Source organism: Spermophilus citellus (assembly GCF_964194105.1).
Source record: "Spermophilus citellus genome assembly, chromosome: 2".
Taxonomy (NCBI): Eukaryota; Metazoa; Chordata; class Mammalia; order Rodentia; family Sciuridae; genus Spermophilus; species Spermophilus citellus.
Window position 1 is genome coordinate 139,576,440 of NC_138183.1, and position 143,169 is coordinate 139,719,608.

Consider the following 143,169-nt stretch of genomic DNA (forward strand, 5'->3'; position numbering starts at 1 on the left):
ACAGGGATCTGCTGCTTTTTGTTATAACTTGTTCCATTTTCCTTCTTTTCTTGTTTTTATTTTTTTTTTTAAATTTAGAATCAGGGTCACTCTAAGTTCTTAAGGCCTCACTAAATTGAGGAGGTTGGTCTTTAACTTGCTTCAGCCTGCCTCAGCCTCCCGAGCTGCTGTGATTACAGGTGTGGGCCACCAGGCCGGCCCTTTCCAGTTGATTTCTAATGCTATATATCACTTTGATGAAATAGCTAAGGTATTTTTTAAATGAAAATTTTAAAAGAAAATTAGAGAAAGCATTTTTAGAACCATGTTTATCATATGTAGAAACCAGTCTCTCCGCAAATTGATTGACAAGACTTGCTAAACTGTAAATAAATTTACTGAATTACAAATCTGTGCCAGGCATGGTGGCCCCCACCTGTAATCCCCGCGGCTTCAGAAACTGGGGCAGGAGGATCTGGAGTTCAAAGCCAGTCTCAGCAACAGTGAGGTGCTAAGAACTGGGTGAGACCCAGTCTCTAAATAAAATACAAAATAGGGCTGAGGATGTGGCTCAGTGGTCAAGTGCCCCCTGAGTTCAATCCCTGGTACCCCCCCACCCCAAATAACAAATTTGGGACTCATTAGTGTATTAGTGGATTTTTTAAATTTATAATTTAAATAAAAATTTTAATTTAGGTGTTTTATAATCTATTCAATCCTTTATTCATGTATTCTAATATATCCCCAAATTGTAATAAACTTCAGCAACTAGTGAGCTCTTGGGTACAAGTCACAGACAGGTGCACCTGAGTCCTTGGACCTACCTCAGAGAACTTATAAAGTCAATGTCACTCATCTGTTCACTCCACCAACGTCTGCTGAATACCTACTTGGTGCCAGGCACTAACCCAACGTTCAGCTACACAATTCCACAGACTTCCAGTTTGCATTTCCACCGGACTGAAGAGGCTGCCCCAGCCACCAGCACCTCCCCAACCCTGAGGCTCCTGTGACTCTACCTCACTCTGTACGTCCCCGAGCCTAGAAGCCTAGCCCCCCACAGTGCAGGCTCCTGGGCGTTCACTGTATAGTAAGCTCCTGGGCATCAGAGATAGAGGTGGTCATGCTGTGTCACTGTTCCCAGGGCGTAGCATCAGGTGGGGACCTGATGACTATTTCCTGAATGAACAGACAGTGCGGTCATGGGCATTTCCGGCTGGCACGGGCCCTACAATAACACAATCTTCCTGGGCCCTCTCGGCTCCACCAGAACCCAGGCATCTGGCAGGAGCATGACCATCAGCTCAGATCACTTCACTTTTCCTTGAAGCCTTAGAAGCCGATTATCACAACACTAACAGAGGCTTTGTGGAGGACACATGAACATGTGCCTAACGCCATTGCTCCTTTCTTGAAGGAATGCACTTCCTCTGGAAAGTTCTGGGGTAGAACGAAGGTTCTCACAGGCAGAATCTTAGAGAAGGCTCAGTCCACGATGTCATGGCCTGAATCCTCCTCCAAGTTTGTGAAAATCAATTTACTTTATTTTTTAAACAGAGTGCCCCTCTAGCCCTTGGCCTCTCAAATCCCACGTTGGGCTCCAGCCGCCATCTAGCCGGTCCCCTGGGGATGGTGGAAACACAGCAGCTTTGGCTCTGTGGGGGTGACCACACAGGCTCATCACTGCTCTTGCCCGCAGCTCCTCCTGCTGCCGACCTGTACCACACGACGGGTTCCGCTCCTGGCCAGACAGAGGTGGAGAACGGGTCGGGATCAGGATGGGGAGAGGCCTCACAGGTCAAGGGCTGAGCAGATGAAACCATGTCCTGATTACAGCCGTCAGCTCCGGCTGATACACTCAGCTCCGTTTCATAAAGTCGATCTGACATCTCCACATTCCACCAAGGAGAAGACATACCTGGGGCATGCAGAGGGGGACATGAACTGAAAGGGGACAGGCACCAGGCGTAGACTTGTCCCAGTGAATGTGGAGTGATGTGTTTGGATTAAATGCGGTTTGGCAGGAAGACCACAGGCCTTGCCTGCACAGGGATGGAGGGGCTCTGGAGGGCTGGCCCGGGCACACAGCAGCCCTGGAGCTCACCAGGCCCTTAGACACGGCAGCTGCAGGTGCTGGACTGGACAGAGGAAGGCTCTAGGAGCGGTGGGAAGCTGGACAGGGGTGAGCACTAGGGAAGCTCTTCTGCAGGGACTGGCTTTGGGCAGAGACCCACAGGACCAGCAGCCTGGCTTTAGTGTTGGCAGCGGGAGGCCAGCATCCCACTCCAGGAGCATCGAGGAGAGGGAGAGGGAGAAGGAGAGTGTTGTGTGTCTGGGAAACGCCACGCGGAAGGGAGCCGGCTTCACCCAGAGAGGGCACCTGGAGGGTCAGTACGCCCTGTCAGGCTTCACAGGACCTGCTATGGCAGAGCCGCATGACTCTCTTGGGCCACCACAGTGGCATTACAGCCTGGGAGTCACATTCGGGGTGTGCCCATTACAAAGAGCAGAAGGAGCACCAGACGACAACACCCTGCGTGCTAGTCACTCACTGGCCACAAAACTGGCAGGATCCAAGCTCTATCCCTGGACTTCCCTGGGCTTCCATTCTGCTTATTGAAAACAGTGGGCAGCACATGCCCCTGCCTTACGTGCCAATGGCAATGGACTAGCAATATCTGCTGCTGGCCCAATTCCAGGGTGCTGCTCTCAGGCAGTGGCGCCTGCCAGTCCTGGTGCCCAGAGACAGACCATATGCTCACCAGCCCTGCCCTGCTCTTTCCTCTTTCCCAGTGACAGTATTCTGTGCTCCTATGAAAAAAGAGGATCTGGGCACAGCTTTCACAGGAAAAGTCACATGACCAGCCTGAGTTTTCTGGACACTCCTGTGGCCAGTGGGAGAAAGGAAGAGAAGCGAGGAAGAGGGCCGGAGGCTCAGGACAAGGAGAGTGGCAGGTGGTAGCAGCCTACAGCTCCTAACACAGCCATAGCTCATGACTTGTGCATTTGGATTTTCCTTCCAACACACACACTTTTGAAGTCGAAACTGCTCTTCATTACGTGCCTCATTTGTCAAGCCTGGGACCCTTGGCAAGACTCGAGGCAGCCTGTAAATGTCTAACAGACAGGAAGACAGGTCCCACAGCCTCTATTTGAGCCATGTAAGCAAGCACCTCCATTTCCCACCTGCCTCCATGGGGCCCATGGAGGCCCAGGGCCACCCACACACCCACCTGCCCTTGGAAAGTGGCAGTCAGACCCAGAAACACACTCACTCCACTTGTTCTTGAATCTTGCACTAAAAAGTCCAACAGGCTTAAAATAGGTAAAGGAGTCCAATTTAAACTGAGCTCTTGCAGGCCCAATGGTACACACCTGTGATCCAGCTGCCTGGGAGGCTGAGGCAGGAGGATCACAATTCAAAGCCAGCCTCAGCAACTTAGTGAGGCCCTAAACAACTTATTGAGACCTTGTCTCAAAATAAAAAATAAACAGGGTTGGGATGTGGCTCAGTGGAAAAGTGCCCTGGGTTCAGTCTTCAGTCCGTACATACTACATATATGAATGAATAAATACTTTGAGCTTTTTAATATTTAGGGAAGAAAAAACAGGAAATAAAGAAAAGAAAGGGAGGGACGGGGCAGGGAGAGAGAGAAAGAAAGAGAGTCCCTGAGTGGTTAACAGCCCCCTCCTATTTCCATGTCAAATTCCACACTCTGAGCTGCCACAAGAAAGGTAGCCCAAGACAAACCTGCCTGGTTTTCCTCCTTCAGTCAGACAGGCTCTCCTTCTTCCTGCAAAGGCCTTTAAATATGCAGAGTCAATAAGACAGAGGTGAAAGTATAGGCCGGCCCTGAGTCAGGGACAAGGTATACACACGGGAGCAGGTGCAGTGAAGGTGTGGACAAGAGTTAGGCCACCGAAGGGGCCCAGGAGTAGGTAAAGGGACAGGCAGAGGTAGAGGGGGCCACTCTGGAAGCCACTTCCAGTAGTGCTTGAACACAGAACAGTACGTTTCACAGCTGAGCCTCCATCTTGTAGCTGAGGGAACAGCAATTCGAGCCCTGGTCCTGCAGCCCCCCCGTGCTGGCCCATGAGGCCATATCACTTCACTTCTGCCTCATCATTGTTTTTTAATATCTCCCCTGCTTCCCTTCTGTGTCCCTAGTTCCCTGAGGCTGCTGATGCTAGTCCTGCCTGGCACTTTCCTGTGAATCAGTGACCTGGCCAGCCTCACATACCTGCGCCTGGGAGTAGGGACCAGTGGATAATTCCCATCACAACCAGGAAGCTGCGGGTGCTAAAGGTTCTGTGCAGTCTGGGCAGCGCTGGACAGAGTAGAATGATCTGTGGTCTGTGGCTTTGATGCATCAGAAGATGGGAAGGAATGCATCAGTCTTTCTGCGTCTATTCAAGCACAGAGCAGGACACCTTGTGGGGACACCTCTGAGAGACTTCCTACAGGAAGTGCTCTGATGAGTCAGACAGTGGGTCTGGCGGTGTGGTTACGAGGCTGGTGCCCCACGGGAATTGCTAAGTCGATCAGCTGTAGACACAGTCAAGGGGACCAGGCATGTGACCAGAAACTCCAGGTCCAGGGCCTGATGGCCAGTGGCTGGTCTGTGCTGTGGCCCATCTAGCCATTGTCCAGGGTGCACTGGAAGCACACTCTCCAGTCTGAAGGACAGCTCAATTCTCCCCAAGACCACTGACCAATGAGCCTTCCAACAAAGCCACTTCCAGTTCACCCTGCCTCAACTGTCTCCATCTGGTGGCCAGGACAAGGGGACTACCTGCACTATAAGGCCCACGCTCCCCATTCATGTCTTGGTTGCAGGGAAACACGCCCTGTGCACCACCAGCCACATTGCCACGTGTAGACCCGTGGTCCCAAGTGCAGACCTGAGGTGCCAAGTGCAGGCTCACAGGTCAGTGTCCCCCATCCCTCCCACTAGGAGGGAGGCACACTGACCTCTCACTTCTCGCCGCTGGTACTCCTTGCTTTTGAGCACGGGGTGAGAGATCCACATCCAGGGGTGGTGCTTGCGGAGCTGAGGGAGCAAGTGGTGGGTGACGAGCCCCACAGCGCCCGCCAGCGCGAACAGGACGAGGCTGAGGAAGGGCTGCGAAGGAAGGGCAGGCCGGTCACCAGCCAAGGCCGCGTCCTTCCCGCTCCCTCTAGAGTCACAGCGAATTCCCAGCTTGCTTTGAGCCTCTGGAGCTCCTTCCACACCCCCACGGAACAGATTCCTGCGCTGGGGTCCACCAGGTTCAGCAACAGCCTGCAGAGTGGCCAGGCCAGGGAGCAGAGCCCTCGAGTGCGTTTTTGGTTCGATTATAAGGACAGGTGAACAATGACAAGCCCAGCCAGCAGAATCCCTCATTGAAGGGAGGTCCCCCGATGTCAAGTGCTACATAGACAGTGACTGAGAGACTGGGCAGGAAGTCTAACCGGGCTTCTGCCTTTGCTCACTGCAGATCCCACCCAGCAGTCCTTCAGGTTCTGTCCCCACCTCAGTATGGCATGGGTGTGCCCCTAGCTGCCGTCCCACCACTGAATGGCACATGCTGGCCTCCAGGAGGCTCACCATGGCCCCTACAGACAGAACCCCTCCCCAGTCGGGAGGGAGGTCATGGTGGGCACCAGGTCACCTCCTGGACACCACTGCTCAGGATGCCATCCTCTCGACAGGCACTTCGTTTCCCCAGCTCATCTGCCCTCTACTCTGTGGCCGCCCAGGCAGCAAGGAGAAGGGGCAGCCAAGAAGCATCCAGAGCCCAGGGGACACCTACTCTCAAGGACAGGAACACGGTGCTGGCGCTGACTGCAAAGGAGAGGATGGCCACCACAGAGCAGACAATGAGGTCCGACCTCAGGACATCCCTCTGAAAGAGAAGACCAGCTGTCAGGTTTATGCATCCAGTTTCTCTCGGCAGCTCTGGGTAACCAGGTGAGTCGGACGGCGGGTGCTGGCCTGATATGACTCTTCCTGCCCGACACCTGCTAGCATATCCCCAGTGGCATGCCCTGGCCAGGCCCATCACCAGCACATTCACGGTCTCCTGCTGGGGGAATTTCAGGGGACCAAGGCCGGGGGTTGGGGGGTAGACCTGGGAGGTAAGCCCACCTGCTAACCAGGCAAAGCAAACAGGTGTGTGCACCCCAGGAGGCACAGGGCTGCTTCCAAACACACATGGGAGACCTCATGTCCAGAGCACCCCAGAGATTAACGAGACCTAAGGAGACCCAGGTGCCACCAGGCACTACTGGGTCTTGGGGCAGCCTGGGTTTCCTCATGCCCACAGCCTGGGCATGCCAAGCAGAAGCCTCCTGCACCTTTCTCACCATTTAAACCAGATCAGAGTTCACATTTCAATTTCAGTCCCATGGAGAAAAGGCTACTTCCAATGGTTGAAACACATGTGCAGCGTGCCCCACAGGCCCTATGCAGGCAACGGAGTGCTCAGTGACTTGGACATGTCTCTCCAGCACACCCACTGTGGCCTGAGCAGGAGTAGGGGAAAGCAATGTCAGGCCTGAGAACACCAATGCAGGGATGTCAGGCCTGAGAACACTGATGCAGGGATGGGAGAAGGGCCAGGGACCCTCACAGGGCATGATGTTGCTGACTGGCAGGTTAACAGGATATAAGGCACTATCAATTCACTTCAGTTAGTTATGATGCACAATTACGGATAACTTTAAGATATCTACAGCTCTCTGAAAATTCTGAAGTCACCAATACTTTTATACCTCCCTGTCCTTGATTAAAAAAGAATTATGCTTTTGAAATTACTGTTTGGAATGTTATCTGCCAGGAAATGACCCAAAAGACAATCTCTACCCCATCTTTTCGGATTTTTAACTAAAATGTGGAGCTTCCTACCATGCTACTGGCTGCCTGTGTTGACCCCCAGAGCCAGGAAGGACCCAGACAAGGGCAAAGGGGGCAAAAAGGACCCTGGCCGTCTGTGGCTGACCATTGCAGCCACGGTCCTGGCTAGCCTAACCAGCTGTCAAGGAAGAGACACGTCCTCCACGTGGGTTTGCCCATTACCTGCTGAGGTGGTCTTGAATCTGCCCTTGCATGTTTACAATTCACATGAAAGTGTGGAAAGGGAGGAGCCGCAGTTTAGATTTTATTTCAGATTTATTCTTTGTAAGAGCAATCTGACTGTGGAGCATGGAAACTCACTGGCTTTTAATTCTAAATCCATGAAACATTTGTGATCAGAGCTTTTCACCAAAATTTCACTCTCCGAAATAGCCAAGATCCACATCCCCCCTTGCAGGCCAGCCCCACACCCAGAGGGTGTTCTGGGGTTCTGTGTCTTCCCGCTGTGTAGATATGCCAATTCCCCAGTGTTTCAATGACATGGTTTTATATTGTTTAAGAGGCACTGAATGTTTCTCCCAAGGGAAGTTTAAAATTTTTCCAGATATTTCACTTAAAATTGTGTCAACTTTAGTCACCATTCACGCTTGTTTAAGGGACAGCAGCAGCCCAGGGTAACTGCTGGATGGAGGCCCCTGAGCTGCTCAGAGTAGGACAGAAGGGAGTTGGCATGACCACTGGTCTCCCTCGAAGCTGGGTGACAACTGGAAGCAAGGGTGACCCCTGTCAGGGTCCTGAGGATTCCTCATAAATAACTACCAACCACCCTGGGTCTTTCTCTACTCACTGAAGTGCTCTTTCCACCCATCTCCCTTCTATACTAGGGTCTGTGAGCAGCTTCACTAGGCCTATGAACCCCGCCACCACCCCCCCCCCCGCTTTACTGTGTGCAGCTTGATGAGTTCTGATATATGGTCACCTCACAATCATCACCAGAATTAAGTCATTAGCATATCTATCCTGCTCCCAGTTTTCCCTCCATTCAATCACTCTGTCCTCTGGGGCCACTGGTCTGCTCTATCACTAAATATTTTTTTCTTCTCATTTTCAACAATGTTATAAAAATTGAATTATAGTATATGTGCCCCTTTTTGGTCTGGCTTCTTTCATTGAGAATAATTATTCTGAGATTCATCTATACTAATAGTTCATTCCTTTTCATTGCTAAGTAGTATTCCTCTGTATGGAAATACTGGTGTGTTTATCTATTCACCTGAGTAGACATTTATTTGTTTTGGGTTTTAAGCCAATTGTATAGTCTTATGATTTGGTGGGGTGGGGGGAAGGGTAATATTTGTTTAGATTTGCCAATGTACCTTCTTCTTGCTTTCCTCTTTATTCATTCTTGCATATTAGACCTTATATCTGAGATCCCTTTCTGCTGAAAAATATCTTTCAGACTGTATCCCTACTTTTAGCTGGCCTTAGTGGCACCTGCTTGTCATTCCAGCAACTCAGGAGGCTGAGGCAGAAGGACGGCAAGTTTAAAGCCAACCTCAGTAATTTGGCAAGGCCCTGTCTCAAAATAAAAAATAGAAACAAAGGGCTGGGGATGTGGCTCAGTGGTTAAATGCCCCTAGGTATATTTTATATATATATATATATATATATATATATATATATATATATATATATATATATATCAGCTTTGTTTGTCTAAAATATTTTTATTTTGTCTTCATCCTTGAAAGTTATTTTTGCTGGGTATAAAATTTTAACATGGCAGTTACTTTATTCACAACACATTAAATACATAAAGCCTGTCTTCGGGCTCCATGGTGCTCTTTAAGGGAGCTCATTTGAGTTCAGTCTGTCTGCTGTATTTACCTGTGTGCGGATGGTCTGCATCCCTGGTGCTACAGTCCCACTGAGGTTGGACTGTGTGGATTCTTTCTTCTTTAATTTACCTGCTTGATACTCATTGGATCCCCAGTATCTACATCCTACATCTGTGCCTTCCACCAATTCTCACAAGTTTCTGACATTATCTCATCGTACATTGATTAGACTCCAGTCTCTGTTTTCCCAGGGATTCTGATCAGATATGGTAGGACTTCTTACTCTGCCCTTGAACTCTCCTCATTCCTATTTGGTATTTACCAATTTTTGCCTATCAGAGTTGTATTCTGGAAATTTCCTTCTGTTTATCCTTCAGTTCACTAGTTGTCTCTTCAGAGGTGTCTAATCACTTGGGGTGGAGGAGAGAGTTGGTTTTATTTTTTACTCTATTTGCTTTATTTATTTGCTTATTCATGTAGGAAGTTCAATTTGACTTTTTCAAGCATGCTAGATCACCTTAAATACATCCTATTGTCAATAAAGTTTTAAGCTTGCCCATACTTCTTTAAATACAGTAGGTATAGTTATTTTAAAAATCCATGTCTGATACTTCCAACATCCGCAGTATTTGTAGATCTCATTTTGCTGGTTCCTTGGTTCCCTGTATACTTTCAAATTTGTACTGTGAACTATTCGTTTTCCTTAGAAAATCAGCTTTGGAAACACTTGCAGTCGGAGAGAATATTCTATTGAGGACTTACATCTTCCCTCCATAAGGTATTTCTGGCTGGGAACCGTATTAAACTGAATACATAAATCAAGGGGTTTTGAAAGTGTGCTACAAATCCCTGACAAGATACAGCTTTCCAAGGACACACGGCTTGCTTGGCATGGAGGCCAGTCTCCCTCTGCGCCCTGGCACTGGGGATGGGGGAGCGGCCTTCCTTCCTCTCAGCCCCACCTGAGACTGAGGCTCTGTGGGTCCAGGGCTGGCGATGGCAGTCTGAATTGGACACTCCACTGCAGCAGGCCTGGGCCCCAGGAAAAGCAAGCTCCCTGCCCCACCTCCTGCAGGTACCTGGTTCAGATTTTTACCTAGCAGTTCCTTATTATTTTGTCAGTTATTCATTACATTAAGAAGAATTTTCTAATGTTTTATTTAGAATTTGCTTTTGGTCAGCAGAGTTTGGTTTTGATTTATCTGCCCTAACACAGAAACGGAAAGGCCCCCTGTTTTCTCCTCCTCTCTCTCCCTCTTCCTGACTCGTTAATCCCCCTCTGACTTTCATTGGTGTCTGATGAGGGATTAGTTCATAAAATTCTTTTTTCTCTCCAACTGCTAAATGCCATACACTGAATAATCAATTCTTGACTGTGACATTATTTTCCATATAACACGTTCTTATAAGTAATTTGTCTCCTTTCTGTGTTTTTCTGATCCACTAATCCCATTCTCTAAACTTGAATAGGTCTCATATTTTGTTCTGATTATTCAGTTTTAATAACATACTCTTAAATCTCAAAAGTGCTAGTTCTTTTTCTTATTCTCTTTCAAGTTTTATTGAACCATTAACTGCTAGTCTTCTACATAAACCTTAGAATCATTTCCCAATGCTGTGAATATAACTCCATCGGAACCATTTTGAACAATATTAAACCTATAAATTTACTTTCAAAGAACTGGCAGTGTATAAATCTCAGCTTTCCTGTTTAAGATCGGGCTACGCATGTCCTCCACTGCGCTTGTCCACAACTTCATTTGCCTCGTAAGGGAACTCTGCTGCTGAGTTCATAACAGTGCTGGTTAAGACCCTCTGGTCAAGCCATGTATTTGTGGTTCTCCTGAGTTGGGTTATGTTTTCATCGTATTTTCCAGGAGTATTGCTGCCCTGTTAGGGTGTCTTGCTTATCCAAGTTTTCTTCTTAGGCGGTATTTACGAACCCTCTTACTCTGATGGTTGATTCCAATGGGCCTTTCTGTGCGTCCCCTCTACATGTCACTGGGTCATCTCACAGCTCTCCCATCAGGCCTCATGCTGGCCAGGACTCCTAAGGCAACACTCAGTGATGTCAGCACTTCCCTCCATTCTCATGTTGCGGGCACGATGCTGAACTAAGGGGGTCACCTGCTCTCTCACATGCTTATTCCCTGAGGCAGTCTTCGTGGTACTTCATGCTCCCTGAGAGATGAAGCAGCGCTGTCTGGTCTCCATGCCCAGCAGGTTTGCGCAGCGTGGGGCCCAGGGAAGCAGCAGCTACAGCCAGAGGCTCAGGGGGCGCTTAGGAGGGGCCCCTAAAGGCCCGAGTTCCACACATGAAAGTTGGGAGGTGTTTCAAAAAAATTTTAGACCCTAGGAAAGAAGGAAAATGGACATAACAAAAGCAGCACATCGGAAGAGGACAGGGCTGTAAGTGAGGCCCGAAGGCTGTAGGCCAGCGGCCCACGGGAGACGGAAACTGCGGTGGGGGTTCCCACCTGTCCTGACGGTGGCACTCTGGAGATGAGCCTGTGTGTGGGACTCGTCTTGCTCCGGGCACCCCCAGCCACCGGCAGAGCTGTCTTTCTGGAGCAGCGGCTCCTCGGGCGCTGTCTATAAATCTGCAGGTCAGAATCCCAGTGGACATGCTGATCGGTATGCAGGTCCCCAGGCCACCGCTGACAAAGAAATCAGAAGGGGAGGAAAGGCCAGAAACTGCAGTCTAAGAGCCTCCCTGGGGTTTCTCGTGCAACCAAGGTTCAGGAAAAGAGACACACGGATGGAAAACGAAGGGCAGAGAGAAGACGGGAGCGCCACCAGAGACCACCAGGAGGGAACCTCGGAATCACACCGTGGCCCAGGTAGTAGGCATCAGCTCAGAGAAGCCAACTCTGATGTTCCCGTTAAGATGTTAGATAAGATCAGAGGCTGTTCAGAGAAGTGAACACAAACATCACAAGAAGTCATCTCGCCAGCTGTGTGCTGCCTCTGCAGAGACGTCAAAGGGCACGAGAACCAGTAAGGCACCGCTGGCCTTCACATCTAATTACACTAATGAACTGCTATCAGCAGCGCCAGGCAAGTTTCCCATCATATTTCTTTGTAATTCTTTCCTTACTTTTACTGCAATAAATCAGAAAATGGAGAGGCATCCTCATTAGGTGTGAGATGAGGAGACTTGGGGCGCACAGGGAGACTCGGGCTTTACGGCAACCTCTGGGACATTGGCTCAGCCACCGGGTCCCCTGTCACTCTATCAGCTGCGGTGCTGCTCCCATGTCAGCACCTCTCCCGTCTGGCTGCCACCACATCAGCCCTCCAGCTTTGCCTCCTGCCCTCCTCTGAATGTACCTCTGCTCTTAAAACTCACCAACCACACCCCTCCTCCCACTCAGTGGTGCGTCCTTTGAGTCTCTGGAGGTGACACAGAATACTGAATGCTCTAGCTTGAACTGTGGCCACTCTAAGGCCAGGGCTGAGTGTGCACTTGCTAAAACGTGGTCCTGTTGGCCATGAGTCCTGTGTCCTGAAACAGCAGACTGCAGTTAACTCGTGTGAGTCCAGCAGAATGTCCCAAGCACCTATTGTGTATCAGGCACAGTGGACACTGAGACACATGAGATGCAGTTCCTGGCTGCGTCTGATCACTGACTGCTTTTCCCTTTGTCAGTCCTAAAACACAGGAGAGCAGGAACTGGGGACCAGGCTCCGCACTCAAACGTGAGGGGACTTGCACAGTCAACGCGCGTCACTTCCTGAGAACTGATGGAAGCTGATTCTGGGGCAGCTGACACTGCCCAGAGTCATCTTCCTGGTGCACAAGAAATAGTGTCATTATTTTACTGCCCCAGGACTCTCCTCTTCCTCCCTCTCTCCTCCTTCCGTTTCCAACCAGGATAGTGATTCCCCTCAAACTGCACCACAGCTGTGAGCCTAAAGCCGGGGGCCCCTTGGGGGTGGTGCAGATGCCAGTTCAGAGCCAGAAGACCTGGAAGAGTGTTCTGGGCTGAGCACCGGGTGGTAGCAAGGCAGCAGGAGCAGCGGGTGGGGGTACCAGGACTGCAGGTGGCTCGCATTCAGTCTAGGGACCTGCTGTTTGGAGCCAGTAAAGAGCAGAAGCAACTGAACGGATTCACGACAACATCCGGGCCAGCTGCTGCCACCGAAGACCACAGGGCACCTGGGGCCCGAGGAGACGGCACCCCCCTCGGGTGCTCCATGGCTCCCACCTGGCAGCCAGTGCAATGGGCAAGCGCCAGGCCTGGCTTGAGACTGGCGCCTCTGCCTGCCCCATTCCCTCCCGTGGCCATGACCACAGCCCAACCCTGCTGACGAGGAGGCCCACCCCCAACACACAACGCAAAGGTCTCACCACCGAGTCCTTCATCTTCTGTGGGAGAGGGTCTGAGGCCGACTCTTCCAGATTTTGACGTAAAAATTTAGGGAACAATCTGCATTGAATAAAAGACCTAAGAGTGGAAAACACACAGTTTTAGTTTTAAGATGCATCTGGGACAGTGCCCCTGACCTCACACCCACAGATGGCAGACAAGTGCCCTTGTGAGGAAATTAAAATGAAGGAGGTGCCTCCTGAAAGCAGCGTCCTGATCTTTAAACTTCCCCGATAAACGCAGTTGAGTCCCCTCCTCGCTGGGCACTGGCGCTGACGAGCAGCAGTGAGTGCTGCTTCTGCCATCCTCCAGGTTCCTCCCAGAACACCTCAGCAAGGCCATGCTCCAGGGGGACCTCTGACACCAGACACCATACAGACCACGGTTCCCTCTCGCACCCACTTCTCATACACCCAACAACCTCAGATTATGTCACTCTAGCCCCCAAGCAGAGTTTCCCTGGCACTGGGGGTGGGGACCAAGGCAGCCTCCTTCCAAGTGCTGCCCAGGCTCCATGCACGGTGCCTCCGGGGGGTTCTCTGGGGGCTTCTCCGAGACTCACCCAGGGGGGTCTCAGTGGCCCCGACATGGGGCCACCTCCAAGCAGGTGGCAAAGTGGTGGCAGGATGCCCACCCTTCAGCTTCCGGTCAGCACTGCACCGCTGCCCCCTCGTCCGGCTCCCTTGACAGCAAGCATCCAGCGGTGCTGACGGCTAACGGCACCTCCCACCTCAGCGCCGACACGGGGAATGGGGAGCACTGCAAGTTACTCACAGGAGCACCGTAGGGTCACTGCTCTGCCGGCTCAGATGGTAAGACAATGCGACCAGGAGACTGCAGAAGGCGGAGAAGAGCGCGGGGATGTGCTGCGTGCTCCACGGCTCCTGGGGAAAGACAGCAGGTGGCTGAGCAGCGCAGAGGCTGGGAACCCAGTCCAGTGCCACATGCACCTGCTGCTCCTGCCTCCACACACAGGGAGACGCAGGTGTGGCCTTCAGGCTCCTGCGGCACCGCCACGGTGGGCTCCCGGCACCAGACATGCATGGCATGAGTGGTATATGTGCACCATGGGACCCGTGTGCGATGGGTCTGCTTGTGACAGCACTGCATGGACGCGCTATATGAGCAATGATGATGTCACTAGGCAACGGGGATTTTCCAACTCACTGCAATCTCATGGGACACTGTGGTATGTGCTGTCCACTGACCAAAGGTCCTGGTGGGGGTGGAGGGACAGAGGGAATGTATTCTGTCCACATATTTTCTAAAAATTCACAATAGAACTGTGTGCTGTATGTCCTGGGCAGCAACTCATTACCCTGTGTTTCCTGGGCTTCTAGACAGGCGCTGTCCAGGTGGGCACCCACGTCACTCCACAGCCAGGTGGGGACAGGAGTTCTTCTACCACACAGGACTCTGACCCCCCCAAGTGGGACTTCTGTTGTCACAGGCTGCTTGGTGAACCACCCCGTGAACTGCCCCGACCAGTGCTTCTCACTGACTACCAGGCTGCCACCTTCCTGAGGCGCGTCCTGCACTGGGAAGGGTTCTGCCAGCATCATCACTGGTTCCCCTGCTTTCCCAAGTGTACGGCAGGCAGGCGTGGGGCTAGAGGCAGTAAGCCGCAGCAGGGCCACAGGCAGATGGAAGCTCCTTCAACAGCCTGCAGGCCAGGTGACGCAGGAGGCGGGCTGCTTCCTAGGAAAGGGCGGAGCCAGGGACGGGCGAGGCACGGACTCCAGGCCTACCTCGGCCCCATCACTCCTTCCCTGGGCTCTGAGATGGGCAGCAAGGGCAGATGCCCAGAGCTCCCCTGGAAACACCCCTGAGCTCCAGGTTCTGCATTATTCAACACACACACACAGGCCAACTTCCCAGGGTCCATCCACAGACATACACACGCACACACACACACACAGGCCAAGCTTCTTGGGGTCCATCCACAGACACACACACACACACACACACACCACACACACACACACACACACACACACACATATCAGGCCAACAAGCTAAGTGTAAGGGAACCACATGGGGCTTCCACAGAGTCGGGTTGGGGTGGACAACCATCTCTGTTCCTGTCTGCCACCCTCAGGTGGTTCCCTCCCTACCCTGGCGCCTCGGGCAGGTGTGCCCTCCTGAGAGTGGCTTAGGGCACTAAGTTGCAGGGTCCCCAAGCCTGGCAACTGAGGGCCAGTGGGTGTTTCAGGAATGCCCGGGGAGGAAACGCATTTGAGGATTTTTATTTTCAGTTTTATTTGAAGTCAGAGAAGGAGATATTGGCATTCAAATAAGAAGGTCAGTTTGCAGGACCAAGTGGCCTGAGGAGGGTTTTGGAGCAGAACAGCCAAGCGGGGTGTGCAGCTGGAGAGGCTCAGAGCTTGTGCTGCCCACCTCTCAGTGGGAGCGAGGGCAGAGGAGAAGAACCAACCGGCATTTCTAGGTTTAAAACATGAGCTCTTTCCTTCCAGATGTGTGTGTCTAGTGTTGAATCATTTTCCACCCACAAGTATTTATGACACTCACACACAGACCCACAAAAGCATGACCATTTCGAGGGAGACCAGATTTTAAACGATCTGTCACTCATGGATAATAAAGCACACACCACGGGACAGTTTGCTTCAACCTCAACATCCCTAATTGCTTTGAGATGTGTCTCAAGAGCCCCTAAATTGGGAACGATATGGATTGACAAGTGCGGGTTTCACAAAGCTCCATCAGGTTTGGAAATGTTTTTATGAGGTACAAGAAAAGCTGCCTCACAGGCACATTCCCCGAGGATCCGTGTGCACTGGGGAGTCACTCTGGGCAAGTGTGCATGTGGGGGCATCTATTTTGACAGGAATCTTGTCTTCTGTGACTATGAAGAGACACAACTGTAGCCATAAAGTGCAATCTGTAATATAAGTAAAAATGAGCTAGAACTCAGGTTTTATTTTCAAATCCACTACTTTTTTTTTTTTTTTTTTTGGTACTGGGGATTGAACCCAGGGGCACCTGACCACTAAGCCCCATCCCCAGCCCTATTTTGTATTTTATTTAGAGACAGGGTCTCACTGAGTTGCTTAGGGCCTCCCTGTTGTTGAGGCTTGCTTTGAACTCACCATCCTGCCTCGGCCTCCCGAGCCACTGGGATCACAGGCATGCCTGGCCCACCACCATTCATATCATTGCCATCACATGTGTCATTGTGACAAGCATCAAGTGCTGATGTTAATGAGCTATCCTTTGTGCTGCTTTTGTACTGCTAGGTAACAAAACCCCACCCTCTGTGGCTTAGAACAACGCAGGAATCGCATAGTCTCGGTGGGTCAGGAGTCTGGGCCCAGCATGGCGGGTTCTTTGCTCAGGGTCCCGCCAGGCTTAAACCATGGAGCTGGCTGGACCTTGGGGTCCATATGAGATGAGGGCCCTCTTCCAAGGTCCCCAGTCAGCAGGACCCTTGGTCAGCAGCATTCAGTGCCTGCAGGGCTGTAGTGCCTGCTTTCTGGCTGATGGACTACTGGGCCCAGCTCTAGTGACTGCTGATGGGTCCCAGCCACACAGCCTCTCTGACAGCCATGCACACGTGGCCATGTCCCTCCTTGAGGGCCTCAGCAGCTCCTCCTGGCCCCTTAGACCTTCAGACCCTCGTTTAAAGAGCTCCTGTGATTAGCTCAGATCTACCCAGGATAATCTATCTCCCTTTTAAATTAGATTCTGATTTAAAACCAAGTTCTCTGGTTGGAGACCCTCACTGTGTCTGGAGCTCCTCACTTTTGCCAGATGATGTAACCTAACCAGGAGCCACCTCCCTTCCTCCCCCAGGCCTGCCCACAGGCCCTGCCATGACCCTTCATCCCCCAGGCCCTGCCCGCACACCAGGGGTGGAGAATCCTGGCAGCCCTAGATCTTTGCCTCCCAGGCTGTGTATCAAGACCCCTTCAGAGAGGGACTTCACACACAGCCTCCATTCCATTCCATTTCACCCCACAGCTAATCCACTTTACACTAGGAAAAAGCCAGTGCAAGTTGGGCATATGCTCCTAGGCAGCCAAAGCTCTGCCTGGGTTCTTCATGGAGCATAGAAATGCTAATGCTCTCTTTGTCCCTCACCTGGGATGTAACAAAGGGCAGACAAGAAAGCACTTGGGAAACTGTCTCATGAACCAAGGCATTAGGAAAGGCATCTACCAGTGGTGAACTGACTGTCCTCTGGTCAGAGAATTCATCCTGAGACGTGGAGGGAGGTGGTGCCAGAGAGGCAGGACCGTGAGACGGAGCTCTGGCTGGGACACAGAGCACCCTGCAGGCCCCACACCAATCTCCCCATCTGGAATAATACAAGGGAAAAGCTGGGCCAGGGACGTCCAGGTTCTGCAGCAGCACTGAAGATAGCCCACAACGATGAGTTGAGTGTGCTTCCCACCTGCAATTAGACCTTAAATGCCATCCTTGGTACCTGATGGTATCACGAGGGGGACCCTGCCATGAGCTAATGGTGCTTGTAAAGCACCAAATGATGCTTGTAAAGCACCAAAACAGCAGGCCTCCAAAGACTGGTAAAGCCTGGTAATAATAACACAGACCCTGGCCACACTCGGAGTGATGGCCCATCTTCAGAGTCCTCACAGGGTTGGCTGATGGCTTTATTCAGGTTCATCACAGCCCAGTCTCTCTCACTATGATACTTGCTTTTTTGGGGGATCCTGCTGTTAGGTACAGAAGCCAGGGCCTCATGCACATGGAAAGCACTCGGCCATTGAGTGACATCCTCAGCCTCCAGCCCCAATCCTTTTCCTCCCTCCCATCCCACTAAATGTCCTGAACATTGTCCATCCCAGAAGTTGCTTCCTGGGGAATCTGCAACCTCCAGCCCATACCAGGAGGAAGGGACCAAAGTGAGGCTAGAACACAAGAGCCAACACTCTTGATGATGACATCTGTGGTCTATTTCTATGGTGTTGGGCCCTGAATCAGGATCTGGGAATGAAGTCCTTCACAGATGACCCTGTACTCCATGTCTTCCATGTTTGAAAGGTGCCAGGTACCAGACTTATATTACTGACAGGAGTGCTAACCTTACTTCAGGAAGAGAGGACAGGATGTTTGAGAAGTAGCTATTGAGCACCAAGTCAATCTAGGGGAACACAGAAGCCTTGCCAGAGGCAGGGGTGGTTGAATCAGGACCAGGGAGAGTGAGGACAAGTTAGTCAGACCAAGCGAGGCAGGGGGAGAGAAAGACTTGTTTCGAGAGCTAGAGGCATGATAGGTTGGAGCATCTGGATAGTCAGGAAAGTTCTGGATCCTCTCTGTGGGATGTGGCTTTCAAAGACACTCACAGTTGATGACTTCCTCTTTAACACACTCACTGCTCCACCCAAGGAGTGGTGGGCTACATCTTCTGGCACTTTGGATCAAGTGGCTTCCTGGGCAACAGAATGCAGCAGAATTGACAAATTGTCAGTTTGGGGCCTCATTCTGAACAGGGTTGGCCCTTCCCACCATCTTTCTGGAAGCTGAGGTCATGCTGTGAAGAAACTCACACCATGACTGAACCATGAGACATCCATGAAGAAGGGGCAACCACATGGAAACACACCATGGGGTCAGGCAAGTGAGGGAGCCTCCTGGACTTTCTAGCCCAGTGGGACCTGGAAGGTACCACCAGCTGAGGACAGTGAGTGAACCCCACCAATGCCAAATGGGACAGAACTGTCTAGCTATGCCTTACCTGAATTCCACCAATGCCACATGGGGCAGAACTGTCTAGCTGTGACTTACATGAATTCTGGACCCACTGAATTATGAGAAGCAATAATGTAAGAAATGATAAAGTTTGTTGTTTTCAGCCTTGAAAATTTAAGTTGTCTTGTTACACAGCAAGAGCTGACTGTAATATTCTCCTCTAGTGGGAAAATATTCCAGATACACATGCATACCCAATAGCTCAAATTTATTGAGTACCAATACTGTGCCTGGCTTTGTCCCCAGTTGCTCATTTTCTGCAAGACATGTCAAGTCTTTATTTACATGTGATTATACACCTAATCATATAATTAAAATTTAATCCAAATATTTTTAAGTCCAGTTTTATCAGGACTTCCCCCTGCAATTAAGGTCTATCTTATTTGTGTATTTAAGCACTGATGGCCCTGGCTACAAAGTCACACAGCCTGTCTACTAATCCCCGCCAAGAAGCAAGAGAGGTGGGGTGTTGGCCTGGGTGGGTCAGAGTTCCAGTGGCCCTGCTGCTGCCTGGAGCCAGTGCCTAGGGAGTCAAGGCTCCCTGACCTGTCAGACCTGTCATCTGCAGCAGCCAGGCCTTGGCACAGCAGGGAGGCCTGCTGCAGAAGCCCATGCCATGCATCACTGCAGCTGGGTCCACAACCTCAACTTCCCACTACTCAACCTCCATTGAGAAAATGGAAGTCGGGCATACATGAATGAATGGTGGGAATACAGAATTGACCAATAGCATTAGATCATTTCCAAACCTGATTGGCCAAAGTCTGGACCAATAGCATTGGTACATTTTTCAAACCCTAATTAGCATAACTTTGAGCCAATCACAGTAACCCAAGGGCTATATAAGACCTCTTGCCGGACACATTTCTCGGCAGAAGACCGCGGCGCCCGCAGAGGAGAAGACGGCAGAAGACGGCAGCGGCAGCAGAGAAGCAGAGGAGAAGACGGCAGAAGACCGCAGCGGCCGCAGAGGAGAAGACGACGGCGGCGGCGGCCGCAGAGTCGGCGGCCGCAGAGGAGAAGACGACGGCGGCGGCCGCAGAGTCCGCGGCCGCAGAGGAGAAGACGACGACGGCGGCGGCGGCCGCAGAGGAGAAGACGACGACGGCGGCGGCGGCCGCAGAGGAGAAGACGACGACGGCGGCGGCGGCCGCAGAGTCGGCGGCCGCAGAGGAGAAGACGACGACGGCGGCGGCGGCCGCAGAGTCGGCGGCCGCAGAGGAGAAGACGACGACGGCGGCGGCCGCAGAGTCCGCGGCCGCAGAGGAGAAGACGACGACGGCGGCGGCGGCCGCAGAGTCGGCGGCCGCAGAGGAGAAGACGACGACGGCGGCGGCCGCAGAGGAGAAGACGACGATGGCGGCGGCCGCAGAGTTGGCAGAGGAGAAGATGGCGAGTGAGTTTTTGCTTTTTGCTTTTTGTAGTTGTTCTTGTTATTGACAAATCTAAAAGATATTTTTGTCTTTCTTCCGAAAATTGTTTTTCTCAAAACCCAGTATATCTATGGTTGAGGTATCTGAAAGTTAGGCTTCTGGATCCTGATGTAAGAAAACGTAGGGTAGCTAGTACTAAGTTCAGGAGGAACCAGGAAAAAATATGAAGGGAAGACAAGAAGAACCCCTGAAAAATGTAACCTGCCAGGTCTTGATTTACATGTGCTTATACACAAAACAGGTTTTTCACCATATGATTAAAATTTAATCCAAATATTTTAAATCTAGTTTTCTCAGGATTTTTCCTCACAAGTTAAAGTATATCTTATTTGGCTTTGAACTTAGTCATTGAATAATTAATGCAATAACTAATTTTGCTAGAAATAATTTTAATATTTTCCTCCTTGTTTCATCTATTCATTTCATCATTTTCTTTCCATGTCTTTTGCATTTTCCTTTACCTCATATTTAGTTTATTATTCTGAGAACATGAAGGAATTTTCTTTCAAATACTTGATTGAATTATCACATAAGGTTCTCATGAATGGGATATGCCATTCTGACCAAGATTTGATAATTTCAAAGATAAAATTATCCTGTGGCACCCGTGAGAAAGGTAGATGTCTATGCAGTTTCTTACTTTCCAGGATCTTGGCATCTATTGTGTGTCCACATAGAAAGTGATGAAGTACCATTTCTACCTCTTTCATTCAAAGACTGAGCAATATCCCCATCCTCAACAATTTAAGTTACTCAGCATTAAAAGAGAATAAAATTACGGCATTTGCATGTAAATGGATGGAGTTGGACAATATCGTGCTAAATGAAATAAGTCAATCTCTAAAAACCAAAGGCAGAATATTCTGATAAGTGGATGCTGATCCATAGCAGAGAGGGGTTAGACATGGGAAAAATGGAGAAATATATTGTTTTTAACTTTAAAATACAATAATCCTTTGTTGGTATTCATTCAATTTCTTTAATATATACAGTACCATTCAGATCATCTACTTATTTTGTAGTAGGCATTTTGGTAGATTTTGTCTTTCAAGAAATTATTCCATTTCATCTAGGTTTTCAAATTTCTGATTACATAACTATTCATAATATTACTTTATTATCCTTCTAACATTCAGAAAATATTTAGGAATGGCCTCTTTTTCATTTCTAATATTAGTAATTTATGATTCCTCTCCCCCCCCCTTTTAGCTACCTTGATTAGATTCTTACCAATTTTATCTTTTCAAAAGACCATCTTTTTTTTTTCATTAATTTTCTCTTTTGGTATCCTGTTCTCAATTTCATTGAGTTCTGCTCTAATTTTAATTATTTCTTTTTTTCCTTTTATTTAAGATTTAGTCTGCTTTCCTTTTTCTGGTTTCCTAAGTGAGAAGCTTAGGTTATTGATTTCAGATATCTCTTCTTTAATATATGCATTCAACATTACCAATTTCCTGCTGTTTTTAATGTTCCCCACAAATTTTTATAACTTGTAATTTGATTTTTGATTATTTTGAAATGCTTTTAAATTTCTCTTGAGATTTCTTATTTGTCTCATATCACTTTAGAAGTCTTTTTTTTACCCTTCCAGTATTCAGGGCTTTTCACTATCTTCCTATTGTCAGTTTCTAGTTTATTCATTGTGATCTGAAATTAGGCATTGTAATTTCTACTTGTATGTTTGTTAAGGTGTATTTTATGGTCCAGAATGTGGTTTGATTTGGCTGGTGTTTCATATGAGCTGGAGAGCAAAATGTATAATTGTATATATGTGAATTAAATACAGCTAATTAGTATTAGCACAATGGAGTCAGACTAATTAAAAATAAGAAAAAATTTGTGTTTGCATTTTTCTTTCACTTAATTCTTTGTCTAATACTCATCATGTCTATATGTAGATCTGTTTTCTGAGCTGTGATATTTTCTTTTCCTCTGAGGCATTCCTTTTAATACTTCTTGCAGGGCAAGGTATACTGTCAAAGAGTACCTCAATTTTTGTTGAGAAAGTCTTGATCTCTGCTTCACATTTGAAGGATAATTTTACTGAATACAGAATTTTAAGTGGGTGGTTTTTATATTTCAATGCTTTAAATATGTTGCTGCGTTTTTTTAATCCACTCTGTCTTTTGATTGATGAGTTTAGGCCATTAACATTCAAGGTTATAATTGAGATATGATTTGTATTTTTATTTTTTTCTGGGTTTTGATTTGTCTTAGTTTCCCATTTGGTTGAATGTCCTCTTAGTGTAGATCCTCTCTTTGCTGGTTTTCACTCTTTTTTTAAATGTTTATTTTTTAGTTTTAGGTGTACACAATATCTTTATTTTATTTTTATGCGGTGCTGAGGATCAAACCCAGTGCCTCACGCATGCCAGGCCAGCACGCTACCACTTGAGCCACATCCTGAGCCCTATGGTTTTCACTTTTTGATGTCACTTCATCCTTATGGAATATTTTTGGAGAATGCTCTGTAGTGTAGGCTTTCTAGTTGTGAATTCTTTTAATCTTTGTTTATCATGGAATGTTTTAGTTTCATTTTCAAATCTGAAACAATTTTGCTGAATATAAAATTCTTGGTTGGCATCCATTTTCTTTCAGAATTTGAAATATAATATTCCAGGACCTCGTAGCTTTGAGGGTCTGGGCTGAGAAATCAGTTGAGATCCAAATTGTTTTCCCTCTATACGTAATTTTATTTTTTTTCTCTCACAGCCTTTAAGATTTAATCTTTATTCTGTGTGTTAGTCATTCTCATTATAATGTGTCTTGGTGTGGGGTCTGCTGTAATTTTGTACTTTTGGGGTCCTATAAGCCTCTTGTATTTGATTTTCCATTCCATTCTTTAGGTTTGGGAAATTTTCTGCTATTGAGTCATGAAAAGATTGTGTATCACTTTGGTTTATATCTCTGCTTCTTAATCTATTCCAATAACTCTTAAATTTGGTCTCTGCATATTATCCCATAATTCTTGGATGTTCTGTTCATGGTTTCTTACCATCTTCTCTGCATGTTCAATTCTACTTTCAAGGTTATATATTCTGTCTTCATTTTCTGAAGTTCTGTCTTCCAAGTGGTCTAATCTGTTGGTGATGCTTTCTACTGAATTTATAATTTTGTTTACTGATTCCTTCATTTCGAGGATTTCTGCTTGTTTTTTTTTTTTTTCATGATCTCTCTTTATTGAAGTGCTCTTTCACTTTCTGTATTTTTTCTTTATTTCACTCTTTATACCATTCTTTACTTCACATATAAGTTTAACTATATACAATCTAAACTCCTTCTTGGACATTTCTTCTACTGTGTTATTGGTGCCTTCTCTTGTTGAAGCATCTTGGTTTGTTTGGGCTGCTTTATTCCCTTGTTTTTTCAGGTTGTTAGTGTGTTTTCCCATCTAAAAGTATGGATCTAAGGCAGGATAAATTCTACCCTGTAGAACTATAGGGTCCCTAAAGGTTTCTAACACTTCACCTTTACTGGTAAGACCAATATCAACAGCACCCAGTGTACATAATATATAGCCTTAAACCTAATAGCTCCCACTAAAGCATCTAGGGCTTTCTCGCATTGAATCAGAATGATGAATTCAATAACTATCTATAGTATAAACAGAATTTTGTTAAAACGATTTACAATTTCAAATGGTGAATGAGAGAACAGAGGTAGTGTAGTACAAGGGAGGAAGAAAGAAGCTAGAAGTAAAAATTCACAGGAAGAGTGGAAGAGGAGCCGACAGAGATTGGCTGTTGTTTGGAGAAAAGTTGGAAAGAAAATAGTCAAGAGAGGAAGAATACAAACAAAGAAAAAAAAATAAAGACATAAGAACACAACAAAAATGCAAAACACCAATCATACATCATCGTCCTCCACACACTGATGCATAAAAAAACATCCTGTTCCAAATGTGGTAGAGAGATTAGTGAATCAAAAAATAAAATAAGTCTTGCTAGAAAGTCGAACTGTCTCCGTCAGTGTTCAACAGATTCTCAGTCCTGTCTCTGACATCTCTTGAGATCACCAAACCCAGATCAGCCCTCAAAAACCCAGTCTCTATCCCACAGATATGGGCTTCAGATACCTCAGGCTCAGCCACGCTGCAGTCCCGAGGTCTCAATGCTGTTCCCAGTTGCAGAGATACCACCAGGGATGCACTCATGCCAAAGAGCAACCCGAGATGCAGCAGCAAGACAGGGGCCACCAGCACTCCCTGCAGAAGACCCCAGGCTCCTCTGAACCCACAGGCACCCCCACACTGGACCTGCAGGTCCCAGCTGGAGTCCCCAGACAGAGGCTCTTGTGATGGCAAACCTGCTGGCATCCAGGCCCCCGGCCCTAGCTGGTGTCCCAAAATGGGTGCAGCCTTGTGCAACCAAACCTGGAGTCTCCCCACAGCAGTCCTATAGGCCGTGGTGGCAGTGGTGGTTGGCAGCAGGCAGCAGGCCAACTGTAGGGGTGGCTGCAAGGGCAGCAGCAACTGCAGCTGTGGGGACAGCGTCACCAGGCAATCTCAGAGGTCAGCAGCAGTATGGGCTTCAGTTGCATTTGGGGCAGCGGTTTCTACTGTGGCAACAACACCACCCAGAAAGCAGACCTCCTGGCGACCTCAGCTGGAAGCAGCAGAATCAGCGGCAGCAATGGTGGCAGCGGTGCAGGCGGCCCCTCTAATACTTTCCTAGGTTTCCCTTTCTGTGTCCGTTACCCAACTGTCCACAGATGCTATCCACCTGTCCCACGGGCTCTTGAGCATATTAACCGTGGTGATTTTAAGTCCTCTGTGAGGTGACTCACGTCTGTGTCATGCGTAGTCTGCATCTGTCGCCTGCTTTGCCTCTTGAGACTGCTCTTCTTGGCTTTTCTATGCCCTTCTTTCTGTTGAAAGCAGAACCTGTTGTATCAGGTTGGAGGACACGAGGGTAGCAGGCATTTGGTGTGAGGACTGCCACTGAGCTGACTGGGAGCTGGACTGGGTTTAACTGACTTCCCTTTAGCTTCAGGTCTTTCCAGAGCTCCTGGTTTTGTCTCCTCTTAACTCCTGGCTCCTAATAGCCCTCCTCAGAGGGCCCTGTCTTGTAATGCCACCCCCTCCATGTCGCTGTATTGGTCCCTCTTGCTGTGCATGGTGTGGGGACTGAGCATTCTGTTCTGGGTAAGTGTTTTTACCAAGCCTGTGTCTGGGGCTGTGACCTATGGGAGGGTTTCCAGGGCCCTGTGGCTTTATTCCCTGAGCCCTCTATGTCCTTCCCTAACTGGTTCCCTGGAGCACCCACCCCTGGTGACCCTGTTCCTTCCTCCCTGTGGGAGAAACCTGGAGTGGACTGGGAGGCTGCGTCCTTCCCACTTGGACGCAGCTCCTGTGGAGCCCTCCACTCTGAGGACGAGGCTTGCGGCTTCCCCTGACTCTGTTGGAGCCTGGGGAGGGGTGGTTCTCAGACCTGCACCATGAGAACCTCGTGGGGTTTCTGGAGGTAAAACCCATGGGTTCAGGGTCCTCTCTGAGGCTCTGGTCCCCCCAGTGCCTTGGCCACATGCTGGTTCACCCTTGGCCTCCAGGAGTCACCACACCTCACTTAGAGGTCCTGCCAGCTAAGGCTCCAGCTGCTTCTCTCCCAGGCAAGCAGGGCTCAGTGGGGGCTCTCAGGATGCGCCTGCCTCTCCACATTCTCGAGTGGCCTCAACCGCAGGACAGCAGTGGTCCGTGGGTCTAAGGTGCCACTGGTTGTCAGTTTGTCTGGCTTTTTCTTGTAAGCACAGGAGTTACAACTTCCAAGCTCGTCACACATCAGCGCAGGAACCAAGAGGCCCTCAAGTCCCTCTTTAAAACCACACACCAGGTGTCGTCCCCTCCCTGCCCCCAACCCTGCATCAGTTCCCGCTTCCCACCAAGTAGGAACCAAATGCACCACGGTGGCCCACAGGCCAGCACGCCTGCTTCCTGACACACTAGCCTCCTCTCCCGTTTTCCCCTTGCTGGACCCAGGTGTTCCTGCAAGCCCTCTGCTCTGCTGCGCCTGTGTCACATGGTCCCCTTGCTCTCTAGAAATGCTCCTCCCAGGTGTCCTCATGTAAGTTCCATCAGGGCAGAAATTCTGGCCTTCATTTACTGACACAGGGCAAAGGTTCTGTCTCCTTCATTTACTGACACTCCCCAACTCTAAGCAGTGTCCAGTGCTAGTGGGCAAGGGGAGGTCTCTGGGGAGGACACTGCTGTGTCACCCCGCGGGTCTCACTTACAGACCCAAACTCCACTGGTCCTGTTCCCAGTCCGCATGGCACAGTGGGCAGAAGGTTCCTGTAGCCACCTTATGACTATAGCACCAGGCTCTCTGCGTTCACACTCAGGTGCCGTGGGATGGTTTTGTCCAGAAACAGAGTGCAGGCCACAACATCCCTGTTCCCAGTAAGACTAGAAGTGCCTCCAGTGCGAGGCCACTGTGTATCATTGTCTCCCGCCTCCTGCAGTGCCCATGGGTGCAGACCATGAGGACAACTCAGTGTGCATGACTGAATCCAGAGGAGTCAGAGATGGGAAACTGGTGTTTGAGGAATGGAGTCTGATGTGGATGCGGAGGTTGGGCGTTGTTTTATCGCTCACTTCTCAGGGGATGGGGTGTGTGGGAGGAGGGAAGGTGGCCCAGAGTTCCTCTGCTGGCTTTGCATGGGGTGTCTCAGTTTTCCTGGCTTCTCAGGAGTGTCCTTGGCTGCGCCTGCTGACTGCTTACACTGTGGACTCGCTCAGAGCTCGGGGTCCTCCAGTCCTTCTTGCACAACTGAGGGTAGACTACAGCCTACTTATCTGCAGATCTTTTTCATGGGACAAGCTGATGTCACCCTGCTGGCCCACTCACTACACGCTGTGATGCTGTAGCTTCATGGCTTAGCAGTGCCGTGGAATTGCCAGGAAGGGCCTGCTTGGCCCCGACACGTCCTATACTCAAGACTTCCTTCCAGCTGCATGGCCAATGCTGAAATCCACTCCGGCCCCCTTCCTCCCCAGCCCCTCCTCAACCCCTCCCCAACACCCATAACCTGCGCCCCCTCTGCCTCCACAAGAGAAATGCCCACCCACAGGCCCAGGGTCTCACTTTGTTCCTGAATCGGTGGGCAGAGATGAGACCTCTTGGTAGGTGGCACAGGGGGAAGGGCAGTGCCATCGGCATTTGTGGGTGCTCTCGTGAGCGGTTATGGCATAGGAGGGTAGCCCAGGTTCCGGGCTGCTGTGTTCTCTGCAGGCCCGAGGTGTCTAGCTGGAGGAGGCCATCCATTGGAGGCCTGCTGCGATTTTCTCTGCCCCTCAGCCCACCCCTCTGCCTTCTCCCTACCGCTCTCGGTTCCCAGACTGCTCTTCACCAGGACAACACCGTCGTCACCCGCTTCCTTTCTCTCTCCTTGGGTCTTTGTCTCCCTTCTTCGTCCTTCTTTCTTTCCTACCATAGGTCAATCCTGTTCATCTTTCTGGAGACCTCTTGCTGAACACTTCTGGTATTCTACTAGTAAATGTGGCGCTTGCTACATGGTGACATGGGTGCCTGTGTCAGGCTAAGAAGAATTCTTTTGCTGCTGATTTTCCAGGGATTTTTATGTGTGGGTGTTGACTTTATTTAACTTCCTTCCTGCACCAACTGAGCACCATATGGTTTTTCTTTTATGCCTTTTCAGTTTTGTAAATTACATTCACTTAAAAAAAAATCTAAGCCATTATGAGATGAACCAGATTGGATCATGATGTGTTTTTATACATTTACAGGTTCGTTTTGTAAATATTTTATTGAGGATTTTTGGACTTAAGGATGGCAACAACTATATTTTCAGCTTTCATAATATTATTCTCTGATTTCAGCTTTAAAACTAGCTCCCAATATAAACTATGGAGGTTTTCTACAATGTACATTGTAAAGCTCTATCATTTCCTCTCCACGGCTTTAGCTGACTTCTGATTGGTACTGGGGCTTTTCGTTGTCATTTATTTTTAAATATTTTCTAATTTTTACTATCATTTGTTCTTAACTAATTCATTGTTATTTTGTTGTTGTTATTACATCCAAATGCAAAGGTTTGGGGTTGTATTTTGCTATTGTATTAGCAACTTTTTGTTATTAACTTTTCATTGCAAAGCCGTGGGCATAATAGTAATGTTCAGCATTGGTGAAGAATTCCTTGATGGTTTGATAAGTCATCAATTCTTGTGAATGTACATTTGCTTGACAATTATATTCTTTTTTAGTTGGTTGTAAAGTTGAAATATACATCCCTTTTAGATGAAGCTTGTTGATTCTGTTTGTCAAGGTATTTTATGTGCTTATTTGCTGGCTGTCTGGGTGAGTGACAGGTGTGGTGGATTTGTTCATTGTTGAAGATGTGTGGATCTCTGCAGCTGCTTTGAGACTGCACATGAAGTACATACAGATCAACTATCTTCTTAGTGAGTCCCCTCTTTTGTCATTATGTCCTATTGTTTATCTATTTTTGAGTAAAAGTTTGTTTTGTCTGATATTAATACAGGTAAGCCAGCTTTCCTGTGGCTAGAATTTACCTGATACCTTTTGTTTAGGCCAGCTCTTTTGCCATGGTGACAAAAAAAAGACTTGGAAAGAACAATTGGAGGAGGAAAAGTTTATTTAGGGCTCATGGTGTCAGAGGTCTCAGTCTGTAGACAGCAGGCTACATTCCTCAGGGCCCACAGTGAAACAGGACATCATGGCAGAAGAATGCAATGGAGGAAGGCAGTTCAAGAAATGGCCATCAGAAAGCAGAGAGAGTTCTTAACAAGGTCAAAATGTATACCAAAGGCACTCGGATTGCCCGACTTCTCCAGCCACACCCCACCTGCCTACAGTTACTACCCAGTTGACCCATTCAAGTGGATTAATGCACATGTGTGCTTTCGTGGGATACCTCATATCTTTTTTATTTTTTATTCTTTTACCTAAAACTTTCTAGGTCATTTTGATATTTCTTATAAAAAGATCAACAAGACTTTTCTTTCTTTTTTTTTTTTTTTTTTGGTACCAGGGATTGAACTTAGGGACACTCCTCCACTGAGCCACTTCCCCAGCCCTATTTTGTATTTTATTTAGAGACAGGGTTTCACTGAGTTGCTTAGTACTTTGACATTGTTGAGGCTGGCTTTGAATTTGCAATCCTCCTGCCTTAGCCTCTTGAGCCGCTGGGATTACAGGCGTGGGCCACCACACTCAGCTAAGATTTTTCTTTTTAATGCACACTGAGGCTCTGTGTTTTGGTTGGCAAATTTTATCCATTTACATTTTCTATAATTACCAATATGTTTGAACTGTTTTCTAACCTGGTATTTGAATTTTATTTATAATGTTTTCCCCTCATCCTTTTCTTTCTTCCTTCTGATGAATGAAATAAACTTTCTTTGAATTATTTTTCCCTCCAGGTAAATTATTTTTCCCTTTGGAGATAGAATATTGTATGTCCTTTAGTGCATGATTGGCCATGTGTGATGCCCAGATCAGCAGCATCGGCAGCACCTAGAAGTTATAAGAAATGCACGCTCTTGGGCTCTATCCCAGACCTGCTGAGCCAGAACTTGTGCAGGTGGGAGGCAGTGTCTCCGTGGTGCAGGTTCTCCGGTTTGAAATAAAAGTTTGAAATCTTCAGTTTGTTAGTGGTTACTCTTATATTATTATAAATATACTCAACTAGCATACAAAATTAAACCTTCTCCCCTTCAGACAATATGAGAACTGTAGACTTTAACTTTCTCACTTCCCACCTTAAATATTTATGATATTTCATTTCACGCTCACATGGATCATTCCTCGAATAGCTCTTCTGACATGGTGATAGTGTCCTTTCTCTGGTGTACTCTTTCACTGTTCTTTCTGAAAAGTTCTGTGGGAGTTTTGTTTTGTTTTGTCTAAAAGGTCTATGGTCTATGTTTCCACCTCTTACTTGAGCAACACTGTACTTATGTACAGAATACTAATTTGATATTTTTTTCTTAACACTTTGAAAACATTATGACATTGTCTTCCAGCATATTCTTGCCATTTGGAAGTCAGCTGTCCATCTACAACTCTTTTGTAGGTTATCTGTTAAGAAAGATGATTTTTCTCTTTGACTTTGATCTTATATGGTCTCGTTATCATATGAGTGAGGTAAATTTTCATGTGTGTGGTATAGGACTTGATGTGGTTCTTCAGTGTGGTGACCCTACATCCTGAATTCTGGGTATTTCTGGACCATCACTCAACAAGGATATCTCCTGCTTCTCTCTATACTTTCCTCTGGGGACTCTAATTGCATGTATAGAGTCCTCTTCTGTCACAGGGGCCCCTTGGCCTCTGTTTTGTGTCCTAGGTGGTTTATTGACCATCGAGTGGGAGCTGCGTGATGGGTGCTGAGCACACAGTGTTTGCCAAGGTGGACTCCTCCTGACATGAAATTCACCCTGGTCACCAGTTACAATCACCACCTGGATGATTCATTAGGGTTATGTAATAAAATTCTATGTCACGTTTTCAGCCAGAATAGTCTGACTTAAATCTAATGTCCCAATGTGTGATCATCGTATTTTCTGTTATGGATTTGTTATTCTATCAAAGTGACACTCCCTCCCCACCAAAAGTGGGGCCCCAGGTCTGAGATGACACTGGATTCCCCTTTCCATCCTCTTGAGCCTTTTCCCACTTTCCATGTGGCTCCCCGTGCCCCATGTCTGACGGTCCCCCCAGTTCCTCTGTTTGCGGCCTTCAGGCCCTCAGCTGGCCCCCTGATCATTCACTACTTGTCCCCTGGACCACCTCAGGTCTTCCTCCACTGCAGGCCCTCCAGGGATCCAGCATCCTCTCTGTTCTTTACTTCTTGACTCGACGTCCCATTGGCTCTGTCTATTTCTGTTAGTCCTTTCAGCCTCGTGTGTACCTTCAAGTTCAGGTGTTGGCAACCAGATTAGTGTGACGGTCACTGAAGTGCACATCTTCCCGAAGGGGAGAGCTGCTGGTCTGACAGCCAAGTACAGGGGCCCTGGAGTCATAGGACCAGCCCGCGGGGCATAGCCTGCATGGAGTCGGGCTTCAGGGAGCAGGATAGAAGGTCACTCTTGGGGTTGACAGAGATCGCTGCTCTTCCACCAAATGGGGCTGTGCACGAACAGATTCCGAGACAGTGCCCGAGCATGGGCACGGCCAGTACCTGGCCCACTCTGTCCCTGGGATGGGGCAGTCCCCAGAGAAAGACGGCCTGTACCTTACTGTAGAATGTACCAGCAAGGAAGGGTTTGGGGGTCACCTTTACTTGGTGACACTTCTTTAGGATGTTTTGTGGATGTACACACTTGGCTTTACTATTTACAGCAGATGTACAACAGCATGTCTATGCTCAACTGAAAAGATAGTGCCAAAACAGGTCATTTGAAATGACAGTATTTATGGTGGCTTTCTTTCTTTGGGAAATAGCCAAATTATTCTGTTGTGACTTTCTTTCCTCTTTCCTAGTGTTTTCAGTGGAAAGAAGACAAAAAATTTGGTCTTCTCTTCTAGGCTTGTGAGGTTTGTCAAGCAGTGCAATCAAGCTGAGTTAGGATTGTGGAGATAGGAGACAGGAGTGAGGTAAGCATCACAGAAACAGAGGCCCCAAAGCCTCCTCAAAGTGTGCCATGCAGGGCTGTGACCAGGAGACGGACTGGGGATTCTCCAGGAGGAAGAAGATGGGAGACGCGGTTAGGATAGTACACATACTTTTTAGAGATGGCCTCAGCCTCCAGCTTCAGTGTCAGCCTCCAGCCAGTTGTATGTTAGTCCTCATTTGGCCCCATTTTGTCTCCATTTGCCCATTTTTACACCGAGTCTTTTCCATAGGCCGTTTTTGTACATAGGCCACACAAAGAAGGCGCACAGCCAACAGGCTATATAGGGGCATGTGCTCACTGCAAGTTGACATCTATGACCTTGGCGCTACACACTGAATCCTAGTGCTTCTGGCCTCGACTAACCATAGCATGGCTAGTTCTGGCCCTGGCTATGCTCTAAACACATAACATAACCCGCAGACATTTGGGGGCTGCCCTACAGGGTGCAGATTTATGGCTGACCCACCTGGGATTTCTGCGTCAAGGTCTGCAGTGCAGTGTTAGGCCTAGCATGTGGCCATGTCACGGGGAAGGTGTTGGTGAGGCCACTTGTACCACCCGACCTTAAGCATCGCATGGTTCCCTACACTGTGGACTAGCGTGGAGTGCAGAGCCACTGCACATGCTTTGCTCATGGTGATCAGGGCTTAGGCTCCACTGCACACACTGTGCTTATGGTGATCAGGGCTTAGGATCCTCTTGTGTGCAGTCGGCTCTGTTTTGTCTCCTACGGGTGCTTCATTCTCATACCCATTTTCCCCCTGGAAGAGGATAGAGTGTCAAGAGAAGACGTGGAGTTGAGTCTTTTTAAGCTGGATCCTACCTTGACACACTTTAAGAATAAAGGTGTGAGCCATCTTCCTGGGAGCCATGAGCTCAGCAAGCACAGGTGGCCCCACAGGCTGCCCTTCCCTCCACGTGCAGGTCACCAGACTTGTTAGTGACTTTGTGCCTTGTTGATGGCATTTATCCTGAAAGGCTCTTCCGGGCTAGGCCGGGCTCCTCACCACTGTGGCTAGGAAGAACAGGTCCCTGGTTATGGCTGTGACCGTGGTCTGTCGTGCCTTTGCCTGTGGCTCTGCTCTGTGCTGAGTCATGGTTAGGGAGACCTTTCCCCAGTGCTGTGTGACAGCAGTACTTCCTGTTGCTATGGTTCATAGAACTGCACTTCAAGGAGGGATATATGGTGATGGATTTTGGTTTAAGGTAGGCCAGTAACTTCCTGTGTGATCTGTACAATCCACTAAACCTCTCTGAGCATGGCTTCCTTCCCTAAAAGTTGAGAGGGTCTGGGCTTGGCGTGGGAGGAGGGGCCTTCATCCCCATTTCAAAGTGGACATGCAGGAGCAGAGCTGAAGCTGGGTGGGATGTGTTCCAGCCGCGCTCCTGGCACTGGGAGATGAGCTCCCCGCCCCCAGCACTGGTGCTTCCTCCTGTGGGCATCGCAGAGGGGCCACTAAATACAATGTGGTCAGGAACCATAGACCTAAAGAACTGACGCTCAGGAGATGGGCGTCTTCCGTGGTTGAGAAGAGAAGAGTCTACGTTCTCAGCCCAAATAGAAGATCTTAGGAAGCCTGTGTTTCATTCTTCGGTTTCCTTGAGAAATATGAGGCACAGAGAAGGGGAAGAAGGGAGACTCCTGGGGCCCTGCTGCAATCAGAGCAGGGGCACTGGTGCTCGGAGCCCTCCGACGTCTGACTGCTGGTTTTGCTTGCACATAAATACAAGTTGCTGGGCTAAGCAAAAAATAATTGTAATAGATTCACTTAATCATAATGCAGCGGAGTCGGACCCGCGAGAGTGTTAAACTTGCAGATGAGGCTCCCCAGGGCAGCCTGGCTGATTGCAGAGCTTCGCCTGACCTACTTACAGCTTTTCCAGAGGCAGCTGCGAGTCCCAGGACACACCAGTGTGCAGGGAGCCCAGTGGAGCTTCTTTCCGTGCCCTGTTCATTCAGGGCATTGGGGACCATGCCTCCCTGGAGGGCCCTTGCTCATGCTTCAGTTTTCACCTCGTGAGCCACAAGATTGGCACTTAATAACCACACCAGGAATTCTCGGCAGCAGGGTGGTGGGCAAGAGGGGTTCTGATCCGAAGACGTGTGACTGGTGGAGGCAGCTGGGCCCAAATGAGCAAGGGGGTGTGACCACTTCTCGGGACCCAGAAGTGATGTGTGTGAGTGTCTCCCACAGGGGACTTTCGTGTTCCTTGTCTAGTCGGGTTGATGGTGGGGAGGAAAGGCAGTGACACCAGCTTTGAAAGGGAACCCTCTTTTTCCAGAATGAGCCGGGCCTGAGTCTGGCTTAGAACTCTGGGTCTCTCCATTCATGCCATCACCTGATGGCTGGCATGGTGAGATGGGGAGACCATTTCACGTGGACCTAAGAGGTGGGACCTCGAGCTGGTAGGTGGAGTAGGGTGCTGCTTCTTTAGCTATCAGACTCCAATGGCAGAGGGCTGTGGAGCCCTGTCCACCTGGGTCCAGGAGGCCTTGGCCAGCCCTGGACTGACGTGGAGATGACCTCCCTGAGCAAACCCCAATGCTGTGGTAATCAGCCCTCTGCTGTGAAGCAAGCAGTCAAGGTGGAGGCAGTAAGTGGTCATCGGCAAGAGCCAGATGTCCAGCTCCCTTTCTGAGTCCATCCACCATGCGTCCCCAAGCTCATCTGCGCGGCTCTTCCTCCCCACGCCTCTCCCATCTTCTCGTGTTCCCATCCCTTCCCTCTGTCTCTCTCTTCTCTCCACCTGCAGTTCTGTGGTTATCACTCAAGCTCATTGCTAGCTCATGCCCGGTGTCCCTGGTAGGCACATAGAAGCCCAGGGCTCTCTACAAGCCAGATCTCTGTTGCCCAGGGTTGTGCATGTGTGGGTCTCTGGGAGACCTCTCATCCTGGTTCGTCACCAGTGGCCTAGCCAAGGTGTTTATTTCTACCTTGGTGTTTATCCAGAACTAGGTTTACCCAGAACCCTGTTTATCCAGGGTACATGTGGGAGCCACAGACGCAAGATGAGACAAGCAAGGCAGGATCTGGAGAGGACTCTGCTTACCCACTTCTGCTCCCTTTGCATCTTCATACAACAAGCCCGAGTCCCCTCACCTGTGTGCTAGAACCACAGAGCTGGCTCTTGGCTGAGGTCTGAGTCCTCTTGACTCTTTGAACCGCTCCTTGACAGCTCTGTCCTCAGCCCAAGTCCAGTTTCACTCTGGCTTCCTGATGTGCTGTATAATGCTTCTTGAGTCAAATTTAATTTTTTTCTTCTCTTCACTCGACGGCCTTGGTGGAGAATGTTTCTCATTGTCTTTTGAAAGCCAGCCAGTCTGGGGACAAGCCCTCCGTCATCCTAGGTTGCCCTGTGGTGCTGCTTGTCTGGGTACTTCTGCAGCAGCCTGCAGCACACAGTTCCTCGGTCACCTGACACAAAGCCCAAGTTGGCAGCCAGGTGGTTGGCTGACCCCTGCACTCATCCTCCCACGGACAGGCACAGTCTCGTCTCCAGCCAACTCTATGGAGCATGTTCCCCCTTCCGTCTTCTTCCTCAGCCCACAGGTCCCCTGGCCTCCCTCTGCCCTCCTGGAGCTCATTCTTCCTTTTTGCTTCTTGCCTGCCAATGAGCAGCTTCTGCACCCAGCCTTGGCTTTCCTTAGTGTTTTGTAACTTTCACTTCAATGACATGGAGGTATTTTATTCAGCAAGAGCAGCTGAGCAGATGAAATGAAATTGATATTTTTAAAAAACCTCAACAATGTCGGGGATGCTAGGTTTTGCACGAATCTCCCTGTAAAAGATCCCATATGAAAGGAGCAGCCAAGCTGTGACAGGCAGAAACACACACTGTAGCCATAGCTTTAAGGAACAAGTCTGTTGAGATGAATAGGCAGGCTTCCTTCCGGTCCTCCTATTGCTTCTTTCAAATATCCTTAAATAACTGTGTTGCTTACAGAACGAAGGAAAGTAAGACCAATAACAGTTTCATTGCCCCTTCCTGTGATGCATGTCCTCTAAATGACCTTGATGCGGATACCAGGGGCCTCTCTGATGAATGTCTCCTCTGCTTGCTGCACAAGATCCGGTTCGTGCTGACCTACGTGGCGCCCTGGCAGATGGCATGGGGCTCCTCCTTCCACGTGTTCGCGCAGCTCTTTGCCATCCCTCGTATCCTTTCTGCTTCGGTCCTGGCCCCAAGCTGAGGTGCACATTTTACAGGGCAAGCTTTTCACTGAACCTGGCAAGAAGAAGCAGACTTTCAAGTCTCTACAGTTACGTCTTAATGCGACATGAGGAGGCACTTTGAATCCCCTTCAGGCCACTTAGCTTTCAAAGATGTTTTGCGATTCTGAACTCTCACTGCTTCTCTGTGCATATTCAGAAGTTGCTTTTATTTTTTCTGATCCTCCCATTTTCCATGCCCAGCTCTGCATTTAGAGATCCTTCCTGTCTTTTAAATGGAAATTAACTGCTTAAATTATTGGTTTGACTTGTGGAGATTAGTGCAAACAGACCCACAGTCATTAGACACTGAGGACATGGCAGGTGTGTTCATCATGCTATCATGTATCATGTCTATTATGTTTTGATATAATACTGGTATTTTATATATACTTCATCAATATTCAACAATCTTGAATTAGATGCACACAGAATTAACCAAATATTTTTGAATACTGAAAAAGTATCTTGAGCACTGAGAAATTACCGTTTTGTTGGTAGTGCTCTTAGCCAAGAAGGCTTGTTGTCTTTGTATATTTACATGTTTCCGTAATGATAATTTGTTCCTATCCACTTGACAAACTTGAGATGCCCCTTCTAAAGATCGCTTCCACACAGCTGAATTTCATGCTCATGTGTATGCTTGTATGGAGAAAAAATTGATAAAAAGTACTCTTGAAGGCAGAGATTAATTGAAAAATTCTTGACTCAGGCCTGAAATTTTCCCTGAGAGATCTCAGCCCACTGATTCATACTCGGCAAACCTGTGTTTCCAAGACGTGGGCTGGACCCATGTCAGAATCAGGATCCTGGAGGAGCACACTAAATCACACTGTTTATAAACGGGGTGCGGTCTTTCACACCCCCACCTCCTGGGCCGTTCTTACCCGCAGCTGTGGTGAGAGAGAGCCTTGGTTCTCACTCTGCCGCCCTCCCTGGGTACTGTTAGCGGGTTGTAGTGCCTGCCTGCAGCTCCTTCCTCCTGAAATCTGCAGAAGCCTCATTAAGACAACTCATGAGGAATCTCTAGGATGGAACAGGGTATTCAGGACTAGAAACACGCCTGGCATCATCATTCCGCATAACAGCCTGGGTTTTATAAATGCTCTCCTCCGAGGTTATTTGTTTAAAAAAGAAATTAAGCAGATGAGAGCTGGGCCCATAATGCCCACTGTTCTGCATTTCTATTCTTAGACCTCGTTGCTGTTGCTATTTCTGAAGTGTTTCAAGGTTGTCTGGCAGGAGACCCGCCCTGCTGCCCCTTGGATGCAGGCATTCTCTACAATGGCAGGCACTTGAGTCTCCTCAACAGAACCCTTCAAAAGAAGATGGGGCAGATTTTATGTATCTCTGCTATGTCTGAGGTCTCTTATCCAGGATTTCAAGCAGGACTAGCTAGTGGAAATCATGGCTACTGTGAAGCTCTGCAGGGGGAGTGGCAGTAGGATTTCAGAGCCTGGTCCTGACCAGGGCTGCTTGTGCCACCTAGCTGGTGATGCCTCATTAGGTGGGTATGGTGGTGCCAGAGCTGAGTGGGGGCTACTGGAGCACGTGGCTTTCCGTCGCTACCCTGGACACATGCAGCGTCCAAGGCACAAGCCCCTGTGCTGGGCACATGAGGGCACCTGAAGCAGCGTTAGCCTGGATCTCAGCTTACACACAGCATGCTCAGGCTGGGGGCTTCACTGGTGTGTAGGTGATTCTCCTAAGAAACCGAGTCACTGGAGACAGAGACTGTGTTGGGCATCTTCCTTTCAGCCTTAGAATGTCCTGTCCAGCCCCATGCCTCCTTCCTGGCCTGGCCTTGGGAGTGGTGCCTGCTCCCTCCCTTTGGCTAAGGCAGGAGCCTCCATAGGAGCCACTGCCCTGATGTTGTGGCATCCAGAGATGCTCCCTGCCCTGTACACACACACCTCCCCACCTCTGCTCAGTCACAAAGTAGATATCTGCCACCTGGAGTCCAACAGCATCTGCTCAGGATGTGCGGGGTAAACAGCTGAGAATCAGGTGTGTTCGCCACAGACAAAGCCGCCAGGCTCCTAGATGACAGCCCTGAATCCTAACTAATTTTGAAATGTTAATTATTTTATCACTCTATTAAGAAACTGTGGTCTCCATCCTGGCATTAAGAATGGAATAATTCTCTTTGTTTTGGAATTGAATTAGCTCTCGGGCCAGCGGGGCACGGTGGGGAGATTGCTTTTCCAGTACCAGCATGCCTTCTCTTCTGTTGGTGTCTGAGCTCAAACCTCCAGGGAAAGACAAGATTGCTCACCCTTCAACACCCATAGGCTGCCCAAGGCCGTTGTCTTCTGGCGACTAGACTCCCCACATTACCCCTCGTTGCCCCTCCACATGCAGTGCTGGAAGGAAGGCTGCCTTCGGTGGCTTTTTCTTTTATCTTTTAATTATCAGTGTTGACGTTTTCACTTTAAATGTGCTTTTAAAGAAGTCCTGCCTATGCTAGAGGGTAAGCACTTGGCCCTCTCTGCTGGAAGGAACTGAAAAGTGTTCAGGTGGCCCTGCTCCTGGGGGTCCCTCTCAGCATTCCTGGGCCGGGCATAGTCTTTCCTGTTTGCTCCGAGAAAGCTGTATATTCCCAAGGTCCTCCCTCTAGGAAGCATCCCTGGAGGCCATGTGGTCACTCTTGCCCTACGTCCTCTCATGTCCTCCCCACGTACTTGGCTCTCTGTTGGCTACTAGTAGTTCCTCACTTAACTTCTGGGCAACTGTGGAGAAATTTTAGAATCAAAGAGAAGAGCAGTGCCTGCCCATTCAGCACTTGGCTTTGACTGGTCCCTGTGAGCCCTGGGCACACTGGGTCCTGTGGTGACTTCCCTCCCTTCCCGTCTCAGCTCTCCAGAGTCACCACCACCCACCTGGCTCTGATGTTCCTTCAGCACCTAGACTCCGATGTCTCCATCCCTCTTGAATGTCTCGGAGTCTGCCATTCCCCTTTCCTTGGTGACAAGGGACATCAAGTGGGGTGCCTCTGTCACCCATCACTTTCTTCTTTGGCTGAAGGCTGAAAATGCTTCCACCCCAAGACACAGGCGTTTTTGGCCTTTGGTAGCCTGTTGCTCAATAGTTCTCCATTTGAACCCAGCTCAGCATAAATGGCTTAGCATAGCAGGGTGGTGGAGGCTCCTGTCACCCTCACAGCTCAGCCCGGAGCAGAGACCTGGGTGTGAATGCAGGGAATGCTTCAAGAGAGAATAGAGAGGGTTAAAAGGAGGAGGAAAGAAAGTCACTCTTGGAGCCAAGCCTACTGGGACTGGTGGTGACCCCCTCAGGCCGCAGTGACAGCATGGGGCATCGTTTTTGCTGCTGTTTGCTTTGGGTGCTGCCAAAAATCTGACCTTAATCTATAAGGATGTCTGGGAAGGGTCTGTGGTGAGCGGCAGGCCCGCTACCACTCCAGGTGTTGAGGAGCTCCCGCGCCCAAATCATATAGCCTGGGCCAGGCCATCGACGACCTTGGCAATGAGCATCCTCCTGTCTGTGCCGGGCATTCCCTGTCACTCCCTCCTGGAACTTTCTGAAACTGAATAAAGAAATGTGGTGCCCATGTGTGCAGCTGCAAAAGAGAATATGCAGCGTCTGCCTTCCAGGAGGGCAGTATCTGCCTTCCAGGAGGGAGGGTGGCCTTGCAGCAGGTCAGTGCAGGTCTGTAGTGGGCAGCAGGCCCCTTGCTGCAGGTCAGGGAGCGACATGCATCATCGTGAGAGCCAGACAGTCTGTCCCATTGTCCTTGGCACCCAGACCCTTGCTCTTACAGCCCAGGCTCCTGGGGCCCCACTTCCAGAGACCCACAGAGCTCAGGCCAAAGGCTCAGTGCACCATGTTCATCACTGAGCAGCCTCAGTGTTCTGACCACCCTCAGGGTGCAAATCAGCACTTGCCAGTAAGTGAGCAGCCCGTGGGAGAGGCTGAGGAGGCAGGTGGCCCTGGAGGCTAGGACTCCACGTACTCCTGTGTTTACTTGTGAACCAGACCTGCATGAGCCATCTGCGTTCAGCGTATGCAACACTTGTGTGTGTGTGTGTGTGTGAGTGTGTGTGTGTGTTTTCCTAATAGTGGTAAAAGACTGAGGAACAGGCGTGGCCTTCCCAAACAATGCCACCTGCTTATTTTTTAAAGTGTCACTCAATCCTACTCATTTACAAAGCCACATAGTTAGTGCTCTGGTGAATGTGCACAGTGGCTTTTGTCTAGTTCATGGCCTCTTAGTTAACACAGCCGGCTCTTCTCAGCCTTAGACATTGTCCATTGTACACGTCGCCTGAGAAGCATTCCGTGTGCATGGGGGTGAAGTGAGGCCACCAGGATTTGTTGGAAGCCTTGTATTTGTAATCTGTGCCTGGAGAGGTTAAGAGCCCATCCTCTGTCTTCAGTGAGAAATGGCATCGTGAACCCAGTCAGAATCAGATAGGACCTCTCTGCCTTAACTCCAGACCCCAGACTCTGCTGTGCTGCTCTTCCAGGCGGCCGCCACCTCCATCTTCTCTGCCCCGCTGAGTCCGTTCCTGGGGAGCGTCATCTTCATCACATCCTATGTCAGGCTGGTGAAGTTCTGGGAGAAAAACTACAAGTAAGAGCCTAAAATTTACACTGACCCCTGTGCCCCAGGGCACCTGGAGTCCCCTGTCCCTTCCCCATGGCAGCTCCGGCCTCTGGCTCTGTCCTCTGTGGGTGGGCAGAGCTGGGCCTGGATCCCTGGTGACTCCCTGTTCATTGGCTGGGCTCTGGGGCCCTGGCAGGAGCACGGCTAATTGGGAATTAGTGATTAAGGTCCTTCCAGGTTTCTGCAGCTGTGAAGAAAGGGGGAGCAGCCACTGCCGGGTCTCAGCAGTTGACCAAGGAAGGGCTGGACAGGTCTCCTCTTTCCATGTGCCGAGGTCGGCCTGAGGGTGCAGTGCTTCCCTCCTGTGGTGGCCCTTCAATGAGCACCTGGCACAGGTCGGGACAACCGTGTGTCACCCCGGCTCTGTGAGATGCGGCTTCTCCTTTTCTACTGGGACTGGTGGCAACCCTCTCAGGCCGCAGTGACAGCATGGGGCATCGTTTTTGCTGATGTTTGCTTTGGTTGCTGCTGCCTTGAGGAAGGTGTTCTGCCACTAAGCCTCACCCCAGCCTGGGCGTTATTTTCAGGGAATGGCTGAGTGACCCTAAGGCTCTCGTGGCTGTGCCCAGGGGACTTGGGGTCAGTGGAGGGGAGAGCTGTTAACTAGGCAGTCTCCAGCAGGTGGCACAGGACTCTGTCTTGGTGTCTCACCTGTGCTGCTGTGCCTGAGCCCAGCCCCGAGCTGTGCTCACACCTCTGGCTCTTGATCGCGTGTCTCAGGAGCCACTGAAGAGTCAGGAGACCATGGCTCCCATGGGTAGTAAGAGACAATTTACACGAATGTAAATCAGGCACCCTCCTGGTGCAGGTAGGGTTGTGTGGTGGCTACAACAGCCCTGGGCTCCATGATGCCTGGGTACACCCCTCCTCTCCATCTCTTACCACTGAGACCTCGGGCTTCTCTTCCCTCATCCCTAAAGCAGGACAGAATAATAGGATCCCCTTATAAGGAGAAAATGCACCAGCATACCTAAGACCTAGGACAAGCCTGCACTCAGTAGTGTGACACTCTGCAGAGGGACTCCATCCCCAGGTGAGCTGCTGGAACAGGTGTTTCCCATGATCACAGGAGAGCTTTCTGTTTGGGAGGGTGGAGGGTGGTCTAAGGATCCTTGCATACTTCTGCTTGGTTATTTCGCCTCCTCGCTTCCACAATTCAGCCCTCTCCAGGGCGATGGGCTTGGAGCTGAGGGATGGTTTACATGTGGTTCAGTTAGCAGACCCTTCTGTGCAGGATTCGTGCTCCCCCGCATTACCTGGGGAGTGTTGGCCTCGGGTGGGAGGGCCTGCAGGCCTGTGGGGTCCGATGGGAATGCCTCTTCCTCACTAGGGCTCTCAGGCCGGGGCAGCGGGGAGGGGTGACAGGGAGCAGAACACTCAGTCTGAGAGGGACCAGCGTGCCGCCTCCTGCGGCCCAACTGCCTGAACGCTTGGCAGATGGAATTCAGGACAGCACAGCAATGGGTACCAGGACAGGACGTGGAGGGAAATCTCATCTGGATCCTGGCAGGCGCCTGGAAAACATAAATGTCTTTATGTTCTCATTGTCTCTTACTGAATAACAAATAACCACTAACTTCAGTGTCCAAAACGACTAACAGACAACTTATTACCTCTCCTGACTTCTGTGGGTCAGGGATTTGGGAAGGGCTCAGCTGCATGGTGGTGACATGAGGTTTCAGTCACCAGGCGAGGAGGTAGGTGGGACTGGAAGAGCAGAGGCCCATCTCTCCAGGTGACTTCCAGGTGTGGTGACAGTCTGGGCTCCAGCATGTGGCCTCGGGGCCCAGCACAGGTGTCCTCTGGAGTAAGGTGGAAGGCACATGCTTTTCTGACTGTCCTTATCCTGTTGTTTACAAGCACGTCACACATTCACCAGGTTCCAAGGGTCAGAACTCTACCAGCTGTTGATGGACAAGTGGTCAGGTCCAAGAAAGATTTGTGGGATGAGGACATCTTTGGAAAGTAAATTTGTATCATGGTCTTCGGTAAATTCTATCCAGAATTGATGTGGACTATATGTACCTTCAGTTCTGGGCTGGTTCATTTTTTTATCTGTGTCTCTGGGAGGCCCTGCACACATTTGGTGTTCTGTAAAGACTTCTTAAATGAATTAAATCCAAAAATATTATGTCAGAGGGGAAGAAAATCTCAGTCTGGGTTTGCATTGCCAGAGCTAGGAAGTTCATTGCTAAACCAGCCTGCTCCTGATTGCTGTGGTCTGTACGTCTGTACGGGTGAGCTCTGCCTGGTGCTCCCACTCAAATCCCAGGCGCCCCCACTTAAATCCCAGGCAGAATAGCAAATGCCCCATAATGGTGGAGGGCTATGTTTTTACATCCCCTGTCAGGATCTGAGAAAGCTGCAGAAACACATTCTGATGTTGTGACTTATCACCCTTCTCTTCGTATATGAACATTGACTAAATAACCAAAGTGTCATTAACATGAGACAAATGTTTAGGCCATGAAGTATGACCATGTGCCCAGTTATTTCAGCAACTCCTTTGTCCTGGAGGGGGACTGTTCTCAGACCTCTCAAAGAATGGAGATGCCCTCCAACAGTGGCTTTGCTCCTCTATGTCAGAAATCTTCCATAAAAAGTGAAATGCACGCAGACATACAGCAGCTAGCTCAGAGGGAACCACGGCTGGGGGACAGTGGGCCCTGGGACTGACAGGGACAGACTGGGTGGGAGGAAGTACCAAGTCTTGAACTTTGCAAAAGAAGCAGAATTGAACAATGAGGAGAAACTGGCAGGAGAGAGTATGAGGAATGAGAAGCGAAGTAGAGGTGTCTGAAGGGTGAGGGCTGGGGGTGAGGTCAGTCTCCGCAGCTGGGTAGGGGCACTGGGGACAGATCTGCACTCCGCTGTGCAGAGCCTGCCTGCAGAGCCTAACCTGCAGTCTATGTCACCGTTGCCTTCAGGCCACAGTAAGCACAAAACAGGCAAGACTGTAGCCCTGGCCAAAGTGACAGGCAGGAAAGCATGGAGCTTGGTGTCCCAGAGAGCCATCACTCCTGCCCAGCCAGAGTCTCAGAGCCTGGGGCATGGGTGGCCTGGCCCCTCTGTCCAGTGGGCAGGCAGTGTGGGACATGAGCTTGATGTTGGTGGCAGCTCTGTTACCAGGAGGCAAGAACTGATGTGCAGACCCAGCATCTGACGCGGGGCCCAGGGGCAGCTTGGGGCTGAGCCTCCCCAGATACATCTGTCACTGACCCCCCTGTGACCTAGGCCAGCCCTGCCTCCTCCGTTCTCTGCCCCGACCCCCAAGCGGAATACAGGTCTGGGTTTGAAAGCTGCTAGCTTGCTGAGGGATGAAAAAGCCCTTGTGTGCCTTTACTTGGGATCCTGCTCCATATTGCTGAGCAGTGGAAGTATTTGGAAAGTGCAGAGTGGAGAAGCAGACCACGGGCTGAAGCAGACCACGGGCTGCAGGGTGGTGCCCGACCTCCCACCTGCTTCCCAGCTGCCTGCACCTGCTGACTCTTCAAGGTCACCAGGAGCCACTCCTTGCAACTGACCCAGTTGATGAATGGCTGCAGGCTGTGCCAGGCAGGGACAGCAGGGGGAACTCAGCCTCTCCAGCTTTGGGGAACGTGTTGAGACGGGCCCGATTTATTCTGAACAAAGGAAGGCAAGAAATGCGCCACAGCTCTTAAACCCACACTGTCCTAAACGCTTTCATTATGGGACTCAAATATATGTGATGCGAGAGATTTATGGGCAGGTTCAAGGCCCCTGGATGGTAGGACTCACTCCCTGGTGCTAAAAGGGCTTCCCCAAAACAGCCAATACTCAGGTGACATTCCCAGCCACTGGAGGCAGTCTCCTTCTTCCCCAGTAAGAGCAGGCGTGGGAAGACCACCCTGTGGCTCTTTGTCATTAAAACACATTCTGTGACTGTCACTTAGGGCTGCTGACCTTATGGCCCTGAGTGTGTTTCCCAGACTGCTCCTGCTGAATGAGGGAGTGACGTCCCTGCCCAGGCTTTGCAGCAGCCCTGCTCCCAGGGCTCACGGTGTCCTCCCGCCTGTGCACAGGCGGCCACTCACTCTGTGAGCCCAGCCAAGCTACAGGTGCTCCCTAGTAGTGTGACAATAACCCATACGTGAGACTCTAGGACAGACCATCAGATAACCTGGTCCTCTGGATGCTCAATGCTTTGGCTCCCTTTGCCCCCGTGCTGTCCCTGAGGGTGGCTCTGAGATCACTGTTATTTGTTCAGGCTTTGCAGAGCCGGAGCCCATCTCACTGCAGCCGGGAAGACTCTGGGGATGCCTTAAGGTTTCCTGAGAAGGAAGGAAAGTTCTTAGTGGATCTTAAAATCATCCGGGTTGAAAATGAAGATCTTTAAAAGTCTCATTTGAAGAGAAGTCGAGACTGATAGACGGCTGGCGTTCGAGTTGTAGTTTTTCTGGATAAATGAGAACCACTGGGGACACCTGAGTATTTTTCCCCTCCCCATTGTTAAAGAACCCCTTTTGGAGGACAAGCTGGAGGGTAAAGAATGACGCTGGGGAGACACACAGTGCTCTCTTGATGCTTGTCCTGTGCTCCTGCAGCCAGGACTCCACATGCCCTGTCTCAGTATTTGAAAAAATCAAATTTGAAAACAAATGTAAGGTTAATCCTTTTCCACCAAAAACAAAACAATCGCAAAAAAAAAAAAGATATGCTGGTGCAATGACATCAAGATGCTATCACTCATGTTCCCATGGGTAACTAGAGGGAATGCGTCACTTACCTGGGCCAGGCAATCAGGCAGGACAGAAAGGCACCCATAGGGGAAAGGAAGCAAAACCATTTCTACTCACCAGATGACGCTGTGTCATGATAAGAAGCAGGCAACGACGAGAGGGGACCATAGAATTCAGGACTTTGCTAGAAAAAAGATGAACACACACAAATCAGTTGTATTTCTATATTCCTGCAAAGAGCAATCTGAAAATCAAACAAAACAATTCGGTTTACAACAGCATCCACAGAACAAAGTGGGTGAAGTAGAAACCATCCTCCAAAGACTGGAAATCACTGAAAATACCAAAGACACAATGACTAGGAAGACACCCCTGTTCATGAATTGAAACACTTAAAACTGTGAAGAAAGCTGTATACCCCAAACTGATCTACAGTTAATTACTATCCAAGTTACAACTGACCTGTCTGCATACGTAGCCAAGCTCATCCTAAAATTCATATGGAATTTCTTTTTTTTTCCTTATAATTTTTTTTCTTTATTTTCCTTTAATTTTTATTGTTGGTTGTTCAAAACATTACATAGTTCTTGACATATCATATTTCACACTTTGATTCAAGTGGGTTATGAACTCCCATTTTTACCCCGTATACAGATTGCAGCATCACATCAGTTACACATCCACTGTTTTGCATATTGCTATACTAGTGTCTGTTGTATTCTGCTGCCTTTCCTATCCTCTACTATCCCCCATCCCCTCCCCTCCCATCTTCTCTCTCTACCCCATCTACTGTAATTCATTTCTCCCCCTTTTTTTCCCCCCTTTCCCCTCACTTCCTCTTGTATGTAATTTTGTATAACCATGAGGGTCTCCTTCCATTTCCATGCAATTTCCCTTCTCTTTCCTTTTCCCTCCCACCTCTCACCCCTGTTTAATGTTAATCATCTTCTCATGCTCTTCCTCCCAACTCTGTTCTTAGTTACTCTCCTTATATCAAAGAAAACATCTAGCATTTGTTTTTTAGGGATTGGCTAGCTTCACTTAGCATAATCTGTTCTAATGCCATCTATTTCCCTGCAAATTCTATGATTTTGTCATTTTTTAATGCAGAGTAGTACTCCATTGTGTATAAATGCCACATTTTTTAATCCATTCATCTCTTGAAGGGCATCTAGGTTGGAATTTCAATAGACCTCAAATAACCAGCCAACCTAAAACAGCGGGAAAGTTGGAGGACTCAGACTTCCCGGCTTCGAGACTGACTACAAAGTTACAGTGTTACTACAAACAGTGCAGTGTAGACACAAGGACAGACCTACAGATCAACAGAATGGAATTCCGGGTCCAGGGAAGAACCTGTATATGTGTGGTGAACTGACTTTTCACAGGGTGCCAAGATCATTCAGTAGAGGGTAGGACACCCTTTTAAACATCGTGATCCTGATGCAGAAGAATACAGTTGTGTCCTTACTTCACACCATACACAAAAATTAACTCAGAATTGATCAAATACCTTAATGTAAGAACTAAAACTATAGAACCCTTAGAAGAAAGTATAAGTCTTCACAATTTTCAATGTATCCTTTGATAAGACACAAGCAATAGAGAAAAGTCAAATAAATTGGACCTCATCCAAGTTAAAAACTTCTGTGATCAGACATTTTCAAGAAAGTGAGAAGATAAGAAAATCAAAAACAGGCATCCAAACAAAAACCGGCGCATGAATGCTCATAGTAGCAGTATCACAGCCGACGAAAAGTAAAAGCAATTCAGGGTAGTCAGCTGGCGAATGGGTGCACAAAGTGTCATAATCCTTACAATAGAAAATCATCCTGCTACAGAGGGGACTGAAGTAATGACACATGCTAACACGCGTGGACCTTGAAAACAGCACTATATGCCAAAGACGCTGGAACCAAAGTCCCACTATGTTGTGATGCCATCAATGTGGAATTTCCACAATAGACTGATGAGGCCAGACGGGCACTGGAGCAGGGGTGACGGGAAGTTACTATTAACTGGTACAAACTTTCTTTGGGGGGCAATGAAACTGATCCAGAACAAATGGTGGTAATGGCTGCATAATATTATGAATGTTCCAGAAACCTCAGTCACACCCCAAAATGGACACGATGGTGAACTCCAGCCAGTCGGCCCTGCCGAGATGGCCCCTTCATTATGAGGGCCTGCTTGGTGAGCCCTGAGGGCACACTTGGTGGGACCTTCTCCCCTCTGCTCCTCGGTTTGCGTGTCCTTCCTCAGTCTTCCTCTCTGTGGCCCCTGGGGTCCTAGATTGGGTACACTCCCACTTTGCTCCTTTGAAACTTTACCTAACGTGGGATGTTTGCCTGTCATATAATTTAGATTAACTTGGATCTAGAAATGTGACCCTTTTGCACACACAGTCATCCAGAGGGCTGGCCCGCAGTTTTCTGTCTCTACCCTTTTTCTTTTCCTTTTGTACTATGTCTGGTTTTGGAATCAGTTGCACCGTCTTCATAAAATGAACTCGGCCATGTCCCCCACCTTCTTTCTGCAGAGTACATAACTGATATCCTTCCTTAAATAGCTACAAAATATCTTGTAGGAATTTTGATAGAAATCGTGGAAACTTTTACCTCAGTTTGGAGAGAGTCAATATGTTTACTGTCTTGAATCTTCTAATCTGTGAATATGACATTTCTCTCCTCTTGTCTTCTTTAAGTCCATCACATTTCTGTGTTCTTGAGCATAAAAAACATCTATATGTTTGTACTAATTCACATCTATTTCCTTTTAAAGTTTTAATAACTGTAAATATATTATGTTTTTAATTTGGGTATCCATGTGTTCATTATTAATGACTAGAAATACATTTCTTTTTTGCATGTTTATCTTGTACCCTGAAATCTAACCGAACCCTAGGAGGTTTTGATTGGTTTTGCTTGTTTGTAGATTTCTTGGGATTTTCTATGCAGACAATCATGGCTTCTACAAACACATACCATTCTGTTTCTTCTTTCCGAATGCTGGGTTTTGATTTACTTTTCTTGCCTTGTTTTACTCCAGAACTTCCAGCACTTTGTGAATAACAGCAATTAAAGAGGACAGCCTTGCAATTTTCCCTGCTTTACAGAGAAAACATTTAATCTTTCACAATTAAATACAGTGTCAGTTCTAGGGTCTTAGTAGGTGGCTTTTTTCAAGTAAGGAAATTCTTCTCTGCTCCTATTTTTCAGAAAGGATTTTTAGAAATGAATCATTATAGATTTTATCAACTTCCTTTTTGTATCAGTTGACATAATCATTCGATTTTTTTTTTCTTTGGCCTGAAAGTATGGTGACTAATTTCTGTACATTGAACCAGTCTTGGGACTCTAGAATAAACTTCACATGGTCATGGTATAGACATTTAGGAATCTATTGCTGAATTTCATTTGCTAATACATTTTAAGGACTTTTGTATCTATATTCATGCAGGATATTTATTTTTTTCATACTACTTTTATCAGATTTGGGTATCAGGGCAGTCCCAGCTTCATCGGATGAGCTGCAAAGCGGCTCTTGCTCTTGTAATTTATGTGAGACACTATATGTAATTGGTGCTCTTTTTTTTTAATGTAATAAAATTTTCCAGTGAGGCTGTCAAGACTTGGAGATTCGTTTTGGGGTAGTTTTTTTTTTTTTTAATTTTTATTGTTGGTTGTTCAAAACATTGCATAATTCTTGATGTATCATATTTCACACTTTGATTCAAGTGGGTTATGAACGCCCATTTTTACCCCGTATACAGATTGCAGAATCACATCAGTTACACTTCCATTGATTTGAATAATGCACTTCTTGAGAGCGATCTTCGACTTGTCCCTGAGCCCTTTGTCTAGTTTGCAGGACATGTCTTCATTTCACTGAAAAGTCTGTCTGGGAGGCCAAAATTTCCATGGCAGAGAAAACAAATTTTGCATATTTAGTTTTTCAATGTAGAATCATAGCTAAGTTCATCATCTCTTATCAGTGGACATATACTTAGGTCATTTCCTATGTTGCTGTGGCAGAAGCTTGCACTACAGAGCCACCCGGAGGCTGGGCACTCTAGGGCACCATAAAGGTTCCTTAGGGAGGGAGCAGATGCTCCTGACACTCAGACATCCCCTTCACTGGCTGTAGTTGAGGCCAGAGCAGAGGAAAAGAAGCTGGATACAGACAGAACGGTTGGGGAGGGGACAGTAATGGCTGCTCACAGGGATCCCCACACCCACATGCCACTCCTGGCTGTAGCTCCGCAGAACAATGATATTGCTCTTCTCCATGCAGGACTCAGTTCCCAGGCGGCAGCAGCCTAGGTCCGTTTTGGGGTAGTTTTTAATGATCACTTAAATGATCTTAAAGCTACAGGGCTGTTTGAGTGATACACTTCATACTGGGTTGATTGTGGTAATAGTGGTTTTGTTTTGTTTTGTTTTGTTTTTGAAGAATTGGTCCATTTTATTAAAGTGCCAAAATTTACGCATATGAACTATTTGTACTCTTCCCTGCTGTCTTTCGATATCTGCAGGGTCTGCAACAATGCATTACTGATGTTGATCATTTTTGTTTCTTCTCTTGTTCTTTGTCAGTTTTACTACAGATTGGTCAATTTTATTAATATCTTCAGAACACTCTCCTTGTTCTTTGATTCTTCACTGTTCCCAACTTGTCTGCCATTTTCGTCTTTGTTTCCTTCCTTATCCCACCTTTGGGTTTATTTTGCTGTCTTTTTTGATAGGTTGTTGAGGTGGAAGGACAGACTAGGGGTCTGAGGCATCCCCTCCCTCCCTGGTGGCATAAGTTCTCCTCTCGGCCGTGTGGGTGGTGGGCTCTGTGTTCAAGTGGGGACAGCTGCCTCACAGTGAGCCTGCTTATGTGGATACTTTATTTTTCTTTTCTTTCAGTCCAGCACATTTTCTTTCCTATTGAACCTTTACCTTTGACCCATGGATTATTCAGAATTGTGTTTTCCATAGTGTTACCTTATGACTTATGACCCCATGGCTTTGTCTTTATTATTTTTTAATCAGACCATAGAGTCATGTGTTTGAAAATAAAAAAATTAACTAGAAAGCAAAATAAACCATGAAGACAGTGTGACACCAAATGAAAAGACCTTAATGTGGTACCTTGAGAAGCGGAAAGTAAGAGAATGAGAGAAAGCAGTGGGCAAATGCATAGAGATCAAAGTCCTGGCTGTGGTTCTGGTTAAACACAGATGAACTTGAGCAGCTCCATTAGGATCCAGGACACTCTGCAATGCTGAAGACCAGAACTCACAAAGAAGAAAACAACTGTGACTATAAATGCATTAAATTAAATAGCAAAATTCATGAAAAAAAAGAAATTTGACAAAACATAGAAACAGGACCGAGGTAGAGAGAAGTTCATGTTTCTCAGCCCGGGACCATCACGTGCCCAGAAGTAGGTAGGGACATGAAGGCCGAGAGATGTGACTCCAGCACACACACACCGTGGGACACGCCTCCTCAGGACATTGGGACCTCCTTGTGAGGTCTCCAAGGCGCACAGTGGTTCCACTCTAGGGACGACCAGCCTCCCTGGCTCTGCAAGAACTGACGTGGCTGCTGGTGGCAGTGGCATGAAGGTGGACAGCAAGCCTGGAGGGCCGGGTGCACTGTCCAGCTTGGAGGAGTTGGGCCCTCCACTGGCATGCTGGCCACCTTCCTATTGTTGGGAGTCCCCTAAGGTGGTCCTGCCCATCAGTAGGTCCACCATCTGTCCTTAACCCCAGGTTGGCCTGCTGTATGGGAAACCTAGCAAACCCCTCACTCCAGCAGCCATGGTTTCCAGTCAACACCCGGGAATGCTTCTGCCACACGAGGTGCATGTGTGCCGACAGCAGGGAGTTCAGAGTCGTATCACTGAAGAAAATTACTATTGAACCATTCAAGTCGCCTTCATGAATCCGTTTGAGAGAGCAGTTTGGCCCGGGGGCCGACCAGGGTGGGAAGGCCAATTTGTAGGCAGGAAAGCCCACTCTGCTATCAGCGTTCGTGGTGGGGTTGGGGAGGAACCTCGCTGCCTTCTTCTCTGGAGAGACCTGTCGGGAGATGGGCCCGCAGCCCTGGGGACAGCCTTGCCCAGCAATGCTCGATGACTTTGTTAGGCAGGAGCTGAGAAGATGGCACATGCAGGCATGCCTGATGCCCTGTGCACCCTCTGAGATCAGGGGTGAGGTCCAAGCCCCCGTTTCCTCCCTGAGCAACAGATCTGATGTTATGCGACAGGACAGTTAAGGCAGAAATCCAATTACTGAGCTAATTAGCACCTTTGAGTGGTAAGCACCAGATTTACAGGAGGAAGGCTCTGGAGTAAAGCTCAAATTACTCAGGACGGCCAGCAACTCACCTTCTGAGAGGGGCCGTGAGAGCCAGAGGCCCCACGGCACAGCCAATCTGTGGGTCTTCAGAATTTAGCACAGTGCATTCCAGAAAGGCCAGAGCCCTCTGAAAGATAGCTTTCCAGTGGACATGGTTTTAGAAGGTGTTTTCATTCCCTAAGGAGTTTGGCAAATGACTTTCTTTTGGCTCAGTCCCACTTCAAAAATTGTTTATTCTGCTGCTGAAAATTTCATTTGTCCTAGGTCTTAAGGTGAAATTAAAATTCCATTTAGGGACTAACCATGCAGGCATGGGATTTCAGCCTTCATTAGACAGAATTTTGTTGTTTGCTTTATTTCCTGACATCCTGGGCTCTCTTATTTTCAAAGCTGCTGTGAGGTAGCTGGAAGGAGCCAGGAGCCCTGCAGAGCAGCATGCTGAGGTCTCAGCTGTGGTGTGCCACGTGGCAGAATTGCCCTCTCTGCCCACTGTGGAGTCTTGCCTACACCCAGACAGGATGTTCTCCAATGTCTGGGGAAGACAAGGAAGGAAAAGGATTCTTTTTTTGTTTTCTGATGACAAGCCTTTTCATTTATTCAAATTATAATTCCTTCCAAATATTTGTTATTCTGTTCCGATTTCCAAGAAACGAGTTCACAAAAGACCTTGTTCTGAGGTTTCTTCTTGTGCCCTCTCTTGATAAATGCTAGTCACCCATTAAGTCATGTGCAGCTTGCCAACCAATGTATTTTAACACAAGGCCAAGTGTGCAGCACCGGCGGCTGCTGGCCTGCTCTTCCCAGCAGGTACTGTGGGGTAGGAAGCTTCAGAAGAAGCTTTATCTGTTGTTGAGTGACCTCAGTTGGGAGCCGAGCTCTCACCCTTCTGGTGTTTGGGGTCTCCCACGAGCGGCGTACAGACAACCGCGCAGAAACGCAGGGTGTGGCGTGGGTCTGGGCTCCTAGGCTCTGGATCCAAATCCTAGTTCGACTGGCCGGCAGATCTGTGACCTGGGCACTTTACCTCCTGGCCTCAACTTCTGGGAGACTGGGTGTTTGATGCCTGCAGCACGCAGATCAGACCTGAGATGCACCAAAGGGCTGCGTGAGTGTGAGCTGCCTGTTGTTGACATTAGCCATGACGGGGCACTGGGGCGGGTGGGGGGGGGGGGAGCGATAGAGCCCAGGGCAAGCAAGTCACACCCAGCGCAGAGGTCAGGCATCGTCCTGAGGAAGTGCTCTTACACTGAGACTGGGGGGACATGGGGTCCAGCAGGATCATGAGTGGAAAGAGAAATGAGGGCTGCACATGCAGGATCCATGGTCCTGGTGATGGGGAGGTTGGGGCGTGTGGAGGATATGCACTGGAGGCCCAGGACTGGAGCCCAGAAAGCATGGCAGGGCGCTGGCAAGGGGGTCCAGGAGATTGAGCCCAGGCCCTCGTGTATCGGGGGCCCTAGAGTCCTCATCCAAGTGAGCCCCTGTGGTCGGCGCTGCTGTGTCTTGGGGAACATCTCTCCTGCTGGTCTGACCATGTGAAGTTGCCACTGTCACTCCAGTGGAGTATCCTGAGCCTCACAGACTTGACAGCGCTTCCATGTTCTACTCTTGACAGGACGGGACCACCCTTCTCCTCAGCTAGAGAGGGTGCTCAGCAGTTTCTCCAAGCAGAGCAGGCTGTGGCATCTATAAGGGGCTTGGAGGTGTTTGGTAGCTGGGACAGGTGACAGTCTGGGATAGAGTTGGCTGGCTGCCTCCATACAAGAGGATATCTGGAGAGACGTGACCAGCTTTTTCTCAGAGGCCTGAAGTGAGTCTGCCCCTCTCAGGAGCAAAGGTGGCCACGGCCAGAGTGTCTTCAAGAAGCTGTGACCCAGGGCCACTGTCAGGCTTGAATAGGAGTCAGTGTGTGTCCTGCTGGCCACTTGTCACAACGGCTGCAGACACTGTCTTCTTGTTTACAAGAGCTGATTCTTTCTTATCGTTCACCCTCAGGAAGGTCTTGGAGACTGTGCCCAACTCACGGAGGCAGGTGCACAGTGTCACCTGCTCAGCACCACTGTCTAGACCCCACCTGGACAAAGCCCTGTGGGGACGCTGCCTCTGGTTCCCACAGCAGCAGCTTCCCCTTGCTTTCACTCTGTGGATCTGTGCTCAAGAGGCAACAAGACACAGCCGTCCCCAGAATCAGGGTTCCCCTCCTCTCCCCTCCACCTGCCCCAGAGAGGTCAGTCTCATCCCCAGCTCCCCTCCTCCCGCAGTGCAGTCCCAATAGAGCACACCCCCAGTCCGCGGGCACCATCTCCTCCGTGTGTCCCGCCCACTGTGGGGCTCTGTAGGGGGTATCTAGCATGGAGGGACCTAACATGGCCTTCTTCCCTCTTGTGGTCCTTCTAGTACGAGGCGAGTGGACAATTCCAACACAAGACTGGCCGTCCAAATCGAAAGGGACCCAGGTAAGATCTTTCCTGCCCTCTTTTCAGGGTGGCTGTGTGTTGTTACATAGACAGCTCCTGGAAGGGGCATTGAGCACACTCTTATTGACCATGGAAGGGATCATGCCTGTGGGGAAACTCTGCCAGCTGCAGAAAAGACTAAGCAAGAAGACAGTCACGTCTTGACTGGGTGTGGAGGTGCATTCCTCTGTCCCTCAGATCCATGGGTGCTTGGTCAGTGCTGACCAATGCTGCCGGACGTTCTGTTTTGTGTGTGGTCAGCATCACACAAAGGCTCTAAACCTGATGTGAAGTACAGACTATCTGACTGTCTTGCCACAGTCTATCTATCTTATTTTTAACTCTGCTATCTCTTCTTTCCTCTTAGCAGAATGCTGATTTTAACTGAGGTGGAGATACACACACACACACACACACACACACACACACACACACACAGAAGATTGAACCCAGGGTCAATTTTCCCTGAGCTATGTCCCGAGCTATGTCCTGAGCCCTTTCCTTTTTTTCTTTTGAGACAGGGTCTCACTAAGTTGCTGAGGCTGACTTAAACTTACAATCCTTCTGCCTCAGCCTCCCCAGTCACTGGGACCTCAGATGTGTGCAGCTTCTGTGGATATTTTTATTGGTCTCACTCTCACGGGGTGACTAGGACGTGTGGCTGGCTGTCACTGCTCAGCATCGTGATAGTATTGGGCTGCATATTGCTCACCTGGAAAAAGATCAAAATTTAGAAAACAGTGAGCTACTATTGTTTCACATCATTGGAAAATTAAAAGTCATCTGGTCAAACCATCCCAAGTCAGGACCCTCTGTGTTTGAGCTGCATGTAGATGATCAGTGTAACATTGGATCTGAAAGTACCTGGAGAGATAGGCTTATTTTTTGTACAACTTTAAGTAAGAAGAAGCAGGGAGGAGGGGCAGAGACCCAGCTCTGGGGTGCAGCTGTGGGACTCCAACATCCCAGAGTGTTCACAGCAGGCACAGGGGCAACTGCACAAGCACATCATGCTTTCAGTTAGTTTTAATTGTCGTTTCATCTGCTAACTATGTAGATGTGCGGTCAGTGTGTTCTAAGACGGTGCCTTGAGTCGAATATTTACTTTTAGTGGTTTTAATTATTTTATTTAGATGTCCGAACAGTTTGATACTTAAAGGCTCATTTTTCTCCTTCAGGTCTTTCCTTTAAAAGTGCTAGAAACTGAAAGTAATCTTTAATTAGTGTCTGAGGATGCCTGCTGATTTATCAGGGAAAGTGGGGCCAGCAGAGGGACAAGCTGGCTTCTGTGTTCCCATGTGCAGAGTGGCAGGGAAGCTTTGTCAGGCTCCCAGCCAGCTCAGACCGCAGCCCTGTTCCCCCATCAGCCACCGTCACCTTATAAATGCATCACTTTCAGTTCAGCCTTTAACTGTCTTAAATGCCCAGCAAGGACATTCACTACCCAGCAGCATCCCCACATAGACTTCCTAGAGACAGGGGTGCTCTTCCTTAGGTGGGTGCACTGGGCATCGTCACTGCCCAACCCGCCGTCCTGCTCGTCCACGCACAGAGCAGGGCACTCGGCTGACTGCAGTATTTACTCAACCTCCAAGAACCTGTCTCCACTCCAGGACACAACCAGAGTAAGCCTGACTCTTATTTCAGGTGTCTCCTCTTTGGGGCAACTCTCTGCCTCTCTGGCTTTCTGGAATTTCTTCCCCAGAGAAAAGCCACTCCAAAAACAGAAGCTCTTACTTTTCTCCCAGACTTCCAGCTGCTTCTCGTACCCACAAGACGAGGAAGACGGCCCAGTTATCCAGCCTTCTCCTAAAAAAGCTTCTAGCCTCCTCTTGACAGATTCTAGAGGGGAGGGAAGGAGTTGGAGCCCAGCAGGGAGGATACGGGAAACGCACCGCGCTCATCCCCAAGCCTCAGCCTTCAGCCCTGGCCTGGCAGGGTGTTCCATCACCCGCCTCCCTCCGGTGTCACCATCTGCCAAGTTACAACACCTAGTAGCACTGACAGCACCGACCCGGGTGGGTGCAGAGCTAGAACACTCAGCCACGGCAGGGCGGGGCAGGTGGGGCATGCAGAAGTGGCTGGGCCAGTATGGAGGACAGCACCCTACCCAGGTCTCACCTTCACACAGCCCCTGCTTGCAAGCATTCCCACTGGCTTTACCCGTAGTCGCCCCCAGGACACAGCCCTTCAGCTGACAAATGGCTAAGTGAGCCACTGTGTGCCCAGCAGTATACCCAGCTGTGAAGCAGAGCAGACCTCCAAGGTACACAGCACAGGAGGTACACAGCATGGGGCAAAGCACTCGGTGCTTGAGCTGTGGTCATGCAGAGTGTTAGTGAGAGCCACCAGGAAGAAGGGATAACTGAATGCCAGTCCCACTGAAGGAGAGTTGGGGACCTGGTGACCACTACCTTGCATGAGAGTGTTCTGTGCAGGTTAGCCCGGGAGTCAGGGAACCACGTGGTGCTCACATGGTTCATGCTTTCCTCGGACTCGTGGAGATACCGGAAAGGAGGGATTTGCCCTCTATAAAGTGTTCCTAATTAAAATGTATATGCATACTTAAAACAAATTTAATATAATATAGTATAATATAATACAATATATTCATATAATATAATATAATATGATATGTATCATATAAAGCATAGAATTATATGTAAACATAGCTTGCATATAATGCTAGTGATAATTGTATTCATGTATGATAGCATATATATAAAAATGGGTGCTGTGTAGTTTCTGTAAATTGCACCTCAGTGACGTTGATGGAACCAGTGTCCTGGAGGTGCCTGATGGGCATTTCCTTGAAACATTTCTCTAGGAGACCCTAGAGAATGCTCTGTGGCGTCACCTGTTGTTCAACAGGTATTTGGTTAGGTCCTATCATGAGTTGCAAATTCTTCCAGGACTGGGTTATGAAAACAAGCAAATTCATATCTAGACATCTCCTCACTGAAATTGTGGTGCAGACAAGAAATTAGACACTAATTGAGTAACTGAAAACCATGTACACACAAAGCAAAAGCACAGGCATGTCAGAGCAGCAGGCCACAGTGCGAGAGGATTGTCCTGAAGTGATTGGGCTGAGGTCTGAGGAGAGAGCCACAGCTGATAAGCCAGAGTGGGTGCCAGGGCAGTCCAGGCAGGGCTATGTCCCCCCAGGTCCAGGTGGGAGGGGAGAGTCCCCCAGCTGGAAGTTTCATGTTGCTGGGTGCAAGGGCGAGGCCAGAGACAAAGACCAGACCACAGTGACTTGTGTGGCCCTGGGAGTGAGCCTTCTCAGGACAGTCCTAGCTCTTTCCTGTGAATGATGAAGTTCGCAGGCCAGGCTGAGAAGTCCTATCCATCTTAAGAGCATTGAGAAGGCACAGGAATGGGCTGAAGGGGTCCTGGGAATCATGCTCTGCTCTTCAATTGGAAAAGCTAGTTCTGCTGCAGGATTGGGATGGGATGGAAGGTCCCTCGAATAAACAGAGGCTGCCTACAGCAGAAATATTGGTAGTTTGACTGAGCTAGGGGTATCAGAGATGGAGAAGCATACAAAGATTTAAATAGTATTTAAAGAGGATGAAACAGAGGAGTGAAAAGAAGTGTGGTCATGGCTAACTGGGTGGTGGTGCCAGCCACTCAGATGGGAACGTGGACAAGGGGTGCCCATGTGTACATGTGGAAGCTGAGCAGCACTGGAGACACACAGAAAAAGTGTTGAGTACAACGGGGTGCACAGCCTGGAACTCAGAGACCTCAGCGGAGATAGGAATCTGTAGGGCACTTGCATCTAGATGGCAGTTCCATCCTTGGTGTGGAACCGACTGCCTCAGAGAAGCTAGAGGAGTAATAATATCCCTTACATCCACTGAGGGGGTGAAGAGCAGGTCTTCGAAGTGTACAGGGAGTCCAACTTGGCCTTATTCCAGGGACAGGCCCTTTTCCCAGGTCTAAACGCTCCATGAGCACTCACCTGCTATGTTCCTGTCTGCCTGTAGGGGGCGATGACAACAACCTCAATTCCATCTTCTATGAGCACTTGACAAGGACCCTGCAGGAGTCCCTCTGTGGAGACCTCCTTCTCGGTCGTTGGGGCCACTACAGCTCCGGAGATTGCTTCATTTTGGCTTCAGATGACCTCAATGCTTTTGTGCACCTGATTGAAATTGGAAATGGGCTTGTCACCTTTCAACTTCGAGGACTGGAATTCCGAGGTATGACTCCTTCACTGTGGGTGGTGTTGGCACTTGGTGCTTGAGCTGTGGTCATGCAGAGTGTTAGTGAGAGGCCACCAGGAAGAAGGGATAACTGAATGCCAGTCCCACTGAAGGAGAGTTGGGGACCTGGTGACCACTATCTTGCATGGGAGTGTTCTGTGCAGGTTAGCCCGGGAGTCAGGGGACAATGAACTGAAACTTAACCATGCCTACACCTGGGGATGAGCAAAGTGGAGCCCTGGGTCTGTCCTGGGGAGAACCCAGAAGCACCGGGTGGAGGTGGGCACCCCTGGCTGCAGGTCATCAGCTGGACCTGTGGTAGAACCTGATGCTACCAGTCGCAGGGGCCGGGGCTGTCTTGCATCAGCCAACTCATTGGAGCAGGGCTGTCACAGGGCTGTCTTCTGCAGAGGGAGAGTGACGGTAAGAACAGCTGCCACAGAGTGAGGTGTGATTCTGAGGATTTCATGTCAGTGAGGGCAGCACATGCATGGTCATTGCTTTGTGGTTACCATGTCTCCCTGGGAGCTGGAGCAGGTGGTGGAGCAGGAGGGGTAGCAGCCGACACACTTACCGCAGCAAGTGCTAGGAAGGAAGGAAGTTGAGGTGGGATGGAAGGCTGCTGCAGAGGGTGAGGGTGAGGAGGCCCACACTGTAGGGAACGCTCTGGAGGAGAGCGGGGAAGCATGCCCAAGGTAGGGACTAACACGTATTGAACGTGTGCATTGGGCAGCACCAGGAGAACAAGGGCCTGGAGCTGACCAGCAGAGGGGCCGCAGGGACACCAGGGGCAGCTGGAGGCGGGCAATGGGCCATCTCGCAGCCAGGGCCTGGGAACCATGAGGGATGCTGCAGGGGGGAGAGGCTGGACTCCTTTACGCTCTGGAAATGCTTGCTGGCTGCCCGCAGGATGTCCAGGGAAGCCAAAGAGAGAGCAGGACATGGGAGGCTGCTCAGGACTGCACCACTGTCCCCCAAGCCTGAGAGGAGGGCAGGGAGAGCTGAGACACCGGGAGGTGGACACAGCAGAACTGAACGCTGGGGTGCAGAAGAGGGGGCAGTGCACCCCCAATTTCTAGATGGAGTGTCTCTATGGCAGAGGGGTAGTGTTTTTGCTGCTGTGACTAAAAGACCTCATTAGAGGAGGAAATGTCTATTTGGGGGCTCATGGTTTCAGAGGTCTCAGTCCATAGACAGCCAGCTCCATTCTTGGTGCTTGAGGTGAGGCAGGACATCATGGTGGAAGAGTGTGGCAGAGGGAAGTGGCCCATATGATGTTCAGGAGGCAGAGACTAAGGTCAGCTCTCAAAATACATACCCTGAAGCCACGCCCCCATGCCCACCTCCTCCAGCCACAGCCCACCCATCTTCAGTCACCACTCAGTGACTCCCATCAGGGGATTCATGCACTGATTGGGTTGAGGCTTTCACAACCCGATCATTTCTCCTCTGAACCTTCTTGCACTGTCTCACACAGGAGCTTTGGGGACACCTCACATCCAAATCATAACAATCCCTAAATAAATTTGTATGAAAGACAATTTTTGTTCCAAAATTGGTCTGTTTCAGGTGTGCATTCTGTGCATCTGTGACCCTCAGGCATCGAAGGAGGGGGCTGGGTTGAGGGCTATCAGGCCAGGGGCAGTGGTCAAACTCAAGGTGCGGCAGAATCCCAGAAGCTGGGATGCCCCCAAGTCTGGGCAGGTGCCAGGGAGTGGAAGAAGCAAAATGTCTCCCATGCGTATGCCACAGATTTCCCTCTAAGTTGGATTCCTGGAATCCAAGGGAAGAACTTTGAAACCCGACCTCACTGAATATGAGTTGTAATTTCTATCACAAATCCTTGCCTTTTTCAGCCTCATTAGCCCACTTGACAAGTCTCCAAGTTTAAAGGGTCCAAAGCTAATTAGATGCCAAAGTTCACAGAACCTCTCTGTCTTCCAGCCCCTGTCCCACTCAGTCCCTCTTGACCTGTCACAGTAAACGCCTGATCTGCCTCCGGCAGTTTCCCCTGGCAGCTCAGCCTCTGCAGGACTGGGCCTCAGAGCCACGGCAGCCTGCTCCCCACCATCGTGAGGTTTGGCCTCTCCCTTGTGGTCACAGATTGGCTGCATTCAGCCTACAGATGAGCCAGCTGGAGGGCCCAAGGTGCCATATTTGGGGCTGACTGCCACCCTGGGACCTTGGGTCTCCTCCACAAGGTACTGGCCTGGGTGTCTGGGAATTCCAGGAGGGAACAGGGGACACTGCAGGGCCTCCTGAGGCCCAGCCTCTGGAACAGGTGCACCTTTGTGCCATATTCCAGTGGTCAGTCATTCCCAGGGACAGCTTAGGTCCAGGCGGGGAACGTCCCTGTCTCATTGCCCTGTGGTGTGTGGCAGGAGGCATGTTCCCATGGGCCATGGCAGCAGCACACCACACTCCCTGGGCTCCCTCAGATAGGATGGGAGGAGGCAGTGGTCGTGTTGGGTGAGGCTGCCGGTCTCTGCCATGGCTGGTTGATCTGTCTTCTTCCACCTAACCACTGAAGGACTGTCCCCTGGCTACAGGGCCACTTTGGCACAGTAATGATGTTTTAAGGTAAAGAGCCAGAGAAACCACCCCAATCCCACTCGCTCTCATGCAGGATATTTTCTTTGATCTAGTTCTAGACTCGTGGTGGAACGTGGGGACTTTAAAAAGCACGTAGTGGGCTGTGGCTGTGGCTCAGTGGTAGGGCACTCATCTCGCATGCCTGAGGCACTGGGTTTGATCCTCAGCACCACATTAAAAAAAATAGATAAAGATATTGTGTCCATCTACAAATTAAAAAAAAAAAAAGCCTGTGGCTTGACAAGATCTAAAGCATGCCTTGGTTGCAGGAGAGTCCAGTTGACCCGGAATGACTGCTCTGCTTTGTCTGCAGTATGGACTCCAGCATTCCCACGGGGCTCTGTTGACTTGGCCTCCTTGGACATTGTTCCAAGTTTCCTTTTCCACATTTTGCTTTTCTTTTGAATTCCCTATGTCCCCAAATAGCAGGCTTTATTTTGGTAGAATTTAATCTATTTCAGCACAGTCCGAGGCAGTTGGAGTATAGAAGGGAAGCCTGCTTAGAGGAGCCAGCAGGAACGAGCCTCCCTGGCTCTCTCTCTCTGCTTCTCCTGTTTTCCTTTTGTGGTGCTGGAGATGGAGCCAGGACCTCGTACACACCAGGCAAGCGCTCTGCCATTGACCTGTGTTCCAGGCCCTGACTGTGTCTCAAGAAGTAAAAAATACGCCCTAGAGAAAGGCCCATTCCTGAGGCAGTGGGCCAAGAAAGTCCCCTTGTCTTCCTCCCCTTGGTGACGCACACTGTCAGTAGGAGTGGTTAGCCACAGCTGAGGAAATCAGCTCTCACTGACTTTAGCAGAAGGGTTTGCCGGGTGTTATGTCAAAGGACTCGGACTTGGGAGCAGGTTGGCAAAGCCGGCTGGGCAGCCACTGGGCAAATGCCATGTCTAGAACCACACCGCCGCTGGGAAGGGTCACATCTGCACCAGTGGAACCAGGCCCTACCCTCACATCATCAGCACTATGAGCCCGGGACACCGGATACTGCTGTTCCCAGAATGTGGATGGAAGAACCGTCCCTGCCACCACCTCCTTCCAGAATGTGATTCTGGTGACCTGGCCTCTCTGGGTTGCAAGCTCATGAGGCACAGTCTGGAGTGAGTGTGTCAGACTGACAAAGCCAAGGTCACACATATGCCTTGTAGGTACACAGGAGACTTTTGGTTCTCGCCATAGCAGATGGCCATCCCCTCTCACCAAGACGTACCCACGAGTCCATGGACTGAACATGCTGGCTGCTGTCACGGTAGTGTCTGAATCCAAAGACAGGTAGATTTTTGCTTTGCATTTTGCATGGAGTCCAGTCAGAGAGTGACCGTGGTCAGGAAGGGCATGGTCCATTCCACCCCAGCAGAGATCCTGGCCAATGGAGGCTCCGCCTGTTTCTTAGTGCTGTGCTTCCAAGGCTGTCTCACATGTTAGTGCTGAGCTCACAGAAACCAGAGGACTGAATGGAAGACGTATAGGCCAGGCTTAAACCACGGATATCACATTTCCATCTACGTTCTGTTGTCCTCAGGGAATTGATGGGCTGGGGAACACTTTTCAACTGAGCACCCAGGAGAAATAGCAAAAGGCTTTGGGGAACCGCTGCGGCACTGTGCAGGGTTTCCCAAACATGGACTGGAAGCATAGATCCTGGGCAGCCCAAAGGAAAAACCCGGTCCACGGCATATCCTGCTTGGATTCGCTAATGCTGTAGTGAGTAATTAACATGGACTCAACATCAAGAACAACATCTTTTTAGTCCACGTATTTCAGAATAGAGATAAAGTCTTTTCTTTTTAGCCTAAGAAATCAGGAGTGTAGTCCTGCTGCCCTTGGGTTCTCCCGTGTTACCTGCCTCCAACTGGCTGTGGAACCACTAGGGGGAATGTCATGGTTAATCATCAGCTTTGACTCTAAGCCCAGGTGACAAGCCACATGAGAAGGCCAATAGGCTGAGGGCACCAAGTTCAAAGTTTTTCAAAAGGAATGGAGTCCATTGGATGATAACCCCAGTTGACCATCTCGAGTGGGTGGACACAGCAAGGTGGAGGAGACAATCTCTTCATTGTGTTTCTGTCCTTTAGCCAGTCAGGCCCCTGTGTGTAGGGAGAACCCCTCTCTAAGCAGAGGGTGAGAATGAATGGGCCCTCACAGCTGCCACAACAGGCCAAGTGACTGAAGATGCTGGGTGAAGAGCTGAGGACCAAGGACAGGAGCAAAGAGCCAGAGGCATAGGAGGGCCTCTTACCAGATGCCTGTGCACTCTGGCCCAGGAGAGCACAGGTCTGAAGGTGACAGCACAGTCCCCTGCTCACCTGGCCCCTGGGAAGGCAACCCAGGAGACCAGGAATCTGCTGCCAGTCAGCAGTGGAGCCCCCAAGCCCCAGGCCTCTGTTTCTTGACCAGAGCCTCTCCCCCTGGCCACTTGTCTCCTTTCATTCTTTCTTTTGAGTATTGACTTGAAATTTGTACCATAGTATTTATTTGGTTCACAAAACACTGCGTACCCACAGTACAATCCTGTCAGAGAATCCCAGGTGTCATGGCCTCACAGAGCCTGGATTTCTGCCTCCCAGCCTTGGTGGGATCCCTGATTCCTCTCCAGCTCTGTAGCCTGTCAGTCCCAGAGTCAGAAAAGTTGCCCCTGCTTGATGTCTCTGGGGCAGCTGGAGTCTCCCCCTGCCTCAGTTGGAGTATAACCCCTCCCAGGGGAGCAGGTGCTGTTGGGAGACCACCCAGGGCTTGAGCCACGCCTGGTGTCAAAGAGGAGTGAAGCAGGCCCTGATGGGGTCCTTGCTGACAGTGCAGGCAGGTGGGTGAGGGGACCACACAGGAGGGGAGGGCAGGGAACCTGGAAGTGGAGCGTGTTGCTGGGCGGCACGGGGAGCTCACCAGTGAGTGGTCACAGTTCACAGAGACTGCTGAGATCTGTGTGGTCTTCTGGCCACACTTGTCTTCATGGGTGCAGCCCTGGAGGACAAGGCTGGTCACCCAGTGTGGGGGTCAAGCCAAGTGGCATTGTGAACTGAGAGACAGACAGGGGCTAGGGATGTGTGCTGGGGTGTGATCACGGCCGCAGCACTTGGCCTCGGAGCACCAGCTGAGACCACCCTGAGCACAGAGGGGTGGGAAGAGACCCAGTGGCAGGTCCCAGGAACTGTGGGCCAGGAAGAGGACAGAAACCACTGAAGTCAGGATGCCATAGGAAAAGAGCTGGAAACGTGGAGGGGTTCTGAGGCTAACGTTAGAGAGGGGGAGCCACGGTTGGTGTCCAAGTCCAGGGTCCTCTGGGGAGGCAGGATGGAGTGGAGAGGGAGGGAGAAGGGGAGGGAAAGGACTAGCTAAATAGCAAAAGAATAGGGAAGAAGAAGTCCACAATGTTTCAGAAAATCCATTGGGTTGTTGAAATTTTTAAAAAGTTGGTTTTACCAGAATGTGGTCCTAAAGGTTAGAGCGGTCCCCTCGGTGGAACACTTCCAGCCGCTCGGCCCCAGCAGCCAGGGAACCTGTGCAGCTCCTGCAGGAGGGACATTGAGAGCAGAGTCTCAGCTCTCAGGATGCACAGCACCCCTCAGCCTGGAAAGCTCCGACCCCGGATCTGCCCTCGTCTGTGTGAGGTGATGTCAGCCGTCTCTGTAGGCTAACACCCCAGAATCACAGGCCTGGGGTTCGAAATTCCATGTAACCTCATCTTACCTACATCTGATGCAACCTGACCAGGGCTCTCCTGCTCATCTTGGAACTATCTAGAATCCTCTCTTCTCTGTGGCAACTTTCAGATCATTATGGAGTCCCTGGTTCTTACGTCCACATAGCACGAGGAATCTGTTCAGTCCCTGGCTCCAAACCTTACTGTCAAATACGCTCTCCATTCCAAACTCCTAAGCGCGCTTCTCTTCATTTCAAATTACGGGACCTGTTGGCAGGTGAGACGAGGCCAGACTGTCTGGATAGCAAGTCTGGGAAGAAGGTGGACTTCCCGTGGGATGTGAAGAAGTCTGCGCTGGAAGGTTCTTGGAGAAGGGAGCCTGGAGGGACCCCACAGGGAGAAGAGTGGAGAGTGCTGGTTTGTGTCACCTGCCCTTGGGTCAAGAGTAGGCAGTCACACTGGTCCCAGACAGGGTGACAGTGCAGTGCACACCAACATGCTGTGCTGTTCTTCTAAGCTGCCCAGTGAGGACCAATGACTTGGTTGATTTCATTTTTTTCTATGAACTGGTAAAAAAAAAGGAAGATTTTACTTGTGATTCATCAAGTCTCATTAGACAGCGTGTAATAAAAGGAAAGTACTCATCTGAAATTCTAAGAATTTGAATTCTGTCCACAAGAAAGTCTCCTTTGAGAGCCCGTGTTCTCATTCATAGAAGGGGAAATAGCATCTGCATAGCCAGGTTGCCCTGTGCATTAAATGAGGTGCCAAGACATCACTGTTTATTTGACAAGTTGACAAATGTCATGTAAATAGATGCTGTTGTGAAATAAAAATTCTTGGAGAAAAACAGTGCTGTGTGATTTAAATGTATTACAGCAGGTTTAAAATCTAGTTTGTGGAATGGATCATAGGGAAAATTTTATTCCTATGAGCAGATCTTAAAGCAAAATGAGGATCCATGGGGTATGAAATCATAATAAAAAAAAAATCTCTGCTCTGCTCACCGGAGCAAACAAGTTATGAATTATTCTAACAGCCTTCGTCTTGCTCCTATACTGCACTCCAGACCACACACTTCCCCTGGGTTCTCAAGGTCACATTTAAGACTCCACTGTTGCAGAAGGACAGGAACTGGATCTCGGCAAGACACCGCTCACAGAAGCAATGCAGGACAAGCCTGTCCTGACCTTGTTCCACAACCTTGACCATGGCACTGCACTGACAGTGCCAATTTCCCCATCATTAAGGCTGGATTAATTTCAAGAACACAATTATCGAGTAGGTGCTGAGCAATTAGGAACAGGAGCACCGGGTAGCTGTGAGCTGGCCATGATGATGGCAACAGAGTGGCCAGCAGTGGAGAGATGGCCATCCCAGGTAGGCCCCGCAGGGAGGAGCTCAGCTTCCTGTTCCCTGCCCTGGTGGCTTCGGGAAGCTGCAGGCTCTGGAAAGTTAGCCTGCTTGTGCAGGGGAAGCTCAGCTTTTGAGCATCACGATGGAATGTTGGTGAGGTCACAGGAGGATCACGGCTTGGCAGACTTCAGTGAGTAAATGAAACCATGTCTGCCTGCCCTGGAGCCTCACTGACAGGAATTCCAATTCTTAAAAAAAAAATGGAGTAAAAAGTTTTAAGTACATCATTTTATAATAAAATAGGTAGAAAAAAAATCCTGTAAGACATTGAGATCTCTACTGAATTTTATTCCTACTGAAAAATCTTAAGGTACAGAGTCTTTGAAATATAAAATTATTTTTAATGTTTTTTTTTCTATTTTTATTAACATGCATTCATTGTATGTGGTCACGGGGTCTGGCATGGTATTTCCACACATGCGCATAGCCGGCATGGATCAGTCCAGTCTCCCCTCCCTCCCATCCTCTGGAAATCACTGTCCTACATCAGGTCAGCGACTTCCAGCTCCCACGTATGAGGAGAGCATCTCTTTGTGTCTGGCTTCTTTCACTTGGCACGATATCCTCCCACCCATTTGTTTTTTTTATTATTATATCCATCCTTCCAGTCCCTGAAATAACCCAGGAAGCTGTTATCACCAAAACCCCCCACCTAGAAGCTGTGTCTACAGCACAGCTAGTGGGAGAATAATAATGGATCACCCAGCTGTGTGGACATTCAAATTAGTGACTTTTACATTTAACTAAAAGCCAGTGAAGACAGAGTTTATTAGGTTTTCCCTCAGTTACAACAGTACGTTAGAGATGGACACCTACAACCTTCAAATAATAAAGCACCTTCTGGGCTGTTGGACACAGTCTGTGAGGTAGTTTATGTTTGGAAGGGGAAAGCAAGCAGGCTGTATCCTAGAATGAGATAGTGATGGTTTCATTCGGGTCTGAGGACAGCACTTCTCTCCCCAAGATGTCAGTGATTTGGGTCTTAGCTGAAAGCATTCTTTCCAAAACATTTAACAGGTCTCCTAGTCATCTGCCATATATGATTTGTCTTCCCCCTGCACATGTGTGTACAACACACAGCTGGACTGTGAGCAGGGAGCCATTCATACTGCAAGCTCCAGGAGTCTTCCCGCTGACCTGCCAGGGTCCTTGTGGGGGCCATCTCACAGTGGCACATAGGTGATGCTGGCTTGCACAAGTTGATAATGTAATTTAGGAAGAAAGTCTTCTTCCAAGGAGGAAGCAAGGCTGTTTTCAGAAACAGGAGACACAAGGAAGAGGCCTACGGGATGTTTGCACTTGAAGGGATCGGCTAGCCTGGCTGAGCTCCAGAGCTCAGGACATGTGAGTTCTTGTCAGTTCTCTTGCTCTGCAATCTTCCAGCCCACTCTGGTACTGACCATGTTGGGCTGGAAGCCAGGGACAAGCCACCTTAGCAGACCAGGAGGGCTGGAGGTGTGTGGATGAATGCAGGTATGCAGCCAAGCACGTGTGTGCGTGGTCCTGCGTGTGCAAGAAAAGACGGAACTGGTGGACGTCCAACCCCTGTGACACGAGTCACCACAGCGGCCTGCTGGGCAGTGGAAGGGCAGTCTGCCATGAAGGACCATGCAGGCATGACAGAGAAGTCATAGATGCCAACAGGGGACACACAGTTCAGGGTGGTCTCTGTGACCTGCTCTGAGGAGCAAAGGGTTGTACAAGATCACGCTGGGAAGGAGTAAGCTGGAACTCTGGTTTTATGGTTGAGATGCAAAGCAAGGCTCACATTCTCAGCAAGGCTCACGAGGCTCAGAGAAATGCCTTCCTTGGAAGGAAGGCTGAAGGTCAAGCCACTCCTGCACTGTGAGGACCTTCAACAGCACTGGGGGTGACACTGAGCTGGCAGGGCTGCCTCCCGTGTTTCCCTCTGCACCTCGAATGTGGCCGTGTTCTCGTGGTCTAAGTCAGTGTGGCAGAGAAGCCATGTAGTCATGATTTTTTTGATTAGTTTTGGGAGACTCTCAAGTCCTTTAGCTCTGACGAGAATGCCTAATTAAAGCCTGGAACTCAGAGTGTGAGCGGATGTGCCCAGCAGGCCCCAGATGCCTGGCCACACAGGAGACCTGCGGCTTGCTGAGCAGCCGGTGTGGGCAGCTGCCCCTCTGTGACGGATGCTCCTGGCCTCTTCCTTCTCCATTCCTGTCTCCAGGCTGCTGGGTCACATCTGCCAGTGTCAGGCTGGGCGGACATTATTTATACCCATCTGATTCCAAAAAGGAACAAAGTCCATCTACCACAGCATCCACATGTGAAAGCAAGTGATAATTTACATAAAAATAGGGACAAGAAAGACGTGAGGAGAGACAGAAGCAGCACCAGGGTCCTGTCACCTTCTCCACACCCTGCCAGCTACTGGTGGCAGTGGGGGTTCACTGCAGGCTTCCCAGAGCCAGCGCAGAGAGCAGACCAAATGGCTCCTTATGTCCTTAGGACAAAACAACCAACTGCTTGGAAGATCGTAGCTATTTCTGGCAAAGGCACCAGAGAGAGGCTGTCCCCAGGATCCTCATAAAGAGAGTACATGCAATATGGTGACAAGTCCTCAATAACACTGCACAAGCTGTTTTAGCATTTCAGTGTGGGGCAATGGAACCCGTCAAAGCAAAAGCCAAAGCTCCCCTGGGGGTGGCCAAGTTGGGCCAGTCTTGGCTGTGTGCTTCTCCAGAGAAGCTTCTGGAAACCAGAAGGCTGGGAGAGCTTTGAGGAGTGTAAATCCCCCTCCAGCTTCATGTGCTGATGAGTATGGAGGGGTGATGGCTCTGGGGCCAGACCCTGGAAGTGACTGGATCATTAAGGTGGAGCCCTCATGGTGGGAGTAGTACCCTGTAGGAAGAAGCACCAGAGAGCTTGCTTCTGCCACCAGTGCTTGCCTTCCATCCCAGACCACCCTGTAGCAGGTGTCGCCTGGCTCAGAAGCCTCAGCCAGAAGACAGATCCCTGAAGGAGGTGTGGGGTGTCAAGGCAGAGAGCGCAGGAGACATCTGAGCCTAATGTCTGTAGGTGACAGGCAGGCGGTGGGATCTTCATGTACTAAGGAAACGTAGAGAAAAAGGTACTCAAGAAAGGCTCCCCTGCAGCCTCCAAGGTCAAGAGGGACTCAGGAACACAGCGGTGATGGGGGAATCAGTCGCCCATTGTCCTACTTCAGGTGAAAGGGAGGGGACTGGAATTTAGGGGCATACTTTACCAAGAGGAGGTGAAGGGAGATGATGGAGTGCTGGGGACTTCAAAGGGCACCTTGACCTTGGTGCCCTGCAACAGAAAGGCCACTGAGAGTCTACAGGGATCTTCCATCTGCAGCTAGAACCTTGTCTTAAGCCAGATGCACAGCACACTTTGACGAGGGAGACTCTTGGCCCCCTGAGCTTCCTCCCTCTCTGATATGGGCGCTCCAAATAACCTCAGTTGTCCCAAAGGATCTAACTGAAATCCACAGAGAACCCCAAACTCCAACCACATGGTGACATTTAGTGCTGTCCACTGCTGTTCCAAAACGTCTTGCAAAGACGTTCGTTCATTTGAACTGAGTTTTAAAGTGGTCGCTGCCTTCCTCGGCCCAGCAGCAGATACTGGGCAGGTGTCTTACATATACCAGGCAGAAGGGGAATCACAGGACAGAGGAAGGGTGAGCAGCCCACCAGGCACAAGCAGGCCCTGACTGCAGGGTGGACATAGCCACAGCTATGGTGTAGCCAGCACTTCTGAAAACGCAGGCGGGATTCACAGGCACATACCTTGGGGTGTGTCAGATAGATTATTACATAAATGTGTTTCCTTCTGAGATCATGAATTGCCCAGGGCTACCGCAGGGTCATGCTGAGCTCCAAGCAGCTCACCCTCAAAGCCAGGAGCTCACGCTTCATGCTGGAAGTGCAGATGTGTGAGGCGGGGCCCAGGCCCGGCCTTCTGGTGGCCCATGGTCAGCTGCATCCCAGCACTATGCAGAAGGCTCACGGGGAGACGGGGGGGGGGCATCACACCCCTAAGATAGAGAGCCCTAAGCCTCTGTGCCTCTTGGCATCAGAGACATCAAGCGCTGTTTGGAAACAAATGAAATGATATCATGAAAGACTTTAAAAGTTTTAAATGGTTGTCACTTTCAAGGTCACAGTGAGACTTCTGCATCTTCCATGTCATAGGGAGACTTTCCTGCCCCGGGACAGAATCCTTGATTCTAAAGAGTGCTCAGGTCCTCTATCCTCAGCTCCCTGGGTCGGGGGAGCTCCCTGCCTGTGTTAGATTGCTCAGATTTCATTCCTTGGAAAAAATCATTGCAGCAAGGATTTTATATCTTATGTGACAGACCCATAGCCAACTTCGTACTGAATGGGGAAAAGCTGAAAGTGTTTCCTCCAAGGTCTGGAAGAAGACCAAGGTCTCCTCTCTCACCACTCTTATTCAACATAGGATTGGAAGTTTTTAGCTGCAGCATTTAGGTAAGAGAGAGAGAAAGAAACAGCATGCAGAGAGGAAGGAAGTCACCACATCCCAATCTGTAGAAGATGCAATTCTCTATACAGAAAAACTGAAGATTCCACCAAGATGGGTAAATTCAGGAAGGTTGCAGGATACAAAATCAACATACAAAAATCAATGTAATTTTTATGCACCAATAACAAACTTGTTGAGAATGAAACCATGAAAGCAACCTCATTCACAATAACTACAAAAATAATAATAACAAAAATACCTAGGAAAAAAATTTAACCAAGGAAATGAAAGACCTCTATATTGAAAATCACAAAACACTAATGAAAAAATTGAGAAAGAAAAAAAAAAAAAGGAAAATTCCATTTTCATGGATTGAAAAAATTAGCATTGTTGGAATATCCATACTATCTGAAGTGGTTTACCAATTCAGTGTAACCCCCACCAAAATACCAACGGCATCCTTCACTGAAATAGAACAATCCTAAACTTCAGATAGAAGCACAACAGATTCTAAATAGTCAAAGCACTCTTAAATAAAAAGAGCCGAGCTGGAGGTGACATGATAGCTGATTTCAAGATACCAGAGACCATAACAACCAAGCAGCATGTTATTGACACAGAAATAGACAGACAGACCAATGCAACAGAACAGAGATTCCAAAAATGAACCCACACATTCCAACAAAAGCTCCAAAACACACCCTAGATAAGGACAGCCTTACTGATGACTGCTGCTGAGGAAACTGATCTCTATGCAGAAGATCAAAACCTGGCAGCTCGCTCCTACATACACAAAACCAACTCAAGATGGAGCAAAGACCCAGCTGCAAGACCTGAAACTACACAACCACTAGGAAAAACACAGGAGACACTGGTGCAGGCAATGATTTTCTGGAGAGACCTAATGGTACAGGAAACGAATGCAAAAGGAGACCAATGTGATCACAGTGAACTAAAAAGCTTCTGCACAGTAAAAGAAACAATCAACAGAGCGGGGAGGAAACCTACAGAGCAGGAGGAAATATCCGTCAACTATTCATCTGAACAAGGCTCGATGGCTAGAATACGTGAGGAACTCGAAGGCCTTAACAGTAGCACCATCAATAACAGCAAGCAGCCAATTAAAGAAGAGGCAAAAGATCAGAACAGGCATTTCTCAAAAGAAGAAATGCAAATAGCCACAAATACATGAAAAAGTGCCAGTGTCATTAGCCACCACAAAATGCAAATCAAAACTGCAATGAGACGCTATAGCACTCATTATAACAGCTATTGTAAAAAAAAAAAAAAAACAAAAAAAAACATGCTGATAAAGATGCAGAGAAATAGCACCTTATGCTCTGCTAGGGGCAATGTAAATTAGCAAGGTCACTATGGAGGCTCCTCAAAAACTAAAAATAGAATTACCCTGTGATCCGGCTATCCTACTCCTGGGCATGTATCCGAAGGAAAAAAAAGTCAGCTCACAGAGGAACTCTTGCACGCCACGGTTACCACAGCACTACCCGCAGTAGTCAAGCTATGGACTCAGTCTTGGTGCCCATCAACAGATGAACAGGCAAAGAAAATGGGGTGTATATGTCCAGTGGAATACTATTCAGCTATAAAAATGAAATCCTGCCACGTGCAACAAAACAAATGGGTGGGAGGATATCGTGCCAAGTGAAAGAAGCCAGACACAAAGAGATGCTCTCCTCATACGTGGGAGCTGGAAGTCGCTGACCTGATGTAGGACAGTGATTTCCAGAGGATGGGAGGGAGGGGAGACTGGACTGTTGGCTTGATCTCCATGACTACAGTTGGCTTGGTTGGTACCTCTTCCTGGTCTTGCCAGCTCTTTCTGTCTTCTCATCCCTACAAGGCATTTTCCTGATTGACCTCCCAGTTGCTAATGTTCTCTCTTAGGGTAAACTCTGTGTCTTAAGACTTCAAAGTATGAGTCATGTGATACCCTCTGGAACCTTGGATCACATCTGCACACAATTTCATGGGAAGTTCTGCAGATCATCCTGGAACCAATCATTATTAGACCAAGAGTCTTCTCTGCAAGCAAAAAGTTCCTGGGTCTTCTGGGTCATTATTCAGAAATACAACCTTCACTCTTCCAAAACATGTTGGCTGTCTCAATGTGAAATTAATTTAGTTCAGATAAGCACTAATCTACTTTTTAATGGAGAAAAGATGTAAAAAGTGCAAGTCAGATCAGCTGGCTGTATTTCATTTTGTCAGCAACCCTCTTGTGTAGTGTTTGAGGGAAGGATGCCAGGTGTCTTCTGGCCGGAGCTGCTGTCCAGATTCCACGTAATTCTTCAACATCTAACTTTAGGTCCCCACAGTCTGTGAAATTATCCAAGTTTTTGCTAAATGTGGAACTACATTTTCATAAACTGTGTGGCTGGGCTGCTCCTTTTATTCCTGTAGACCTTGGGTGCATTGGGTCTGTCTGCCGCCCGGCCACTGAGATCAGTCTAGATCCCCATTCTGCATTCAAGGCTGTGCAGCATCCCCAGGGGTTCGGCTTGCTCTGTCTGCCTCCTCTCAGGCCTGATGACAATGTTGAAGGGGAGGGAGCATGTGGTTTCCAAGGCTGCTCACAACTGCCACTTCATCCCGTGCCTGGAAGGGGGTCCTCTGGAAGGCACCCCGTCCTCCCCATCCTGGTCTGCAGCATGGGTAGACGGTCCACCTCAGGGCTTGGCAGCAGCTCCCTTCTGGGGCCTCCTTCCTGGTGACACTGGAGCACACTCCTGGCTCCAGACTCCTCCACCTGCCACCTTCCTAGCTTCCTGTCTGCTCAGGGACGGCCTACAGGTCAAGGCAGTCACTGTCCTTCATTCAGCCTTGGTGTCCATGAGAGCACGACTCCCCCTGTACAAAAAGACAGGGAGTAGGTGGGAATCAGAGTGGCTGTGGAGGACATGAGGGTCAATGGCGCTGAAAATTGTGCCCGCTGGGCTGTGCTTTGAACTAAACGTGAGCGTCTTGGTTCTACGGCCCCCCTTGGCATCCTCCCCACGTGAAGGCCAGAGGAGGTCCATGCTGCAGGAAGGTCCCCGTGTGACTTCTCCTCTGACTTCTCACTGCTTGTGCTTGGCAGGAACCTACTGCCAGCAGCGGGAGGTGGAAGCCATCATGGAGGGTGACGAGGACGACAGGGGCTGCTGCTGCTGCAAGCCTGGCCACTTGCCCCACCTGCTCTCCTGCAACGCAGCCTTCCACCTCCACTGGCTGGCCTGGGAGGTGACGCGGACGCAGTATATCCTGGAGGGCTACAGCATCATCGATAACAAGGCAGCCACCATGCTGCAGGTGTTCGACCTCCGCAGGATCCTCATCCGGTACTACATCAAGGTACCGCTCCGCTTCCCCACACTTGTGCCCAGCGGGTACTGGGCGGGGTACCCGGTGATGGTGGTGGTGGTGGGTGTGAGCAGCTCCCGAGAGCTCTTGGGAGAACTCACTGGTGCAATTTGTCCCCTGCTCCATATCCGAGGTCAGGCTGGCTTTGGGCAGGAGGCTTCTCGATGCTTCTCGTGAGGGTTCCTGCAGGGGCTGGTGAGCCTGTGGCCGCAGCCTGCCTCAGCCTGGGGCATGGCACTCAAAGGCGCCTGCTTTCTCACCAAGCTGCAAGGTGTGCACATGGTGGTGATTATCAATCTAATTGAGTCACGGTGTCATGTGTGACATTCTGCAGACTGTCCACTGTAGAACTAGAAATTGTTTTTAAGCTCCTGATTAAAATTCCTCCTCACTCCTGTGGAGAACAATAACATCTTTTTTCAGTTGCTTAGAAAACGTACAGTTTGGGCTGAGTCTCCTGGAGGAGAGTCCTGGGATGAGTGAGGAGGCAGTCTAGCTGGGCTGAGACGTTTTCTGAAGGCACAGGGATAAGCCAGAGCAGCGTGGCGGAGAAGTCTTGGTGCTGGTCCCTTTTAAGGGGTGGGGACTGCAGGGACATGCATGGGGGGAGCCCTGCACAGGCCACAGAGGGCACCACAAGTCAATCCAAGGAAGCAGCAGAATCACTACAGACAAAACTCCCCCTACCCTACCCACAGAGGCTGGGCCAGGTGAGATGAGGGGATACAGACCAAAGAGATACCGGGAGCCCTGCAGTCTCAACCACTGCAGAGGGCCATGTTCAGAAGTTTGGAACAGCTGCTCTGAGGGGTCCCAGTGTCCGCTGCGGAGGCTGCAGTGTACTGGGGACAGAGGTGGCCTTTGGTGTGGGGAGGGCCGGCTGCTCCTCCTTCCCACACGGCCTGTCTGCAGCACCTGCTCCGTGGTAGGGTGTGAGCAGCAACCCTGCTCCAACTCCTGGAGTGCATGCAACAGAGTGCAGGACTTCAGATCCAAACTTCCTGCAATACTAAGTGCTGAGTCTGACCTTGGGTCATCCAGGAAAGTCAGGGAGGCGGCTCAGGCAGTTCTGGCCTGGAACTCTGCCATTGTGTGGTCAGCTTCCCCCAGGTCCCCCTTAAGAAGGATGCTGCCAGGAGCTTTCCTTGCAGCCAGTCCAGCAGACTTGGGGTGCCAGGTGTTGGACTTGGCGGTGGCACATACACGTGGGAAGCCTCCCTCTCATACACAGACGGAGCTGAGCCAGCAGCTCTACCCCAGGGGTCCTTAGCCACCAGGGTCCCCCTGGCTCCCACCCCCACCTTTTAAGTATGTACATGTTCCAAGGTACCAGTGCAGGGCCTAAAGGGGCCAGGTGCCCCTAGACAGGCTCCCAGAAGTTGCCACAGCTGCCCTGCTGTGCCCCTTGCCAGACTGTTGACACAAAAAGGTCTGGAAAGTGTGCTGTGGGCATCCTTGAGCCCGAGTGAACCTGTGTGTTTATGGAAGAGGATAAGTGGCAACCAGCCACCTCTGTCGTCTCTCTCCAGGAGAGAGTTCCCTATGCCCCTCTGTCGTCTCCCTCCAGGAGAGTGTCCCCTGCACCCTCCTTTAGTTCTTAGGAGGCAGCAGGATGGGCAGGAAGGGCTCCCAAGGGAAGCACATTCCAGGGCGCCCAAACCCTGTTTCTACCCTGTGGTGCCTACAGATGACCTTCCCATGGGCCAGACGTGTGGACTGGCAAACTCCACACCACGGGACCTGCAAGTTGCCACACATGGGAGACCAGGCCTCCCAGCTGCCCCTGAGGATTTGGGCTACATGTCTAGTCCTGCTAACGGAGGCTTCCTCCCTCCTTGTATGAACTTGGCATTCACTAACCTCCTCTCCTGACCCTGGGCAGGTGCCCCACCCCTGTGCTTCTTCAGATGACCATCACCATCTGACAGACAAATCCAGGTATGGTGCAAACAGAGGGAGCTGAGGAAGCCCCAGACCCTGCCAGGAAATCAGTGGCTTGTGGGGAAACAAGACCCTTGGCTCTCTTATCTAAGAAAAGAGAGTGAAGACCTCCTCTCTCTGGGTGGGAGAGGCACACTGTTCTCACAAGGCACTTCTCAGGAGCCAGGATGGACCCCAGCATCGGGCTCCCCCTGTGGACTCTCAAGTTCATCTGGAAGTTCTGACGCTGTGGGCCTGGGGTGGACCTGGGCCTTGGTTTTGTTGTTTGTCTGTTTGTTTCCTCAGTGGTTTGAACACCTCTAGGCTCAGGAATGAGTGCAGACATATCTGTGCTCAGGTTACACCATCAGCACTCAGCAGGGTGGGGAGGGGTGGACAGACGTCCTGGCCTCACGGCTTCCTGCTCATTCGTGTGGACACTGCATGGCCCGTGCCTGGAGGCCACTACTGGACACAGCTCTGGGGGCCTTGCTGCCCTTCCAGGGTGGCAGCTCACAATGGTACTGGTTGCCAGGCATGGATGGAGGAGGGCTGCAGAGGTGGGGCACACTGAGCGGCGGCAGCAGCTCTTGGGGAAGGCAGAGCCCAGTTGCGTGGCCAGCAGAGCGCTGTCTCCATAGCTCTGAACTGTTCCAAGGTTTGAGAGCTTGGCCTTGTCCTTTTTATTATCTTCTTGCTGGACAGGCAAATTGAAAAAGGAGAAGACTTTGAAGTAATTCCTTCACACAAAAGGATTGTTTTATCTTCCCATAACCTGGGTCCTTTCTCCCACCCTCCATGAGTGTATTTGAAGTTACCTCCTCCCTGACAACAGGAGGTTTTCCCTGGTGTCCCCTCCATCCTTCTTGATCTGTGAGTGCTTGAAACCCTCTTGGTGTCATGAACCAGCCTCCTGCAAGGGCCCCGCCTGCCCGCTGCCTTGTTTCTGGGCAGCTTCTCACTTGCTGTGCACACTGAGGCATGAGGCCCAGTGCCCTGGAGGAAATGCTAAAAAAAGCAGCTGGGTGGACTGTGCCCATCGGTGATGATGAACCCGGAGCAGCCCTGGTGTGGCAGGCACAGTGGGCGGGTCCCGCAGGCCCCTGTGCAGCTCAGATGAGGGCTCCTTCACTGCCACCATGGAGAGCCTCCACAGAACTTCCCACGACAGGCTTCCTGCTGGGATGAGGGGGACATGGGCCCCAGGTGCTGTGCTCGGGAGCCGCAGGGAGCCGGGTGGGCTCCACATCAGCTCTGAAGGGTGGCCAGGCCTGGGGCAGGCTCTGACCTCTGCAGTCCAGGGTCCTCAGGAACCACTCTGACCTCATCCTTGTGGGCTCTCTTAATTCCTCCCTAAAAACGGGTGAAAGGCAAACCAGGCAGTGCCTTCCATCTGCGCCTACCTAGGGCATGGCTGGGCAGGTGGGGACTAGACCAGATGGTCGCAGGGCCATGTGTTCACAGGGGCCAATCTCTATTCTTCCTTTGTAATTAATATTCATGTAGAAGCTGAGCCTGGGGCCTGGGCGTAGGCCTGGGCATTGCTGTTGTCACAGAAGATTGCTCTGAACCCCAGGAGACGCCTGAAACCACAGATAGCACCAGCCCTGTGGGGGGGGGGGGCTCAATCCCGGGCACAAAAAAGAAATAAAGGAAATTCTGTGCATGTTGGATGTGGCTCTTCAGCATGCCCAGGTCTGCTGCCCCGTAGGGCCCAGGTTCTGTCACAGGGTTATTTCCTCAGGCCAAGGACTGGCCTTTTTGAAGAGTGAGTTCCAGAAACCACAAGACAGCTTTTCATAAAACTGTGACTCAAAATAATAAGCCTAAGGGCAGCTCTGTCCCCACTGGGACTCACAAGCACAGTGTCCATCCTGGGGACAAGGGCTGCTCGTGACATCACAGATGTCCACTCCTGGGTGTCAGGGTTAAGGTACATATGTGTTACAAGCTCCATCCTCTCAACCAGTCATAAGAACTGTGTGGTTTCAGTTCCTGGAGGAAGGGTGGCCTGGCCTGGTGTCCTCGCAGCCAGCAGGAGCCCAGGCAAAGGACGCCTTCCTTGCTGCACTCAGAGAAGCAGGGCCGGCTGTCTCTAATCACAGAAACCCCGCTGTGGTCTTCTGTTAGCATTAAGTTCTCACCTTCCCTTTCCTGGAATGTCTGGGAAGAGAACATTCTAGAATGTCTCAGGCTCTGTGCATTAAACCCAGCAGACACATCAATGATGCCATGTGTGGGGATTTCATGGCTTGTACTTACCCGAGTCGACTTACTTTCTGAGATCTAAGGAAGTCTGAGAACATCCTCCTGGCATTAGAATGTCTTGAGAGCCGGGCCCTGTGGGGGACACCTGTGACTCAGGAGGCTGAGGCAGGAGGTTCACAATTCAAAGCCAGCCTCAGCAACTTAAGGAGGCCCTGTCTCAAAAAATAGAAAGGGGGTCTGGGGATGTGGCTCAGTGGTAAAGCACCCTGGGTTCAATTCCCAGTACAAAAAAAAAAGAGAAAGAAACAAAAAACAAAGACTAACTTGAGCGCTGGGAACCCCTCTCTCTGCAGAGCATCATATACTACATGGCCGCCTCGCCCAAGCTGCCCTCCTGGGTGGAGAACGAGTCCCTGCTCAAGTCCCTGCATCCCTTCTCACAGTGGCACCACATCGAGCGGGACCTGGTGATGCTCAATGTGAATGTGGACGACGACTATGTGCCGTGTCTGCAGGGCATCACCAGGGCCAGCTACTGCAACGTGTACCTGGAGTGGATTCAGTACTGCGCCGGAAAGAGAGAGCAGGTAGCGGGGCTGATGCTGGACCCGGCACATGGCAGGGACCAGGCCGTCACGGTGCCCCTTCTCACACCCCAGGGTAGAATAGAGGAGAGGGAAAAACATACTTTGTCAATGTTAATGGAACAGTGAAGCCACACTAACTGGGAAATGAATGTATCTTGCCTCTGGCGAAAGGTCTGGAAGGTATGTTGTCCCTTTGCGCTATGTTCAAGGCCGGTGCAGCGGTCAGCCTCTGTGATAGTGACAGGATGTTGGAGGGTCGAGGAGCCATACCCCTGGCCCAGGCCCTAGATTTTGAATGAGTGGTGACAGAGAAGGCAAGAGGCAGACCGTGCTTTCTCCAAGTGAGACAAATGTGGCGATTCTCAATCCAGGCTTTGCCTCTGCTGGCCAGGCTGTCACGATGCTGTGGCTTCTCTGCTCCTCAGTTGTTTGTCTCAGCTTCCTCATCAAGGTGGCTTGGCTTCAGTGTCCTCGGTGCCCCTATTAAAACTGATTTAGACCACTCTTGAAACTCAGCTGTGGATGGTGGATTCCTGCCATTCCCAGGGCCCTCCCCGAGAGACAGGAGAAGGCCCTCTGTGTGGGGTTTGTGGAGAGCTCAGGGGTGTCCCCTGTAAGCACTGCCATCTCCTTGACCTGAAGTGCTGCATTGGACACCTCAGAGCGTTCGATCAAAAGCCCACAACTGAAAAGGTTTCTCTCTGAAAGGAACTTCCCCATTCTTATTTTTTTCCTTGTCGGACCACAAGTGAAACTTGTCCAGGAAGCCAAGCTCCTGGGCAGGGTCATGTTGGAGGGGCCTGGGTGACCACGTGGCCACCTAAGGTCCCCTCTGGCTCCACACCTGGGGGACTGCTGCTGCCTCTGGAGCCTGTGTGGAAGCTGAGTTCATACCTTGCTCTTTTTCAGCCTTCAAAGGCCCTAGACAGTGACGAGGATTCTCCTCTGGTGACCCTGTCCTTCGCCCTGTGCATCCTGGGGAGGAGACCTCTAGGAACCGCAGCGTACAACATGGCCATCAGGTACCTGGGGACACCGGGCCTTTCTGGACTGGTGCATACATCCCTAGCTCACGTTTGGGCTGATTCTGTCAGTCATTTTCTTCAAACTGAACCTCTTGTTTCTTTCAGCTACTTCTTTCCACAGTAAGTCAAGTTGGGCCTGCCAGTAGACATTTTTGGTCACTGTGATCTTTGGGGGCACTGGATTTGGGGACATCATTAATACAGTCAGTTGAGACCCAGGAATCCTGAGTTATAAGTGCCCCAGTGCTGATAGGGTTCCATGAGATGGTGCGTGTGACATACTTAGCCTGGCAGAGGTGATGCTCAGGAGATCTGGTTCCTTTCCTGTGATTCCTCCCCTCCTCCCCTGGTCCAGACCCCCATCCCCTTGTCCCTGCAGGGCTTTGGGAGGTTAGTACCCTCTCCTGTTTTTGATGCTCTCTTTCCACTGGATCTCCCCCCACCTCCAGGGGTAGAAATAACCCAAGAATCTTTGGTTCAAGAATGAAGACACATAAAGCTCCCTCCTGGCCCCTTCCATCCTGTCACTCAGGCAGCACCCTTCACAACACAGCGGTGACCATGCCCACCATCTCCATCTCTGTCCTGTTCCTACTGCACCAGTCAAAGGACTGGCCCATTCCATCTGTCACCTACACATCTCCCAGATCAGGGACGTGGCCCTGGCTCCTTCATTGGTATTCAGCTTGTGGCCCCCAGTCTGAGCCCCACCCTGTTGGAATTGCCTTCATTGGTGGCTCTCAACCCTAGACGCACACAGAAGTTTCCCAGGGGGTCTTGTGTATTCCGGTGCCAAGGCCCTGCCTTAGACTGGTTGACTCTGGCAGAAGCTCTGGCTGGAGCCACACATCATTGTTTTCAAGCCCCCTGTGATTTCAAAATGCAGCCAAGGTTAAGGACCACACAGTGCTGGGGCAGTTAGAAATGAAAGGGATCCTCCTTTTGCCCTCCTGCCCTGGTCCCCCTCCCAACTTGGTATTTTTGTATTACACTATGAAATGGTGCTCTGCAAAAGGGCTGTTTTGACATTTGAATGAGTGATTGTTATTAGGTTGATGATAAGCTTGTAAAGGCAGAACCCACTTGTCCATCCTTCTGACAGCCTCAGCCCTGGGTGTCAGGTGGCCGGCTCCAGGAGACTGGCTGTGCTTCCAGGCCTTTCCTGAAGGGGGCGCTAGGATCCATTACTGAAGGCAAGGTGTTCAAGGTGTGTCCACTGAGTGGAGCACAGGTACCAGGTGAAGAGCTGTGGGCCTCTCCCCAACTCTCTCTGGAGTCAGTGGCCTGGGGTCACCAGCAGGAAGAGAAGGACCCCAGTAGTTAGGTTTGTGACATCAGCAGTGCTTTTTCTCACAGCTGAGAGCTGCCAACTGCCTGTCCCTACTACTTGTAGATAAGTGCTCTGCAGAGGGTCCTCTCACCTGGCTCAGCCTCACCCTGCAGCCAGCCATGTGCCCTCTGTGGCCAGCAGGGACTGCCTGATTGCTGGAAGTCTAGCAGGAGCTGGACAGTGGGGGTGGCCTGGGGCCAGCTCCTTTTCACACCCTAAGTTAAGGACAGCATTGGCAAAGGATCAGGCACCTAAGTTTCAGAGTGAGCCTCAGATTTCCAAGCCCTTGGGCAGATGGTCACCTGAGGTTACCTGAGGTTACTTTACACTTTTTGTTGGATTAATGCAAAGTGCTTTATGCATTTCAGGTTTTCCTCCTAAGTGGCAAATCAATGCTGCAAATACTGCCCAAGCCATATCTAACACAGTGTCAGGCTGATTCCCTGTGGTTCTCTGTATCCCTGGCCACATGCTCCTGCTTGTCTGGCCTTCTTTCTTCCCCCTGATTAAAAGCCATGCTTATTGGGCTTTTGTGACTCTGTTCTTGTGGGCTTTTCTTTGTTTACAATAGCTTCTCACACTCTGCTTATTGCAGACACAGTGAGAGGTAAATCTAGGCAGGCTCTCCATGTCCTCGGGAAGGCCTTACTATCTCCGATTGGCTCCTTTATTGAAAGGTCCTGGGACCCAGGAGCATCTTTTTGGATTTGCAGTTATCACCTTGTCCACACCCTGGGCCTGGGGTTCTGTCCACAGACCCTAAAGAGATGCTTTGGCTGGATGTGGGGAGCTGTTGGGATGCCCTGGAGGGGAACTGTGGCCTGCAGCACTCACCTGTCTTCTGCCCAATGCTGTGCTTCATTTTTCACATGCGAGTGTTCCCTAAGTTGTCTTGCTTAAAAAAAGCAGAGGGGGGTGTCCAGAATTGAAATATTTTAAACTTAAATTTCATAGATGTCTTTAGAGCATTAAAAATGAGGTTTGTATTTCACCTCTCTCTCTTCCTGGTCCCTTTCCTCTACTCTACTGGGGAATGATATGACCAGTCATATCATTCCCCATTGTCCCAATATTGTCCAGTATTTTTTTTCTGTATTGGGGACAATATTGTCATATTGTGGCATGTGTGAATATGTAACGACACTTCCCACTGTTGTGTACAACTGTAAGCACCAATAAAAATATGGAAGAAGAAAGAAAGATAAATAGGATTTGAACTCAATTTGGTGTCAGAATTCAGACTCTAAGCCCAATTTTCTTCCTTTATTTTTTATTTTAATTAAATCCTTATGGCCAAGAGCTATCTTTCATTCGCCTTTTCTTTCCCCATCCCCAAGTACTTTGTCAGTACCTGGAACATGATAGATATGCCACTAACATTTTGTCAAATGGTTGAGTGAATATTGGCCCTATGATCTCAAAAGGATAGTTTCTGTGATTAGGCTAGGTAGCAAGGGTGGAGAGATTTTGTAGATGAATTAGGGTCTTTAATCATTCCACTGAGTTAATCAAAAAAGAGATCATCTTGTGTGGGCCGACCTCATCAAACTGCTTGCTTGGACTATTGGCCTCGAAGGAGCAAAGAGCCATACTGTGTGGAGTGGCGTGGTGGGAAAGAGCAGTGCCTCTGGGGCCTAGCTTCAGTCCTATGCCACAGGAACCCATCTCTGCCACAGTCAGAGAGAGAAAGGAAGGAAGCCCTTAACTTCAGACAAGATCATAGCTGTGACTGACACCTTGACTTTAGCCTAATAAGACCACAAACAGATCGTCCAGCTGAACCCATGGACAGACTCCTCACCTGTGAAAACTGGGAGCAGTCGATGTATGTTGCTTTAAGCTCCTAAATTTGTCATAATTTATTAGAAACAGTAGAAAATGAGTTCAAGTACAGTGTAGTTCAACATGAGATTTGGGGGTTTTGTTGAATTCTTAGATCTGCACGTTACAGTGATTAGAAGCATGAACAGGCTTCGGAAGACAGAAGGCAAAGGGCTAAGGGGAACTGTGTGTAGAAACCTGCTCATTTCCCCTTGCCCCTAAGTCCTCCTCTGGACCTCGCCTGTTAGGAGTTGAGACCCTCTGTTCCACCATATACGGCATCCATGAAAACAAGTCTGCCCCAGGTCCAATTATGTTTCATATTTTCTGTTTTCTTCCAGATCCCTGCTGCTATTCTACTGCCCACCATTGATGTGTTCTTTAATATTTTGATACGTTTTTGTCTATATAATGATCCCCATAAAATGCAGTGTTACTGAGCTAGTGTGTGTGTGTGTGTGTGTGTGTGCCCTTAATTTACATAAGTGCTAGGTGCGATACTTTTCATTCTAACTTATTCTCAAACTTATGATTTCAAGATGTCGTCACAGAGGTACAGTTAGTTTGTGGTGGTTTATTGCCACTATTGCCAAGAGCACATCTGTTTCCCTAGTGTTTGGACATCAGGTGGCTTCCAACTCTTCAAACACATCTGCAGGTGCTAGGGGACATGCTCGGGCGTGGTATGATGGGCCATGGGACAGCGCTTGCCTGGGTTGATAAGTACTATTGGGTGGCTCTCTGGGATGGTGTCTGCACTCCTGTCAACAGTATGTCGGAGTTCTGGCTCCCCATAATCTTACTAGAATTTAGTATCACATGATTTCTAGTTCATCCAATTTGATGAATGCTCAAGTCTTACCTCATTACTCATTCAGGGCTCCCTTCCTGTGACTTGCCACCTTCCTTTGCCGGCCCTTCCTTCCTTCCTCCCTCCCTCCCTTCCTCCCTCCCTTCCTTCCTTCCTTCCTTCCTTCCTTCCTTCCTTCCTTCCTTCTTTCCTTCCCTCCTCCCTTCCATACTTCTTTTCTTCTTTCCCTCCTCTTTATTTCAGATTTATAAAGGTTTCTTATATATCCTGACTCTTTCTTCTAGGCATTGCAACTATTTTCACCCATGTAATTAATTCTTCATGTTTTTTTTTTTTAGGGAAGAATTGGTATTTGTTTTTTATACAATACTTTTGTTTATTTATTTATTGTTTTATGTGGTGCTGAGGATCGAACCTAGGGCCTTGAATGTGCTAGGTGAATGCTCTACTGCTGAGCCCTTAATTCTTCATTTTGATGGACCAATTTGCCTTGTGATTTGAGACTTTAGGATCTTTTTTGCAAAGTCTTCTACAGCCCCTTATCACAATTTTTTTCCTTTCACATTTAGTGTTTTATTTAATCTGTAATTCATTTTATGTACGAGAGCATCAGTTTTATCTTTCATTCTATATCAGATCAGTTTCCCTCAGCACATTCAGGAAGCGGTCTGCTCATCCTCACTGAACCTTGATCTGCTCATCCCCACTGAACCTGGTCCTTCTGTGCCCTATCAGGTGTGGTCAAGCAGGGGTGCCCAGCCGTTTCTGTTGCATTCATCTACTGGCTTCTGTACTAGTGCTGTGCCGATCTTTAAAGAAATCGGTAACTATGTCCTGTGTGTTAGATTCAGATTCAACAAGAAGCAGAAACCCAGACGGAGGTAGGGCAGGAAGTCAGTGATTAAGAAATGCTTGTGTTCTATAGTGCTGGGGAGCACCCAGACAGACCACAGTGCCACCTTGGCCTCAAGTACAGGAGACACCAAGGACAGGCTGGGCTGGCCAAGGCTATAAGGTGAGTGCAGCAAGGTGCCCGGAGGATGCCAAGGCCAAAGTGACTTTAGACTTATGCTGTGTCCCCAGAGACAAGCTCACCCTAGGAGCCCTGCTGTGCGAACCTCTGGCTGGGAACGAGCACACCCTTGGGCATGACACAAAGGTGGCAGCTGATTTCAGGGTGCAGCTGGGGAGGGTGGGTCCCTCATGCCACGTCAGAGGGCTGGGAGGCCTCCTGCTGCTCCCCACCGGGTGGTCTGCTTGTGGATTCAAGTGTGGATGCTTCAAGACCGACAAAGTGATTCCTGGATCTTAAAATAAATTTTAGAATAAGATTGTCAAGTTCTTAAAAATATCCTGATGCAATTTATGTTGGAATTGTATAGACTGAGAACTAATTGGCAAGAATTTGTGTCTTTAAAATGTTAAACTTTGCCATTCAGAAATATCATGATTTTTTATTCAGATATATATTGTATAGTTTTTGTGGTTTCAAAAATTCTTCATGAAGCCTTGTGCATTCAGTGAGGTTAAACTTGAGGTGATTTGGAAGATGAATGGCTACTGAAAAGACTCATCATCGTTTATCTGGTGTATTGTCCCTCAACACAACACTGCTGTGCTCTCTTTATATTTGATGTGCAGGAAAACATCCAATGACTTATTTTCTATTCACACTCTGTCCTCCATCATTTAAGTGGATGAGCTTCCTCTCTTTAAAGGGGCATTATTAACATAATACCTTCTCTATCCAGAGCGCTTAAGAGGGCTAGCAAATGAACCAAAGTACTTCAAGTGCTTCGTAAATGGAAAAAGGCTGTAGAGACTGGAGTTTTCACAGGGCTAGCGCAAAGTTAGTGGTTGAGACATGCTGTGAACCTTGGGTGGGGGAAAAGTGAGGTTTGGCTTGGGCTTGAGACCATCTGTTTGTGAGTCGCAGAGCTTCCTTCTCTTCCCAGCTGGATACTGCTTTCATCAGGACAGGAGGCTGGTATTTTTAGAATTTGGGGAGTGCTCGCAGATGGTGGTCTTTGCCTTCAATCATTGACAGGATTGTACTGTACCATAGTAGATCTCACGGGGAAGCACCCTTGCTTCCTGAGTCAGGCTCTGTCATGACATCATGTTCTTTTACACAATGGTGAGTTCAATTTACTCATACTTTTTTTTTTAGATGGATACAATCTCTTTATTTTATTTGTCTATATTTCTCTTTTTTTATTGTGGTGCTGAGGACTGAATCCAGTGCCTCACATGTGCTAGGCAAGTGCTCTAAGCCACAACTCCAGTCCCAATTTGCTCACATTTTATTAATTTTAATTCCTGTTCATAGCAGAGAGGCTCGTCATCTGGCGCCTGTGTGTGTGTATGGACCTGTCCTGGTACAGTTTTTAAACCAGGAGTGTGCCCAGGTGGACTTAGAGACCCAAAGCATCCTCCTCACACATTCCATATCAAAGAGTCCTGATGGCTTTTGAATATAGTCCCCTGGTAAGTCTCAGGCACCACCTGGCTTAAGCTTTAGCCTCTGCTTCACTTGACTGATGGGTTAAGGAAATGTTTTGACTTGACAAAAGCTTTGATGGACAGTTCTCAAGAAAGAAAATAGGGAGGATGAGAAAACAGTCATCTTAGCTGATGTGCTGAGCAAAGTGGACACAGCAGGGAGACACAACACTGGGCTAGGTAAAGCCCAGTATTGGCCTGGAGGAGGACGGGCCAGGGCAGGTGTGCAAGCCACACTGAGCATTTCTTCAACTTGAAGTTGGGTACATCTTCCTTGAGCTGCCCCTGCTGAAGAGGGCCATGGGCATGCTGGGAGCCCTCAGCAGAAAGCCAGGTCCACTGGCCCTGAAGGCCACTGAGTCGTCATTCCCACCTATCAGGCCCAGTTCTCAACTCCCCGCACCAGAAGCAGGGAGGTAGGTCCCAGCCGATGCAACACTGACCAAGAAAAAGGTCAGGAGAAGACCCCACGTTTTACAGCCCAGCTGATCTGTTTGCAGAAAGAAATTTGCTGACTCTTGGAGCAGATGAGGCTTCCAACAGGACAAGACGTCACTGTGAACTTGATCTTGAGAAGTGATAGCAAATGAAGTCAGGCCAAACTGCACCCTGCCAAGCCCTGACATGCTTCCCAGAGACAGGAGGTCGTCATGTCACCATGAAGCCTTCCTCACACCCAGTAGACTGCGGAAAGGAGTGCTCTCCAGAAACCCAGCCGTCATCCCTGCTCTTCCTCCTGACCTTCGGTGGGAGACGAGACCTCACACTGGGGCCAGCTGTCGTACTGGATCATCTTGCAAAAGAGATAAAGATCTCTTGCCAGAGTAGTGTTGGAAATTCAGATGCCAGAGTCTAGAGGAGAAAGAGAGGTAGTGAGAGGATGCAAGAGCCTGCCTCAGGAGGTGCAGTCGGGTCATCAGGACACACCTGGAACCTGGGAGCTGGGGAGGTATCTGGTTAAAGGAGAGCGAAAGCTACGTGCTGGGTGTGGCTCTGTGAGGAGGCGCTGCCCAGCGTGTGCAGGGCCTGGGTTCCAGCCTGAGCTCCGCAGGCTGTGAGCAGAGTGTGCACACTGGCTTAAATGTGATGAAATGGCTGGGGCTGACCTGGAGGTGAGGCACATGATGCCCGCTCTGAGCTGGCCTTTAAGAAGATGTCTCCAGCTACACATCCTAAAAGCCTGGGGCTTGCTTCTAAGCTGCTTCAGTGTGGCATGAAATCCTGAGTGATCATTCTCACTATCAAGTCCAGTTTGTCAAATTCTTCCAGTTTGCTCTTCTTAAACAGAGGGGTGATAATAATGTGTCCTATGCAAGATGATACGAGCCTGTGGGATGGGAAGCACTTGCGAATCCACAGAATCCACAGGTCAGCAGGAAAACGTAGGCTGTCGTTCCTCCTCCGGCCTTGCTTTGCTGGTCATCTGGACCATGCTGTTTGTTTGAGGAACCATAACAGCCATGGAAGTGGCTGTGAATCCTGTGCTCAGTTGCTGGATTCTGTGGAGGGTACGGGAACTTGCCGCAATCCTGGGCAGGGACATGGGCTATGATGCAGGTGGACGGGCATAGGCACTGAGTGTCCCCACAAAGAGCAAGCTCAGGAGAACCAGCCTCTGACACACATGACTGCACACGTTCTGCAAGTGCTGCACCTGGGGCCATGAGCTGCCCATCAGGAGAGGCGTGGTAGCATTCATGCACACGTGGGCCAAAGTAAGCAAGTTGTCCTTGTGCTGAGGATGCCCTGTGATTCCTGCAGAAACTGTGCCCATGTCACATGTGTTTTCCCCAAAGCCTAAAATGTGTTAGGGCCTGACCCCAAACAAAGATGCAGACAGCAACCCTTCTCCAGCCCCGGGCCATCTTCCTCCAGGCTGCTCTTCTTCCCAGAAGGAGCCGGGCTCCTCAGCAGCAGCGCTGCAGTGTTTGGGGCTGGAGGGTCCCCACAGTGCCATCCTGCACATTGTAGAGGCACCCTGACCTCCACTCAGGGGATGCCAGAAGCATCACTCACAGCAGCTGTGACATCAGAGATGTCCCCAGATGTCACCAACAGCCCCCTGAGGCCAAAGTTGCCAATGCTTGAGAGGGTGCAGGATAGATAGGTCAGCTGAGCTGGTTAGTGACCTTGAGCAAAACTGAGGCTCAGAGGACCCAGCGTCCTCTCTCTGGAGCAGAGCTATGAGGACCCCAAGAGCAGCAGAAGTTGGGATCCTGTCTGGCTGGCTGTCTCCTGATCGTCTTCACCATGAGGAGTGGGCACTGGCCAGCTGAGCTGGGCATGCACCAGCCTGGGTGGACTTGGAGCTACAGTCCAGGCAGAACGGGCTCTGCAGGCAGCCTCCAGCCAGAGGACCGAAGCACCATGCCACCCCAGCTGGTGGCATCCAGGACGGCAATGGCGACAGGTCTGCCAGGCCACTCAGTACCGGCATACAGTAGCCTGCTCAGCCGCTTGTGCCCGCTGTTCCAGCTCAGAGGACTGATCTCAGCATCTGCCGCTCACAGTCAGCTTCAGGCCTGGTGTGCTTCTGGAGCCATTTTGATTTTGTTATAATACTGAGCACATCCCTGTTCAGGGGGCATCTCTGGCCGCAGTCCTTGATCCTCCACATGTGCACATGCTCTCTAACGTGACTATGCGTGCGGGGGTTTCTTTGGGCCCACCTCCCACTCTGCCCTGGAGTAATCCCAGCATCAGAGCTGGGGTGTCCTCTCTGCTGACTGCCTGCTGCGGGGCTCCTCCCTCCTCGGGTGGGCCGAGTGGGGCTGCCCTGTTTCCCAGCCCTGACCGACCCTCGCACCCCTCTCTCCCGGCAAGGACAGAGCCCATTCCAGCTAGGCTGGGGCAGGAGCCGTCATTCCTTAGCGATTTCCTGTGAGCGCCATACCCAGTAGTGCTGCAGGTGTCCCAGAGCCCTGCTTCCCGCCACCCACCCCGTCCCACCCGCCTCTTCATTCTCTCAAGAGAAAAAGGCAGGTAATGAAACAACTTCCTATAGGACATCTCCATCTGTGAGGCCCCAGGCTGGGGCTGCTGAAGGTCATTCCAATAGCACAGCATTGAGCTCTACGCCGTGTCCTTTCCTGGGAGGACAGAAAGGGCGACTGACATGTGCACTCAGGCCTCAGGTGGGGGCTTGAGCATCTGAGCAAGGCTCCGTGGAAACCTGGTTTTCCCAGGAGGAGTAAGCAGGGGCGAGCCACCCTGCAGACCGGGCCACTCTGCCTGCGCCTTGCTGTGCCTGTGGGTGCTGCGAGTGTGTGGCAGGCCTCTGTGCACTGTACCCCTCCCACATCTGGAGGGCTGCTGCTCTGGGCCTGTATGAGGCTGGGTGCACTCGTAGCCTGGTATCCCTGACACTTGCCCGAGCAGTTCCCCACTTCAGTGCCCAGCGCCCACCCCAGACAGCAACATCTCCAGATGTCTTGGTGAGAGCGAAGCAGGCCTGAGTCATGACTGACGGCCTCCACTCCTGTCAGTAGCCCTCCTGCTAGGCTGCCAGTCTCACCTGCCCCATGACTGCCTCTCAGTGCCTCCCAGGTGACTGCCTCTCAGTGCCTGCTCACAGCCCCAGGAAGCATTTGCTCTGCAAGGCAGGATCCTCTAAGCAAGGCAGCTTCCAGCATCTCCTTCTGGAAGGTTCTGGGCTCTTCAGGCCACAACACCCTGAGCCCTACCTGACCAGCCCAGCTGCTCCTACTTCCCAATCTGCTTTGGTTCAAAGCCTCAGCATCTTCTCAAGGGAGTTCCAGGAGGAAATGAATGACGATGGTATCTCTCAGGGTGAGAAGCTAAGCCAGCAGTCACTGGGACTGTTCCCTGATGTGAGGTCTAATGTGCTGCGTTGGTCAGACTTCGGCTCCATGAGCCGGCTCATTAAGTCCTTAGGAGCAGAGGTCCCTGGAGATTCTCGTCCGCCCCTGACGTGGGGATTCTCTTGTCCAGTCCAGCACCATCCAGGACGCTGTTTCCTGTACTTGCCTCACAACTACCCCTCAGGGTGTTGGTAGTGACTATGTAGAGTGTGGTAATAGAAGTAAGGGGTGGACGCAAAGAGGGACTGTCCTTGGGTGCAGAAGTGGCTTTTCCAAGCCCACTCCCATGTCAACCAAAACAAAGGCCCGGTCCTTGAGCAAGTTCCCCAGGGTGGCAGCCCTGTCCCCACCCAGGTACTGCTTGGTGACCTGTGGGCAAGGTGGAAAGCACAGCAGTGGGAGCAGCTGGAAATGGGAAACTAGGCCCTACCCCAGGCACTGGACGGCACGCTGGGGATGAATGTGCTCCCAGAACCCACTTCAGTCTTCCTCTCTGAGTCTGGTTGTGGGATCCAGTTTCTGTTGTGAGTGGTGCAGTCCACAGATAACACCCAGGGACACAGGTGCAGCTTGGCCAGCATGGTCCCCTCCTGAGAGAGAGGGCAGAGGCCTGGGGTGCTCGGCCTGCTGTCCTGAGTGCACAGGTGGGAGATGAGGGAGGTGGCCCCACACTGGGCACCGAAAAGGACATGAACCCGGCTCCAGGACGTTCGTACTCTGAGGCGAGTCCAGAGTTGGCTCCGTTCCCTGCCGGATTGGCCTACATTATTAAGATAGTTCTTCAGTGGGAGACTCAGGCCTGGTCTTAATGCAGGATCTGGGCAGGCCTGATGGCAGTCAGCAGTGACCACTTTGTCTTGCAGCCTGGACGCCTTCCTGCATGGCCTCCACGCCCTCTTCAAGGGTGACTTCAGGGTGACGGCACGGGATGAATGGGTGTTTGCTGACATGGACCTTCTGCACAAAGTTGTCGCTCCTGCCATCCGAATGTCCCTGAAGCTGCACCAGGTAAAGAGTGCAAGCCAGAAGCTGGAGAGGGAAAATGGCCTTGGACCCTGCAGGCCCCTCTTTCTGCAGGGCACTGGGGACACTTCCTTGCTTGTGACTCACAAGGAGGCCACCAAAGAGTCTTGGCATTGGCCAAAGATGATTTGCCCTGAGGAGCTGCTAGGAGGAGGGAGTTGTCCCCAAAAGAAGAGAGGTCCTGGCCAGGATCAGAGAGACTAGAGTGCCCAGCCCATATCTGATAGGCCCAGGGGTCTGTGTCCTGAAGCTCCTCCCTAGGACATTCCCTTGGTCATGGCCATGAGATGAGGGGAGGCAGACAGGTGGAGGCAGAACATAGCTTTGGAGGCTATCTGCACTGACCCTGACCAGCAGGGCTGCTGACGGGCCCTGGGCTCCCCACATCAGGACCAATTCACCTGCCCAGATGAGTATGAAGACCCCGCGGTGCTCTACGAGGCCATCCAGTCCTTTGAGAAGAAGGTAGTGATCTGCCACGAGGGAGACCCTGCCTGGAGGGGCGCCGTGCTCTCTAACAGGGAGGAGCTGCTAACTCTGCGACATGTGGTGGACGAGGGTGTCGATGAGTACAAGGTGGTCATGCTGCACAGAGGCTTCCTGAGCTTCAAGGTGATCAAGGTAGGCGCACCTCCCCCACAGCGTGCCCCACCCCCTCAGCGTGTCCCCAGGAGCTGCCGGGAGCAGCAGCAGCCACGCAAGGGCCCTGGTGCAGAGGAGTGGCCCAGATCAGTGCTGGGCAGCAAGCAAGGCTGGGCCAGACACTGGGAGCCACAGGGCCAGTGCCCCATGGTAAAGCCAGTGTGGTGACCACTTGGGCCAGGAGTCCTGGCTACAATGCTTTAGACGGGGCTCAGGATCTGGCTCTGCTGGACTTCCTAAGCCTCTGGCATTCTCCAATGGCTTGTTCCTGAAGCGAGAGAACCAGCCAGACCTCTCCTTTGATACAGGTTCGAACCACCTCCTAAAACAGAGCCTTATTTCCTTTCCTTGCCCCTCAGTTTCCTCCATGAAAATGGCATCCTCTCTGTGTCGTGGGACTGACTGTGATGAAGCCTTAGGCCTCAGTGTCACAGTCACAGATACCCAGCCCAGAGCCCCGACTGCTCGCTGTGGGATAGACCACAATGGGAAGTGGGCTGCCTGCTTCCCGCTTCTCTCGTTGTCGCCCACCTGCAGGTGAACAAGGAGTGCGTGCGCGGGCTCTGGGCTGGGCAACAGCAGGAGCTCATCTTCCTCCCCAACCGCAACCCGGAATGCGGCAGCATCCAGAACAACAAGCAGGTCCTGCGGAACCTCGTCAACTCCTCCTGCGACCAGCCCCTGGGCTACCCTATGTATGTCTCCCCGCTGACCACGTCCTACCTGGGGACGCACAGGCAGATGAAGCACGTGTGGGGCGGACCTGTCACCTTGGACAGACTGAGGGGATGGTTCCGGGCCAGGTGGCTCAGGTAGGATTGGGCCTCTCTGGGGTACTGGAGGGTGGGGTGACCATCACAGAGTTACAGGAACGAAGTGCTTAGACAAACCAAGGCTGAGACCTCACTGGGTGGCAGGGATCGAGGGGGCCCAGTGGGGCGCAGCAGAGCAGGGGCTGAGCGTCTCTCCCTGCAGCATGCGCAAGGACTGCAGCGTGGGACAGCACAGCAGGGGCAACATCGAGGACATGGACGGAGGTGGAGCCCCTGCAGGGGGCAGCTGCGCACCAAGTGGAGACAGCAGGGAGAGCAGCGCAGAGCATGCCCGGAAAGGTGGCCCCCAGCACTGGACCTCATCCCGCGAAGGGGCCCAGAGGACAGGTGGGTGCAGCAGGGCCTGCCCTCGGTGCCACAAGCTCCCCTCTAAATTAAAAACAAGCGCTAGCCACAGCAGCTCAGAATCCACACTCCTACAGAGATCTGCTCAGAGCAAACCTCTGCGTCATTTAGGTCCAGCTTTGGTCATATCTGTCACCTTGGGCGGCCATTCATCTGTCCTCCTGCTCAGCAGTCACTGCCTTCCCTTCCAGCCCTCTCGAATGTCCTTCTTGGGTCTGGCTGTGTTGTGGCTGCGTCCTCTCTTTCTATGCAGAGAGGCCTCTGCCCTCCTTCCAGAGGACAGCAACAGGGAGGGAGGTACCAGCAGATGGGAGCATGGGGGTGGCCAGAGCTGAGTCTAAACTTTAAAGCCTGTTGAACTGATGCCCACGCAGGCTCGGCCAGATGGCGGAAGCTCTGAAACTCACTGGTGGTGCTGTTCTGGGAGGAGGATGGTTGGGCTGGAAAGGAGAGCCGAGGGTTTGCAGAGGACGAGTCCTGAGGACACGGGGCAGGCAGGCGCTCTGTCCTGGTCCTGCTGGGCCTTGCCTTGGCCTCCACGACCTGTGAGTGGCTTCATCTCTGGCCTCGGTTCTTCCTTCCTCCACTTCCAGCAGCATTTACGAAGCACCTCCGCGCATGCTGCCCCTGCCAGTTCTGCCCCACCAGCTCTGCCCCACCAGCCCTGTCCCTGCCAGCTCTGCCCCACCAGCCCTGTCCCTGCCAGCTCTGCCCCACCAGCTCTGCCCCTGACCAACTGGAAGGACAGGCCTGCCTGGAAGATCCCAGAGCAAGGCAGAACAGGAAGGGAGGCGATGAGAGTATTGAACATGGACAAGACAGATGGACGGATGGACAAGAGATTGAGATGGATGGTGGGCAGGAGATAGATGATGGACACAGAGAGATGGATGAGAGAGAGAGGCAGACAGGTGAGAAATAGGGAGAGGTGGGCAGCAGATGGTAGATAACAGGTGGGTGATGGATAATGGAGAGGTGGATGACAGGTGGGAGTAGACAGAAAATTGACAGAGGATGGACAGGTAGGCAGGTGGGTAGGTAGATAGGGGCATGGCCAAAGAGCTCCCTCCCCAGCTGCCTTCCCTCCGCCAAGGACAGCATCCCCAGGCCTCTGGACTGCCCATGGATAGCATCTTGCATATATTTGATTCTGTCCTCGAGTGCTGCTGCGTGGGGACATGCTGAGGGCTGCGGGGCACAGGCTAACTGACCTCTCCAGGACACTAATGTCTAGGTGCATTCGCTGTGCCCACCTTCAGATGAGAACACAGGCATAGAGGGGCAACTCCCTACCCTAAGGCACCCAGCTAGTAAGTGGCAAGCCTAGACATGCAGCAGGATGTCCAGAATCTGCAGTCCTAACCCTGTGGCTGTCCCGTGGTCCTGGCCTGGGATGCTTCCTCTGCTGAACTGCCTCCCCAGCCTACAGAGAACCCTGATGCCTGGAACATGCTCGCCTCTGGTGCTGCCTCTGATGCTCCCTCTGCCTCTGGGAGAGTCCCCGCACCATGACTCTGTCATGTCCCCTGGCTGGCAAGGGCCCCAGGGACCTTCCTTCTGGCCCCACAGGCAGGCAAAGCAGACACCTGGTTCTTCCTGAGGCAGACAGCCAAGTTCTGTGCTATGGCAGGGGAGGGGACAGAAGTGGGGCAGGGGCAGTCAAGTTCCTCCCTGGTTCTGCAAGCTTCCTTACCAGAGGGAAAGTGGCCTGATGATGTCCTGAGCTAGTGCCCAGCAGAGGAGCGAGAGCTGGAGAGGGGAGGGAGGGGAGGCTCCCAGCCTCTCTGGCCTTCCTGCAGCTGGAGGACGCACGTGTCCCTGGCACCCTCTCCAGGGCAGCTTTCTTCCTGCTCAGGTTGGTTTTTCTCCCTCGGCCCAGAGTATACCTGGCAGGTCTGCGGGGCCACCACATCCAGGCCAGAGCCCAGTGGCTCAAGCAGCAGGGACTTCTTGTCCCACAGACTGAAAGCTGGATGTCCCAGGTCAAGGGGTCACAGGGCCATGAGAGAGAAGCCATTCCAAGTCCCTCCCCTGGCTTCCAGTGGTTGCCAGCCATCTGTGGTGCTCCGTGGCTCTCTGTCTCTGTCCCCATGTAGTGTCTGTGTCCAAACATCCCCTTTCTAAGGATACTGTGGACTGGAGGCCCACCCTGCCTGGTGTGGCCTCCTCTTAATCCACCTGATGACCCATTTCCATGTAAGGTTGCCAGGAGAGGAGCGGGGTTCGGGTTTCCTCATGTGGATGTGGAGGGACCTGCACACCCGTCACAGAGCCTGAGCCTTCCCCTGTCCTCTGGCCTCTCCCTGAGCACTCTTGACCTCTCACAGCTGAGCTGGGCCTTTCCTGCTGGCCTCCTCTGCCATACAGATTCCTCCCGTCCCCCTCAGGGCCCTGTCCCCTTGGATGTGCCTCTCCCACCTCACACATCTCCTCTGATCACCAGCAGCACCTCAAATGCTACCTCACCCCTGAGGCCCCTGCCCCTGCCTAGCCTCACCCTCCTGCCTCCTCTCTGCTGAACCACATCTGTTTTCTGTGGTCAGAGCTATCCCATGATGGGGCCAAGCTGCTACCCTGCACTCAGGGTGCTGGCCACACAGTGGGGCCTGCCTGACCTGTAGAGCCTGAGGTAGGCACCTGCAGAGCACGCCACTCTTCCAGTGCCCCATACCCTACCCAGGGAAGGATGCACACCCTGCAGGAGGGCCTGCACCCACCCCAGGAAGCAGGCCTGGGGAAAGGCTTGTGCACGCCCCTGTCCCCACAGCTGGGGGCTGAGTGGGCCCCTAAGTGCCAGGTAGGGGCTGCACAGGGGCTGGTCCTGTGTTCAGCTGATACTAGCAGTGGCCCCTGAAGCTGACCCAATGGCATGAAGCTTCCCAGAGGGCCAAGGCTGGGCTCTTAGGCTCAGGATCTCCAGGTCCACCGGCTGTTAGGGTTGTCATGAGAACCAGATGAAGTGGGGCCGTGAGCACTGACCCTGTTGGCTCTCCAGAGTGCAACATGCCAACCTGCAGGACTCTGCACCCAGAAGGCTCTCAGGAGACCAAGCAGGGTGCTTTCCTTGGGATGCTTGGTGACGGGCCTGGCTATGCTGAGCTGGAAGGGCCTGGGCAGAGGGGCCAAAGGCAGCTGACCTGTGTCCTCCTTGAGAAGAAGACCATGCCTGGGTCCCCTGTAGACCCTTAGCACAGCCAGACCGTCCCCAAAGGTCTGCTGAAGGCACACGCCATGGGACAGCCCCTCCAGAACACTGTAAATCCCCAAGGGGCCAGTGAACTAAGGAGAGGTGGTAGGCAGGCATCCCAGGGCAGCTGGCAGGGGATACCCCACTTGCCCTCCCATATTGCTGAGCTGAGCACATGCAGACTTCCCAGGCTTTGCCACCCCCAAGTGTGACCATGTGTGACCCTCTTGTCTGAAGCCCACGTGGGGTCCTCCCGCAAGGGCACAAACAACACTTCCTGGGTGGGGGTGGGGGCAGCCGGGTGGGGCTGCGTCCAAGCCACTGTCCCAAGAATGGCTCGTGTGTTAGGGGATTCTGCACACACCCTGAGCAGAGCAGTGCCTGAGGAGACAGAAACCAGAGAGGGTGGGTGCCCTTTGTCCCCACTCTGGCTAAGCTGGGAAGGGGAGTTTGCTGGCTCCCATGGTGGTTCAGTCAGTGCTAACCCCCCCCACCCTGGCTGTGTGCCCTACGTCCACGGCCCTCACAGTTAGATGACCCTCCTACACACTGTGAGTACCATGTTGGAGCTGGGCCTCAGAGACTGTGTGCCTCCTCAGGGTCCCACGCTGCGGACCCTCAGACCCAGTGAATGGCAGTGCTGGGCGCTGAGGTGACAGAAACAGCACAGGAGTCCTTTGCTTCCGGAAGCTGGGCAAAGGGCAGGCAGGACCTCACACAAAGCACATGGTGTCCAAGTGCCAGGTGAGAGCTGAGCAAGGGAGGCCCTCAGAGTGGGGACCTGCCCCTAGGAGGGGCAGGACAGGCTCAGTAGGTAGCGGTGAAGGAGCAGTTCTGAAGGACGGAGGGCAGTTCCTTCCTAGTGACCAAGGCAGGGCCCCATGTCCATCCCTTCCCTGCTCAGTTCCTACCACATACCCCAATTCCAAGCTCTTGCCAGATGCCCATCTGGATGCCTCCCCAGGCCCTGGGCCATGCGTCTGTGATCGGGTGCCCCACACTCCGCACCGCTGCCCAGCCTTGATGTTCCAACCCCAACTAGGAGCTGATGGCCAGCTACCTTGCTGGGGTGAAGTGTGTGTCACGGCTGGAGGACAGGAGGCTGGGACCTCTCCCGGCACAGCTGGAAACCCATCCCTACCTGGTCCCAAGGTAGAGAGGGAAGCTCCTGCTCCCAGGGCTGAGGCTTTCAGATGTCTACCAGAGACCAGGGACAAGAAACACAGAGCGTGACTTATGTCACACTTCCATTCAGGTTCAAGGCTCCCTGGGAGCCCTCATGTGACAACACAGTGGCTGGCAATCAGTGAGACCACAGAACTAGGGTCCTGGAAGCAGAGATGGACACAGCGTGGTCTGCCTGCTTCTTGAAAAATTAAAATAAAAAAAATAGCAACAAAAAATACATCTGAAGCAAAGACATGCAGGAGGGTCCTTGCCCTGCAGACACACAGCAGGGTGCTTGTCCCTTTGTCCCTGGCATTAGCAGGAAAGCCCCTGCCAAGTGCAGGTGGTCTGTGGGGCATCGAAGGCACCGGTGGTTGGACAATGTGGAGGATTTGGGGAGGGGCTCAGCCTCTCACAGACAGAGGCCTGGGCATGATGGGCTCCAAGGAACCAGCACGTCATCGTCCTGCTCTCGATTCTGACTCATCCTTTTTTCTCCTCTTTTTATTCCTTCTGGAAGTTCAACACATGCCATCACTCAGCAGGCTCCTCTAGGCCGTGGATTGCTGCTCTGTGGCACAGGTGGTGGGCACCAGGCCAGGGCAAGCTCACCCCCAAGGGGCCAGGGCCAGTCCTGGGGACTGCATGCAGTCCCACAAGCTGGGCCCCCACTTTCTCAGCCTGCAGGTGGGACAGAGTGAGGTGGGGTACCCATGCCTTCTGGAAGCAGAGACACCCACCATTGAAGCATCCAAATTGGCCTGCAGTCAACGAGAGGTAGCTGGCCCTTCAGTGAGAAAGCCCAGGGGAGAAGAAGCAGGTGGACAGCTCCTGGGCGCTCCATGGGACCTTTATTCCCTGACGGGCTCTATCTCAAAGGCTGTCCCTGCTCAGGTTCTCATGTAGACATATAAAAACATTTCTAATCTCTGGGTACCCAGCTAATAACCTGGTACTTAAACTCTCTGTGCTAGTCAGCAGGTGGGAGCAGCTTCAGAAGACGAGCTGTGAGGTCATGGTGCTGTCATAAGGTCATGACAGCACCGTGAGGTCACCAGCTTCCCATCAAGAATAAACTTTTTTTGTTGTTGTAAGTTATAACATGGACACAATGCCTTTATTTTGTTTATTTATTTATTTTTTTTTTTGATGCTGAGGATTGAACCCAATGCCTCACATGTGTGAAGCAAGGGCTCCACCACTGAGCCACACCCCAGCCCAAGATGACCTTTTAAAGCAGGGCCTGGGGACTGGACATGCTTGTCATGGAGCCCAGCATTGCCACGAGAACCCGACGTGCTCCCAGATGCTGGGCGTATGCACGACGCCAGGGCACAGGAAGACCCACTAAAATGCCCCTCCTCAGAGGCACAGGGCTGAGTCTTTGCAGCAGTCCAATCCTTCCCTCAAGAATGGTCTTGCTTAGACAAGTCTCAGCAAGAGCCAGGGAGGGAGGAGGGATGGCTGGCAAAGGGCATCCGGCCACAGCAGGCAAAATGGCCACCAGAACCGAGGCCTGGGCCTGGCAGATATGTGGGTGTCAGGCACCTGAAAGACCCCGACCTCAACAGGAATGTCTAGAGAACAAAGTGCCCAGTACGTGGGTCCAAGCTGCCTCCCTGGTTCAAGGCAACTGAAAATGACCAAACTCTGCCTGTTTTCCTGTATTACCAAGATGACCAGATCAGCACAGGAACCTAGGTCCTGGGTCAGAAACAAGCTCAGATCTGCTCTCTGCAGCCAAGGTCCCTGTCTGGGTTTGCCTGGACTGAGGAGGTGCAGGACCTTCAGTGGCAATATCAGGAAAGTGCCGGGCAAACCCAGCAGGTGGGTCACCCTGGCCATAGTTCCCCTCCCACCCCACCCTTGGCTGTCAGCACCCTTAGCGAGTCTTGCAGTCCTCAGGGCCTCGACTGGGGGAAGGACCAGGCCGGCGGACAGTGAGCTCCCAGGCCTTGTCCTGGCCCTGTAGGGTGACTTCCTGGGCTCCCTGGCCTACAGCACCACATAGATACTGACTTCCCTGGCCACCCATTAAAATGATGAAGTTTTTAATTTTATTCTTAATCTCACATATTTATACATACTTATGGGGGTATGGTCTACACTTCAATACGCGTCCATGATGTGTGATCATCAAACCAGGGTAACTCTCATTTCATCTCCTCTAACATTTGTCGTTTCTGTGTTGTGGACCCTAAAGTTCTTCTACCCAGTTGTTTTGAAATGCGTCACAACCACTGCTGACGGTTGTCCTCTCCTGTGCCTTCCCTCATCTGCCTGATTGGTACCATCCCTAACCCCAGTGGAGAACATGCAGACCCCATCTCCTCACGTGCCTCCCACCCAGGCCTCGCATGGACCAACAGTGCCCTCCTCTCCACACAGGCAAGAGGAAGGGCCGGAGCCAGTCCATCCAGGCACACCCGGCCCTGAGCCAGAGGCCATCCGCCCTGAGCTCCTCAGGGCCCATCCTGGAGAGCCGCCAGGCCTTCCTGCAGACCTCCACGTCAGTCCACGAGCTGGCCCAGCGGCCCTCAGGCAGCCGGCTCTCCTTGCACACCTCTGACGCCTCCCTGCACTCTCAGCCACCACCTGTTACCACCACAGGCCACCTGAGTGTCCGTGAGCGGGCGGAAGCACTCATCCGATCCAGCCTGGGATCCTCCACCAGCTCCACCCTCAGCTTCCTCTTCGGCAAGAGGAGCTTCTCTAGCGCGCTGGTCATTTCTGGGCTCTCTGCCGCAGAGGGGGGGAACACCAGCGACACCCAGTCCTCCAGCAGCGTCAACATCGTGATGGGCCCCTCGGCCAGGGCCGCCGGCCAGGCCACACGGGTAAGACCGGTGATCTCTTGCCTGTGCTGCAGTGCCATGGCCTCTGGGCCCCACCTCCTGCTGCAGGACCCCAGCTCCTCTGCAGGGCTCCCAGGGCAGCAAGTGGCTAGACACAAAGCTGCTCGGTGCTAAGCCATAGTAAACAGCAAGCCCCTACAGAGGCTAGCAGAAGGGCATCCTGGACCCTCAGCCCAAGGGTGGGGAGCAGGCACCCCCACCCTAGCAGAAGCAGGCTAGCTCCTGCCTCAGCTGTCCAGCCTGAGGGAGAGGACAGGATAGCAGCACCAGGGTTTAGCTATTGTAGTCCCCAGCCCTTCAGTCTACCTTTAAAGCTGTGGGCGGGCAGCCACTGTCAGATATCTCAATACTAGAAAGTGAACTCTAAGGACCCTGAGCAGATACACTGTCAGTGTCCAGAGTCCAGGCTGGGTGACTTGCCTGCCTGACGAGTCAGGGCAAGGGGCTTCAAAGTGGGAGGCCCCATGGGCTCCTGCCTGGAGGTCATCAGGGACCCCCTTCCAGGTGCAGTCATTTGGAGATGGGGGTCACCCCTGAGCACCCTCAGAGGTGCCCTGCTGCCCCTCCACGATCTCCTCCAGGGGTACCAAGGCTAGGCCAAGTGACCCAGGAAGAACCTGGGGCCCAACAAAGGCATGTCCCCCGTGGAGGCCACTCAGGCCTCCTGGAGCCCCAGGCCTTGCGGACCCAGAGGAGAGGCAGGTGGTCCAGGAGACTTCCCAAGCTGGGTGTCCAGATGAACGCTTGTTCCCCATCCCCAGCAGGAAGGCCACATCTGAGGGTGGTTCTGGGAATCTGGCATACTCCCTTCCCTGTCTCCAACAAGCCTCCAGAACCCAAGGCCTCCATGTCCCTGGGCCAGCCTGCAGTGCTGTTGTCACCCCGGAGCTGGGGCCGAGCATGAGGCGGAGCTGCCTGGGACCCAGGAGAGGGCCACACGGTGACCTCCTAGGCCACGTCCTTCTGAGAAAGGACTGGCCTTCGGAGTCCCCATGAGACATGCAGCTTCCGTGGCACTTCCTACCCTCAGTCGTGGCTTGTCCCCCCTTCAGGGCCTGCTTTCAGGGACTCCACAACCCCAGCCCCCGTTCCCCTGCTGGGGCAGGATGCGGGTGGGGGACAGGAGCCTGGGCGCGAGCCTGTGCTGAATGTCCCTGCTTCTCTCCTCTCTGGAAGCACTTCTCAGAGCCCTGCGAACCCCCAGATGCAGCCTAGCAGGGGCAGCTGCATGACGGACGGCTGGCGGAGGCTATGGCAGAGAACCGGGGACTGATCTGCAGGAGAGCAAGCCAGGAGGACATAGGCCTGGACGACACGGCTTCACAGCAAAGCGCCTCAGATGAGCAATAGCCAGCACATCTGGCCGGAGAGTTCGTCCTCCGCAGCCCTCCTCTGTCCTCCCCTTACCCCAAATCGAAGAGCCCAGCTGCGATCCCTGGGGTCTCCTCCCAGGAAAAGCAAGAGCTGCTTAGAAAACACTGACTTTATCTCAGGTTCTTGAAAAACGACCCACGTGATGGTGGCGGGCTAGGGGAGGGAGAGGCCCCCTCCCCCAGCACTGCATAAGAGCCCACAGGTCAGACAAAAGCCATCTCATACCTTAGACCAACTAGACCAAGTAGAGCCCGTGATTAACTCCCTTCTGCCCTAATGGAAGTAAGGCCACTGCATGCTGAATCACTGGCATCTCCCACTCGTCAATGCCCTCACTGCTCTGTCACCACGAGGAAGAGGTGGACCACAGGGCGGGAGGCCACCAGCTGTCCAGGTGCACTGCGGCTGATTCATAGAGAAGACCTCCTCTCTCCCCAGGCCCATGCAGCAGGCAGTGCAGACAGCACAGCTCCCACAGCCCGTGACAGTGCATGCGGTCACAGCTCCAGCGCCCTGTGCGCAGCCAGGCAGGGCCAGGATGCCAGGGTGGAGGCGGGGCATGGCGAGCCATGGGGGAGCCTCATGGTGCTCCTCCACCCAGTCCCAGGATTGGCCTGGCCGTGCTCCCCATGCGCCCCAGGCCCACGTACTGTCTTCCACACTGAGCAACCCCCCCACCCCCCAGCACAAGCACACTGGCACAGCCTTCGTCCTAAGAATTAAAATGTTTACAGCTACAGCCGCGTCTGTCTGGTGCTTGAGTTCTGCTGAGATGTCTGCCATTTCGAAAAATCTGTCCCACGTGGTGAGAGTGAATTTGGGGCAAAAGCTGACATTTGGGACTTTTTTTCCCTCAAGACCCCCTGGGTAAGGCAGAGACCTGTGTTCCTGCTGGCATGCAGGAGGGTCAGGGGTCCAGAAATAGTACATGGGAACATGATGCTGTCCTGCTGGGCCACCCTGTGGGGACGGCAGGACTTAGAAAGGAATATAGTCCCGAACAGTCACAAAATGTCCTCGAGGCATTTCGGCCCTGGAGACTGGGGCAGAGGACAACAGTCTCCCTATCCTTCGGCCCAGGCACTAATGCCTCCTTCTCTGTTTTCGAAAGCTGAGGACCAGTGATTACTGGCAGTAGGTAGGCTCCACAATGAGAGGAGAGTCATGGCTCCACAGGCCCCAGAGACCCAGGCTCGAGTTCTGTTTATACATCACAGCGGTTTGACCAATGGGACGCTGATGTCACCTGCAGCAGTTCTCTAAGTGGCTAACCAAACTTGGCTGGGAGCCCCCCAAACACTGTTGGGCCCTCGGGACTAAGCATGGCCTGAGATGTGAGTGAAGCCCTGCCCTGGGTTCTTTGAGTTCAGTGAGAAGAGACCGCAGTCAGTCTGGGGCATAGTCAGCCACTCCTGGGGACCCAGAGCAGAGCAGATGGGGACTCCTGAGGAGGGGGTAGGACCCACCTGCAGAGAAGTGTGCATGGGAGGTGAGGCCTGGTGCGCCCTCTCACCCCCATGGGCTGCTCCTCACCGTGCTGCCTGCTGTGCAGGAAGGAGCTTGGGCATCCTGAGCATGCATGCTGAGGTGGGGGTGCCCACGGGCATCACCAAGAGGGGCATGGCACTGGAGTCACTGTGGCTGTGCAAGCTGCACTGACTGTCAGCTGCAGCTTTGTGTTCAATCCTGGCACAGGACAGACGTTCACACCCACAGCTCAGGAGCTTGCGCCCTGGGCCTTCAGGCACTCGCTTGGCCGCAGCAGAGTGCTTCCCACCAAGGTTGGGCCCTGCAGGGGCTGGGTTGGCACTTACTGCCAGGGCACTCACAAGTTCTCCCAACACACAGCTGTTTTCTGTATTTGAACCCTGGATGAAAAGTTCCCTCCTCAAAGTGATGTAACACTATGCATGTTGTGTTGTGTGGAAGTCAGGAGGCCAAGTTCTGCACCATGTTGCGCACCTGCCTGACAAATGCCTCTCAGACGCCCAACACCCAACATCTTGCTGCCTCTGAGATCTGCACACACCTTGACCCCTGTACCCTCCCTGTCCACCCAGGTCCAGGTGCTATACACCTGCCCTTGGCACCCAGGTGCCATTCTCCTGGACAAGGCATCCTGCCACACCAGACAAAAGGGAGGGAGGGAGGGGCAAGGCATCCCACCAACACCAGCGCCCTGGGATTTGGGGTTGTTGGGACAAGCAACTGCACTGGGAGCCTCTCCCTGTCGGCCAATTTAAGAGGCTTGTTCCCCCCTCCACGAGTCACCCCATTCAGAGCTGAGAGGAGTCCATCTGTAAAGCCTTGCATGTGGTGTGGCTGGTAGCAGAACTGCTGAGGACAGGAGGGATCGTGGGCAGCAAGCCAGTCCCCAACTGGTTCTGCATCACACAGCCTCTTGTTCCCGCCAAAATTCTGCACACAAGCGGCACCACGTCAGCCCCTTATGTCGGGATCCAGGCCAGCTGCAGACCCATGGTGCCCTCCTCGAGCCCCTGGTGCATCCTGAGACAGGGATTACATCTGGCACCTTCACACATGCCCTGAGCATTCTCTTTGACATAGTAATACAATCATGACAGGACTTGCCACAGTGTCACAGCTAAACGTCACCTGCAAGGCTTCAGGCACATGGCACACTAAGACACAAAAAGCCTGAAGGACCCACAGGGAGTGCTGGCAAGAGCGCCTGCTCTGGAGCCCCTCAGACAGTTCAACTGCCCCTCTATGCTGGTCAGTGCCCCAGCCAGGGGCCACAGAGTTGGTGCCAACCCTCAAGCAGAGTGCCACACCCTGCCTGAGCACAAAGCCCCAAGCCAGCCATTCTGTCTTCTTTGAAATAAGTTTCACTGGTTTCCTGACTTGAGACAAAGCCAGGGTTCAGCCAATATCACCCTGAAGCACAGGGACAGTGCAGGGGGACACATTCCTACTTGGGAGCCCAGGGAACCCTGGACACACACAACCACTGCTATAGGCCCAGGAAAGGCACCCATGTGAGTCCCGCTTCTGCTGGGCGGTGGCACTGGGGCTTCCAGGATGCAGGTGAGGGACATCTCCCCAGCCCTTCCTTGTCCCCTCCCTCCACCCTCTTCTCCTCAGGTTGGCAGGGGCCCCCCTCAAGGCTGTGCTGCTCTCAGAGTTTGGCTGGGTCAGGCTGCCAGGTGTGGTGGCGGTCATCCTGGCCCACTGAGCCCCACAGCCCACCCTGACGCAGCACCTGGCCACCAGGACAGGGACAGTGGAAGGAGGCAGCCCCTCCTGCTCCTGGGCAGGAGGCCCTGGTTGAGGGATTAGCTCCCAGTCTGGAGGCCACCTGCTGTGGTCCCTCCAGGAGACACGTCCAGGGCTCTGCCTGGCTGCAGGCCCTGGTCTTGCTCAGAGGCTGTGCCTGGGCCCTGCCCGTGTGCCACACAGGTGCTGCCACCTGCAGGTGCCCAGCCCTGTCGGTTACAGAGCAGGGGTGCCATAGCTGGTTGCTAAAAAATCCTGGAAAATCACAGTTCTTCACCCAAAATGACCTGAAAACACGGAGCTATCACTCGAGGATCACCGTGGGGGGCAGTCTTATAATCCTACAGTGCCTAGGCTTTTCTACCTCCCTCTTCTATAGAGCCTCTGCTGTGGGCTGACCTTCCTCTTGACTGGCCAGCCCAGTGCTGAGAATAGTTCGCTCTGCATTCTTACCACCTGCTTTGAGGACAGCCATTGGCCCTTTTCCTGGAAGGGAAACAAGGCTCAAAAGTTAAAATAATGCACCCAAGCCAAAGACCCAGGTAGGGCTCTGAAGGAACCTGGCCAAGCTCTTGCTGCCCTTCAGCCTGAGTGTCAGGAGGCAAGGGCCGCTCCAAGGCCAGATGGCCCACCCACAGAAAGACCCGTGCATTTGAAACACCAGGTTTGCTTTAATTTTATTTAGCAATTAATGAAGAAATACACAAGAAATGGAGGAGAACCCCAAATGGCTTTCCTAGGAAACAAGACTTCGTGCTGCAGGAGACAGAACCCTGGACAGGTCTTTCACTTTCAGGACCTGCGGTGAACAGGCAGTGAGCTTGCTGTCCACATGGTGACACAAGGACAAACTTCAGTGGAGCAAATTCCAGTGACTACTAGCACCTTTGCTCGGTTCCTGCTTTACCAGACCATGCACGGCTGAGGAGGAATGAACAGAAAGCCCTGAGCGTGAGCAGGCTGTGAGGGGCTGTGGTCAGCACACGGCCACCCTGACCTGCTGAACCTTGTGAGAAGCAGCTGTCAGCCTTCCTGGCCGCAAGGTCCAGAAGCCTTGAGGCATGGCCGTTCGCAGCAGGCCACTGGGAGCCTCCTGAGGGCAGCAGTGCAGGAAGCAGCCCCACCTCACTTCTCGCTGCTCTGCACTCACGTCACGATATCCGGTAGAAGGAGGTTTCTGTTTTCCTTGGTGACCTGTGGGACAGGCAAAGAGCAGGCTTCAGAGCTCCCTCCTTCCCTCTGCCCTGAGAGGAAACACGGACAAGGAGAGCCAGGAAGTCTGGGAGGGAGCCGAAGTCAGCTCGCCAGGGACGCTCTGGGATAGGACAGGTGTCTCAGTCTCACCGTCAGCTCTGCAGAGACAGCTCAAGAAGTGCCAGGATCCAGGCACAGTGGTGCACATATGTGACCCCGAGCGACTCAGAAGGCTGAGGCAGGAGGATTCAAGTTCAAGGTCAGACTCAGCAACTTAGTGAGACCCTGTCCCAAAAGAAAAATTAAAAAGGGGCAGGGCTGTGGCCCAGTGGTTAAGCATCCTGGGTTCAATCCCTGGGAGGGCAGGCGGGACGGGACCGTCACACTGCCACAGAAGGAGCCACCAGATACCCAGGGGCACCCAGAACCCTGAATATGCTCCCAAGTCAGAACTACCTGGCCCTCCAGGGACTTGGCGGACCTGAGTGTTGCACGAGGAGGGGCTGAGCCAGAGAAGTGACAGGAAAAGGCATGAGTCTTCCATCAAACACAAACAGGTCAATCAAGACAGCCAGAGCCTGTTCCAGCCCCACCTGCCCTGCTGCTGCATGTCTCCCTCACGACCAGACTCGGCCCTCACCGCCTTCACCACCAGACTCCAGCCCTCACTGCCAGACTCAAGCAGAACTAGAGAACGCAGAGGGCTCAGGAGAGCAAGACTGACTCCTCCTGTCACTGTGCCCCCCCAGGCCCACATGGACACCCACTCCACACACAAAGGCAAGAACATCTCAGAAAGGACCCTAACATCGTGGAATTCACAGACCAGGAGACGGGTAATGTGAATGGGGGCAGGGGTGACCAAGAAGGGGCCAGGGAGGCACGGGACTTGGAGGGGTAGCCCAGGGCTTCCACAGCTGGGTGCACCTGGGCATGGAGGGACCTGAGCAGAGACACACCTGGTATGAGGAAGGGGTACACTGGAGGCCTGCAGAGGCCAGTGTGGGCAGGCCTGAGAGGAGCAGCGGGCCCCAGCAGGCCAGCTCTGGTTTGACTGTCCACCAAGGTCAATGTCTGGGAAACTAATCCCTCTGCACAATGGCATTTGGGGCTGGGGTCTTTGGGAGATGATTCGGATTGGATGAGGGCACCAGGTGGGGTCCCAGGACCTCATCAGCGGCTCTGTGAGAAGGGGAATCCCCAAATGGCATTACGCTTCTCTCCACATGCAGAAGAGAGGTGGTCACTAAGTGTTGACCTGTGTCTCCCAGAGAAGGCAATGGTGCCTGGGTTTTCCAGGTGGACCTCCTACCTGATTTCTCTGTGCGGTGGTGGTGGGGTTTCAGAGACATAATCCATACATCATAAAACTCACCTCCAGAGTAGAATTCAGTGTTTAGCACATTCAGAGTCCACAATCCTCATGCTATCTAAGATTAGAACATGTCATCACCCCACACAGAAACCCCATCCTGTTACCCCCGCACACCCTCCCTGGCCACTTCTACCCACTTCTGCCTTTGCTGGACACTATGTGAGCAGGACCACAGGTGTGGGACTCTGGCCATGGCCCATCTGGTACATTATTTGCCAGCCTCTTCTCCCCTCTGTGCTTGTCTTCCATTCTGGCTGGAGGCTCTGAAGCAAAAAGCTGACCCTCTGGGTGTAGTCCAACTTACCTATTTTTCCTTTGTCATTTAAGTTTTCGGTGTTCTTTCAAACAAGGCTTTGCCTAGCTGCTGTTCACAAAGACTGAGTCCTATATTTTCTCCCAAGAGTTCTATAGATTCACCTCTTATATTTAAATCTATGACCTATTTTGAGTTCATTTTGTGCTCAGTGTGAAGTAAGGGCCCAACTCCATTCTTTTGCATGTGGTTATCCAGTTTTCCGGCTCCGTTTGTGGAAAACACTGCTCTTTCCCCATTGCACTACCCAAGCTCCCTCACAGAAATCAACTGATCACAGACTAAGAGTCTGTTTTTGAACTTTCCACTCTCTTCCGAAGGTTTCCATGTCTACCCTGCACTAGTGCCATAGTTTCAACTACTCTGAGTGAAACTTAAAATCAGCAAGTGTGAGTCCTCCAACATTGTTCTTTTTGCAGATTAATCAGCTGGGCCCCTTGTATTTTCATGTGCATTTCAGGATCGGCCTCTCAATTTCTGTACAAAGACCTGAACACCACTGACTTCTGATCTCACTGTATCCAGCATCTGGTGAATGAGCTCTAGCCCTGGCTCTGCATCCAGAGAGCAGGTGTGTGGTACAGAATTCCCAGTAAAAGGAAAACAATTTATGTCCTATTTGTTTAACATACACACAGGAAGAAGAGCATGAGGTCAAAAAACTTCCATATTAGAAGTTGGGACCTAGCATCTAGTACGCTTGTGATCCTGCAACCCCAAAGTGACAACTGAAAGAATAAAAATGGCTTTGTGAAAGAAGCAAGTTTAAAGGGCTCTGGATTCTGACCATGAAAGTAGATTTGGGTTAAATTAACACTTTTATAAAGCAGAAAAATCAAATAACTTCTAAGCATCTGAGCTTGTGTGGCCAAACCACGTGCCTTATCTCCAGGAACGGAGGCAGCAGAGTCGCGGGATCATGCCAGTGCTCAGACTCTGGAGTCACCGAGGACAGTGGGCACGGTTGCTGCTGCAGGCTCTGGTGGATGCTGCCTCCCGCCTTGCATGCTGCTGGTGGGGCGAGTCTGCAGGCTGAGCCTCCACACACGCTCCCAGCCTGCGAGTCTGCTCTGCCCTGTTCATCAGGAAACTACAGAAAGTACACATCACCCTTTCCAGTCCCCTTGATCCAAAAGGCTTTCACCTCTGCCTCTCCGGCATCAACACAGCCATTACCTGTTGTTTTCATAATTAGCCTCCATTAGCCAAATACTAAGTTTTAAAAAATTTTAAAAAGTTTTTAGTGGTTATATTTAGAGAGCAATAGGCTTTAGAAGCCATGAAAAAATTTGGCCAAAGCCCTGAAAGACCAGCATAACTTCAAGAAGGCCATGGTCAGTGCCCAAGCCTCGGCAGAGTTCCTACACCTCCAAGACCTTCCTGTGGCTGGAAGGTCTCAAGGCAGAACAAGCAGGACCAGGAGCCCAGCGGCACACAGCAGGTCAGGGAAGCACCTGGGCTGACCGATATGGTACTGCCAATATCAGCAGCTCAGTGGCTAATGGCGAGGCGCCAGGCTCATGGCACCCGAGGTGCCCACTGCAGAGGATCTGAACCTTGCCAATGCTGTGATGCAGGCTGGAAGGCAGAACAAGTTGGTGACTTCTCTCACAGAGACCAATGGCAGCAATGCCAAAGTCCACTCCGAGCTTAAAAGTTACTCACTGGAGACAAACTCTTGTCCCAGGTAAACACTAGCCTGATCCTCCCCCTGCCTAAGGCTGGTTGGTGCTCAAGCAGCACTTGGAGAGGCCTTCTGGTCCCTCCAGAGACCTGTCCACCCTGCCTGGCCTTCCCTTCTGCCCAGCCATGGCTGGACACATCCCATAGCTGGATGTATCCCATGCACGCTTGCTTGGCAGGTCCCCTCCATGCAGCAGGGCTGCTGTCCTCGCTGGGGAGCCTGCAGGGGAGAGAGCAGCACCCACAAGCTCCCGAGGGCAGGTGGCAGGTCCACCACAGCTCTCCCGCCACACCTGCGGGGCAGTGGAGGCGACTGGAGCAGGGCTCTGCTTCCCTTCTGGAGACTGACTTTCTTCATCTACTTACACACTAGAAAATGTCCTCACTTCTGTCTCACCTGCCCCATGTGATCTGGAGAGCCTGGGACACGCAGCCATGGTGTGCAGTTCTGCCTCTGCGCAGAGTGTCCTCCCCAGGTTCCTGAGGGACCTTCACCTGGGCAGAGTCCTCTGGGTGCCCAGGTGCTGCTCCTAGCCTGGAGCAGAGCTGCACCTCCGGCCCCTGGTCTGACAGGGTTCTCTGCATTCGCTGCTTCTGCCTGAGTCAGGGGCCGCTTTTCTCTCACTGCCCTCAGGACTCGTCTCAATGTCCAAGGCTTGGTGCTGAGGCTCTTGGCATGGACGCTTGTTCTATCCTGCTGAGGGTCACCAGGCTTTCTGAATCTGTAGGTTTGTGTCCTTTAACAAACATGGGAGATCTGGGCAACTGCACCTTACTGTCCCCCGCTCTGTGGGTAAACTGTTGCTTTATCTTCAAATCCACTGGTTCTTTCTTCTGTCAACCCCAGAAGGGTGGGCCTGTGGATTAACTTCTTAATTTGGTTACTGTGTTTCATGGTTCTATAATATTCCTGGGATTCTCCTATTTTCTCTATTTTTGCTAAGACTTTCATTCTTTCTGAGACTTTCTATTCTTCATTTGCTTCAAGGGCCTGTGATGGTCACTGAGACGGTAGCCAGACGCTAGGCTCAATCCTGCCCCGTGATCCCAACACAGTGGCTGGAAGCCGGTATCTGCTGGCCGCCTCTTCTCCCCCAAGGCAAAGCACTCCCAGCAGCCATGTCTATCATGCCACAGTTTGGGTCCAGAGGTCCCCAGCCCATCTGCCTCCTCCCCATCTCTCAGGCTTTCTGCTTGTCCTACAGATGTCATTGAGGCTCTAGGGCGGTGAGGAGAACAAAACATGATTTCCCCCACCCTGCCCCAAGTTCTTCTGAAGACTAAAGTTGTTTGCCTGGCACTGATTCTGGGGGCATCTCCCTGCCACGCCATGCGCTCCAGCCCCTCCCACCTGTGTGTTCACCGAGTGGGGGTGGGGGGTGGGGGGCCTTCTCCCTTCTCTTCCCCACCCCTCCCCTCTGCTCAGACTCCTCCCTTGCATGCCTCTCCTGCCTCATGGTCCTTGTTCCTCACAGGTACCTGCTCCAGGAACGCTGCAGGCAGAGGACATTCTCAGACACATTTTTAAACATCCACTGTGTCTTAGGATCAGAAAGGACCCAAGACCACATGTAAGCCAGCTGCTAAGGTCTGCTGACAAGGAACAAGGTTCTGGTTCATAAGCCAGGACCAGAAAGAGCCCCCCTGCGCTCTCGGAGCTGATGCTTCATGTACCCTCATTAGGAGCAGTGATGGCCCTGCCTGGAGGACGACCTCCTCCCTAGAGCAGGGGACGCAGCCTCATCTCAAGACACAGCACTCACTCTGCACATGGCCCTCAGCTCCCTCGACCCTCCTCAGGACTCTCAGGTCCCTGGTGCTAAGACTACCAGCCTTCCAGCATGAATGTGCCATCTTGTGACCTTTTGGCACTCATTGCCTCTACCCCACAGACACTGTCATCACAAACCTCTACCACAGAGGCAGTGCGCAGAGGGGCAGGAGGGCAGCACTTGGCTCAGAAGCCACTGTCATGAGGACTCCAGCCTCCACTGAGACGTCACCTCCTGGGACAGACCTCCACTGAGTGCTGCCCACCACCAGGCCACCTGGCCATGCTGCCGGGCCTCCCTTCCCCACACAGGGCATCCGGCTCGTGTACTCGGCCACCTGCACTTGGCCACAAGCTCCCTAAGAACAGACCCACCAAGACGTGGAACAATGCCATGCACACGGTAGGTGCTCAGTCAGCACCTGCCAAGGGAGTGCACATGTGAGAGGTGCGCATGCCTCGCTGGTTGGCTGTTGAAAGCTAATGGCTGTTTACCAGCCACAGGATGCTCGGTGGCAACATCACACCAGGGCCCACAGGCCAGGTGGTCTTGCCAATGTGAAGCGGGTGCTCACTCTGCTGCAGCCCCACTGAGAAGCCGGCACCTTTCACTCACCACCTGCACTTGGGAGGCTTTTATCCTGGGGTGGGAACAGCAAGCAGAGCTCGCCAAGGGCACTCGCAGGCACAGAGGAGGGTAGAAGGGGGCAGCAGGGCAGACGCAGGGGCAAGGGAGGGTGGGAGGGGGCGGTGGGGCAGACGCAGGGGCACAGGAGGGCAGGAGGGGGCCATGGGGACAGGACACTCCATGACCCCCATGGTCTGTCAGCATGTAGAGGATGGTTTCATGACATTGCAGTAGGGAGGAGCGGCGTGTCAAGGCCCAGGAGCAGGCGAGGGTGCTGCCTCTGCTGACGGGTACTCACACTGAACACCTTCACGTCAGGCCTGCTCCGGATCTCCTCCACCAGGGCCAGTGGCTTTCCCTTGGGGATGGGGATGGTGCCCAGGACGATGGTCCCTGGCGAGGACAGTGTCTGGCGCACAGCCTGGATGAAAGGCTGGCTGAAGAGCTCCATCTTCCCGATCTCATCAATGACACACACTCTGCGCCCAGGGCCACTGGAACCCACCTGGGGATGGAGAATCACACTGGACACCAGGCCACACCACTTGCAGGGCCCAAGGGCCACAGACTGTCCTTGCATGCAGACCTAGGACAAGGGCTCGCAGGAACTTTCAGCATGGAGCACTTGGTTCCCCAAGCCCTAGCTTCCTGCAATATTTCTATTCCTCTGCGATGGTCCCAGGAGTGACCACACTTCATATTTATATGTACCCAGAAAACAGATGGCACCTAAATACCTCAGGTTTAAAAGAAACAAGACAGCAATGATTCTGGCCTCCTGACCTCGATTCTGAGTCTTCTCTGAGACATCTGGACAACCACTAGGCCCTTCCCCACTTGGGCCCAGCTGCAGCAGAAGCTGATCCACAATGCACCAGTGTCCTTCTCAGGGCTGAGGTGGCTCAGGTGGAGGCCCCTCCTACATGTCCTAACCATACACAGTCACCTAAGCCAACACACAGGTCCTCGAGACTGGGAGAGCTGTCCTGGGGCCAAGAAGGTCCTGCCAGCTGATAGGCGGCATGTAGTGTAAAGAGCCCCTCCTCGTGACAAGGGCCCTGAGTACCATTCTGGAGGCTTAGGCCTGTGAGGCCCGGGACAGATTAACAGGTCTGCTCTGGCCCTAGTTCCCTGGCAAATACAGACCCAACCGTGATGGGAGGCCTCCCAGGTATTGTTGCCCATTGCCCCAATTGTTCCAGGATGACCAGAACCTCCTCTCCATGGACACCCTCAGCGTGGGCACCAGGCATCCCTGAGCAGAGCCATCAGGCCTCTGGCCACTGTGAGGCAGGTGTCCGCACTTCCTATAGGGGTACCCCACGGAGAGCACACTGAGGGGTCTGGAGTCCAACACAAGATGTCCCACTCCAAGGCTCCACCCACGCCTGTGCGTCACACCCTGCATACACCTTCCTCCAGGAACAAGGAACTGTGTCCAAGAAATCCCTCTCACCGTGAAGAAGCCGCTCTCCAAGGCAGGCAGCACTCATGTGCCCAGGTGGACAGAGGCACAGGCACGAACCCCACATGTATGGGTGGCGAGCAGCATGTGCATGGAGCTGCTCAGCCAGCGGCCTGCTGGGCTTCGGACCCAATGGCAGGTGTAGGGACTGCTGTCCACACACCTGCAGCATTCACCACAACCGTTTTCAAAAAAATTCACACACTAGTAAAAATGTTCATCGCTATTAGAACTTTGAAGAAGAACTTTGATCTCTGCTGCCTGCTGACCTTCTCCTTATTGGAAGCTGCCTGTGGGGGAGTGAACAGACTCCCTGACGACCTGTGTCTAACTGGCAAGTGGCTGGGGGCAGTCCTGGCAGGGAGTTCAGCGCCCCAAGGCGCCACGCCTTGGTGGGACAGGCACTCCAAGGACAGCAATTCAACCTGCTTGCCACTAGGGCTTGCAGAGGAGACCACTCTCATCAGAGCCCTGTGAACAGGGCACCGGAAGACGCTACGAGGGGAGAGGGAGGAACCGCACTGTGGCCACGGGAAGGAGGCTGTCTGGAAAACGACCATGTCCTCTCCATCAGCACGGCCTTAGCTACGCATAGTTCCTGTCACCCCAATGGCTCCAGCGCATTCTCAATTCCACAGTTCAGGACAGCTCTAACTCACAGAAGCTGTGCCACCCAGCAAGGCTTTGGGCACCCCCTCTACAAAACAGGAACATCATGGCAGCATTCTGAGGATTGAGCCTCCAGCCTGACGGAGTCTGCACTCAGTGACAGTCAACACTAGCGTGCTGCCATCAGCACCCGGCAACACAGAAGGACCAACACATGAGAACGCACAGGCAATTTTTCAAAGAACAAAATTACAATTATGATTGTAATTAAAGTAGTATGGTATTGATACAAAAATGAAAGGATCAACAGAAGGTAACAGCTGACCCTGAAACATCACACACACTTGGGTTTTAAAATATGATTTATGAAGCATAATACACTAATTGGAAGTGAGTTGTTTAATAAATGGTTTTAGCAAGCAAACTAAGAATCTGGAAGGAACCCAACTGTCTCCTTGTGTTACATTCAAAATAAATCCAGACGGACTGACTGAAAGCAAAAGCACAGAAAAGAAGAAAAGTAAAGTTAAAATTTTATGTTAATTTTGAATAGGGCCAAGCTTTCCTTATGTTTAAAAAAAATCCCCAAAGTAAATTGACAAACAGAAAAATAGAATCAATAAATATAAAAAGGTTATCTGCCTTACAAAAGGTTTCCTAAGCCAAAGAGGAAAAAAATGGGAAGATAATGAAATAACAATTTAGACTAAAAAAAAAAAACCCAAACTAACTGAAAACCATTTAACCTCATCAGTACCTTAAAAATGGAAATCAAAACTAAGAAGTGTTTTCCAAGTGTAAATCAGTGTGCCCACAAAGTGCCTGAAACAAGCCTGTGCTCACACTGGCAGGGAGAGTGGCCCTGAGAGCGCAGGCTCCTTCCACCCACACTGCCCGTCAGGCTCCACAGAGGACAGCACAACTGGGTACAGAGCTCCTGCGGGGGGACTTGGTGGCAAGGCCACTTCCCCACAGGAACGAGGTGTCCATACAGAGGGGCCACAGCTACATGGAAGATGAAATCCTCACTCTGAGATAGCAGATCATCAAACTTCAGTTTTGAAGATTATTAAGTTATGAGATGTCTTCCAGGCCCCTCAGACCATAGGAAAATCAAACTATGCCCATAAAATGACAGAGGCTACTCCCCAGTTCTGATCAACTGAACAGACACACCGGGCAGAGCAGGGCAGAAGCACAGCAGGCCCACAGCGGCTATGCCAGTGACAAGGCCTGAGCTACTCATATTTTCTTTCTTCTTTTTAAATATTTTACAACATTTCTTTTACTATATGCAGAGAAAATTTCAATATTTAGGAAAATAATAAGTGACAGCTCTCAGTCAAGGAGAGGTGTCAGCCCTGGGGTGAGCCACCAACACAGTCGGGCCTGAGGGGCTTCCTAGAGGTCTAGATCCTTTCCCACAGGCACCTGCCCTCCTCCTTTCCCCACCTGCGCCCCTGCTCTGCTCCATCTCCGCTCTGTCTGCAGAGACTGGCAGACACCCACGCTAAGGCAGCAACCTGAGCCTCCTGGCCTCCCATGCCCCAAGCTGCTGCCAGCTCCCAGCCCATCCTGCTTCCCTGGGGACGAATGGGCAAGCCACGCTGGTCCAAACCGAGAATTATTTTTCTTACATTTTTCAGAGTATTTTTAAAAGGACTCAACCAGCCTTTCACCCCTAGTGAAGCTCTTACACATAAGAGACAGTTCTTCACTTTGTCAGAGCCTTTCCTAGGTCCTGGTGCCCCAAGCTCGACACTGCAGCCCTGGTTGGAGGGCCTCACCTGCACCACTGGGGTTTCCAAAGCTTCCGGCCCACCTGGTCACCACCTGCCAACAACAAAACCCATCTGCCCCTATTTTTGTGGCCTAATCTTTTTGTTTTTATAAAAGCTAAACACTGGTTCCTTCTCCTTTCTTCATCACAATAATGTGGGGGGTGGAGGGGAGAAATATTTTAGCTCTGGAAAACAAATCCAGGCCCTAACTGGGCAGGGACGCCCAGTGGAGGGCTGCTCCCACCTGGCACCTGAAGGTCTGGGCTGCTGGTCAGCACAGAACTTGTCTTTGTTTCCTAATTAAGAAGACAGATGCAGGCTCTTGATGTGGTCAGTACGGGGACGCTTATGTAACCCTGCAGCCAGACATGAGGCACGCGCCCTCTCTCCCAGAACTCTGCCTGCCGACAGGAAGTAAAAATCAATTCAGCGTATTGATTTGATGCTCAGAGCCAGGCTCTTCACTGGGAATTTCATTAGACGCATTTCACTTGCTGTTTGGACACTTAGATAGAGGTATTTTAAGGAAAAATACCACATTCTCTGACTGTTCCCAGGGATCAGAACAGGGAAGGTTTCCAGAGGAGAGAACAAGGAGGGGGAGGTGAGCACAGCCGAGGAGGCCAAGGAGACTGAACCCCTTTGCTGTGGCCCCCCAACCAGGGCACAAGACCCCGCCCACTTGAGGTACCCTGGGCAGGCTAGATATCAACTCCAGCAGTCTTGGCAACCACCAAAGTCTCCCCTGCACTGCTCAACTGCACTCTGGGGATGAGGGGCAGAAGGGCCCAAGCTAGGAGGAGGGAGTGCCAGCTATAAAGATGGTGAGTGCTGGGAGCCTAAGACAGGCACGGCCCTGACATCTGTGGGCGACAAGGAAGTCGGATTCCAGTCCTGGTGCAGTAGAAAGCCCTGGAAGGTTTATAATAGGTTCTTGAGACAAGTTCATACCACTCCATTTCACAAAAGTAAGTCTAAGATCCGAAGCAAGGCCCCCAGCCTGTACCTCAGCCCCACCCTCACCAATCCTACTTCCTCCTCCTCCTCCTCCTGCCACCTAGAAGATTCTCCCTGGACCACCCCTCCCCAGTCATCCCAACCGTCTCTCCTCTTGGCTTCCTCTTGGTGGATATCAGCTCCTGGGGACCCCTTCCTGGCCTCCAGGCCCCACCCACCCCTTGCTGCTCTCACAGCTATACAGCAGGGGTCCCAGCCTCACTCACATCCACGGCCTGCTAGGCTGTCTCCAGAGGTGAGCTTATGTATGTTTTGTTCATGACCCTGAACTTGATCCAGGACTTGATAATATGTAACAAATAAATGCAAAAACAGATAATAGTCAACAAAACCAAAAGCTGGTTCTTTGAAAAGATCATCTAAGTTGAAAAACTTTTAACTAGACTAATTAGGGAAAAAACAGGAGAAGAGCTATAAATAAAGAAGGAATGAAAGAAATTTCAGCCAACACAACTAAGTTTATAAAATAAAATAAAACTGTAACTTAGATGAAATGAACAAATTATCAAAAGGCACAAATTACCACAATGAACCCAGTAAGAAATCAAAAACCAGCAAATGTATAACAAATAGAGATTAAACTCATAATTAAAAAGCTTCTCATGAAAAGCTTTTTAGGCCTGTGTGGCTTCCATGCATTCAAAGAAAAATGAATACCAACCATTCACAAAGTCTTCCAAATATCAGAGGAGGGAGACCAGTATTGTCCTAAGATCAAAGCCAAAGATGCCAAGAAAATAAAGTGAGAACACAGGCCTCTGAACACAGATGCAGACCCCTCAGTCCCAGCAATGAACAGTAACAGAGAAAGGGCTCCATACTCAGGGAAGCAGGGCAGTCCAGTCTTTATGGTGTGGGTAGCTGAACTTGAGAGCCCTCCTGGTCACCCTAGTGGAGTACCTGTATGTGCCAATCAAGAGGCAAGGCCTTCATGTGCATCCCAGGGTATCTCATGCTGCATTTCCTTAGCTCAACTGTTTAGAGAGTTTAAATCATAAACTGCACAACTGTCCTCCCTGAAGGAGCAAATGTCATTCTGCTCCCCTGGAGCCTCCATGACGCAGAGCACAGGCAGGCTCAGGAGGCAGAAACACATACTCACGTTCCTCAAGACAGGAAGTGCCAACTGCTCAAAAGAAGTCACGTCCACCACGTACTGCCCAACCCGGCACTCACGCTTTCCAGGCACAGGGTCTGGACTGAAAGAAAAGACACTGCTTTGAGGAGGGGTCTGGTGTGGATTCTGGTGCTTGGCAGCCCACTGCAGCACTGGCCTTCTGCACATCCACCCCGACCTCAGCAACCACCTAGTGAAGAGGCCGCTCTGAGCACTGGTCCCGCTGACTCCTCTCCTGAGAACTGCATCACACTGCCTGTCTGCATCCCACCAGGGCCTTGCAGCGTGACCGAAGCCCTGCAGCCCCAGTGCCCAAGCTGTCTGGCCAGACACAGGGCCATGAGTTACCACAGGAGAAAAGCACAGGACTCTGGCCCACATTCCAAATGAAACGTGGTGCCTTCTGTGCTTATTGTTCCCACAGTGGTCTCCATTTCCTTTTTCTGGCACATCTCTCGAGCCCTAGATACTTCAAGATAGAGGAGATCATCGGGCTCAGCCCCAAGCTCAGGGAGACACGGACTCTGAACCCTTGGGAAAGGGAGGAAGAGTGGCATCCAAGAACCCCACAGGGCACTTTTGGAGAATTTAGCTCTGGTGGAGTCAGAATATAAAAGCTCTGAACTTGGATAGAAGGGCAGCTTAAGGATAAAACCCACAGAAATGAAGCATCAGTACCCAACTCTGGACAGAGGCCCCCGCATGCCAGACAAAGTGACAACGTCAAATCCTGTCCTTTTCCCTCCCTGCCTGACTTCTTCTGTATAAAATCCATCCACAGGCACCCCAGAGGACTTCAAAACCTCACTGGCTTTCTGAATCAAGGTTGTTTTTCCAACCCCTGAAAAACACAAAGAAGAGGTCCATCAGGAGGTGCTCCCAGTAGCACACACAACACGTGCCACTCCAGGAGGGCAACAAAGGGAGGCAGAGAAGCAGGCTGCACTCAGATTTATGAATATGAACGGGGCTATATACAGTCAATGATTACTCTCCCATGAATAGGTGTCATTTACTTGGCTCAGGCAATTAAAAAAAAAAGTACAGCAAATGGTAGAAAATAAATTTTGGAATTATTCAAACCTGTATTCACATCCTGATTTTGATGCGAATTATCTGAATCACCTTGGGCAAGCCTTTCCTTGAGCCCTGGGTCTCCATATCCATCAAAACAGGAAAATTAAGGTCCAACTCACATGGCAACATTGGGAAGACTAGGCAAAACTACCTGTGAATTCCTGCTCAGAAAATGCTGTTTACTCTTTCTTTCCTTCTGACCTCAACATCACACGCCTGCTAGAGGCCCTCATGGAGGGCTGACAGAAGCCACTTCCTATGAGTCAGCCAGAAAGAGGATATTTGCACAGCATGGTGCATGCTTGTTTTCATTGTCTCCCTACACAGGAGAGTCCAAGAAAGTGGTTCCTTAAAACTTCTATTCTGGGGCTGGGGATGTGGCTCAAGCGGTAGCGCGCTTGCCTGGCATGCGTGCGGCCCGGGTTCGATCCTCAGCACCACATACCAACAAAGATGTTGTGTCCGCCGAGAGCTAAAAAATAAATATTGAAAAATTCTAAAAAAAAAAAAAAAAAAAAAAAACTTCTATTCCTATTCGGGAGTTAACACATATCACGCCTTCCCTGGAGCACATCTGTTATTGATTGGATACAGTGGAAGAACTGCCATCATTTTCATCATCATCACAATAGCTACTTGTGAATATGAAAAAAAAATATATATATATACACATATATATGTGTATACACACACACACACACACACACACACACGTGTGTGTGTGTGTGTGTGTGTATATATGAGTTGGGGCTTTGGAAATAACTCACTTATACCAAACCAATGTGTCAATGACCTGCTGAAGCCATGTAAAAATAGAGCAATTTTATCATCATTTTGATATCTGGATTATTTAAAGAAGAGAAACAGAACAAATGTGACACTCAAATGGCCTGCTTTGACGAAAAACAAACAAACAAACAAAACCCCGACCAACTTCTTCCTCACAGTTTTCAAAAAGTGTGACAATTTGGATGGTTATTGACATTTCTTTTTCTTCTAAGGGGGCCTTTTATTTCTCAGGATCAAGAATCTAAGACCTCCTTTGTGTCAGATTAACAGCAATAATAATAAAGATAGTCTCTGGCTGTAACTAGATCCATCTAAAGGAAGCAGAGGCTGCTGTGTCTTTAATCAAAATGGAACTGCATGGTCTTGAGAGTAGCCAAATCCTGTCATTTCCAGCTTGCTTTGGCCCTGAGGGGAGAGGCAGGAGGCATCAAGGTAGAGCCCACTCCAAGACTAGGGGCTGCTTCAGGGCAGCATGGGTTGATTTCATCTCTGATCTGCTAGCACAGAATGGCCAAGGGTTTGCTAAACCACTGTTTGTACAACAGATGAACCCTCCAGGAATGATTTTATAAATTTAATGAGATGAGCTGGCAAGAGAAACCATTTGGCTTAAAAGTGGCCCAGAGGGCTGGGGATGTGGCTCAAGCGGTAGCGCGCTCGCCTGGCATGCGTGCGGCCCGGGTTCGATCCTCAGCACCACATACCAACAAAGATGTTGTGTCCGCCGATAACTAAAAAAAATAAATATTAAAATTTCTCTCTCTCTCTCTCTCTCCTCTCTCACTCTCTCTTTAAAAAAAAAAAAAAAAGTGGCCCAGAGCCTCAATTAGCAGTGTGAACTTGAGTAAATCCCTTGACTGCTCTGGGCTTCACTTTCTGCCTACCTTGATAGGAGAGAGTGAGAGTCAAATATACAACAAGACAAAGCAACAAGTATGCTATCCCTCTTGGCCATCACTCAATAAATGGTCACCTGCAGGACTGTTCTTAGCAGCACTATCCTTTTTGGGGATCAGGGCAGCATGCTCAGAGTACAACAGACCCACTTCCAAATGACCACCATAGTATTGGAAAGCACAGGATTTGGAGCCGGTTTGCTTGCTTTTGCACCCTAGCTCTGCCATTTACTAGCTCAGGGCAAGTTACTGGACATTTCCATGCCTGATTTTTCTCATCTATGAAATGTAGATCACAACAGCACCTATCCTATATGACTATTGTGAGGACTAGACAAAATAATATACATGCAAAGAGTTTAGGACAGTGCCTGTCATTAATATTAGCTTTTATCATCACATTGTCGTCATCATCAGCAATGTCATCATCACTGTTGTCATGGTGTTGGGAAAGTGAATTAGCCTAAATTCCCTACCTGCAAAATGGGGATGATCACATGTGTCTTACATGGAAGTGTGTATCAGTAAATTCAGGAAAGACAGGTACTGGGTTCCCACTAAATGGCCAATAAATGTTAGTTTTCTCCATCCTTTCTTTTCTAAATCTGGCCAAAAAAAAAAAAAAAAAAAGAAGAAGCAGCTTTATCCAGGGGGCTGTGGCATTTGTAAGCACACAAGTCCATTCTCACCTGCTTTTCTTTCTTTATAGAATCTCTTCTCCACCCTTTTTTTTTTTTCTCTTAACAGTCTCAGGTCCCCAGACAACAAAAGAACAGGCCACATCCTGGCTGGGAATAAAATCTTTTTTAAACTGGGAACTACTCCTGCCAGGCAGGGCCAGGAATCACTTGAAACGACACCACCAAATTACCAACCAGTCTCAGAGGTTTCCGAGAGAGGCTTAAGAACCTGGGCGAGGGTTTGGAGCACTTAACCCGCTGAAGCCTCTTCAATTGCAGCCTGTCACCCCCTGAGTTAAGTAGTGGATGAAATCAGCATGCATAATTCTCATCTACTAAGGTTCAGAGAGGCACATTACATTTCAGCATGATTAACACTGCTTTCGCTCTTTTTTTTTTTTCTTGTGCATTTTCCCTTCCCAAGGACCAGTGATAGGGTTCAAAGAAGTGGAGAGGGACAGAGGTGAGCACTTCAATAGAACAGGTGCTCAGCTTTAAGTGAAACTCTCAAACAATTGATAGTCAGGGAAGAGATCTTTTCTTTTCGCTCTGCCAGATTTAACAATTTACCAGAAGGCCTCCCTAGGCTGGGAGACAGAGCAAACAAGGTGGGAAAATATTTAGCCTTGGAAATTTCAGCTCAGTCATCCATCCACCCAATCACCCATCCATCTGTCCGTCTGTCCGTTTATCCATCCATCCATCCATCCAACAAGCTCTCCCCTCTATACCAAGTTAACTTGAATTCACCTATAGATCTCTTCTCAATTACTTCCAGAAACTTCTCTGACCCACGATGGGGTGGAATCCTCCAACATCTCATATTTCTGAGTAGCTTTCCTTTAAAGCACCAACCACAGTGGCAAATACTACATTAATTTGTATAATTCTTAATTAATGTCCAGTAGAGCTTGGTTAAAACCCAGGGCTGTCTCCAAAGCCCAGGGTCTTTCCAGGTGAATCTCTGGCCTTGGGTCTCAAAAGTATAAGTGTGCCATGTTCCATCAACTATGTCCTCATTCTGGAAGCCAGAGAGTACAACTGACACATACAAGAAAGGGCCCCTAGAAGCAAAGCCCAGCAAAGGGCTGAGGGCCTTGTGTCCCCTGAGGTGGGCTCTTGCTCACACTCACTGTGGCCCTCCTTACATGAAGATGGACCTACTAAGATGGAGGCCTGGGCTGACCACTCTGTTCTTAGTTATAACTGCACAGGTATCTCTTCTTCCTTCTTCTTACTGACTTTGAACTTCACAAATGCCTCTGTACCTGACACCAGGCTTTGTCAGACTCAAGTGGCGAAGGGGGGGCAAAGGCCTTTGTGTATCAAGCTGTCACAGCAGCAAAGCTCCTGTGGGACACCTCCACTCATTAACTATTACATCCATGATGTGAGGTATGAGCACCCCTGAAGTTCAGAAAAATTAAAAAATGGAAAATTTAATTAAAGCCCTCTCTACCTAATTGCTTTCCTGTTGGCTCATGGGGTCCTTTGAAGGAAAGAATACAAAATTCTTCATCCTCCAGGTCAGCCTGGGATTCATAAAGCTTGGGTTGGAGGAACACAGCCTAATGCTCCCTCTGCCTCCAGGAGATATTACAAGAAAACATGGAAAAATATCTCTGTGACTTAGTGATGAGGAAAGACTTCTTAAGACCCCCAGAGGCATAAATCCTAAGGTGAAAAAGTGAGGAATGTGATAATCCCAGAATTAAAGATTTTGCTTAACAAAATTAATGGATGTATAGTTTCAGGATAAGATACTTGTCTAACAGAGACAAGGGATTAATATTCAAAATGCATTTGTAACGCCTTCCAGTAGACAAGAAAATAAATGTCAGAAACCTTCAGTGACAAATGGGCAAAGGATATGAAGAAGTAATTCAATGGGAAAAAAATATAATAACAAAAACAAAAGACCAACCTGTTTGTGTAGATGCTCCAACTTATAGTCAAAGAGATGATAAGAACAACAAACCAATAAGCTATGCCTGCATCTAGCAGATAGGCAAAAAATAGAAAGCTCTGCCCTGACTTTCAGAGGCTCTGCTGGGATACAGGATATAGGGCACTTCATGCCAGTGCAAGTGCAGATTGAGGCAGCCTGAGCAATCTGGTACCATTAGGTCAAGTTAAATACACATGTGTGGTCTGTCCCTGGTAAATAGCCTACAACAATGCCCACACGGCCCACTAGGAGGTAAGCAGGATGATGTCCCCTGCAGTGTTGCTCATTGGGGCAGTGAGTTAGAAACCTTCCTGGGGTCCCTCTCTCTGGGGGGTTGTATAAGGAAGGTGAGGGGAATTCAAACAGTGACTATTTTGCAGCAGTTAGAAATAGTGGTCTAAACTATGCACAGCAACATAGATGGATCCTAAAATCGAGGTGCTAAAAGAGCAAAGTAGGAAATAATGAGGTATAGCGCTGTATTATCAATGTAAATTAAAGAGATTCAAGCACAAAACAATATCTGCTTTACAAGAACACACAGACAAAAGGCTGCCCTTCAATTATGTGGGGAGGGGAATTCGAGAGAAGAACGACACAAGAGAAGCCATAGCTCAACTCAGGTGTGTGCAATGATGGTAGGACCAACTCATCCTCAGCACTTGATGTCTAAGACTGTCCGAGCAGCATGGGAATGCCCTGCTGGTGCTCTGCTCTGTTCCTTCCACTCACTAGATGCAGCAATCTATACCGAAATAGCAGCATGGCCCGGGCCCCAGAAGGCAACACCTCCAATGGGGTTGCTCCGAGGAAGTTCCTGGGATTCTCATTCTCCCAGGACTCACTTACAGCTCCCCTGGGCTTTCTCATGGAATGTTCTAGAAGGAGAAAATTCACATGAAGAGTTTGCCCTTGGCAGCAGTTCAGAATTCTTGGCTTCTGCCCTCCTAGCATGTGCCCTGCCTGGGGTGCGCTTTGACAGAAAACCAGGGAACTGTGGTCCCCAAAGTCCCTTGAGAAAAGGCACAAAAGAAATGCAAACTGCTGTGAATATGATGGCAGTTATTACAGAGAAGACAAGCAACCTCATGGGGACTTGCACATAGCAAATGGGATCACCCATCCCACCAGCCCTCTGTAATTCTCAAGAAAAGAGCTTTCATTTTCTTCCTGAGCTCAGAGCCACACTTTTGGCAAATGGTCCCCAAAGAGCACTCAGAACAGTGAGCAGGATGAGAGGTGGATGTGAATGACAGCTGCCACTAAAGGAGGAAGAGCCTCAGGATGCCAGGCCTGGCCCTGGGTGATGAAATAACAAATGCAGAGAGTCGGCTCCCCAGCACCTGCCTGCCTCTCTCCGTTGCATATGAACCAACTGCATGGGCTTTCACAAGGGTCATCAAAAGTTTGGCATCGACAGATGGATGTTTGCATCCTTCCCCCAGCTTGTGAAATATGTTTTGAGTGGTGATTTTATTTTTATTTTTTCCAATCTCAGTCTCGAAAGGTCAATCCAATACTTGCTAGATGGACATCCCAGGGTTTGTATTACAGTCGGGACCTATATGATAGGATTTGGATGGCAGAGCCATTTTCTTTTACAGTAAAATCTAATAAGAAAATCAGCAAGAACGGGAGGTTAAAATCGTATGTGAAGAGTAATGAATGGCTCTGCTGGTCAGAATCACACAAGACCCTGCTCCACGGGTGAGATCGCAGTCTCCCCTCCAGGGCTCCTGAAATCAATCAGCCAACATGGTACAAGGAGATGGGGCCTGCCCCTCAGCTGCTAATTACTATTATGTGAAAACCCAAACCCACCTTGTTCTCAGATCCAAAAATCCAATAATGTAAGCAGAGAGGGCTATGACAGTATAAGGTAGATCTGATTGTGAATCCTGGATTGCAACCATCATCTCTGAGAGCTTGGGCAAGTCATTGACTTCTCTAAGCCTCAGTTTCCTTTGCTGCAAAATGGGAAAAAATACCTGTTTGGAAGGATGTAGGAATTCATGGAGATGCAGGGGTTGATGTGTAGTAGGTGTTCAATAAATATCAGGTTCTACATTATTCCCCTTCCTTTTGATGATTTTACTTAAGAGTCTTACACATGAGGGAGAGGGGTAGCAGACTTCAGCTGTGGATACTAGTGGACTTGGACAGAGTGAATCAGACAAGTCATGTGGATACAAGCTGACTCCACAGTTCAATGGGGTATCAGCCATCAGACCTATAAAGTATATCAATAGAGGCATATTCAAAGTACAGGGAAGAGACTAGTAAATGCTCAGGGACAGGAAGTTTTTGCCTATTTTGTTTATTAAGAGATAGTTTTTTTAAGTATGAAAAATACATTTGTAACAAAAGACACTGAATACATAGGAAAAAAGAGATTTTTGTCTGTATTGTTCAGTGTGGTCTTCAGAGATTAAGAACAGTACTTGATAAACAGCTGCTCAATAAACATGTTGGTGATGTGTTCTGTAGGTGAGTAAATGAATGGAAAGGTGGGTAGAAGCATGGTGGGTGGTGGGGGAATGAGGAAAGAATCCAAAGAATCCATAGGGGAACACTAAAGGGAAGAAAGAGAGATCATATAAGACGACCAAATCCTGTATCTTCTTCAGCAATAGAAGCTATTAAAAAAACAACCTCTGTTAATCTTTAGGTTAAATATGATATAGGGGCTGATTCCTATAATAGTTATTTTATATGAAAGCCTGACTCACTATGGAGTTAAAAGCAATCTCAGAGAAACCAGCCCATTGAAAGCAAAGATACTCAGTTCAAAGGTCAAGGGCCTGATCACTAGTGACTACTTTCAGATTCACACATAGCCAGGTAGAGGAAAGAAGCATTTCCCTGCTTTCAGGGTAGAGGGCTACCAAGGCTGGAGCAAGGAGGCAGATGGAATGAGGACACACAGGCAAGCCAGGGATGCTGGATGCTATCGTATGAATGCATCCCCCAAAGTTTGCATATTGGAAACTTAATCTCCAAGGCAACAGCATTGAGAGCTGGGGCCTCATAAGAGGCACATCAGTGGTGACATGGATAAGTGTTGTTATGGTGGGAGTAGGTTCAATTTTGCAACAGTAGGAGCTTATAAATTTGAGTTTGGTCCCCTCTTGTTCTCAGTTTCTCTTGCCCTTCTGCCTTCTGCCATGGAACATCACAGTATGAAGGTCCTTATTAGATGGCAGTGCCATGCTATTGGGCACTTCAGAACAGTGACTTCCCAGTGACTACCAGACTTCAGAACAAGTAAGCCAAACAATTTCTGTTTTTTTGTTTTTGTTTGTTTTAAATCAACCACCCAGTCTCAGATACTTTGTTGCAACCAAACCAGACTAAACGAAACAGACTAAGACAGTGAACCAGGAGCAATCAGTGCCTTGCTCATAGATGAGATGACAGTTTCTGTGGATTCAAGTCAGAGCCACAGATCACCTGATGATTCACCAAAATGAAGTTCAAGGAAACAATGGGCCCTGAGGACTCCGATCTTCAAAGATTAATCTTTGCACTCAGTGATCACACAGACCCCTCCACATCACCCCCAACACATGTAATTATTAATAAAGAGTCAACAGCAACCCCAGCACTGTTGCAGGCGTTCAGGTGGATGTGGGGAGGACATCTGTGTCCACATGTGGCAAAGTCACTTGTCACATCAATCTTCTTACACAATTTGCACACCCCCTCACACTGATAATAGAAACTGAACTCAAGGTTATAAACATTTCATGTGCTGCCTTCTGTTATCTGAAACCATTATTTCAAATGGTTAATTTAGCCCAGTGAGTGAACACAATTACTGCAATACCCATTCCCAGAGCGTCAATATTTATTTCACCTTGCTTCCAACTTTTCTCCACCGTAGTTGACAGTGTAATACTACCTTCAGTGATAAAAATCCTCTTTCTCCCATCTTACCTGGCACCATATCATTAAGGTAAGGGTTCAAAATGGTATCACTGGGTCAAAACTTTGTCAAAAAGTTTTCCCAAACTCATTTTATAATAGGATGCTAGTTCTGCCCAGATGCTCTAGTAGAGATTATTACTAAAAATTTCTCTTGGAAGTTTAATATAAGGAAAAATGGTGAGGGATTAATTTCTAAAATATGTGTAGTAGAGAGAAAGGCAAAATACTACAATGAAGTTTTAACAAAGTCCAAGAAAGCATTACAAAGAAGGTAAATGCCGTTGAAAGCCTGGGGTAATTAGTAAACACACACACACTTCATGGGAATTCTGCTCTGGCTGTGACAATGGGCACGTCTTGAACTCATTTTCCTTTCAAAGACTCTAATGCCACTTTGCCCTTTTTTTTCTGGGCATTAGTCCCTGTGGGAATTCCATGAGAAAGCCTGGAAAGGAATGAGAGAGAAGGATTTCAAATATTCCCTTTGTCCAGCCCAGAATAAGGATTATTCTAAATCTTTTGTCCAGTGCATATAAGATACCATGGCAGTTAATGAATAAGTTAATTGGTTAAATCGTTCTAGTGGGGCCTCCAATTCATTCCTAGTGAGCCCGTAATGTGTGTGTAAAAGATTAAGGCTGCATTTAAGAAAGGACCAAGACACCAGATGGCTCAAAGCAGCCCCATCGATATTTTTAAATTTCTTTATTACAAATATCACATGTTCTCATTAAGGAAAACTTGGAAAGGAAAAAGAAAAAAAGGAGAACAAAAACTTCCATTCTCCTATAGCTTTACAATCCAATATTTTGATAGATTCTCAAAAATATCCATGAGTTTTATAAAACTGAGATTAGATCATGTGTAACGTTTTAAAAAAATTCATTTTTTAGTGTTAGGTGGACACAATATCTTTATTTTAGTTATATGTGGTGCTGAGGATCAAACCCAGTGCCTCACGTGTGCTAGGCCAGCGCTCCACCACTGAGCCACAACCCCAGCCCCCGCCATGTGTAGCTTTTTATCCTGCTTCTTTCATTCAACATTATAGTTTTTCTAACAAAAATGTTCTTTCAAACATATTTAATTGCTACAGAACATTACCTGGCATGGAGGTATCATGAATGTTAAATCTTTCTTCTACTGTTAAATATTTGACTTCTGAAATTTTCTTTGACTTTGATTACTATGCTTTCATCCACTCCACAGATATTTAATGCATGCCTGCAAGTGGTGCGGACCTGGGTCAACAAAACCATCTTCCCTGCCCTCAGGAAGAAAAACTTGAAGCAATTAACACATGCTCATATTTTTAATCAAAGCTGTGCAAATGCAGTAAGAGAAGTGACCTTTCAGAGGAGACCTGAAGGCCAAGGAGTTGGCAGGGTCAGAAAGGGAGTAAGAGTGTTGTGACAGAGGCAAGCACATGTGCAAAAACCCGGAGGCAGGAAAGGCGGATGCTATTAGCAGTGGTCAGCATGATGGGACCACACAGTGCGTGGGGAGGAAAGCAGCACTGCGGGCCACTCTGTACTAAGCACATTGAAAAGCCATTCCCACTGTAAGAAACATAGGATGCACATTTATATTTTAAAAGAGAAGGTGTGTTAGTACTGAGAATGCCATGGACTAGATTCTTTAGATATGACAAGGCTCTAATTAGCACCAAGTTTGCTTTTGGATCCCATGGCTGACCAGTCTGCCTGTCTGCACCCTACAGGTCATGTGTGCATGACAGCAGGGCACGCATGTGATGGAAGATGAGCCTGTCACCTTGCAGATACATGCAGCCTTATTCTTCTCCGTTGGTGGGGTTCATCCCTATGGGAGACTGTGGGGGAGGAGGAAGATGTCAGGTACGTCTAAAAGCAAATATTTAGCTCTAAATTTTCTTATTCTAAAGTTGTCTCAATCCAAGATGACCACTGGGTGACCTCAGCAGGTAGAAGGTAGGCTCAGTCTTGATCACATAGCTTTGTCATGATCACTCTGCTAAAATACCCTTTTCCCATCGTGGGTCCTGCTGGCCAACTCCTGCTTATCTTGAAGCCTCAGTCTGAGCACCACTTCCTCTGGACACCCTTCCCAGGAAGGGCTTCCAAAAGTGCCCTTCTTGTTGGCACATTCCTCCATTCCAGCACTGGCCACATTTTATATAATCATCTCCTGACCCATCTGGTTCTTGGTCTGGGGCATAAGCTCCAGAGGTCTGCACAGAGAAGACCTGTTCATAACTTCTTGATGATGAATGAATGAACTGTGGTTCAAGGTTTAATTCTTGTTGGAAGGAAGCCAATGTGTGTATCCCTCTCCAAGAATAAGAGTGACAGCCCTGTTAACACTTATCCTGCTTTCATCAGGGCAGATGTGTCCTCTCCAAGTGGCTCACACTCAGGCTGGCCTCTTGCCTCCCAGATCTATTTACCCAAAGGGACCTGTACTTATGCCTGTGCAGCCCCTAGGGTGGTTGTGGCAGGCTAATTGGTTCCACAAATATCAGGTCCTAATCCTGGGTACCTGGAAATGTCATCTTATTTGGAAAAAGGGTCTTGGCTGAGATGACTAAGAATCTTAAAATGGGATTATCCTAGGTGGGCACTAAATGACATCACAAGTGTGCTTATAGGAAACAGGGCACACATGAGGAAAAGACAATATGAAAATGGAAGCAGAAGTTACAGCTATGTGGCCACAAGCCATAGCATGCTGGCAGCCACCAGGAGTGCAAGAGGGAAGAACAGGTTCCCCCCTCAAGCCTCCGGGAAGAGCACAGCCCTGCTGACACCTTGATTTCAGCTTAGCAACAAGGATTTTGAACTTTTGGCTTTCAGAACAGTAAAAGGATAATTCTGTTGTTTAAGCTACCACTTTTGTAGTAATTTGTTAAACAGTCACAGGACACCAAGATAGCCAGGTAGTAGGCATCTGGGGTCAGGAGGCCTAGATGCCATCTGGCTTTGAAACTCTCTCAGCAATTCTCCTTCAGAAGTGGGATTCCACTTGATTGACAGCTCAATCTTGGCCAGTCCCTCCCTTTCTGTTCACCTTGCTAATAAAATGGGAGAGAAACAGCAGATGGCAGAGATGAGGGGAGGAGTAGTGCACCATGTATGTGCAACCCCTTGCACAATGCCAGGCACACAACAGTCACTCCATTAAATTACTTCTATTCTGCCATTATTATTATTATAAAAAGAATAGCACCAACTGAGGTCTGTATGCCAGGCACCATGCGAGGTCTTCATTTCCAAAGGAAATCCTAGCCAGCATTACCTAGAAGAAATGGGTTCAATGCAACCCTAAAAGAAAAGTGTCATGAGCTCCCTAGAAAGTGGGGTGACTGAATATGATTTACTGTAAAGCCATAAAGTCCCATAAGGCGACATGAAGCCAAAACCAAACAACAGATACAAACAAACAAACAACAACAAAATACAATCTCAAAACACAAAACTCTTTTGCTCTGCCAAGAACTTTCTAGATTCACTGGTCTAAAATGAAAAAGAAAAAAGGTAAATAAAAGTAGAAAGCGTCTCACATACCTACAAATTGAAGATTTACAAGGATGACTGTTTCCCCCAGAATTAATGTTTTGCTGCCTCACGGACACTCTCACCCATGCCAGGGCTGCTAGAGATGTGGAAAAGACCTGTCAAGGCCCCATATCTGTCCTGCAACTTTGGGGGCCAAGTTCAGGCTTGGGGGAGGCAAGGGGCCAGGAGGCCTTCTGCAGCAATTTGCCCTGGTTCCCAGCTTAAGGCCTCGGGGGAAAGCAGATGCACCAGAATGAGAAGAGCAACACAGAGGAAGAGCCACACTGAGCTGCCTGCTAAGTGACTTTGGTTCACTAGGTTCTTTCTTCTGAACTCCTGCCCTGAGCTTTACCTTGTTGAGTCACTTCTTCATCTCACCTCGGGTTCAGATTGGGCTTCCATGAACCGAGGAGGTGGAAGAGTCTAGTGCTGGAAAGAGAGGGAGCAGGCTCCAGGCTGTCTGGTGAGAATCCTAGTGTCTCTGCTCAGGCCTGGGAGGTCTGGGGACACATCTAACCTTTCAATGCTTTAGCAGCTCCTCTGCAAAATAGTCATCATTGGAGGAAGATGAGGCAAGTGAGAAAATAAACAAGGTGAGAAACAAGGAATCCCAGTGCACACAGGATGCTATTTTTTCATCTCTACTCTCTGGGTCTTCCTTTAGAATATGAAACCAACCTAGGTGCCCTTCAACACGTGAATAAACAATGAAAATGTGGTATATATACACAATGAAATATTACTCAGCTATAAAGAAGAATGAAATGATGGCATTTGCCAGTAAATGGATGGAACTGGAGACTCTCATGCTAAGTGAAATAAGCCAGTCCCCCAAAAAACCAAAGTTCAAATATTCTTTCTGATATAAAGATGATAACAAGGGAGGACAGGGAGTAGACATGTAGAAGTTCACTGGATTAGACAAAAGAGAATGAAGGGAAGGAAGGGAGATGGAAATAGAAGACAGTAAATGAATCAGACATAACTTTCCTTTGCTCATAAATGAATATATGGTATAGTGTAACTCCATATCATGCACAACCACAAGAATGGGATCAAAATTATAATGAGTGGCACCCCACGTATGTATAGGATGTCAAAATATACCCTACTGTCATGTATATCTAAAAATAATAACAACAAAAATTACTAGTAATTAAATTTTTTAAAAAATGAATAGGTGGTTGAATGCCGCAGTGCTGAAGAACCTTGCTCCTGGCTCTGGAAGGAGCAGGCCTCATTTGCAAAGGTCACCACAGGAAGAGGCTTGAGGGAATGAGCCAAGGTCAGAGTACCCAGAACAGCAGATGGAGGTGAGAACAGCACAGGGAAGGCCACAGAGCCCCTCACAGCAGCCCGAATGCCTGAATGCACACACTTCACGCAACTGTGATGACATGAGGGTTTTTACCTTGGGAGCGAGGTCCTCAGATCATTCTGGCTGCTGTGTGGAGACCACACCAGAATAGAGCGGGAATGGGACCTCTCTGGATGCTATAGCAATGGCTTGGGGAGAGGCTACCGCGGATGGGACCAGGGAAGAATGAGTGGGAGAGGGGAGAGACGAACATGTTCAAGAAGAGTCCTGTAAAAGCTGACACTTATTTGAGTGCTGGGTGGCACTGTACAAAGCGCGGAGCAGTTACTCTCTCATGTGACCCTCCTGGCAGCCTCGTGTGGTCCATATCCTTATTGTTCTGAGAACCAAAAAGATTAGGTGATTTTTCAAGACCACATGGCAAGTGAGTGGCAGAGACAAGATCCCAGTTGAGGTCACCCAGTTCCAGAGCCTACATGGCAACTACTCTTCTTCCAACAGGTCTTGACAGTGGATGGCCACAAGAAGAGGGAAAGGAAATTCCAGGGTTTTGTCTTGAGCAACCGGCTGATAGTGCTGCTGTTTACAGATGGGGACAAGTTGAGGGAAAGACCAGCGTGTGGAGGGTGGGAGGCATGGTGGAAGTCATGGGGTAGGGCCTATTCCCTGGAAGAACAGGAGAAAGCAGATGTACCAGAATGAGAAGAGCCACACAGAGGAAGAACCACACTGAGCTCTGTTTTGGACACATCTAGGTCTGGCCACCTTCATCTGCTCTTCACCCCTTTTCTGTCCTCACAAAGCAGTCAGTGGTGTGGTGTGGGACAGGATTAGAGGGGCAATGGGAGCCAGGACAATTGTCACCTGTCTGGGAGCTCCCCCAACACATGCAGGCTTAGCCTCCCACCATCCTCTAGGGAAAGGCAAGGAGATCAGACATGTTCAGAAATGCAACAGGCTTTGAAGAAGAAGAGCAAAGCTAGACCGTGAATGAGGTTTTCAGTTTTGTTTTTTACTATCAAGTTTCCTTACAAGTTATCAGTGGTTTGGGGAATAGCTTACCTGGGAATTTCCCACATCAAGATGGTATGGAAGGAAAAGAGGGAGAGGGAATGAAAGATAGTGCAAGGCTGTACTGTGCTTCCGAACCCCGGACACTTGACTCCAGTGTAGCTTCAGCACTGGATGGCATCACAGGAGAATACCCCCTCTCCTGGGAGGTCCACTTGCTGTGTCAGGACTTGAGGACAGGCTGATTCATCTGCTTTAGTGTTTACTGATGAGCCACTGGCTCTGTAGGATGTTAATAAGCATTAACAAAACAAACATGCCCAGCCACACAGGGTTGCAATGGCTGGCTTATCAGAGCTTCTCCACTGCAGGGCCCTGCAGAACTTTGAGCCCGGGAATGGGCACTGGGACTCTCCAAGGAGAATTTCCCAAATGTGTTTCCTTTCAGTGTGCTTGGATAGACAAGAGTTCCAGGGAACAACTTTGTGGGAAATGCTTGTCTAATTCCTCTATTCTTACAGAAAAGGCAATACAGTCCACTTAGAATTGAAGGTGTGGCTAGCAAGGATGAGCCAGGAGCCTTGCAGGAAGGATGGAAGAGAAGAGGCCGGGTGGAGAATTGGGGCCAAAGGCATGCTGTGTACCCACGAGTTATGTAAGAAAACACCCAAAATCTTGGCTTCTCAACTGTCTGTAGAGGATGAAAATGTCAACCTCCCAGAATTCTGTGGGGTTAATAGATAAAACTTCTGCTAAGGCCCCACACAGTAGAGCAGAACACAATAGAGTGTATCTGTGAAGGTCAGCCTCTCCTGCTCCAGTAGCTCCACCTGTCCTTAGCAACAGCCCTCCCCAGGTGGCTCAATTCCCTGCCATCATCAGGCTCTCAAGTGGTCAGTCAGGGGGCAGCCAAGTCCAATCTGCAACTTCAAAACAAGCCCCCCTCAGGCACATGGTAATTGTAGCCAATGATGCAATCATGCCCCACAGCTTAAATGGCCTGAAAAAACTCCAGGAAGAAAGAGCCAGTGTGTGCATCTTTCTAGCTGCATCAGGTTTCTGGAATGCTCCCAGGCTCCCTGTCTCCTGTAACTATGGCTTCTGCGGTAGCTTAAATGCACAGGATGTAGCCCTGAACTTCAAAAGTCCCCAACATTTGCCCATCACTCAATCATTCATTCAACACTTCTTGACTGATCCCCTCTCTGGACTGACTTTGGGGCCAGGCCTTAGGGTACAAAAGAAATGCCAATCTAGTGGGGAGGGTGGACAAATGAATCAGTAAACATTGGGACAGAGTTACAAACAGAGTTCTATGACCACAGGAAGGATATGGCTTTGGCTCAGACCAAAGTGGCTGCAAAATCAGCTCACATCCAAGAAGCAATTCGCGTGTATCCAGCACTGGGGTAGAGATTTTTACACAAATGATCTCAACTCAGACACAATTATAATGCTGTTTAACAAAGGAGAAACAGAGAATCAAACAGGAATAGGGAGGCCTAAGATGCAAAACTTAAGACATCTTCTTGGGCACCCTTCACCCAGGCCACTCACAAGCTGATTCAACTGAGCCAGCGGGGCCTGTGCCAGACTGGAGGATGGAGCTGGGGAAGGGGAAAGAAGAAGAATGGGGAGATGATGCTTGGGGCTGGCTCCAAACCTGAGAAACAAAACCACCTCTCTCTGTGGGGAGAATTCTTGGAGGGATATTTATGAGACATTAAAAGTACTGCCATCAACTCTTTAAAAAATTCCTGTACATGTAATTGTGGGTCCAGGGATGAGATTTCTGGATATGGTATTAATTACTTCCCTGAAACTCACAGTGCCCAGGGATGGGGAGCAGAAATATGCAGCTTTCAGGTGCCTCTGCCCCCCAAAGACTCTTCTTCATTTTGTGGTAGGCTGCTGCTGCTCCAAATGCCACCTCTTGCAGTCCTACCTCTCAGCCTGCAGAGGCACCATGGAGTCCCATGCTGGCCATGCCTCACCAACTTATGGCCAATGGAAAGCCTAGCAGGAGGTGGGAAGGGAAGGCATGTGCAGCTGATTTTTCTTTCTCTTCCCATGCATCCCCCCACTGTGTGTATGTATGTGTATGTATCTTTGTGTATGTGTATTTTTATCCTAGTTTAAAAAAACAACAACACACCACCCACATACTTGTTCAACACAAAATTAAAAAGAATAAAGATTTTTCGATTTATTGTTCATTCACCAAACCAGCCCTGATAACATTTTCTGTACCAAGTGCTGAACAAGAAACCCTGACATAGAAATAAAAGTCCACATAAGATAAAGGACTGCCTACCCATGAATACAGCCAGAATACTGAGCCTCCTGTTTCTGTTGAGTGACCAAGAGTCCTTCAGTGTCCCACCTGCACAGTGAGTCATTAGAACTCGTGCTCAGGAGGAACCCTTCATGAAAAATCACTGCACATTCCACCCCCACTGTCCTTGAGCAATGATGTGGGCTGCATAAGAAAGGGTTATGGCCCAAAGTGGTATGAGAGTGACTGACAAGTGAGTCCCACCAGAGTGAACTGTCTTTGTCCTGACCGGTGGTCTTCACCTTGGCTGCACATTGGAATCACTGGAGGAACTTTTAGGAATCCTAATGTCAGGTTGCTCCCAAGACCAATCTAACCAGAATCTCTAGGGCTGTAACCCAGGCATCAGTGTTTTCAAAGTTCCCTTCATGGTTCAAATATGTAGCCAAAACTGAGAACTACTAATACAAGTTTATTGTCAACATTTTGGGAAACTTCCACCAGATGGTCAATAATATTCATTTAGAATAAATATTTCAGATCAGGCAAATAGGAGCTTTTTCAATCACAGCAAATTGTAAGAGCTACGTTATTAAACACTCTATTTATTTGTGCCTCGTCTAAAAAAAATGTAATCCCCTATTAAGAATAGAGCATATATAGATTAACTCCTATAATCAAAAATGTAATTAATAACCCAGTTAGAACAAGATTTTGAAGAGCTAATAATCTCTAAGTACAAATTATGCACTCTCATTAAAATCAAACTGTTACAAACTCCACTTATTCAAGAAATAACTCCTTGTTTAACAATTTGCTTTACTTTATAGCTATAGAAAAACATATTTTCCCCCTATCCTTTGGGATTACCTCCCAAAAACTGTTTAAAGGTTTCCACTCATTGCCAGAACTCTTTCTGACACCACCTCCTTTGTCTGGGGATGCAGGCTCTCCTTATCCTTCCTCCCTCCAGATGACCATGCAGCTGTGCCCTTTGGGAGTTTGAGCACCTGCAGTGTTTCCAGTAGATAGCACAGAATGACTCCACTGCAAAGACCACAGATCATGCCTTTTCACACTTAGCTTGTTCCAAATCACTTCCTCATATTCTTTCCATTCTAGAGTAAAGAAAAGAAAATATGCTCTGGAATCAGAAAGCACCAGCCAAAACATTTAACTATAGGAGTCCAGAAGGAGACTCAGCTGTGAAGTCACCTAATACATAATCGAGATGATACTGTAGGGCAGTGGAGAGAGGTAGCATTTTCAGAGACACTGGGTGAACAGGACAACTGGTTGTCCAAATGCAACGCAGTGAACCTTGACCTCTATTTCACACTATATCCAAAGCTCAATTCCAGATGGACTACAGATCTAAATGTAAGTGGTAAAACAATGAAGATTTTACAAGAAAACATTGAGAACATCTTTATGACCTTGGAGTAGATGAAGTTTTTTTGTTGTTGTTGTTTTGTTTTTAAATAAAACATAAATTATGTTAGCCATAAATTTAGGGGGAAAAAAGGTTAAACTAAACTTCATCAAAATTAGAAGCTTCTATTCATCACAAGATTCCATGTGAGTAAAAAGACAAGTCACCTACAAGGAGAAAATATTGACAATATCTGACAGAGGACTTGTGCCAAAATATTTAAAAAATTTCTGCAAGTAAATGCAAACAAAAGCATATAATCTGATTCATTTGCAAAAGAAAAAAAAATGATTTGAATAGGTACCCCACAGAGGCATCCCAATGGCCAATAAACACATGTGAGGTACTTCATGTCAATAGATAGTAGTTAGACACAAATCAAACCACAGTAAGACCCAACTATACAACCAAAATGATGGCTAAAATGAAAAAGGAAGTTGTTAGAGAATGAATATATGACATCAGAGTAGGCAAAGTAATCAGAATTCTCACACACTTCTGGAAAGTTGACGTCATCACTTTGGGTTTATACCTTGCAGTATCTATGAAATCAGAATGTGGGTGTTTGTGTGTATGTCCCCAAACTCCAATCCTGAAACCAAATCAGTACCAAAGACATGCATGAGAATATTCATTTGTAAACCAGTGCCTATGAGAATTTTCATTTGTAACCCAGTGCCCAACCACAGTAGAAAAATAAATAAGTTATTTATTTTAGAGGCAATACTACACAAAGATCAAAATAAATGAATGACTATACAGAACAGCATGGATACATCTCACAAATATAATGTTGAAAAAAAAGAAGCATACAAAAAGAGTGTATGCTCTATGGCTCCATTTACATTAGTATAAAACAGGCCAAACTAATCTGCAGCATTAGAAGTCAAGACCACAGTTAGCTTTGTAGGAAGTGGGGGAAGGGCAGAGACTGGGCACAGTGATGAGGATGATCTTGGGAAGTGGAAATGTTCTGTTCAAGCCTAAAGCTCTGGCTACATTGTTGCATCCACTTTATAAAACACTCACTGAGCTACACATTTAAGAGTTGTGCACTTTCTTCCTGCAAACTCTACATCCATAAAAGTTTATAGACACACATACTCCCAAACTTGGCTGGTCCGCCTTTCAACTGTGTGTGAACTTGGGAGAGGCATGTAATCTATCTGGCATGGTTTCTGCTTCTGAAAAATTGAAAGTAAGTACAGTTCTACCTGCTCCACAGTGCTGTATGGGATAAAATGGGAGACACAACCACCAAAACAAAACAACAAAACAAAAAACCCCAAAGCATGTATCTATACATTTATAGCACCAAGGAAACAGCTTGACCTCTATAACGAACTTCCCTCCCCGTCCCTATAATGCCCTCTTATGACCTGGGGCCTTGGGGATCTAGTCTTTTACTCTGGTATACATTTAAAAATGAACAAACCAAAAACAAAATTAGCACAAGACCACAGCAAATGTTTTGAGTGTGCAAGGCTGCATGAGTCTTTCACAAGGAGCCTTGAAACATTTTAGAGTTTATATATGGGAGGAGACAAGCTCCCCTCACCTCCACCAAGGACAAAACCAACCCTACAAGGACTGTGTGAAACCTGAGGGAGGACCCCAGCTCAGGGAGAATGTATAAACAGAGTCAGTGGGGACTGCATGAAAACAACAGGAAGAGTGCAGGAGGAACCACATGCTAGTGTGGTCACAGCCACAATTTCTATTCTTCTAACCACACATGGGCTAAGTTTCTCAATAGCAGAATTCTTCACAGACCAAGAAAAGAAAAAATCAAATCAGGGAAAAACCACTTTGTTTCCTTAAAACAAGTGCCAAGTCACAATGTGAGAAAGTCTAAGTTGCAGAAAACATGAGATTCCCAGAAAATAAACTTGTGATTACCAGGAAATTGGAAGCCAACCACACCGCCTGTGGCCTCTTACCCCTGCCCCTGCTTGCTGGGCTCTTCCAGCATGTAAGTGGGCAGCCCTGCCCGGGCCACTTAGCTTGATCCTTCTGTTTGCCTGGTAAATATTCCCCAGCTCTGGTGGGTGATGTGCTAACCTTACATTAGCCGGACATAGGACATCCAGAAAAGAATGAAGTGTGGCCACTGCCCTCAGGAGGCTTACACTGCAGAGAGTTCTAGAAGGTAAACAGGCCATACTGTGATGACCTGTGTTATGTGCTAAAATGCAAAATACAAGAGACTCAGGGGAGAAGACCTGAGCTCAAAGCTTACAGGGTGCAGAGTTAGATGTGGGTATTCCCACACAGAGGGGACAGGTGAGCAAGACCCAGAAGTGAGAAATTACCACATGTTGCTGGAACAGAGCAGAGAGGAGAGATAGGAAAAGAGGTCAGAGATAGGCAGTGCCAGGTCAAGGAAGGCCTCCCGTGTGCTCTGTCCCATAGGCCAGCAGTTCTTAGTCCTAGTTGCACATCAGAAGCATTGAGTGTTTTAAAAATCTCCCAGTGTCCTGCCCTCCTGCACACAGATGCGTATTTAATGGGCACAGGCTTAGGCTCCAGCATCTGCATTTCTTAGTAGCACCTCAGGCCATTCTAGCATGCCACTAGTGCAGAAAAGCATTGTTGTAGTTCAGGGATCTGGGGCCAAATCTGTTTTTGTAAGGCCCAACCAGGAATGGCTTTTACGGATAAATATTCATGACCTATTCCATAGTAGGAAAAACAAACTCCAATTAAGCAAACCCCAATCTTCACCCCAATTAAGCAAAATATCTCCCCCCCAAAAAAGTTCCACTCTTCTCCTCAGCAGCCTATATCACAACAAAGTACTGAAGAAGGGTGGGAAGTACCAGAGGCTGGGGGGGGGGTGCAGGGGAAAGACTGGTCTGTGGGTACAAGTTATAGTTAGAAAGGGGTAAGATTTTGCACAGTACAGTGACAATAGATAACAATCACATACTTGATATCTCAAAAAGCCAGAAGAAAGGATTTTAAATATCTTTACCATAAAGAAATAATAGATGCTTGAGGCAGTATGTTTAACCTGACTTAAACATTACACAATGTATGTGCATATTGAAACATCTCATGGTATCTCATCAGTATGTACAATGTTTATGTTTATGTATCAGTTAAAAATATTTTTTAAAGCAAAACAAAAAAAAAGCACTCAATGATGCTTATATTTTGAATTTTGCCAATAAAAGATTTGTGAAAATGTTTTCTTTTTTATTATCTTATTATATAAGTACAGACTGAGTATCCCTAATACAAGATACCCGAAGCTAGAAGTGTTTTGGAGTGAAGATTTTTTATGCTTATACATAATGAGATATCTTGGGAATGGCACCCAAATCTAAACATAAAACTCATTTATATTTCACATACACCCACACAAACCCTGAAGGTAATTTTACATATTTTTAATATTTTTTTACATGCAACAAAGCTTGTAGCTATTGAATAATCAGACTTGGTGTTATCAGGTTGACACTCAAAAAGTTGAGTTTGGGAGCATTTTGGATTTCAGATTTTTGTATTAAGGATGCTCAACCCACACTCTCATAGCATGCCTAGTGTCACCTCTTAGGCTGCAAAGCCTAAAATATTTATACCTGACCCCTGCTGTGATTGAATGGCTTTGAGAAGGAGGAATACAGGTGAGGTTTCATTAAAAAACAGTTGTGTAGGTTTGGATTTGAGGAGGAGAGACTGCAGAGAAGAGGAAATAGAAAAAAAGCTATTATTTAGCCTTGGCCTGGGGAAGAAGACATATAACTTGGAACAATGGAAACAAGATGGATGGGGAATCCAGCCCTCAGAGTTGACAGACAGAAAACATATGAAGGCTTCATGGCTGGTGGGCATGGGAAGGAAGGTGAGAGACAGGTCCAGGAGACTTTCTTGCCATCAAAGACCACACAGAGCCATGAGCATCACTTCCCCACCCAGGGGAAATGTACTTAGACACATGTCACTATACATTTACTGGGAAACAACTGGAGTCCCTTTCCCCTTCCACCCTTCTTCCAGAAGATTCCATTTGCTCTTTCCAGCCCTTGGGAATAGTTCCCTTCCTGATAATCTCTATACAAAAAGCCAAAATGTCCTTTAAAATTCCTTTGATCATTGAATTCCAAGTACCACCCCCATGACAGCCAGGGCAGTTATGACTGTCCTTGTCTTACAGATAGGAAGCTGGTGCCCAAAGAAGCACTGAAACTTGACTGATAACATATATCCAGGAAAAAGACCAATTCAGTCTGCCCACTTGCCCTCAATGTGCCAACATGTCACCAGCATTACTGTCTGGTCCCTAATTGGTCTCAGAATGTCTTTGTCTCTGAAGTACATATGCATCTGTTCTTTGGGAAAGCTCCAGGACTCTCTGAGTCCTGGCTTTGAATCCTGGTCCTTCTACTTCTGTCACCACTCTGAGCTTCAGTTTCCCCTCTTGGAAAATGGGAGTTGAAACTACCTTCTATGACCTCTGAGAGGCTTAAATCGACTTAAACAGGGCAAGACAAAGTGCTTAGTCCAGTGCCTGGTACACAGTAAGCCCTCCAGGATGCACATTATCATTAGGTTGGTTTTCTTTTGTCAGTCTTCATTTTTATTGCTTGAGCCCAGCCTGAGTGGACATGGACAGCAATGCAGTGTTACAGGTGCAGACTCAGGAGTCAAAAGCCTGGGGTACCCAGCCTGGCTCTTCCACTTACTAGCTGTGTGACCTTGGGGAAGTCATTTATAAAAATAGATGCCACCTGATAATGTAGTTGTGAGAGTTCAATAAACTAAAACATACAGGGCATTTGGAAATGCACCTGGCAGTGGTAAGCATTCCACCAGTGTGAGGTAATGCTATTGTTTTATGGTTATTTTTATTTTCCATGCTGCTTTTAACCATAGGTCAGGTGCTGGGATCCCACAACCTTGTGCCCGCGTGAGCTGCTGATGGATTTATTCACCCAGTGGTTTTCAGGTCCCTGCTTAGTGCCTTGTCTGTGCTACCTGTGAGAAGCCATGTGGAGTCAAGCTCCCACCATATACCTGAGGCCTTCCTGTCTTTGTGAATTACTGAAAATTGATTTATACAGAAGCACACAGGCAATCATCATCTCTGTACAGGTTGATAGAGTAAAGAAGCCAGTATTAATCATAGAGAGCCACAGGCCCTTATCAATTCTGACACTCAAAAAATTCTAAAACCAAAAGGTTATTTGGGTTCTTTTTTTAATAACTCATCTGATGGCAAAACCTGACCCGAAGTGATGTGAAGCTATTTATTGTCTTTATTTTTCCCACTTAATGTGAACAGTCATACATTTTGCTGCAGAAAAATTAATAGGTTTGATTATGGAGCACAGCCCCAGACTCCACCAGGGGTATTACATAATATACAGTAGATGCAACTTATTTCCTTCCAAAAATCTAAAAACATACCAACTCTCAAACACATCTGACCCCAAGGGCCTCAGATGATGGACTGTGGACATGCATTTATTATTTCCATGGGACAGCTATAATCACTCCTATTGTTCCCTTGAACCAAAAGATAAAGAAAATTGGTGTTTGCCCATAACCAAATGACTTCTTATTTTTATTTGAAAAGAAAATCAATATAGGGTTGGGATCCAAGAAACAAAATCAGTTTTCCACTTTTTACACAGTGGATGTTTCAGAAAATATTTACTTATAACCAACACACAGAAATTCAGCAGATTAGGCTCAAAAAAAAAATCAGTTTTGAGGTCAAAGACAGCCAACAACCATTACGGCTTAGCCCTGGGAACAATGCAGGATGGATATGTACATGAAACACGGTCTCTTAAGGCAAAGCCTTGTACCCCACATCTCACCAACCATGATAACACTTTTCCTATGAGGGTTGCTCACTGGGATGCTCTGCGGGGCCATAGAAGGTGAATGTGGGAGGTGGGAGCACAGAACACACTGTGAAGCTTGGAGGCAGACAAGAAAGGCAGAGGAACAATCCCTTCATTGGTTAATTAGGAAACAGCCACTTGGCATTTGTTAACAGCCTCAGGGTGGTCAAGCGATAGGCTATGTCAGCAGCCAAGTTGTCTGGTTGCTTCCTGGTAAAAGCCCCTCTTAATGAAGGAGAGTCTAAGGAAAGAAATGTGCCCCTGTTTCCATGTATCCCTTGGATTGCAAAGCTGCCCAAAGTGGTCTGTCTGGAACTCACCTTTCCCTTCCCTCTTCCCTATGGCATAGCAGGGGCAAAGGCTCCCTGGGAATTAGATGTCCTGATCTCTGCTGTCTAGTTGCTGTGCAACTCAGGGAAAGTCAAAGAGCACCTCTGAATATCACCTGGAAGCCCCTCAGATTTGTAATTCTTCATAATGGCAACCCTGGGAAGCTGTGACACCAAACAATCCGACATGTAGAAAGTGCTCTAACAGGAACCAAGAGTTACAGCATAAAGGATGAAGCAATGGGCTCCCCTCTGAATGGTTGCAACAATTGTCATAGCCTCACATCAGCCTTCACCATCCAATCCTGAACTCAATGAATTCTGACCTGTTTTCAGCAAGATATTTCTTGAAAGGAGCCTTATAGGTACTGACCACATTTTCTAAAATGAACACATTAAATAATAATGAAGCATCTACTATGCTCCAGGGCAGATTTGGGATGCAGAAGTGAACCACACAGACTCCATTCTTGACTGCACAGAGTTTACAATCTAGAAGGAGGACACTTTAAACAAGATCTTGCAAGCCAAAAACACATAACGCGACAGGACCTGGTGTATATGGTGCGCCGAGAAAATGCAGCAGGAAGATGAAACAACCCACTAAGTCTGTAACCAGCTCCACTTTGACAAACTCAAGCAAGTTC

At 49.8% G+C, this 143,169-nt stretch overlaps 2 protein-coding genes across 3 annotated transcripts; one reads left to right on the forward strand and one right to left on the reverse strand.

Moving 5' to 3' along the window:
• Positions 1-13,772: 13,772 nt before the first annotated feature.
• Positions 13,773-101,794, forward strand: LOC308641599 (pecanex-like protein 2; the record flags this gene model as incomplete). Its single annotated transcript, XM_081280267.1, is given in 16 exon segments — positions 13,773-13,835; positions 19,632-20,152; positions 35,812-35,939; positions 40,455-40,584; positions 54,064-54,122; positions 58,115-58,330; positions 73,549-73,802; positions 78,293-78,526; positions 79,436-79,548; positions 90,700-90,844; positions 91,250-91,480; positions 92,039-92,313; positions 92,477-92,661; positions 99,422-99,870; positions 101,065-101,100; positions 101,104-101,794. Coding segments are annotated over 16 exon segments (3,174 nt in total). The 3' UTR covers positions 101,239-101,794.
• Positions 101,795-105,159: 3,365 nt separating this feature from the next.
• On the reverse strand, positions 105,160-118,270 carry LOC308642811 (cancer-related nucleoside-triphosphatase homolog). Of its 2 annotated transcripts, none has more exons than XM_081282174.1 (4): positions 118,136-118,270; positions 117,438-117,534; positions 111,762-111,968; positions 105,160-105,693 (listed from the first exon to the last, which is right to left on the reverse strand). In XM_081282174.1, the coding sequence occupies exons 1-4, from the start codon at positions 118,225-118,227 to the stop codon at positions 105,646-105,648; spliced, it is 444 nt and encodes a 147-aa protein (XP_081138300.1). In that variant the 5' UTR covers positions 118,228-118,270; the 3' UTR covers positions 105,160-105,645. The 2 variants fall into 2 exon arrangements, with proteins under 2 accessions (XP_081138300.1, XP_081138301.1); XM_081282175.1 differs by having other exon boundaries at positions 118,131-118,264.
• Positions 118,271-143,169: the final 24,899 nt, after the last annotated feature.

Bases quoted from the DNA above. Each gene is read 5' to 3' on its own strand.
- LOC308642811 (XM_081282174.1), bottom strand. From the start codon at position 118,227: ATGGATTTTATACAGAAGAAGTCAGGCAGGGAGGGAAAAGGACAGGAT. The intron at 111,969-117,437 runs GTGAGTATGTGT...CTCCATCCCCAG, and splicing joins CACTTCCTGTCTTGAGGAAC to GTGGGTTCCAGTGGCCCTGG. The intron at 105,694-111,761 runs GTGAGTACCCGT...CCTGTCCCACAG, and splicing joins CTGACGTGAAGGTGTTCAGT to GTCACCAAGGAAAACAGAAA.